Source organism: Alligator mississippiensis, chromosome 11, assembly GCF_030867095.1.
Source record: "Alligator mississippiensis isolate rAllMis1 chromosome 11, rAllMis1, whole genome shotgun sequence".
Classification (NCBI taxonomy): Eukaryota; Metazoa; Chordata; order Crocodylia; family Alligatoridae; genus Alligator; species Alligator mississippiensis.
This window is the reverse complement of record NC_081834.1, coordinates 47,181,933-47,316,377: the sequence shown is the minus strand read 5'-3', so window position 1 is coordinate 47,316,377 and position 134,445 is coordinate 47,181,933. Positions and strand designations below refer to the sequence as shown.

At 49.2% G+C, this 134,445-nt stretch overlaps 7 protein-coding genes across 13 annotated transcripts in view; 6 read left to right on the top strand and 1 right to left on the bottom strand.

Moving 5' to 3' along the window:
- The first annotated feature begins 27,413 nt into the window (after positions 1-27,413).
- LOC102569433 (uncharacterized) lies at positions 27,414-36,050 on the top strand. Its single transcript, XM_059714216.1, has 13 exons — positions 27,414-29,023; positions 29,593-30,293; positions 30,691-30,824; positions 31,148-31,276; positions 31,614-31,693; positions 31,847-31,949; positions 32,049-32,144; positions 32,334-32,441; positions 32,853-32,988; positions 33,410-33,504; positions 33,663-33,815; positions 34,623-34,770; positions 35,433-36,050. The coding sequence occupies exons 2-13, from the start codon at positions 29,594-29,596 to the stop codon at positions 35,519-35,521; spliced, it is 1,971 nt and encodes a 656-aa protein (XP_059570199.1). The 5' UTR covers positions 27,414-29,023; position 29,593; the 3' UTR covers positions 35,522-36,050.
- A 2,440-nt stretch (positions 36,051-38,490) lies between these two features.
- Positions 38,491-47,591, top strand: LOC102568974 (zinc finger protein 629). Its single transcript, XM_059714246.1, has 3 exons — positions 38,491-38,573; positions 42,780-42,866; positions 46,135-47,591. Exons 2-3 carry the CDS (start codon positions 42,788-42,790, stop codon positions 47,223-47,225), a joined length of 1,170 nt encoding a protein of 389 aa, XP_059570229.1. The 5' UTR covers positions 38,491-38,573; positions 42,780-42,787; the 3' UTR covers positions 47,226-47,591.
- Positions 47,592-57,094: 9,503 nt separating this feature from the next.
- LOC102568286 (early activation antigen CD69) lies at positions 57,095-68,427 on the top strand. 3 transcript variants are annotated; one of them, XM_019499127.2, is made up of 6 exons: positions 57,095-57,398; positions 59,270-59,666; positions 61,497-61,595; positions 62,442-62,605; positions 66,092-66,198; positions 67,176-68,427. In XM_019499127.2, exons 2-6 carry the CDS (start codon positions 59,471-59,473, stop codon positions 67,336-67,338), a joined length of 729 nt encoding a protein of 242 aa, XP_019354672.1. In that variant the 5' UTR covers positions 57,095-57,398; positions 59,270-59,470; the 3' UTR covers positions 67,339-68,427. The 3 variants fall into 3 exon arrangements, with proteins under 3 accessions (XP_019354672.1, XP_059570238.1, XP_006278083.1); XM_059714255.1 differs by having other exon boundaries at positions 58,674-59,666; XM_006278021.4 differs by lacking the exon at positions 57,095-57,398 and adding an exon at positions 57,409-59,131.
- Positions 68,428-72,755: 4,328 nt separating this feature from the next.
- LOC102568126 (E3 ubiquitin-protein ligase TRIM15-like) lies at positions 72,756-86,968 on the top strand. The gene is made up of 8 exons (XM_019499110.2): positions 72,756-73,296; positions 75,115-75,210; positions 76,903-77,133; positions 78,591-78,613; positions 80,036-80,148; positions 81,685-81,780; positions 84,030-84,050; positions 85,948-86,968. The coding sequence occupies exons 1-8, from the start codon at positions 73,222-73,224 to the stop codon at positions 86,496-86,498; spliced, it is 1,206 nt and encodes a 401-aa protein (XP_019354655.1). The 5' UTR covers positions 72,756-73,221; the 3' UTR covers positions 86,499-86,968.
- A 1,570-nt stretch (positions 86,969-88,538) lies between these two features.
- LOC106738036 (zinc finger protein 771) lies at positions 88,539-95,573 on the bottom strand. Of its 5 annotated transcripts, none has more exons than XM_019499112.2 (4): positions 94,158-95,572; positions 93,455-93,572; positions 91,016-91,132; positions 88,539-90,633 (listed from the first exon to the last, which is right to left on the bottom strand). In XM_019499112.2, the coding sequence occupies exons 3-4, from the start codon at positions 91,092-91,094 to the stop codon at positions 89,549-89,551; spliced, it is 1,164 nt and encodes a 387-aa protein (XP_019354657.1). In that variant the 5' UTR covers positions 91,095-91,132; positions 93,455-93,572; positions 94,158-95,572; the 3' UTR covers positions 88,539-89,548. The 5 variants fall into 5 exon arrangements, with proteins under 5 accessions (XP_019354657.1, XP_019354663.1, XP_019354658.1 ...); XM_019499118.2 differs by having other exon boundaries at positions 88,539-90,630; XM_019499113.2 differs by having other exon boundaries at positions 91,016-91,129.
- A 10,477-nt stretch (positions 95,574-106,050) lies between these two features.
- On the top strand, positions 106,051-107,106 carry LOC132244027 (zinc finger protein 252-like). Its single transcript, XM_059714941.1, has one exon. The coding sequence runs from the start codon at positions 106,051-106,053 to the stop codon at positions 107,104-107,106; it is 1,056 nt and encodes a 351-aa protein (XP_059570924.1).
- Positions 107,107-117,302: 10,196 nt separating this feature from the next.
- Positions 117,303-134,445, top strand: part of LOC102568508 (zinc finger protein 345) — a 25,249-nt gene continuing 8,106 nt past the window's right edge. The window contains exons 1-2 of the mRNA XM_059714937.1: positions 117,303-117,482; positions 118,094-119,120. Coding sequence (XP_059570920.1) covers positions 118,161-119,120 — 960 coding nt within the window. The 5' untranslated portion in view covers positions 117,303-117,482; positions 118,094-118,160. The remainder of the gene's footprint in view (positions 117,483-118,093; positions 119,121-134,445) is intronic.

Sequence of the window (134,445 nt, the reverse complement as noted above, 5' to 3'; positions counted from 1 at the left end):
ATAAGCCACAGGGAGCTCTTCATAAGCAAATCTCCAAATTACTGCTGTGCAATTTGGCCTCTATTTACAGCTGATGTTAAGCCGTGCTCGGTCTTGTCAGTTTTATATGGATATGAACCAATGTTTTGAGCGGGAATGCATTTTTGCATTTTATAATGTGATTTAAAGTAGGCAATGAGTTGATTGCCAAATCGAATGTCAGGAATGTTCATCTCTAGGCAATCCCTGCCCAATAACTGCACTAATCCTCCAAGTCATGCTTTCTGCATGACTCCCGAAATGTGTCAGGACAGGTCTGTCAGGGCTGGATACAGGTGTTGGAAGAATGGAAATAGCCAAGAACTGAACAGCCTCCCTCTTCTCCAGGTGCCATGAGTCAGGATGCTGTAGCATGGGGCACCTCAGTACACGGGCACTCTGCTCTGAAGGGGCTCAAGAAATTGGCAGAGAAAAAGCCGTAGGGAAGAAAAGAAGCTTCTTGCCTAGACCCAGAACAGGAGGCATGTAACAGGCATGCTTTCCTTGTTCTTCATCTGCCCCAGGGAAAGGAGCAGGCTCAGGCTGCCTCCAAGAAAAATCACCCAGCCTCTTCTACTCACTAGAGCAGTGATTCTCAACCAGGGTGCCGGGGGCCACCAGCTCCTTGAAAGGGTGCCTCTGGGCATAAGGAGATAAGCAGATAAGCTAAACAAATAAACCAGACTCAGACTTGTCCCTGCCTGGATAATCCCCCCCACCCCTACTGTCCAGCCTCTCTGGAAGGAGGTAAGCCCTGTAATACGTAAATTAGTTTTTGAAATTTGGTGCCATTCAATTCATAATAGTTATGGAGGGTGCCTCGAGTCCAGTGAGGGCTGCCTTGAGTCCAAAAAAAGATTGACAAACATGCACTAGAGGAAAGTCCCAAGGTACAAAATGCTTTCTCATTGCTGTCCAAAAGTGGGCTACAAGATTTTCTCTCTGACCTTGGAGAAATCCTCAGACTTTTCTGTCTCAACTGCCCACTTGTAAAATGAAGGGTTGAGCAGCACCAGCCTCACAGAGGTGCTGGGAGGCTAAATCCAACCATGATAGTGAAGCACTTCATAATCCCCAGAGTAAAAGTGGAAGTATAGCTCCTAGACACTCCATTGAGGCCATGTCTGAAATGCACAGATGGAGTGACTCAGGAAGAATCCGGGCAGGGGATGAGTGGGAGGAAAAAGAAAATGAAAACATGGATCAGTCAGTAGCTATGGTCAGTATTGGCAATGCTAAATACTAATACAATCCAAGCCTTAGCCAGGGGCCCTGTTCTGCAGCTCCTGATCCTGTGATGCCTTCCTTCCTCACTTCTAGCAGTCATCAGAGCTGCCCTTATGGGTATTATTCATGAATATAAGGAGAGAAGAACTAGACCCTTAGTGATAATGCACCAGAAAGGTGCAGTAAGGTCAACATGCTGGAAGGGGACAAACAGACCACCAGAGGCACAGCAGGGACTTGGGGCCAGACACAGGGAGGCAGGGTTGAAGAAGTGATGTTATGGGCTGGAGGCTGTGGGTAGGAGAAAGATTCAGAGGCTGTGCCCCTTGCTCCCATGCTCAATAGCTACTGAAGTCCCATTCCTCTAAGAATTTGTCCAATCCCTTTTTGAATCTGCCTAAACTATCAGCTTCTACAAGATCTTGTGGCAATGTACGAAAAAGCAATTCCTTTTGCTAGTTTAAAACTTATTACCTACTAGTAAAGCCAGTAAGGAAGCATTTACCTCCAATTGTCCTATATGTAGCTGTAAAGTGAAAGACAACAAGAATTATCATGGACTCCCACAATTTCCCTGGCCCCATCCTAGGCATCGGCACTGGCAGTGTCTCCCTGCCTGCCCATGTGGATGCTGGAGCGAGGCTCTCCATCATATACCTCTAAAGACAAACAGTGTTCCCCTGCCCTTGGGCTGTGGGGACAGGCTGTGCTTATGCCTTGGGGAGCAGAGTTTGAGGGGTCAGTCCCAGTCCTAGGCCTGAGGCTGCTGGAGTGTGAGGTCCCGGCTTTTGGGAGTAGGGGCTAGACCAGGGGCGGGCAATTATTTTGGGTGGAGGGCCACTTACCAAGTTATGGCAAGCTGTCAAGGGCTGCATGGGGAGCCCCATCCCTTGACAGGTGCCCCACCCCCTAGTCACCATCTTGGGACCAACGTCCCAATGTCTTGGGACCAATGTCCCAAGGCCAGCACTGGTGGGGCCCAGAGCAGGGTGCAGGCTGGCAGGGGTCTGCGGAGTCAGGCTGGGCTGCACCAGCAGGGAGATGGAGGAGCTGCCCTGGCTCCACAGAGCCCCTGTTGGCCGGGACCCTGAGCTCCTGCCACCCAGCTCTGGGCCCTGCTGGCACTGGCCCTGGGACACGGGTGTGGGCCCTGCTCCTGCACCTGCTCGCTCCCAGTGCCCCCCAGCCCCACAGTACAGGCAGGGGGCAGCATGCAGCCCCGACCCCTGCTCACTGTCTGCAGGCGAATGGTGCTAAGCCCGGGGAAAAGTGGCCGGTGCTCCTTGCTGCAGCCGCTTGCAGCCCACGCGGGGCTGTCCTGAGCAGGCACAGGCGGCCCCAGGCGGGCTGCAAGTAGCTGTAGCGCGGGGTGCCAGCCATAGGGCAGGTGAGGGGCTGCTTTTCCCCCCTCCCGCACACTCAGCCTCACTATGTAACCCACCCCTGCTGCCAGCCTGGGCCCCGCCGGCTCCAGGCTCGCCCGTCAGGACTGCGCTGCATCTCTCTCTCCATCCAGCTTTCCATCTGGATAGATGGTAGAGGTATGTTACACAAAGCCCTAAGTCACATCCCCCCTCCCCCCACCCCCCTTCCCTGACCTTTCCCAATGGCTGCCTGTTGATGATCACAGTGCTTACATGCTTTAGTGCAGAGGTTCCCAATCTGTGGTACGCGTACCACCCACGGTACACAGACCTGTCAGGGGTATGTGTTAACAGATTTATTATAACTACTTTATATGACAAAAAATTGCTGATGGTACTTAAGGTAGAACTGAAGAATTTCTGATGGTACTTGAAGTTGGCGGTTCACAATCTGCCAGAGTTTGGGAACTGCTACTCTAGAGTGCGTATAAGTTTACCCATGGAACAAATGGAAGCGCTAAGTGTCTCCCCAGATGGAATAGGATTGCTCTCCTGATGGGAGAGACTCACTTTTTGGGCAAGTGGCCACATAGATTAAACTATCTAATAGGTGGGACAGAGTCTGCGCTACAGTATCTTTTAGACAAAAAGTTTAGTATTTATTCACAGGCATTTTATTCAGTTTCTTAGTCCCTTTCCCCCCATGTTCTCATGTATCTTCAATATGATCAAAATCTTTTTCTTTCCCTGGGAGGTTCAAAATCTCTTCTACCCACATATTGCCAAAATTTCAGATGCAACACCTTCTTTTCCAGGTAGTGCCTCCTCTCACTCTGTTGTCTCTTCTTTTTCATAGTTCCCATGCTTCCCCTGGCACCCCTGGAGCAATGTTGCACACATCTCCTCCTCCTCACTCGGACAGAAGAGCCTCAGTTGGGCAGACCCCAGCCCGCTCCTACATCCAGCCCAGGTTATTACTAGTAGCCAGGGTTCCTACCCCATTTTTCAATAGGTGAAACCAGCTAGAGATAGCCTGGCTTGTGGTAATCACATTTTGGATAAAGCTCACTCTTTGTAAGTAATTTTTCAAGGGCCTTGGACTCTTCCTGCTGTAATAGACTGTAATGTCAAGGCAGGAACCACCATTCCTAGCAGGCTGCTGGGGAGAGAGGAAGGAAGCAGAGGGGGAGCTGGGATTGCACGCAAAGAAATGGCTTGGCGTGGAGAGAGAGGGAGACAAGCAGCAGCCAGCAATATGCAAACTGAGATACAGGAACTGCAGCAGGGCTGACTCTGCAAGCCACAGCAGCAGGGCTCAGATAGGGAGCCCAGATACACAGTACCTGAATGGTTTGTGAGACTAAAGACTGGTTTGAGAGCCCCCCTAGAGTTAAGGAAGTGTTTAAGTTTCTTTAGTGTATTGCATCACATTGTCAGTGTCCCCTGTTTGTTATCTTGACATCTGTCCCTGAAAGTTTTATCACCGAGTCACTGTTATTGTCTGTTCTGTATATTCTAAGCATCTGTACCTTAATGTGTGCTCACCCGTGTTTTTTCCAATCTCCTTAGTCCGCTGGCCTGTGACCCCATCCCTCTAGAATCCCTCAATAAATTTGAGAACCCATCTTTTGGCTCCTGTGCAGTTTTGGGGGTTCAGTACACTGTCTTTCCCCCATAGACAGTTTACTCTGCCCATGAGAACTGTGAAAAGTATGTTATTTCCTAACCTTGGTCAGCAGGTGAGGTGGGTTTAGATTGGATTCAAGCCAACACTCATTCCAACAGCCACATTTTGTCAAAGGGGTGATCAACAAACACCTATGGTGCCCATGTCCCAGCTAGACCATCTGAGCACCGAGGAGCACTAAGAAGCCTGCCCAGTGCAGGGAGCAATCTTGGTAGTAAGCCTGGGAGAGTTTCTACAGAGCACTTCAGGTGTTAGTATTCAAAAGAAATACTGCTTCACTTCCTCTGATTAAAGATAGCTCTCATCTTTTCCCCCCACTCTGTTAGCATAATCTCATGAAGTACAGATCAAAGGGAACTGAGAACAGAAATGTAAAGAGACCAGCACCCACGGCCTCAAAACCTCTAACCAGGCAAAGGCTACAAGATGCCATCTGCTCCATTTGCCTGGAGTATCTTACAGATCCTGTGAGGATAGACTATGGGCACAACTTCTGTCGAGCCTGCATCCTCCAGTACTGTGAGAAAGGAGGGCCGGAGCTGAACACCATGTTCCCCTGTCTGCAGTGCTGAGCACTATCTCAGAAAAGCAACCTCCGTCCCAACACACAACTGGCCAACATCCTAGAGCAAATCAAGCAGCTGGGGCTAGAGCCAAGCAAACAGCAGGAGGATCTGTGTGAGAAACATGAAGAGAAATTCAAACTCTTTTGTGAGAAGGATGAAACCCCGCTCTGTGTAGTTTGCAGACAATCCCAGGCTCATGGAGGTCACATTGTGGTTCCCATTGAGGAGGTTGCTCAGAAGTACAAGGTAGGAGACGCTATCTGCCTGTCGTAGTTAAAAGCTCTTGTAGAGGCTGTAGGATTTCTCTCTCTCGTAAAAACAGAAATCTGATATTTTGAATCCTAGCTGCCAAGTGTCAGGGCCTGATTTAAAAAGAAGGTTGAGTTGTGCAGCCCCAACTATACATCTGTGGGAGCTATGGCTATTAGCCTTCTTGGTAGGCTCACACTTGTAAATGAACATCTTCCTTGCTCTATTCTAGAAGGGCCAAAGAGCAGCTGCCAATTGTTGTTGAAGATCCAGGTCCCAGAGTCAAATAATTAGATAAGAATTACAGTATGCAGTGGTTTTAGAGGTTTCTAAGTCCTCATAGTTGTAGGGGATAAAATTAAAATTGCAGGTATAACTAAAGAGCTCAGAAACAATAACAGAAAGAAAAAGAGCCTGAAGTGTATTTATGTTTAAACGTATCATAATTTTAACTCTATCTAATGATGCTTTTGGAGCCTTAATGTTACTAGAACTAAGGTACTTAGCCTGTAACCAAGGATCAGATCAGTATCTACATGAGATTTAGGCAGAGTTTAGATAACTACATTTAATTAAAACAAAAAAACAAAAAAAAAACCTTAGCCACCAATGGCTTTGTGGTAGTGGCTGAAAAACTGCTTAGGGTCCAGAAGTCACTAGGTACCTCTAAATGGGACAGAAAAGGTTTTATTGTTTTTTTCGCTATCTTGAAAAATTTAAATTAGGAGCTGGCTAATACCAAAACTTTTCTAAGCTTGACGTATCTAAAAGTTTCTGACAGGTTACTCTTAAAAAAAGAAAACTATGCATCCTTATACCCACAGAGGGACATTTTGGTTGTATGTAGTGCCTGTGGTATTAACTAGGTGTCAATCCATATTTTTGAGGGCTTAGAGCATACTAGGGTTTACAAAGATGATGTTTTGGTATGGGGAAGAAATGGTAAAAGACCATGGCCCCAGACTCTGTGAGGGTTGGGAAAGCTCCATGGGTAAAAGTAGACATGCATACATATAAATCCTGTGTAATGGAAATAACTACTTAAGAGAGAAGTTTCCACTACTGCAGTTAATGAAAAACGACTGCTTTTTTCTGATGATAGGTCTACCTTTATTTTCCTCCAAAACACCCGCAAAAATTGCATTAAATTTCTACCTGGTGTCAGTGTATAGTGCATTGCCAATAGTCTTGAGTTTTGTACTTGCAGTATTGTTGTGCACACGACAAAAATACTAAGACAATGGGTCTATAATTAAAAGGCATCTTTACACATGCTCCAGTGTAGTGGAGGGACGGGGGGATGGGATGCTTGAATTAGAGCAGCTCCGAAAGATACTCTAATTAAAGAGCCTGCAGCGTCATGTGTATTTAGCATCCTATGCTTCAAAATAGTAACAGGGGCACTTTAACTAAAGCTCATTTGACAAGTTTGAGTTAAAGAACTCCTGTCACCATTTTCAAGCATGGGGATGCTGAATACATGTGATGCAGAGACTGCTTGAGCGTGCTGATTAGCATACATCAGAGCAGACATCTGCCACGTTTATACATTCTCAAAGTTTTCTGCTCCTCTGCCCCCGTGCATAATGGCAAAACTTGGCATTCTATTTATTTAACATGAAATGTAGAGGTTTTTGTAGCTTGTTTCCCAGTAGGCAGCTGGTTCAAGTCAGCCCATGCAGAGGACTTCCTAGCTGGCTCCAGCTGGTTCTGTTGGTCCCCTCATTGGCTCCAAGTACTCTGGAAATGAGCTATCCTCTTTGTCATTCTTTTAGTATAGACTCCCAGTGACTCAAGCCAGAGCTCCAGGGGCTACAGATCTCCAATAGGAGGTTATAGTTACTCCCCAGAATCAAAGATGTAGAGTGACAGGTGTTTTTTCTGACACATTGTCCCTGCCAGGTGAAGCTCCAGGCCATCCTGGGACCTCTGAAGCTGGACCTGGATGAGGCTCTGAAACTGGAATCCCAGGAGAGAGAGAAACCTGTGGTATGGCAGGTGAGTATCTAGCATATTGTACTCTGGTCCGTTCCTCTGGTCTCATGCCATACTGGGTCAGACCAATGATCCATCTAGCCCAGGATTGTGTGTCTAACAACTAATTCAGAAATGGATGCTATAGAGGGAAAGCATTGATTTGAATATCTCAGGAGTGATCTATCCCCTATTCAGTGTCCTCCCTGAAATCCACCATTATTGTTTTAGAGATGCCAGAGGAAACATCACCAACTATTCTTTTCAGTAGCCACTAATAAATCTAGCATCTATGAATTTATTCAATCCCTTTTTGAACTTGGCTGTTTTCTGCCTTCATCACCTCCTGTGGCAATGAATTCCATAAGTCAACTGTCTTCCATAAAAAAGTACTTTTTCTTCTTCATTTTAAACCTGTCACCTATAAATTTCAGGGTATGTCCCCTAGTTCTAGTTTCTGGGAATTGGAAAACAACAGCTCCCTGTTCACTTGGTCCACACCCTTCATGAATTTCTAGACTTCTATTATATCCCTCCTCAGCCTTCTCCTTTCCAAACTGAAAAGTCTTAGCTTTTTTCATCTCCCTGTATGGAAACTGCTCCGTGCCCCTGGCCATTTGGTTGCCCTTCTCTGTACCTTTTCTAATTCTGCTGGGTCCTTCTGGAGAACTGTACCAGAACTGTATGCAGTATTCAAGGTGTCGGTGCACCGTGGATTTGTATAATGGCATGCCAATGTTCTCCATTTTGTTTTCAAGTCCCTTTCTAATGATGCCCAAACTTCTATTGGCTTTTGGTCATCCCTGCACACTGAGCTGAGTACCTTGAATTTGTCAACACGGAAGTTCATCTGCCAATTTTTGTCCACTCACTCAGCTTGGTGAGGTCTTTCTGCAGCTCCTCTCCATCAGCTTGCAACTTGATTCTCCCAAATAATTTGGCATAGTCTGCAAACTTGGATATTTCAGTGTGCACCCCCATTTCTAACTCATTAATAAAAATGAGTCAGAGTTCAGAGTTTGAACAAAAAAGGGCCCAGAGCAGATCCCTGCGGGACCCCTCTTTTGACATCCGTACATCCTGGAAAGTGGTCGTTTAGCCCTACCCTTTTACAAAACTTTCTAGAATGGAAAAATATGATGAATGAATCAAGAATGCAACACCATTAACTCTGAACTTGAGCAAAGCCTTTATGATACTATCCCAGAGTTGTAAGTATAATTACAGGACTGATATTAGTGTCATATTCCATTTTACCAACAAAAGCATCATCCATGTAACTCAACAACTGGTTCAGTTTTTCTTTGTCTCTTTTCTATTTTATTTTCTTAAGAGGAAAGTAAAGAACAAGAGACGTGTGATTGCACGGAAATTTAACAAACTGCACTAATTCCTGAGTGAAGAAGAGCAGTTGCTTCTGCAGAAACTGGAGGAGGAGGAGAAGGAGACCCTGCAGAAACTTTTGAGAAATATAACCAAACTTTCTCAGCAGAGCTCTGTTTTGTGTAGACTGGTCACTGAGCTACAGGAGAAGTGTCACCAGCCAGCTGAAGAGCTGCTGAAGGTAAGAGACACCATTAAAAATATCCTTCTTTCCCTGTGAGTGAACAGCCAGGACCAGTGTCTCTGAATCCAAAGTATCACTACACATCTAAAAGTTCCTTCAGATCCAAACCATTAGAGTTTCTGTTACAGAACAGGTCTAACCAGGGAGATGTAATAACTCTATTACTGTTTTGATGGTTGATAGCCTATGGCAGTACATCTCAACCTTTTTGGACTCAGGGCACCCCTTGGAAAATGCCAGCTCTTAGTTTTCACTTATTTTTATCTACAGAAAAATAGTAGAGCAATTCTTCTGTTGCAAAGAATTCAGAAAGACTACAGCAGGTCCGAATGTTTTTAACACTATGAATTGCTGGGTTTATCTTGTTAGGTTTTTGCATCTTGTTAGGTTTAGCTTGTTAGGTTTGGGGCACATCACCCTGGTTGAGAATCATCGCTCTAGTAGCATTGAGCTGATTCCACCCTTGCGGTGACTTCAGGGCACTGGGTCCAACACAGCTGATAAACAGATTGTGAGCTATGTAGTGACAAGCTGGACATCAAAAAGGTGGACGATTCAGGTCCATGAAACTTTCCAATCCAAGCAGTGAAGCCCCAAGGGGTTTCAGTGGTCTCTAGATGAATGTTTGCTGCACAGAAAGTGAAAAGTCACTTTGGATTTTGCAAGGGGTAGTGATACAAAACAGTGTTTCTTTCTTTTTCTTTCCAGGAGGTGAAGAGCATATTGGCCAGGTATGTTTCCAGGTGCCTTTCCCCTTACACTCTTGGTAGCAGCTCCATAGAAATGTGTGTTCAAAACTGCTGAGCTATGATGGGATATTCTTTTGGTAGGAGTGAAACTAGAAAACTTGAGAAAGCAGAACCCATTTCTATTGACCTGAGGGATGTGTACAAAATCCCAGAGCACTGCCTTGACATCAGGAAAATGCTGATGAGATTTGGAGGTGAGTGAAAGCTACCAAGATGTTTCAACTGTCTTTTGGCTGGGGACCTGGGCAGAGCCAGGGACTGTGATAAATGCACAGGCTCAATAAATGGAAGGTGGCAGAAGACTTGTGGCAGTATGTCATTTGAAAGCTGATGCTCCAGGTATGTCTATAGTCAGTGGCACTTGCGCCTGCTTTTAAAGCTGAGCCTGACCCTTCCAGCATAGGAAAAATGAATATCACAGAGTCAGATAGGGCAAGACCTAAACAGGGCAGAGGCATCACAGCCAGTGTGTGTATCAGACTACCTGGGGCCAGGCTGAGATCACTTATGTAATAGCTCCATCAGTGCAGTTAGGTCTTAATTATTATCTCATAATGCTCCTACCCTGTATTTCTCCAACACATTCTTCCCTCCAATGAACATTTCCCACTTCTCTCTCCAGAATTAGTCAATTTGCAAAATGCCTCCAGACTTTTGAAGTAGAATCTTGTTTCACTTTGATTTATTACATTTATATGCTGCCATACCCAAAAAAGGCTCATGCATATAAGTGTCACTTACCTAGCCAGGGGTTTAGGTTGTAGCCGTGTTGGTCTAAGGATATAGGTAGACAAGGTTCCTTGGGTGAATTTGATATCTTTTATTGGACCAACCCAAATGGTTGGAGAATAGCTATTAAGTGAGCTTTCGGGTTCAAAAACCCTTCATCAGGCTAAGCTTACCTAGCCATTGTCGTGGAAAAACCACTTGTACTCTGCGTTTTTTGTGAAGCAGGTCAGTCGAAGCTTTATTAAGCTACAGCTGTAGGGGGGGAGGGAATCTCTTCCTTCTTCCCCCCCTTACAAGGAATGTAAAAGTTCTTATACATTTTAGTTGCATGAGATCATCTTTACATACCCAATCATGATATAGGTTCCGCCCAAAGGTTTGGGTACTTTTCACACATCTTTGCAACTAACGGTTGAAAATTGCAAGATTAGCAAAAGCATCAGCTATTTTATGAATTATGTTTTAAGCAATCTTATCACTTCCTTTCTCTGCTAACTGTACTTGAGCAATATTTTACTTCCTTTTTTTATTTTCCCCCACACCATGTACATACAACTTTTGGCACTTAAAAATCTTTTAGACTCTATGTCAACTTGTGGCAGTCTCCTTGAACACTTTTATCTTTTTAGAGGTGGTAATAGGTGATAAGGGAATATTTTTTTCTGCTAAAAGTAATGGTATCTGCAGTTTTGAACTGATTTTTAAAAAAATGCTGCTCTGGGCAGACATTGCTCCTTGTCTACATAAGCCCTCTCCAGTGTATAGTGTGGGGATGTCATGTTATTTCCCAGGGCTTGATTTCCACCATCCCTAAGTGACCCACCAGCCAGTCACCTGATGAGCATCATAATGCTGTTGCTCTTAAATCACTCAGGTGTATTTGAAGACCCTGTCTGTCATGCAGCGCCCATCACAACAGGAGCTATAAGGCACAGGTTCTCACCTTCATAGGGCATGGACATACATAACAATTGAACTGTTCCCACAATATCACTGATTGGGAACCGGTTCACTATTGTTATGGATCCTCGTGTCCACGCGTATACTACCCTAGGATTCCATGTACAACAGTCACCTTTTAAGTAGTAAAAAGCTTTGGGCCCACCACCAGGAGGTAGGAGTGAGCACAGTGCCCAGGGTAAGGGGTAGTGTTTGGACTCTTGCTTCTGGGTTCCCAGGTGCTGTATGACCTGTAACTGCTCTTGTTTTCAGCCTTCTGCTTGTGGCTTTTGTAGAAATTTAGCAGCAGGCTGCTCAGTTAATCCCTATTGCCAACAATGGACTGTGGTCTGTGGTGTGCCAGGTTGACCTTGGACTGGCCATGTGCTGTGGGGCTTGGACCACCCCCAGTTCTGGGTTTCTGGGGCTGGGTGACCTTCTGATGCCTGCAAGTTCAACTTTCCATTTCACAGCTGCTTAGAAGTTTCCTAGAAGGCCTCTCAATTAACTTCCAGTACCAGCAACTGGAAGGCCCCCCCCCCAACTACCACCCCAGAGTACATGTAAAGATGCCCAGTGTTTTGACACTATGGGGCGCAGAAAGACTGCTGCAGGTCAGACTGGTTTTGATGCAATGGATTCTTGTTTGAAATCTCTGGGTGTATCTTGTGAATAGTGTTTGTAAACTTAACTGTGCAGACATTGTGTGGCACCTCATGGCACTCTTGAAAGATGCTCAAGGCATCCCAGGCTATAGAGGTGCTCTGGATGAGAATCATGGGTTTACTGCATGTATCACCCTCAGGCCTGATTTGGGAAAAGGCAGATGACTAAAGGAGCCTCATTTTCACCCTTTTTATTGAGATAAGGACTGAAATAATACCACAATGGTCCAGGAAAAGTGTCAGTGAAAGTGAAGAGGTGGGACTTGTCAGTCATGTTGTAAAATGAAACCTCACCTACCTCATATTCCAGGAAAACCCCCACCCTCCTGGGTCTCACAGTCACTAGGAGTGGTGTCAGGGGAGCAGTGCAGGCAGAGGACTTATTTTCATTCCTTAAGCTCACTGCCCAGTATCCATTCCCAGGGGACAGTGTGACCTCCCCCTTCCTGCTCACAGACTCCTTGCACACCCCAAGGTCCCAGCCTGGCTTGTTCCCACCTCTACCTCCCAGTAGCACCTTCCATGTGTGACTCTCACAAAGCCCAAGATGCTGACACAAAGATCAAATCTCTCAGGATTGTCAGGCAGATCCTGATGTTTGGCTCCATGCCTCACACTTTTCAGATCCTCAGACAGGATGAGGCTGGGATGAGCCGTGTCTGGATCCAAAGTGATGTCCACTGGGAAAAGAGAGTAAGACGTTCAGTGCCAGGACTGGAGTCAGTTACTGAAATCAAGGAAAATTTACCCTGCATCCCCAGCAATTGCTGCTGAGTCCCTGATTATAATCTCTAGGACTGGAACTGGGGATGATCATCTGAAAACAATTCCCTGAGGACAGAATGAGAATTTCCCCTTGGTTTGTGGGCTAAGGAGGGGAAAAGAAGCAGATGGTATGTCTACACTGCAATGTAGTCCCATTATAGTGCTGCCCTTTAACTCAACTCCTCCACCCACTTCCTGCAACCTATATTATTTGCATTAAAAAACCCCTTAGCTTGTCCCTTGGCCAAAATCCAACCCACCTCTGGACTCTCTCCTTAGTGTTGGAGACTGAGTTGGAGTTTATTTCTGCAGTGTTTTCAGAACTCATTCAGGGCTGTAGGTTGCAACCTTGGGAAGTCCAGCAGTAGCAGCAATCCCACAACCCTTATTTCTGACTTTTGGCTCTCCTGTACCCCAGGTCCTGTCTCTACTGCTTGTAATTACAGCCAAATGCAGAAGGAGAGACAAGCAGCGGTGTGACTGATTCCTAGGATAATTTTGCTTGTGCCCTTTCATAGATGTTAGGGTCAGAAGGGACCTCAATAGGTCATTGAGTGCGACCCCTGCCCTGAGCAGGAAAGAGCGCTGGGGTCAGACAACCCCAGTTAGGTGCTTGTCCAGTCTCCCCTTGAAGACCCCCGGGGTAGGGGAGAGCACCACTTCCCTTGGGAGCCTGTTCCAGATTCTGGCAACCCTTACCATGAAGAAGTTCTTTCTAATGTCCAACCTAAATCTGCTCTCTGTCAATTTGTGGCCTAGTTCCTAGTTATTCTAGTAAATAGAGTATCTCCTATTCCCTGCTGCCCTCCCCTGATGAATTTATAGACAGCCACAAGATCACCTCTCAGCCTTCTCTTGAGAAGGCTAACGATATGTAGGTCCCTCAGTCTCTCCTCAAATGAGGAGAGACTGATCACTCTTTTAGTGATCAGTCTGACCACTGCTTGTTTCTTCTGTATTTTGGTGAGCCCCTGTAGTAAGGTAATGTGGAAATGGAGGAGGTAGCTCATATAGCTTGGATCACTGTAAGGTAACTCTTTGGGGTTGACCCAAAGAGCAGAATAGACATACCCAAAGGGAACAGAATGGATGAGGGAAAGGGTGAATACCTAGTTGAAAGTGGTGTGGGTAGAAGAGCTCAGAGCCTAGGGAATCTCTTGCTTAAAGCCATGTGTAGTTGGTTTGTTACTTAGAGTGGATAATGCCATATCCCAAAACACAGACTGGATAGCCCTGGGATTCTACATGCTGTCCAGCTCCATAGGCCCCACCTTCTAGCCAGGCAAACCCTGCAAGTCTTCCCTTAGCCTGGACCCTCCTGCTATTCCAGGGCACAAGGTGTGTCTTGGCTGGGGCCACTTGGAGGGAGGTTAATGAGAGACGGGCAATTGGGAATAGTGGGGGATGTAACTACATGTGGAGGACAACAGGCCATTACTTATGGGGGCAGGGATGTGGGAAAGGGAGGGGGCATTTCCTTTCTTATTAACCTCTCCCTCTGGGATCAGCTGTGTCAGGTGTAAGTCCCAGTTCACATCTGAGCAGCACATCCACACTAGGGGCTTAGACCAGATCAGCTACATCAGTGTGCAGAATCTCCACGGACACGTGGCCTGGGAGCTGTTGTGATAGGGGTCTTCACCCTTCACATTCAGGTTATTGCACAGCTACATCATGGGCTCTTGGGAGCCACTCTAATTAAAGCACCCACAGCATCTCATGGATTTAGCATCCCGCCTTTCAAACTGACGATGAATTTAGTTAAAGTGCCCCTGCCACCAGTTTGAAACATGGGGACACTGAATACAGCTGACGCTCAGGCTCATGATAATTAGCATGGGTCTAATTAGCTAATTAGATGAGTTGTGGTTTTTCTGAGGTCTTTGCAACAGAAGAACTGCTCTATTATTTTTCTGTAGTCAAAAACCGAGTGAACTAAGCTGGCATTGTCTGAGGGAGGCCTAGAAGGTAGAGAACAGCAGCAGTACACACTGAGGGCTACGTCCGTGCAGTGCGAAGGACAGCTCAGGATTTCCCTGGTTCCATCATGGCCATTAGCTGTGTTCTCTGACTCCCAAAGAAACGCCAAGCCCAGAAGCCCCATGCGTGTAAGAAGGCCAGTGAGTAACAGGGGAAAATCCCAGCATTTACTGCCTTGGAGGAGTCTCTGCCCACATAGCAGGAGAAAAGGCCACACAGGGGCAGAGTGGTAGGAGTGACAGCACTGTGGCTAACTGCAGGCAGTCAAAAAACCCAAGGCTGGATCAATTCAATATTCACCAGTTAGTCTAAGCTGCATAGATTGAACTGATAAGCAAGTGAACAGACAATTGCTTCTGATTCTGGTAATGCAGCCATATACCTGCAGTAGCTCAGGCCAGAAGGTGGGGGGCGCTACAGCATGCCTCTCTGCTGGGCGGGAGCAGACAGCTTGGGACAAGGCTAGCCTGTGCACCCTGCAAGGGGGGTTTCAGGGGAGGTGTCAAGCATCCTGGGGTGCTGGGGGACTGTGAGTTAACTTGAATCTGGAGTGGATCTGGGACAGAAGTTCAATAAACTGATTTAACCTGAATCAGTTATGTCTGATACTACATCCATCCAGGTGTATCTTAAACCTGTTTTGACCATTTTGAAAGCAGTTTAAGTCCACTGAACTTCTGTTTTGTTACAGATTTGAACCAGTTTCTGATCATTTATACCAGTTTATGTGTAATTTCTGTCCCTAACCTGTATGGTCTCCTCTGCCCTGCAGACTGTATCATATCAGGCAGTTGGTTCCAGCATAATGCAAGGAGGGAATAAGGCATGGGAGAAAGCTGGGGTAGGGATACAGGAGCAAGTCAAAGGAAGGGACTGAGATCCAAGCTGCAGGACAGTGCGAATGATAGGCCCAAGCTGAGTAGTTTGGTGGGGATAAGCACAATTGTTCCCCTCCTCAGGCCCTGGCCGCATGACTCCCCTTCCACATCCTTCTCCTTTCTGCCTGAAATCTGTTCCTACAGGCCCCCTGCTCCTCTCCTCCCAGACCCTTTTCCAAACACTCGTCCCCAGGGAGGTCCCAGATGTGTGCCTCTGCTCGAGAGGATTTGCATCTGAGGAAATGCCATAGCTGTTTAGAGCGTGAGCTTCAGGAACAGAAGCTATGCCTAAGCCTGAGTTCCTTACCTCCCTAGCACCAAGCTTAGGGTTATTAATGGATAACAGTCCTGTGGGCAACAGCAAGGATTAAATAACAATATAGAAAACAAAGAGCAAGAAATGCTGAATGCAAGGTAGAGCTGAGAACTTACAAGCTGTAATGTTTTATGTGATTTTTTGTTTCTTTTCTCATGTGTGAATTGTTCACCAGTTGATCATAATTGTCTTCAATCCCTTGATTATTCTGAACTATAAAATAAATCTATTTTTTTCCTGTAAGTTGAGTGGTGCTGGTTTGTTTTGACAGAACATACAGATCACGTGGCTCTTATTTGATTTGATTTGATTTTTTAAGTACTCTATTCCCAAGTGACCCCCTAAATTCTGCTCAGAGTAGTTATCTGCACAGAGTCAGAGTACTTAAAAAATCCCAGAAAGAAAAGTGCACCCAGGTATCACAGTGTTTTGGGAAACACTGTGCTAGAGACTCCTTATAATTCACTAAAATAGAAGTTCAACCCAATTTGATATTTATGTGCATCTGTTCTTTCTACAAAACCTCTTTGCAGAACTTAGTAAGTTCCATTTTTTCCTGTTAATTATTTTTAAAAAGTCCCTTCATTTCTTTTTTGATTCTTTGAAGCTATATGTTCATGATCTGTTTCAGGCTGGAGAAAAGCTCAAAGACATGCAGGCAACTAAACAGGTGATATTTTATCTATGTTAATTCCCATATGCCTTGCAAGTTCTCTGACCCCTCCCTTTAACAAATAGACTCCCATGAAAACTTCCAAGATGCATGCATGTTTTTTGTGGTACATGGAATACGCTCTATGGTTTTGATGGCCCAACTTGCCACACAGTTTGTTGTGGTTGACACTTCATCACATGTGGCTAATAGAAGGACTAAACTTGGTTCAACTCTCAGTGAAAGTCTCCTCGCAGGCCTGTTCTACCTCCTGATCTTGAAGAACTGAATTGAATTGATGGTGGAGGGATGCATAGGCTACAACCTCCCCACTCTGTAGTCACTCAGCTCTTTTTATCTTTATTTTGTCTCTGTACCTTTAATTTCTTTCCTGTTCTTCCATTCCCCTCTGTTTCCATTTTTTCCTCTCTTCCAAGAATTCTGCATTGATTCTCTATTTGTGACCCTCTTTAGGAATCTAGCCCACCTAGCCATGCTGGCAGCATCCAGCAGTGCAGACCTGGATGTCCAGAGCTTTTGAAATTCGGATCCACTCTCTCTCTGCAGTCTGTGTGACTCTGGATCCAGCCTCCACTCATCCTGAGCCCATCCTCTCGGAGGATTTTAAATGTGTAACCAAGTGGGGTGGGGGGAGAAAGAGGGAGAAATCAAGACAGCATGAGACAGACTGTCCTAAAACATTTGATATATCTATCTGCTCAGGGGGGTCGGTCTCTCAGCAGGGACAAGTTACTGGGAGGTAGACACTAAGAACTGGGGTGACTAGTCTGGTAGGCTGCGGAGGTTCACCAAGGAGTCTGTGAGGGGGAAGGACTGGATCAATTTTAGCCCTAAAGACAAGATCTGGGCTATTGAGTGTGACTGGGGCAATTACTTCTCACTTCCCCCATGACCCATCTAGCCCTGAATGGGAGTGTGGCAGGTTGGAGGAAAACAAAAACAACCCCCCCACCCCAAAAAACCCCCACAACAACAAACACACAAAAATCACATAGCTCAATTTAAGTCCTTCAGTCTTTAAAACTCAGCCCAGTCCTTTACTTCCTGGGCACACCTGACTCACAGGCCTGTTTGTTGCTTTAGAGGGCTCATGGGCCATTGCCCACTAGGACATGCTATAAGCCACCTGTAAGAAGAAAGACTACTAGGAGAGCAACACCCAATTGCTTGGGACAACTGAAAAAAACAAACAAACAAACCTAAAAAGCTAAAAACAGACAGGGACAGGAATGGAAGTCCAAGGTTTATAACTGGTACGTCACGGGGGAACACCAAGCAGAGCACACTAGACAGCACCCACTGACCCCCAGACAAGTCCAAGGAGACAGTGGACACTGCCCAGTGAAACTCTATTCAGAGACAGGATCAGACCAGGAACAGAAATGCAGCCCCACAGTCCCTGGAGGTCCTCCCAGCCAGCTTTTAACTTCCTGTGGCCAGCCAATATCTATATCAGCTTCCTGTGGCCAGCCAATATCTATATCAGCTGCTGGCCTAGTCCTCCAGGAAGACCTGTAATTAGCTTTCCACTGCCCACAACTGGGCTGCAGCTTTTGAAAGTTTGCAGCTTGGTTCAGTTTGTAGCCCATCGGTTACAGACAGATTTCAGAAGATTGGGTTTTCTCTAAATAAGGAGCCCAGGTAGCATTCTATGATACTGATAACTCTGTTCCTGTATACACTTTCACTGATGTCTCTTTCACAGGTGAGAAAAAATTTTCCCTTTCTTTTGTGTCTGGAGGTTTCCAGGAAAATATTTCAGCCTGTGTGACTGACTGGTTTTGCCTTGCATTTTTTAAAGTATTCACACTTAAAATTAGTCCACACTTTTATTTTTTGTGGCAGATATATGCATAGTTCATACTTTGTATGTAACTAATATACACGTTATCTGATTTTTGCATTGCATTTTTTTTAAATCAATAAAAACAATGCATCCACACTTTTGGAAACCCAGAGCAAATTTACTGCAAATCTAAGAGCAGTTTAACTGTGATGGCCACAGCTATTGGAGTGGAGCAAGTAACCATGTCCTTCCTGTGCACCCAGATTTACAACCCAGTCACCTGCACCAAATTAGCTAAAGAGTCCTTCACACGTCATCCAAACCCTGCCGACTAATTCCTCCAGGAACTTGTTCACGTACAGGTGCACACCTCTCAACAAAAGCCTGTACCAAAATGGGACTACGCAAGATGCAAGTGTACTACAAGAAAATGATAGAAGACGTCAGGGAGGAGATGGCAGGAAGATATGACAAAGGATGGGCTGGTGCAGACTGTTTAGGGGTGGGACCCATGAAGAAACCGAGGACAACGACAACAATGGTGGCAGAGACAATGAGAGAGAAGACGATGACAACAGTGATGGTCGAAAGGACTGAGAAATAGGGGTGCGGAGGCGGGAAATCATCTCGTGGTCGCTGCTGCCCAAGTTGCTATATTCACTATTACATTCCCCACCAATTCTTCCCTGTTTGTAAGCAGCAGGTCAAGAAGAGCATGGCCCATCGTTGGCTGCTCCAGCACCTGCACCAGGAAGTTGCCCCCAGCACTCTCCAAAATGTCTAGTTCTTTGACATCCATAAGAACTACTTCACAGTCAGGGCGGCTAGGATCCAACTTCCAAGGGAAGTGGTGCTGGCTCCTACTCTGGGGGTCTTTAAGAAGCGGCTCGATGCCTACCTGGCTGGGGTCATTTGAGCCCAGTTTCCCTCCTGCCCAGGCAGGGGGTCGGACTTGAAGATCTACAAGGTCCCTTCCAACCCTACTTCTATGATTCTATGATTCTATGAAAACCTTCCTGGATCGCCCGTGCACTGCTGTGTTGCCCTCCCAACAGATATCAGGGTGATTGAAATCCCTGGTGAGAACCAGGGCCTGTGATCGGGAACCTTCTGCTAGCTGTTGGAAGAAAGCCTCATCCACCACTTATAGATTCATAGATGTTAGGGACTGGAAGGGACCTTACAAGATCATCAAGTCCAGCTGCCCTCCAGCCCACTTGGGCAGGAGTCCTCATAGTTTGATGCCCTGCTGCTATTCTGTGGGGTTTTTAAGCTCCCAGTGAGCTAGCTTCCTCCTGGTTTGGTGGTCTATAGCAGACCCCCACCATCACATCTCCCTTATTGCCCTTCCCTCCAACCTTCACCCAGAGACTTTCAACAGGCCTGTTTCCAGCTTCATGGCAGAGCTCTGAGCAATCATGCAGCTCTTTTACATAAAGTGCAGCCCCTCCTCCTCTTTATCGCTGCTCAGCTCGTGTGTCCGAGTCCTAGGTAGCCTTTTCACAGGGTAGCGTGAGAATTCATTTCTTCTGCTCTCCGCAGGGCTCACGTTAACACAAGATATTCCAGTCACCCCATTACGGCCAGTTCAGACTCAGGTCCCTCTCTCGCTGACTGAGCAGAGCTGTGCATGAGAGAGCATGGGGGTCGGGATGTAATTCCTGCCCAAGGGTTGCGGGGTCACTTAGTCCTGACAGCATGACAGACTGACAGTGATTCGGGCTTACAGCATACACTGCTGTACGGGTTGTCATGCACTGTGTGTGGTCTGTGATTCTCTTTATATGCATGCTCTGTCAGAGTATGGTCTGGGAAAACCTCAGTGTTCAGTGGTGAAAGCTCTGCTAGGTTTATTCCTCACACGGCCTAGCGTAAACCTTCCTGGTCCATCAGGGTGTCCCTATACTTGTCTGCCAGAGTAGTGGTGATCAGCATAAATCCACATCCTAGAATCATAGAGACACTGAAAGTTAGGGTTGCAAGGGATCTCAGGAGGTCATCTAGTCCAACCCCCTGCTCCAATCAGGACCATCCCCAACTGGATCATTCCAGCCAGGGCTTTGTCAAGCCAGGACTTGAAAGCCTTCAAGGGTGGAGATGCCACCACCTCTCTAGGTCACTTCTTCCAGTGCTTCACCACCCTCCTAATGAGAAAATTTTTCCTAATATTCAACCTAAACCTCCCTTGCTGCATCTTGAGACCTTTGCTCCTTGTTCTGTCATCTGTCATCACTGAGTACAGTCCAGCTCCATCCTCTTTGGAGCCATCCTTCAGGTAGTTAAAGGCTGCTATCAAATCCCTCCTCAGCCATCTCTTCTCCAAGCTAAATAAATCCAATTCTCTCAGCTTCTCCTCATAAGTCATATGCTGCAGCCCCTGAACCATTTTTGTTGCTCTCTGCTGGACTCTCTCCATCTCGTCCACATCCTTTCTATAGTGGAGGGCCCAAAAATTGACACAGGACTGCATATGTGGTCTCACCTTGACTTTAAATAAGTCTTCGATCTGGTATCCCATGATCACATCTTGGTAAAACTGGTTAACTGTGGCCTCAACCTCACCATGATCCACTGGCTGGGGAATTGGCTCCGCAGTAGGACCCAGAGGGTGGTGGTTGAGGGAAGTCAATCGTCTTAAAGAGACATTTGGATGTCTATCTTGCTGGGATCCTATGATCCCTGCTGACTTCCTGCCTCTGGGGCAGGGGGCTGGACTCGATGGCCTTCTGAGGTCCCTTCCAGCCCTAATGTCTATGAAAGTCTATGAAAGTCTTGGTGCGCAGTGACCAGTGGGGTCCCTCAAGGCTCTGTCCTAGGGCCTATAATTTTTAACAACTTCATCAATGATGTAGACATTGGTGTCAGGAGTGGGTTGGCCAAGTTCGCCAACAACACCAAACTCTGGGGTAAAGCGTCCACACCTGAGGACACGAGGGAGAGTCAAAAAGATCTTGACAGGCTCAGGAATAGGCGGATGAGAACCTGATGGTGATTAACATTAAAAAATGCAAGGTTCTCCACCTTGGGAGGAAAAACTTGCAGCATGCTTATAGGCTTGGCAGTGCTACACTGGCTAGCACTGCAGATGAAAGGGACTTGGGGGTCATGACTGACCACAAGATGAACATGAGCCTGCAATGCGATGCTGCGACTAGTAAAGCGACCAAAACGCTGGCTTGCATCCATAGATGCTTCTCAAGCAAATCCCAGGACGTCATTCTCCCCTTGTACTCGGCCTTGGTGAGGCCGCAGCTAGAGTACTGTGTCCAGTTTTGGGCTCCACAATTCAAAAAGGACATGGAGAAGCTTGAGAGAGTGCAGAGGAGAGCCACGCGCATGATCAGAAGTCAGAAAAACAGACCTTATGGTGAGAGGCTGAGAGCCCTGGGGCTCTTCAGCCTGGAAAGGCACAGGCTCAGGGGTGATCTGGTGGCCACCTATAAGTTTATCAGGGGTGCTCAGCAGGATCCGGGGGAACATCTGTTCACCAGAGCGCCCCAAGGGATGACAAGATCGAATGGTCACAAACTCTGCTGCGACTGATTCAGGCTGGACATAGGAAGAACTTCTTCACTGTCCCAGCCCCCAAGGTTTGGAACAGACTGCCACCAGAGGTGGATCAAGCACACACTTTGAACTTCTTCAAGACACATTTGGATGATTATCTTGCTGGGATCCTATGATCCCTGCTGACTTCCTGCCCCTGGGCAGGGGGCTGGACTCGATGATCCTTCAGGGTGGGGTCCCTTCCAGCCTGAATGTCTATGAAATCTATTAAATGGAAACCTGTGCAGGATAGAGGGGGAATAATTACTTCCCTACACCTGCTGACAACACACCTACCCATGCAGCCCAGTATGCTGTTAGCTTTCTTGGCAACAAGGGCACACTGCTGGCTCATATCCATTTTATAGTCCACCGTAACCCCCAGCAGGGCCAGACTAATGCATAGGCAAACTAGGCACATGCCTAGCGCCCAAGTGAAGAAGGGTCCCTGTTGTGCTTATTTTATATATTACAATTATTGAGTGAAAAAAGAAGGGTCCCACGAGTTTTTTTGCTTAGGGCCCATTAAAAGGTTAATCCCACCCTGACTCCCAGATCCTTTTCTGCAGAGCTGCTGCTTGCCAGTTAGTCTCCAAGCTGTAGCAACACATGCAGTCCTGAATCCTCTAGGTTGATACAAGCTTGCAAGCTTCCCAAGGTCTGGTTTTGCACAGATCACCCCAGGGTAGGAAGCAAAAAGTGTAGATTAGAAAGGGCTGCATAATTAGGAAAGAAGCAGCAGCTGTGTGTGACAGGCTGCTGGGATCCTGGGTCATCCAGTACCCCTCTTGCTTCCTGTAGCAGTCAAACCACAGTCCTGTGGCGCTGTGCATGAATCCCCCATGTCTCACACTGTCTCAGGTGAAAGCTGCTTTGCAGGCTTTGCTCAGTGCTTAGTGAATGAAAGGATTTGGGAGGCCACGATCCCTGCTTGCTGGGCAGTCGGCTGTGATTGTCAACAGGGCGAGTGAGCTGGGGCCAGACTCAGCAGTGACAATCCCTGGGACCTGTTGGCCCAGTGCACTTGGGGGCTGTTGGAAAGCATCTCGCCCATACCTGGCAGCTGGTTGCCCCTTACAGGATATTTTGCTGGGGCCTCCATGGCCATCTCCACAGCATGTGAGCACCACAGAATAAAAAGGGCTTTTCCTTCTCATAGATTCATAGATGTCAGGGTCGGAAGGGACCTCAATAGATCATCGAGTCCGACCCCCTGCATAGACAGGAAAGAGCGCTGGGTCTAGATGACCCCAGCTAGATGCTCATCTAACCTCCTCTTGAAGACCCCCAGGGTAGGGGAGAGCACCACCTCCCTTGGGAGCCCGTTCCAGACCTTGGCCACTCGAACTGTGAAGAAGTTCTTCCTAATGTCCAATCTAAACCTGCTCTCTGCTAGCTTGTGGCCATTGTTTCTTGTAACCCCCGGGGGCGCCTTGGTGAATAAATACTCACCAATTCCCTTCTGTGCCCCCGTGATGAACTTATAGGCAGCCACAAGGTCGCCTCTCAACCTTCTCTTGCGGAGGCTGAAAAGGTCCAGGTTCTCTAGTCTCTCCTCGTAGGGCTTGGTCTGCAGGCCCTTAACCATATGAGTGGCCCTTCTCTGGACTCTCTCCACATTATCCACATCCCTCTTGAAGTGCGGCGCCCAGAATTGCACACAGTACTCCAACTGCGGTCTGACCAGTGCCCTATAGAGGGGAAGTATCACCTCCATGGACCTATTCGTCATGCATCTGCTGATGCACGATAAAGTGCCATTGGCTTTTCTGATGGCTTCGTCACGCTGCCGACTCATGTTCATCTTGGAGTCCACTAGGACTCCAAGATCCCTTTCCACTTCCGTGCCACCCAGCAGGTCATTCCCCAGGCTGTAGGTGTGCTGGACATTTTTCCTCCCTAGGTGCAGCACTTTGCATTTCTCCTTGTTGAACTGCATCCTGTTGTTTTCTGCCCACTTGTCCAACCTGTCCAGGTCTGCTTGCAGCTGTTCCCTGCCCTCCGGCGTGTCCACTTCTCCCCATAGCTTTGTGTCATCTGCAAACTTGGACAGAGTACACTTCACTCCCTCGTCCAAGTCACTGATGAAGACATTGAAGAGTATCGGTCCCAGGACCGAGCCCTGCGGGACCCCACTGCCCACACCCTTCCAGGTCGAAACTGACCCATCCACCACGACTCTTTGGGTGCGACCCTCCAGCCAATTCGCCACCCACCGGACTGTGTAGTCATCCAAGTCACAGCCTCTTAACTTGTTCACCAGTATGGGGTGGGATACCGTATCGAAGGCCTTCCTGAAGTCTAAGTATACGACATCCACCCCTCCTCCTGTGTCCAGGCGTTTCGTAACCTGGTCATAAAAAGAGACCAGATTAGTCAGGCACAATCTGCCTCATGTCCCAAATAAAGTAAGGATGTACCCTCCCATTTTTAGAGATGCACAGAAGGATGGAAAAGGAAGGTGGTGATTTGGTCTCAGCTACAGGCAGCCCTCGGAAGAGCTGGGAATGTGATCCTGGTCTCCTGGGTCTGACCCCAAATAGAAGAAGTCTGTTCCCGTCCCCTCTGCCTTCACACAAACAAGGGACTGTGCCCCTGTCATGGGTGGAGCCAGGATCTGGCCAGGATTTATTCTCATTGGTACCACTAAGGGGAGCTTGGCAGCCATAAAGAGAAAGGGATCCCAGGGCCAGAGCCTCAGGACAGATTTGGGAGCCTGAACCAAATGCAAAGAGGAGTCTGAGACCGGATGTAAAAGAAGACGGGGAGTTCAGAGCTTATCATCAAATTGGACAAGATTAGCAGATGCCTTGTTTCCTTCTTTGCTTTGCAAAGGTCAAGAGCTGTCAGGGGCAAGGTTCCTACTGCTGCTGGTGCGTTGCATGAGATGGGAGCTGAGCAAGGGGCCAGGCTGCAGCCAATAAGAAAGACCAGGAAGAGGAGTGCGGTGGGTGCAGACGACTGGCAGGCCTGGATGGCGTATCATTCAAACTGGTGTGCTGAACTGGTCAGGAGGGTGCAGCAATGGCCAGGCTTGCAGAGATGTGCCGTGCACTTGCTGGAGCAGAGAGGCCACCAGCGAGGCTGAGGCATGGCGAGGCAGGCTGTGGAGATGCTGCTGGAGAGGGAAACATATTCGTCTCATAACATTTCTTACCCAGCAGTGTTGACCATCCTAAAGAGGTGCTTGTTTTAGTTCCCATGCCCATACCTTTTCCCCTCCCCAGGCCCAGGCTGACTTACCCCAGGGTCAATCTCATGCTGTGCCGGGCTCAGTCTTCCAACCCTAGGCCCAAATAGGCTGCCCTCCAGCAACATGTCTTCATGTCCCAGAGCGTTCTCTCCACCCCTGGATCTATATAGGGCTTCCAGTCCCAGGCCCCTCCATTTCATACCCAGATTTTCCCCGGGTCATCTCAGCCGTACCACAAGTGAACCCCAGCTTTCTGCTCTGTGCACTGCAGCACAGTCCTTGTGGAAAGACTTGAAGATGCTGGGGCAGAAACAACCCCCCACAGCCTCCCAGGGACCAGGCCAGTATTCATCCAGGGGAAGCAGCACAGTGTGGGCCTGCAACCCTTTAAAGCCTTGGGCACAATACAGCAGGATCCTGCCCCAGCTCAGCCCCTAAGACCCTTCCCCATTCACTTGGATGCAGCAAACCTGTAATATGCAGACCATGCTCATGCTCCTTTCCCCTTCTCCAGATTCACAGGCCACCCTTCCTCCAGCCCCTGCAGCAAATGTCTGTCTTCCTTTCAAGGACGTGGCAATGAATATCCAAATGTTTGGATTGTTTAGGAAAGAAATGTTTTTTTCCCCCAAATACTTTGTCTGTGCGCTGGTTTAAACCTCTCCCAGAGGTGCAATGCTACCCGCCCTAGCCCCAGCAACACGGGAAACAGCTTGCAACGGCCTCCGTCATGACATTGCCAGGATGGTGGTGGTGCTCGAAGGGCTTAGCCCTGGGGACCAGGCTAGTGTCTTGGCCTTGATCTCCCCTGAAGGAGATGGGAGGAGGAGCGATGCTGGGGTCACGAGGGCAGCTCCTTCCAGCTCTACGAGCTGTCCCCAGAGAAATATGGTGACCAGGGCCTGGCCCATCACAGGCTCTGCTCCACAATGCAGAGCGCAGGGGTCATTTTGCTCCCAGGCTGTCTGGGTGGCCTGAGACCGCCGTGCTGGGCTTTGGACTGTGGCCTGGCAGTGCAGTACTTGGGTCAGGTTTCTCACTCACTCATGGCAGCAGTTGCTGGCGCTACAGAAGCAATGTTTAGGGTTAGGGTCAGAGAATGGGAAAAGTTGAGAGCTGTGTTTGTGCTTGGGATGGGTCGGCCTCCTGGAGTAACATGTAGGACACAGGCAGGTAGGTTTGTGTTGGCTAATATAAGAGGGAGGGTCCCTGGGGCCCCCACCTGGGTTGGGTTTGGGGGGGTTCATAGCAGTGTTGTGAGTCTTGGGTGTGGGAGGGTTCCTCTTGCTCCAGGGCTGTTTGGAAATCTCGAGCCCTCTTGGCTGGGCTGTGTCATGGGGCCTGGGGGCTTTGCAAGCCAGTTCCTACAGTCAGGGTCAGAGCTGCCTTTGTGCTTCAGATGGGGGGGGGGGACTCCTGCAGGTATATTCAGGATGTGTGCAGGTAGCCTCCTTCCTACTAATCTAGCCAGGTCTGAACCTTGTCCACCATGTCCGGTGGGGATGGGAGGGTTCCCAGTGGTGGGGTCAGGCTTGCCTGTCTCAGGGTGCATGTTGCCAGCGAGAGATCTCCCAGCTGGGCTCAGTGGTGAGGTTCGGGGCTTTGCACAGTGAAGATGCTCTGGTTACGTGTCTGGGGGCTGCTGAGGCAGCCCAAGCTTGGGGGGGTCAGAGAATGTGAAGGGTTTAAAGCTGCTTTTTTCCATGGCAATGGTAGGGCTCCCATTGCTGTTTGTGGGACACTGGTAGTTTGGCCAGTCCCTGCTGCCTGGAAATGGGGTGGACCCTGGGCCCCCTATGTAGGCTGTGGTTGGGAAGGGCAGCAGCGCTGGACTCCTCAAGGAGCTTGTGGGGCTTTCCCAGCCAGTGTCTGCAGTCAGCTTGCTCAGGGGCTCCTGCCGGAGGCTGCTGGAGCAGCCTGAACTGAGGCTGGGGCTAGGTTTTGGTTAGTGACTGAGAACAGGCAGGTATGGAGCTGTCTGTCTGTCTGCTCGGGAGGAGTAGGACCCCCTATTAGTGCTGGATTGCAGACAGAAGTGGGTCGCCTCCTCCACGCTGTTAAGAAGCTGGATGGAGCCTGGGGGCCCCACGTGGAGTTGGATCCAGGAGGTGTTTTGGCAGCTAGGAAATTTGCAGCTGGGCCTACGATGCGGTTGTGGGACCACTACGCCAGTCACTGGAGCCAGGCTGCACGGGGTCTCATGCGGTGCACAGCCCTGTGCTGGGTCCCCTGCGCCTGTTCAGAGAAGGGAGCGCAGAGCAAGGCCAGGGAGCCTGGCAGGGGTGTAGCTGTGAGCAGGGCCCCGGTGCCGTGCAGACAGCTCCATGTGGTGACCGCCGTGCCCATTCCTTGTGTTGGCTCTGGTGAAAAACACGGTGGTTGTGGCAAAGTGGGTGAGTGGACTGGGCATTTCCCCCCCTGCCCTCAATTTGGGGGAGCGCCTGGTGTGCCCCAAGGGACAGGCGTCCCCAGGCACATGAACAGTTGTCCTGGGGGACATGGTGGTGCCGCGGGGGGCTGCGGCGCTGGGTGCGGGGGGCGATGGAGCTGGTCCCCGGGCGTTGCCGCGGCAGCGTTCGTATCATCGCGGCGCCGCGGGATTCCAGGCAGTTGCCGGCGGAGGCTGGAGCGGTGCTGCCGGGCGCTCGGGGTCTGCACAGACGGGTAAGCCGGCTGCGGAGAGCGCTGCCCCTCTTGTGCCCCCGCCTGAGGCAACGCGGGTGTCGAGAGGAGGCCTCTTGCCCCAGGGGTTGTCAGAGTCAGACGTGAAAGAGCCGCGGGGCCGGCGCCCTCCTGCTCCTGGACGAGGTGTCCCAGGGGGACGTGGCCCGACGGGGTGGGATTTGCACCAGCCCCACCAGCGATGGGACCGGGAAGGGCAGTGGGACCCGATCCTGCAGGTTGTGTTCAGCCAAGAGCGGGCACCAGGTCTGTGCCTTTCCCTCGGGGGTGGTTTGTGCCTGTGTAAAGCCCGGAGGGAGGAAACGGAGCCGAGCCCGGCCGAGCTGCCCCACTGCAGGCACCTGGAGATGGGGTTTCTCCTCCTTTTTGAAGAAGGGCAGAACTGAAGCACAAACCCAGATCAATTCATTTATTCCTTGAAATTGCAGTCCAGGGGGAAGAGTAAGTATTTCCTCCGTGTTCATGTGATTTAAATGTCCCGTCTTGTTTCTGTTAGTAATCATCAGGCGCCGTTTGGAGAGCGACAGCAGAATCGGTTTCGTGGAGGATTTCGCTCTGCGATCTCTCAGCCCGGAGTGAGCAGGTCAGGATCAGTCCTTGGGCAACGCTGCCGGAGGCGCCAGCAGGGGTCGAGCTGGGAGGGGAGCGAGGGGCTCTTGTGCTTTCAGGCCTGTGGCCCGTGTCCAGAGAAAATGTGAAGCATCAAGACGGAGCCGACAGGACCCTGCCCTTGGCATGAGGGGCTGAGTAACGCTCCCTGCAGTCGTGTGTAAGACGCAGGAGCTGGGCATGCTCTGAGTGCCACCCCCTGCCGAGGCCGTGATAAGAAATGTTTCTCCCTTAACTCTGTATGTTTTATTTCCAATCCAGAACATCGTTTCTGGCACCGGTGTCGCACCTCTTCCCAGTGCTTCCCGGGACAGGGCTCCCTTCCCTGCCAGGCCGGCTGGAGCGCGGTGCACAGCCAGTGTGGACTGGACCCCAGTTACAATCCACTTAAAGCCACCTGTCTTGATGGCGCAGAGCAGGACACTTGGTCTTTCCTGGGTACCAACATACATGGAGTAAAGCTGCAGGCACAAGCCAGTAGCGCCTGTGATGTGGAACAAGGCCAGCGCAGGGTGGCAGGAGTTTCTGTTGGATGGCAGGAAAGGGCCAGGAAGAGAAAATAAGGGAAGAAGAGGGGTCCTGGCATGGGCAAGCAGAGAGGGGAAGGGGCAGGGGGGAGGAGAGGTGTACATTTGCTTAAGGGGGGGAAGAGGCTGTGCGCGAGGATGGCTTCCAACAGGATGGCATAGTCCCTTTCAGGGGTAGGCGTCCCCCCATCGACGGCAGCGACTGCAGCTTGAGGCGGCGAGGGACATCCATCGGAGGAGAGGCAGGAGACCTTAGTCCAGAGCCGGAGGGAGGAGTGCGGCGTCACCAGGGCCCGTGAGCACCCGCCCAGCAGCGCTCCATCCCCCAGGGCAGGTGAGGGGCCTGCAGCACCGCGGGGGCTTCCCGTCTCTGTGCAGGAAATGCAGAAACAGGCAGAAAATCTACCCCTGCAATGTGGGCCCGCAGCCCCTGGTGCTCCCTCACACCACTTCCAGCCGGTTGGAGACATCCCGAGGTGCTGAAGCTCCCCACCCCTCCCAGCCCAGCCACTGCTGCCCAGACTGAGCGTGCAGGGAGCCCAAAGCTGTGGCACAGCTGGGCACCCGCAAATCCCAGGAAAGGCGTCCCTGTCCTCCTCTGCTTGGCACTCCTGAATGTTAGTCCCGGGGTCCATCCCAGGGGCTGCTTGGAGTCTCAGGGGCTTTGGCCCATGGCCAGTCATGTGGGGTGAGAGGTGAGGAGAAAGCAGGGAACTAGCTGAAGCTCTTTGACCCAAAGCCCATGGCTGTCGCCTCCTGCCATCCCTAGTGCCAGGGAAACTGTGAGCACAGCTGAAACAGAGGGTTAACCTGCCTGTCTCCTGGATGAGCAGAGGAGGGGGTACATAAATGTGAAGAGGATGCTTTGAACCCCAGTTGATAATTGCCCCTGTTCGGTGCCAGGATGGACAGGCTGCGGCGAGTGCTGAGGAGGAGGTCGGCCAAGGTGCTCTCCATGGGAGAAGAGAGCAGCAGGGAGCCTGGACAGGAGGATCGGGGCCCCACCTGCCATGACGAGGAGGGGCCCATCAGGGCAAGGAGGTGGCTGTGCCCCATCTGCTGCCAAAAAAACCCGGCAGCTCCCAGCAGCAGGGGCAAGGGTGAGAAGAAATCCACCATCTCCAAGTCGAAATGGAGGTGGCCGTGGGTGCGCCTGGGCAGGCGGGAGCCAGCACCATCCCAGCTCCAGGCACCCGAAGAGCCGTGCAGCTCCCCTCCTGGGTCATCGGGCAGCCTGGAGCCCGGCCCTGCAGCCCCGCAGCAGGAGGCAGCCCCGTGGCGAGCCGGGGATGAGGGCCTAGCCGCCCTGGGGCAGGAGCTGAGCCAGGCCCACAGCAGCCCCTGCCTGAGCCACAGCTCCTCCTGGGATGACTGGCACACGTCCCAGGAGTCCGGGAGCACCAGCACCAGCTCCTCGGAGGAGGAGGACTCTGAGAAGTCCCCGGCGTCCCATAGTAGCAGCACAAGCAGCAGCTCTTCCTCGGAGGGCACCGATAGCTCGGAGGAGTCCAGCACCACCACGTCGACCAGCAGCTCCTCCTCAGAGGACTCCAGTAGCTCCCTGGAGTCTGGGACCAGCCCGGCCCCCGGTGCCACCTGCACAGGTGAGGGGAGCTGCTGGGGCCGGAGGTCTCAGCACCTTTCACTAAGCGAGGCCACTTGGACCCTCCATGGGGCCGGGCAGGGGGATCCTGGCCAAGGTGAGGGGGCTGAGCCACAAACCTCCCTAGTCCATGTGTCATAGTGCAACCTCATTTGCGTGGGGTGAAGGGGGAGCCAGGGTCTTTTGTGGTGGGGAGGAGACAGCCCAGTCTCATCTCAGAAGGGGCATGACATTGCAGGGGCTGAGGAGTCTGATGGAGAGGAGCCATGTGAGACTCCTGCAGGCACAGGACCCTTGTGCTGGTGAAGGGAGCACAATATCATCTCTGCCCCCCACAGCCTACTTCCCTTCCCCTCAAGGGCACACGAGTGACCCTCTCCCCTTTCCTCCCTGTGCAGTGATTCCCAGCCCGGCCGGCGAGGAGCTGGAGGAAGAGGAGGAGGATGAAGAGGAGGAGGAGGAGGAAGATGGAAGGTCCCCGGAAGAAGCTGCCCTCCTCCTTGTGAAGAAACACCTGCAGGACCCAGGGGAGGTATGAAACTGCCCCAGCGGAGCCGGCACCCAGCCAGTCCTCCATTCCCCCATGTGGCCCATGGCAGGAGGTCAGCCCCTGGGACCCAGAGCCCGCAAGGGGACACACTGAGCCCAGGGGCGCTGCTCGAGGTGGATGCTTGTGAAGATCCAGCTGGGTCCCTCCCTCCACGGACACTGCCCTGCTCTTTACAACACCTGCCCCGAGGAGATGCATCTCAGCACCGTGGGGGCAGAGGAGGCCTGAGTCCCACAGGGGGTTTGCGGAGGAGCAGGAGGCCCCTGGCTAAGAGCCTGCTTTAGCCCTGGTCTCGCTCCTGGTAGATGCTGGACGGGAAGGACAGGCAGCGCTTCCTGCTGGCCATCATTAGCCTGACCATCGCTGCGGACCAGAGCAGAGAGGTGGCTGTGGAGCTGGAGGGCCTGAAAGCGGCCATGTTGGAGAGGATCGTGGTGAGCAGCATGGGATGGTGTGGGGAGAAGGAAGGAATGGAAATAGGGTCTCGTGAAACCAGAAAGGAGGGGAAAGGTGGGGCAGGATGAGAGGGAGAAGGGCAGGTGCGCCTGGGCCTGGTTGCTGGGCAATCCTGCATCTGGAGGGCAGGTGAGGGTGGGATCAGGAGAGGTTTGAGTGCCATGGTTGCCAGGCCGTGGGAGGCAGAGGGCCAGCCCAGCTGGGTGGGTGGGAGGGGGCTGGTTGGGATCCTGTTGCCTGCGCCTGCAGCACTGGGTGGTCTCCCGTGGGGGATGTGGCTGATCCTTACGTCCCCCTCCCCTTTGGGGCTCACAGGACCTGATGGAGACCATCTCAGTGGAGGGCGACCAAAAACACGTCCTGGCGTACAGCATAGACGCCATCCGCTGCCTCAGGTATCGGGACCTCTGCCCGACTCTTCTCACGCTGCCATGGGCCAGGGGGATGCCCACCGCTCAGCCCCAAATTTCCAGGCTGTTTCCTGCCCACCCCAGTGCCACCCCCACCCCGCATAGCTCAATCTGACGCAGTCTCCTCTCTCCTGACAGCGACCCGAAACTCAGCCTGGAGCCAGCGCTGGAGTCGCGCCTCCTGCGGACCGCCGTGGACAAGAGCTTCCTGGCCATACGGCGTGAGACCCATCGAAACCAGGTAGGTCAAGATGCCACTGCCATGTCCCACAAGCCACCCCCTGGCAGGAGAGGCTCCAGGCTCTGTGGCACTGACCCTTGGGTCTCCCTCGCCTTCCAGGTCATGCAGCGGCTGTATGAGGAGTACCTGGAGGGCCTGCTGTGCTGCGTCTTGTCCAGCGCCCCCAGCCTGGGCAAGCTCTACTCCATCTGGGAGGTGAGCACCATGCAGAGGGGCTGGGCTCGGGCCGGGACAGCTCCTGCCCTTTGCGCTGCAGCAAGCCTCTCTCAAAGGATAAGGAATATGGTCAAGCCCAAGTTCGAAACTTGGGTCCTGAGGATGCTGCCAAGGCTGCTGGGTTAGGCGGGGCTCATGCCCATTGATCTTAACATCTTCCTCCCACAGCACTTCACATCGTGGATTGAGGCGCCAGATGCCCAGCACCGTGCACTGGGCATGAAGATCATGACCGGCGCCATTGCCTTTGCTGTGCAGCTCCTCCCACAATTTGAGGTCAGTGAGCCAAGACCTCAGTGTCTTGGTCCCCTGCCATTGCCAGGGCCCTCCTGGGAAAGTGGGGTCCGGGCTGGACAAGGAGCTTCACTCCAGGGCCTCAGTGGTGCCCCCTGGCACTTTATGGGTCTCTTTTCCATGGCCTGCTCTAGGCATGGTGAGCCCTGGACATGGGGCCTACTAGCCCTGGAGCATGAGGCATGGGGAGTGATCCTGGGGCCCTGAGCAGGACCCTGGGCTGCAGGTTCCCATGGGAAGAGAGGGGTGTCATGCTCTGGCACTGTGGTCTCTGCCTCCCCGCCCTCCTGCTGGGTAATGTGGGGAGGTGGAAAGGGACAGCCGGGCCTGGGGATGTATTGGGGAAGGAAGGTGGGACATGCATGAACTCCGTGCTCCTCTCCCCCTGCTTAGGGCTCCCCTGACATACCGGAGGTGGGGGACATGGCAGCCCGCCTGGGTCTTACCATCAACGACCCAGAGGAGACCATCACCTGCAAGGCCAGGGCGTGCATGTATTTGCTCGCTCAAATCCTCCTTCATCAGAGGGGTAAGGAGACCCAGCTGGAGTACAAGGCTCCCATGCCAACGGTTTCCCTCCAAAAGCTTGATCCCAGGTGCTGGGCCAGACGCTGTGTCCCCCTCTGTCCATTCCTGACCTGGGAACAACTCAGGGTGTCAGCGTTAATGACTTTGGCCTTTCCACCTCAGCTCCGAGCTGTGGCCCTGCAGCCTGTGCTTATGCACCTGTTTTGGGTGTCCCATGCGGGCACCAGGGAGCGCATCCCAAGGCCTCCAGCCCAGACTGGTCCCAGGACACCTGGTCCACATTGGTTCCCGCAGAACGATGCCCTCCCTGCTGGGGCCCTGCCCTTCATGGTGCCATAAGGGCAGCCAGAGCCCCACTGGGTGGACGTTGAGCACCAAAGCTAGGATGGCAGCTCAGAGCCATGTGTCTCCACTTGACCTAGGCCAAGACATGCGAGGGGCAGAGGAACTGCGCTGCAAGCGCCAGAATGAGCAGAGCCAGGTCCAGAAGTACAGGGACCTGGCGAGAGTGGGAGAGGTGAGGATGGTGTGATGAAGGAGTGCGGAGAAAGGCCTGGTGCTGGGGTCTTTCTGCGGTGGGTTAGAGCCTTGCAAGTGTCCAGGGCGATGTGATGCCAGCCCCAGAGATGGAGCCTGTGTGTGGGTTGTACCCAGCCTTGTGTTCTCCTGTTTCAGGGGCTGAGAAACATCTTGCTGGAGGAGCAAAGGAGAGCTTTCCTGCAGAGGGCCCTTCATGCTGTTCACAGTAGACCAATACACATCAGCCAAGCTGGACTGGTCTTCCTGTATGCCATTCTGGGGGAAGCCAGCCGCTTGATGGAGCACAAGGTCAGCAGCCACATTGGGGAGTGCGGGGTGGGAGGAGAGTGAGCTCAGGGCCCCTCGGCTCTATGCCATTTAAAGTCATTCTCATCCCATCACCACCTGTTGCCTGGGGACAGCATGGAGCAGAGAGAGGTCACTGCACACTGCAGTCTGAGCTCTAGCTCATGGCGGGATCCATTTGCACATCATAGGCTAACTGAATCCATGAACTATATATATATTTATATATCCCAAGATATGACCCTGCCAATCACTTCGGCAGAGGGTGAAGGCTGCCCCTGTCTGTAAGATTGAAATCTCCCCTGCCTTATGAGGAAACTGGTCTTTCCATGAATGGGAGGCCTGCCAAGTGCCTTGGAGAAAGGAATGGATTCACCTTCCTGGGCAGGATGGCACCAGCCTGTCCCTTGCACAAGTCATTTCCGTTGGGTCAGGGCACAAAGATACAGAGCGTGTCTCGATCAGGACAAGCTTTCCTTTCCCAGCCTTCGATCAGGAGTCCTTAGGAGTTGCAGAGGGCCCTACATGGCTGTATTTCTCCTGCTGCCCCCGAGCCACGCACTTGCTCTAGGGAGAATGGAGGATTCAGTCACTTGGCACTGCCGATCTGCCCCATTGCCCTGGCCACCACCCCCCTTTCTTCACGATGACTCTCAGAAAAAAGGTCCCTCTGGGAACCTGCCCCCATTTCCATGGGCTGTTGCCAAAACCCATTGGTTTCAGACCAATCCCTGCCACATGACCCCTCCTCACATCCCCTGTCCTTCCTTGGTGCAGCAGAGGCTCTGACAGGCTCTTGTGCCCCTACAGGAGAAAGAAATCCCCATTCGGGTTGTGAACAAGCTCTTCATTATCACCTGCCTGAAAGAGCTGCCTCAAGATCTGCAAGGGCACAGCCTGCTGGTCACCTCCTGCAGTGCCCTCGCCTCTCTCCAGCCGCCCACACTTGCTCCTGCAGGTACTGTCCTGTCCCCTCTGCCGCTGGGGAGCAGGGATCAGTGGGAAGGGACGGGGAGGCTCTTGGCACTAACACAGACCTGTTCCCTGCCCCGTGTGGGCAATTCTCCCCTCTGCCCTAGAGAGTCCTGTCCTAGCACCCATCCTCCGCAGGTCTTACCTTTCTGGTTCTGTCACTGGCTGGACCCTTTCCTCGTGCCCTGCTGCCCCTGGGGAAACCTCCCCTCTGCCCTGGGTGGCATGGGTGGGCCTGCAGGGTGTTGCCATCTTTTATGAAGGAGCCCCGGGACCTCTCCCAAGTGGCTAAGCCACCCCAGGACAGGGGGGACCCTCTGTCTCCTGTTAAATGCTGCTCTGGCTCACACAGTCGGAGACCTGCTTTCCCTTGCTTGTAGCTCTCTCAGCCATGGCCTTTTTGGCACTGGGGTTGTCCATTCAGAGCATCTACCTCATCTTGAACGTGGCTGGGCAGTGATGCCTAAAGACGTTCAGCTTCTTCCAGGCAGGAGGCTAAGCACCGTCTATTGTGTTTTCCCTCATTCAGATGTTCAGGCCTTTGTGTCCTAGGAAAGCTCTCAGTCCCCACTTCCTCACATCACAGCCTTGTATCACGGTTGCAATGCATGGATCTAATCTTTTGCTGCCTTTTTTTACACTGCGTAGCAACACCTGCAGACCACCTCAACCCTGAAGGCACCTCCATGAGTGAAGACGACCTCCCCAACCTCACCGGGAGCCCGGCGGCTACATAGAAAAGCTGCAGCAGCGCCGAAGCCACCACACACGTCACTGACTGACAAGTCATCATCCAGTCCGAGCCGTCCGCCACAGACACTTCAGCCTCTGCACAGAGGAGCAGCCTGAGACACCCTCATGGTGAAGAACTTGAACATCTTCTTCCAGCCTGGCCCTGCAAAGGGCTGGGGAAAGACCAGGCACCATGAGTTTGTAGTGCCCAGGTTGCCAAGTGGAGGACGCTCTTGTTGTGTGGACGGCATTTTGTGTCCCCTGCCTCAGGGCTTTGGCCGGTCGCCGTTTGGGGCCAGGAAGGAATTTTTTCCCCCTTCATTTACGGAACCAACTTCTGGGGGTTTTTCGCCTTCCTCTGAGGCATCGGGACATAGTCAGACCATCCCGGCGTCTGCTGTGTTAGTAGCCTACCTTCGAGCCCTTCATGGGCCATTCAGGGAGAAGAGAGCAAAGGCACAAATAATGTGTAATGTTGAACATAGAAGTTAAGAGTAGATGTAAGATAATAAAGTTAAGCTTTAGTTTCCTTTTCTTATAAGTGTCGGTGTTCATCTCATATTCCTGTGTCAAATACAAGCTCATGACATGCAAGGAAAGAAAGAAGACAAGACAACCCACTGCTGTAGAAAACAGGGTCTACAACACACAGGATAACCCTGGCATTTTTAGCTCAGGAAGTCAAAGTCGAGCTGTCTGAAAAGCTGCTAAGACTGTTTCATGGGGAAAGGCCTGTGTTCCTCAGCGAGTCAACCTTGGGTGGTCAGGGAGGTGTTTCAAGAAAATTGCAAAGAGAAAAGCTTTCTCTGCTCCATGTTGGCAAGTTTCCTTGGGTAGATGTGATATATCTTAGGAGACCAACTAAATAGCTGGAAAAAATATTTTTTGCTAGCTTTCAGGCACAGACGCCCATGGCCACAACCAATAACTGTGCTCCACATTGTTATTTCTTTGAAGGCCAGAGGAAGAAATATAAGAGAGATGAGCATATTGCAACAGCAAAGACTTTGTGGTGCTCAAGGCACTGAAGTGGGATGGAAAGGGCCCAGCTGTGAATCCCAGCTGAAACGCAGGTTTCTCCAGAGTCTTTTCATTTGAATAAGCAGGCCCCAGTATATTTTTCTGGTGAAACCACAGTGTTTACAAATAGGCCCTTATAACAGTCTTATCTGAAATAGGGGGATAACCCCCTCTCCCCCCCTATCCATGGGGACCCTTCCAGACTAATATTTGTACAAAGTCACCAGAGTCAAGATCTTTCAGTCTTGGGGGCTGGGGGGGTTGGGATGTTTTTGTTTTTTGTTTGTTTGGTGTGGGATGGGAAGACCCAGCTCTGTATCTCTCACAGGTATCTTCAGAGATTTTTCCATTGGAATAAATAGGGCCCTTGGGAATAAACCCACTTAGCCCCACCTGGCACTCAGGGCTTGGTCTGGTTTGCAGGGATCCGCACAGTCTGGATCCGGACCCCCGCCTGCAGTTGTGGGAGCAGTGGCACCCATGGTCGGAGCAGATCAGCGTCAGCTTGGGGAGCCTCAGGGATTCACACAGCTGTCAGTCACCCCCCCCAGCGCTGCAGCACATGTCCATGGCGGCTCCGCACCCTGCAATTCAGTGGCGTTTCCTCACCTGCTTGTCCCACCCCAAATCCCTGGCCCCTCCAGGAGCCCTGCAGACCAGAGGACATGGCTCTGGGGACTGAATCCAGCTCATGGGCTGTATTGTTGACACCCTGCTGGGAGGTGTCTCTCCAAGCTTTGAATCCCTGCTGTGATTCCTATAGGCGCCACTCCTAATTTCCCACCTTTTCCCACATGCAACCCCTGGACCTGGTTATGGCTCCCAATACTGCTCTCACCAACACTGTACAAAAGACAACATCACTGCCCAACTCTGCTGCTTTTATATCTTTGGATGCTCCTGGGACATTTCCTCACAGTGCTGTACTGGGAGCTTATGGCTCAGTTTGTCCACACTGACCCCTAAGGGGAGAGGCTGCATCACTGTGACGGCCAAGGGTGATGGTGATCGACATGCGGGAGCTTGTGTGCACAGTGAGGATATTGTGATAGGAATGTGTACGGTATACACACATACACACACATATTTTGCATGGGGGTAAAACTCCTTGCGCCAGCCAACCTCTGGTGCAGAGGATATGTTATTATAAGCTGCCCTAGGCCTTTTTTTCTTTTTTTGGTAGGGAAGGAAGGGATGGAAGCATATAAATCAAATACATGAAGAGGGTAGAATAACTGCTTTGTCACCCAAAAAAGTTAAAAACATAACCCAGATCCTAAAAAAAACCCCAAACCCCCAAAAAACAAACAAAAAAAAAAGCCCGTGAAATTTACCCTCAACTGATGCACTTAAAAGAAATCTGAACTGTATTTTTGCCTGCTGACAGCTTGTTGCCCTGCCAAGCCCCAGCTGCATGCCACAGTGATAGTGTTAGGATCTCCTAATTCATGTTGCGGGGGATCATTTAGGCCCCTGATCCAAGAGCTCTCTTTAGATCTGCACCATATTCTGCTGGGTGCTGGGCTGTTATGCTGGAAGGCATTATTGGCACTCCTCAACAGCAGACTAGACTGCTGGACAGTTGGTCCGATATCCCCAAGCACCCCCTGCCTCTCTCCTGAAGCACCTAACTCTCCCCATGCAGTACAGAGGGAGGCTGTGTCTGTGGGTGCATCCAGGCTGCAGCTTGGGGTTAGTGTCAGCAGGGCCTGGCCCCTGCCTAGGGTTGTGCTGGGGCAGCAGCAGCTCAGCCAGCACCGCCAGGGAGGCAGCAGCAGCATCTTGTATCAGGCTTTCCTGCTACCACCACCAGTGCAGCAGCCACGCAGGCTAATCTCTATTATCCCCCCTTCCTGTTTCCCTCCTCCCAGCACCAGCTACAGCTGCTCTCAGCTGCTCCAACCCCTTCCTGTGTCTCACAATACCAACTCGACCTACAACACTGCCTTGGACAGGGACTTTCTCTGGCTGGTATTTGCCCCCCCTCAAGGCAGCCCTGGGCTCTGCCAACACCAACTGCTGAGCCGGAGACTCCAGGTAATGGAGAGAGCTTGGGGAAAGTGCCAGGGATGGGCAGGACAGTGATTCTCCACACACTGCCCCTCTGCACACATCTCTGCTCCCAGAGCTGCTCTTAGCACTGGCAGGAGTGGGAGCATGACTGCCCTAAGTATCCCAAGCAAAGGAGAAGGGAGAGCACGAGATAGAAGTTGGGAGGGAGGCTAGAGAGGCCAGACCTACTGCATGGGAGGATCAATGTACAGGGACATCCTCCCACAGGCAAATGAGTATTTACTGTCCTGGCTCAGAGGGCAGTGCTGGATGGGACTTAAAACTGAATTCATCTGGTCTGGGATGCTTCTCTGCCTGGTCCTGTGTGCTTCCAGGGGCCCAGCTGAGAAGCATCTAGTGGGAGCTACTTCTTGCTGTGACTGTAACAGCCCCTTCTGGAGCACTGCAGCTGAGTTTGGAGTTAAGCATCCCTTCATGACTCCTTCTCTTCCAGAGCACCTGGCTCCCATAGAGATGGCTCCCTCTCAAGCCTGCAGGAGAGCCCAGAGCAGAGAGGCATTTGGACAGTGGAGAGGGATCCATTCACTGTTTTACACCCACTTCTTACCAAGCCCCCCTGGCTTTATAAAGAGCAGAATCAAAAGCAAAACTCATGGGAGAAGGAGCTTCTTCTTTTGTATGGCTGATGTAGATACAGAACAGCAACTGTAATTTTTCATTTAGGTGACTGAGCCAGACAATTGTGTCAAGATCAGCAGAGTGTACTGCTGTGATAACTCCTTCATATTTGTGGATCGGGCATTGAGTCATATGTTCCATGGTCTGTCCTGGGTGACCACAGTCGCACACTGGAGAGTTTTTTTTAATTTTCCATTTGTGCATCAAGTGTGTGAATCACCTGTGGCTTGTGCAGATACAGTTTAGAGTTGCCCATGACCGTTATGGGAGATCAAAGCCAGGGACCTTCTGCATTGAATCTACGGCAAGATGTTTACTTGGGACTTCCTGTGAACTCTATTGGATTTTCCAAGCTTCATCAGGGTTAATGCCATGTTGTTGAAGGTTAAGCATGTGGATCCAGAAGGCTTGTGTGACTTTAGGCAACGGTGAGGGGCATTATTGAGGTCCTGGTGGATGGGGAAACATTTGGTTTCCTTAATTCTGTGGATGTACTGTAGAGTTTCTGCCTTGTGATGAATGGGTAGAGGAGCGATGTGCGACAGCACAGGCAGGCAAGGTGCTGGGGCCAACTTGAGGGTTCTGGTGATGCACTGCATTGCAGAGTTCATTTGGATGTCAACAAGTCAAGTGTGACTGCTCCTGGTCCATACCGGTGCACAATACTTGGCTACAGAGTATGCAAGGACCAGCGCTGATGTCCGTAATACTGATGCTGATGCTTCCCAGCTTGTGCTGGCCAATTTCTGGACCAAACTGACCCTTACCTTCATCTTGGCAGCCACCTTCTTCAGGTGGTCGTGAAAGGGTAGCATGCAGTCCAGCCTCATTCCAAGATAAGAAAGTTACCTTCAGGGTATACTTAGCGTTCCTGTTACCGAGATAGAATGCAGTGACTATTGTTTTGTGGGGATTTGGCTTGAGTCTCCATTTCCAAAAATATTCTTCCATATAGCAAACAGAAGGAGCTCAAAGGAAACTGCTGTTCATCTCAAACGGTTTGAGTTTGCTTGTGGAATTTATGCCAGTCCCCATGCTAACCAACATGGTTTTGTACTTGCTTTTTGTAAACATTGCTTCTGTTTTAGCACAAGGCATGCATTGCAAGGAATAGCTGTAAAAGTGGCCTTTTTAGCACTTCCACATATGTAGTTATTCTTTTACCCCTCTTGCATAGATGCGTATGTGTGCGCACATAGAATGAGTCACTGTAGTAGTTCTACGTGCTGGCTGAGCATATGTGCAGCTATGTACCTTTGCTCTTTCTGGATGCATACTTGGATCTAAATCATGGAAATGTAGCCAGCCAGAAAGCCATGATTTGTGAGTGTTAGATTAAGAGGGCGCATCCACAGTTTCATTAATACGCTTTTGCTAATGCACATTAAATTTAGTACCTCCATTGTGATGAGGTACTAGAAAAAGGCACATTGGCCTATTTTAATGTGAATTAGTGAAAGCGCATGGTTTTTTGTGACACTTCAATGTGCATTAAAATAGGCTAATGTGCATTAGAGCACACATGTAGATGCGCTCAGGAGATCTAACACTGCTGTTTTAGCTCTAAGAACAGGAGAATGCTTAGTGCGCTTACCCAGAAACATGGACTTCTTGGTTCCTTACCTACAAGGAATTTGACCCTGCATATCTCAAACTTTCCAGTATAGCACCCTAACCACCACACTACAGATTATGCATTACTGATGCTTCTCTCCCATGCTTCTTTTAAAACTAGCTCCTGGGAAGCCAAGCAAGAGCCAAGGGGAGAAGGGCAAGCCCGAGGTGGATGCTGGCTTGGAAAGCCACAGGTCCTGGGTTCTAGCTTCAATTGTTCTTCCTACTGGGACAGAAACGTTCCCACCACACTGTTCTCAATCCATTTTATCCAATGACTAGTAGTAAATGTAAGGGGCAGTGGGAGGTCAGGGACAGTACTAAAGAAAAAGGCCTGGAAAAGCCATCCCGTTGCCAGTGCTAAGGAGTGAAAAATTGTGTGTCAGGACCTCAGAAAACTGTGAGCTAAGCTAATAAAACCATGAATTTGTTGTTTGGGGGGTGGAGGGGAGAGGCATTATAATATAGATTGGCTTCCTTTTCCTTTGTCTTCTGCTTTCAAGACCTCTAGTGTACATTTGCTTCATATTTTCAAGCCTGCCTTTGCCACCAGGAAGGCTATCATCATTTCTGTTTTCTATACTTGGAACAGAAATTCTCAGTTAATCCCTTGACTCCAGAAGGAAGAGCTTTAAGAAAAGTTCCCAAATGTCATGTGAGTGACAGTGAAAACAGCAAGAGTTGCCAGCACTGAAACCAGCACAGGTCTAGCTTCTGCACACATGAAGTCACCATTAGGACTAGTAATGGGTTCCAAGTTAAGCACCTGAGCAGGTGTTTCTAGACTCTGGGCCTTATCTATGACAACAATGCAAAACAATTCCTCCTCCATCAAGCATTCTCTCAGCTATAGGAAGTGCAGATGAAGTCACTAAGGACCTTAAATTACTAAAATAAGTAGGGCCAAGATTTTCAAAAGCACTAAAATCATGTAGGAGCTTGAGACCTATCAGTTCTCAGTGGGGCTTCCTGATTTTTGCCAGGACTTGTGCTCTTCTGTCCCTATGACACTTCAGGACATCTTGCTTTAAAGGACAATTGCTCAGAAGGATCTATATTTTGGCCACAAAGCTGATGAACAAAAAGTTGGTAAAAAATAATTGTGTTTCGTCCAACATTTCTCAAATCTCTGCACCCTATGGTAGGGGTGCATAAAAAGCCCCTCAGTGATCACAAATGATAAGGAAGACTAAGGCTTATCAGTTTCTAGACATGTTTTCTGTCATTCTGTGCAAGGCCTTTGGCTTCACCATCACTTTAATGCTTTCCCTGCCTTATAAAATGTTTCCCTGCTTTCTAAGGATAAATCCAAATTCTGTTTTTTTGTTTGTATAGTGGTGAAAGGGCCAATCCTAATGCATGCCATAGCACAAGGGCCTGAATCCAAACCCAGAGGAAATAATAATTTTGAATTTTTTCAATTTCTTGAGATACACCAGTTATCTTAACTTTGTGGGAAAGAGAAGCAGGCCTCAAAATTAGTAATTTTTCCTCATGAAATCAAGCGCCTGGTTGGGGTGGGTCAGGAGGAAATATAGATGTGGGCTTCATCTATGGATTTGTGAACATCATATTCTCCTGCCATGTTACTGAAGTGGAATTGAACCTTAGCCATACTGGGTCAGACCAGTGGGCCAACCAGTCCAGCATCCGGTAGAATAAGCAGTCCAGAGGGGAAGCTGTGAACCAGTTGCTAGTTGTCTTCTGCCATGACACATGAGGTTTCATATCTATTGTACATTTTCTATTCCATCGTCCATAACTGTGAATGTTCTTGTTGTCTGTAACAAAGACAAGTCCTCTTTTGAGTCCTGCTAGTCCTTCAGGAAGGACTGCAGTCTTTGGATATTCTTGGTAGCAAAGGCACCATGGAGAGATACTTCACCTGAAATTACCTGGGGGGTTTTTTCCCCTTAACAGACCTTTCTGATTCCCAAGATCTCCAAATGGCACAAGAGGAGGAGCCAAAAGTCCCATATCTCCAGGGCTTGGAGGAAAGAGAGATCCCGGGAGACCCCTGGACAGGTGAGAGATTGGCTGAATCAGCTCTGAAACCTCTAGATCATCTCCTAGGACTGTCCAGGGATCCTGTCAGCCTGGAACTGCATCCATTTCTAAAAATAAGATATATGGCATGTCCAGTGCTGTCCCTGGAGTCCTTTCTATGACTGTGGCTGGTCCTGACTCACCAGAGTCAATCCCCAAAATGCAGTTTTCAAAATCTAATCTTGCTGCACTGGCTAACGAAATCCTCCCATTCTCCACCAAGCTGAACCCCCTGGCTGGTGCACACCAGTCCCAAGCTAACCCCTGGTTCTCTCACCTGCACTGGGCTCAGCTCTCTTGGATCCACTTGTGTGGAAGAAACACTTGCTTTGGATGTATTTTGGTAGTCTGTTGGATGAGGAGTGTCTGGCTGTGTGTGCTCCTGGCAGTGGTTACACAGCTCCATTCCCCAATAGCAGAGTCTCTTGAGACCTGGACTGCTGGGGCAGGAATTTTACTGCTTTGGAGGGGGCTGGAGGTGGAATCTGGGAATATTCTTTGGGGTAAACAGCCCACAAGTGCACATCTGACCCAGAGCTCATTTCTTGCCTTCCTGGAGAAAGATTTCTGGTGCCCAAAAACAACAGGGCCTCCCAGCAAGAACAAAGGGAGGGGGAAAGGGAGGTGGAGCCCCACAGCTCTGAGGACATGGAGATGCCAGGAGACCACTATGTGGTGAGGAATCACTTATACCAGCTTAGGGGGACGTCTCCAAGTTCGCTGATGATACCAAGTTATGGGGCAAAGTTAGTACACTGGAGGGCAGGGAGCAGATTCAGGCTGACCTGGACAGGTTGGATCAATGGGCAGAGAGAAAAAGGATGCAATTTAATAAAGATAAATGTAAGGTACTCCATCTGGGAAGGAGGAACCCCCAGCATACCTATAGGTTAGGGAGTGTCCTTCTCAGCAGCTCGGAGGCAGAGAGGGATCTTGAAGTCATAGTTGACTCCAAGATGAACATGAGCCAGCAGTGTAACGAGGCCATCAACAAGGCCAATTACACCTTGTCGTGCATTAGCAGGTGCATGACTAATAGATCAAAGGAGGTGATGCTCCCTGTCACAGAGCACTGGGTTGCCCTGTGCCTGAAGAAGGAAAAACTGCTAAGGAAGGAGCCCTAGCAGTGATTAGGGAGCACAGCTGTGGGTTGCCGGGGTAACTAATGAAAGTCAGCTGGCCGGAAGGGGCAGGGCCTGGCCCTTATAAAGCCCAGAAGCAGAGGCCTGAGGCAGTTCCCTGCCAGCAGTCAGAGAGGCAGGAGCTCCTGGAATAATGATGTGGGTAGAAGCCTAACGGCAGGTACCGCTTGACTGGAGTTGAGCAATGTTGTTGTAGCCAGGCGGCTTATGTTTGAGTTATAGCCAGGAGGCTCAAGTTTGTGTTGCTTTGTTGTTGTTAAGACCGGTGGTTTGGGTGAGGCTATAAGGGGTTGGAGGAGGCCTCATAGGAGACTCACAGCGGAGTGTGAGGACCCCAGCACCAGCGGGCGCAGCACACGGGGTGCATAGACCCCAGCCCCAGAGAGGGGCATTTGAGAAGCCCCAGTACAGGCATGGCGAGCCCTAGACAGGGGGCAACATTATTGGGAAGCCCAAGTGGGGCACAGTGAGCCTCAGATAGAGGGCAGCAGTACAAGAAGCCCAAGTTGGGCACGGCGAGTCCCAGAGAGGGGGCCGCAGGATTAAGAAGCCCAAATGTGGGCACGGAGAGCCCCAGAAAGGGAGCCATTTTATTGAGAAGCCCAAGTTTGGGCACTGGGAGCCCCTGATAGGGGGCCACATTTATTAGGAAGCCCAAGTTGGGCACTGTGAGCCCCAGGAAGGGGGCAACATTGAGAAGCCCAAGTGTGGGCACAGAGAGCCCCAGAGAAGGGGGGCAGCACTTTTAAGAAGCCCAAGTTGGGCATGGCGAGCCCCAGGAGGTGGGGGGTCGCATGACTGGGAAGCCCAAGTTGGGCACGGTGAGCCCCAGATAGGGGGCAGTATTATTGAGAAGTCCAAGTTTGGGCAGCCCCTGATGGGGGGGGGGCAATTGTAGGGAGGCCCAAGTTGGGCACCGGAAAGCCCCAGGAGGGGGCAGCAAAGGAAGGAAGGCCCAGGGAGAACAGTAAGGGGCCGAATAGTATTGAGACAATGCTGATTACATTGGCAAGGTTTGGACTGCGGTGTAGGGGAGGAAACAGAGCTGCAGATAGCGCCCCCTAGCGGAGGGGGCAGTATAAGGGCAGCCTCCCGCTCATTAATTAATTAATTAATTGATTGATTAATTAAGATCAAGACGTGGCAGGCGAGACAAGGCGGGCGGTTGCCCCAGAGACAGGTGTGTGGACCACATTGAGGGCGGCCCAGCAAGACGACCTGTCACACTCCCCCTCTATGCAGCACTGGTCAGGCCGCAGTTGGAGTACTGTGTCCAGTTTTGGGCGCTGCACTTCAAGAGGGATGCGGGGAATCTTGAGAGGGTCCAGAGGAGGGCCACTTGCATGATCAGTGGCCTTTGTGATAGACCCTACGGGGGGAGGTTGAGAGAGCTAAATCTCTTCAGCCTTCACAGGAGACGGCTGAGGGGAGATCTTGTGGCCACCTATAAATGTATTAGGGGAGGTCAACGGGGAATAGGGGAAGCGCTGTTTACTAAGGCGCCCCAGGGAGTGACTAGGAATAATGGGTGTAAACTAGTTGAGAGGGGATTTAGGTTAGATATTAGGAAGACATTTTTCACAGTAAGGGTGGCCAGGATCTGGAATGGGCTTCCAAGAGAGGTGGTGCTATCACCTAGCTTGGAGGTCTTCAATAAGAGGCTAGATAGTCACCTGGCTGGGGTCATCTGACCTCGGTCCTCTTTCCTGCCAGGGGCAGGGGGTTGGACACGATGATCCATTGTGGTCCCTTCCGACTCTACAATCTAGGAATCTAGGGGCTGAGGAAAGCTCTGAGAATCCCTCAAGGGGCTCATGAGCTCCCCCCATACTGCCTCCTCTCCCCCTCATCCCAGATATCACTTGAGGTTCCCTGCCACATCCTGCTGACCCCTAACAGAAGCTCCCTTTCCCCAAGTGTTTGGATGGGAAGTGGGGGCAGAACTAGCCCCTTCCCTTTGCCCTCTGGAATTAAGCTCCTGGCTTTCCAGCCTCTTCACATCATTTTGCTTGTCCTCCTCCTTTCCCCATTGCCCTCCCCCGGAGGTTCCCTTCCTCCCAGCACAGGCAGTGACTCCTGTCTGGATTCTCCCTCTGCCCCGGCAGGTGAGGGGACAACGAGCGACAACGAGGAGGAGAACCCACGGCAGGAAGGTCCTGAGCACGAGGAACTGGATGGACCAGGATTGGAAGAAGCTGAAGGGGATGTTTGCCCAGAGCAAAGTGAAGGCTGCGAGAGGGAGCAAGGAAGCCATCCAAAGAAGAAACAGGATGACCCCAGTGCCCCACAAGGAGGTTTGGGGAAACACAAGGCCCCCACAACCCCCAAGGGGGCAAGCGCCAGGGGGAAGCCCAACACATGTGAGGCCTGCGGGAAGAGCTTCAGTCTGCAGTCGAACCTGCTGACCCACCAGCGCATCCACCTGGGAGACCGGCCCTACCAGTGCCCCGAGTGTGGGCGCTGCTTCAGCCAGAGCTCGCACCTGATCACGCACCAGCGGCTGCACACAGGTGAGCGGCCCTACCGCTGCCGGGACTGTGGGCGCAGCTTCAACGTCAACTCCGACCTCATCAAGCACCAGCGCACCCACACCGGGGAGCGGCCCTACCCCTGCCCCGAGTGCGGGCGGCGCTTCAGCAGCAGCTCCAACCTGACGCGGCACCAGCGCCTGCACACGGGTGAGCGCCCCTACCGCTGCGAGGCCTGCGGGGAGAGCTTCCGCGACTGCTCATCCCTGACCATCCACCAGCGCCTGCACACAGGCGAGCGCCCCTACGTGTGCGCAGACTGTGGCAAGGGCTTCACTGACAGCTCCCTCCTCATCAAGCACCAGCGCACGCACCGCACTGAGAAGTGCTACGATTGCCCCGACTGCGGGAAGAGCTTCTCCACCAGCTCCTACCTCCTGCGGCACCAGCGCACCCACCTGCCCGAGAAGCCCTACCAGTGCCCCGACTGCGGGCGGGGCTACAGCCAGTTCGCCCACCTCACCACCCACCAGCGCGTGCACACAGGGGAGAGGCCCTACATCTGCCCCGACTGCAGCAAGAGCTTCACCACCAGCTCTGCCCTGACCAAGCACAAGAGGATCCACACAGGCGAGCGCCCCTACGTCTGCCCCGATTGCGGCAAGAGCTTCACCCAGAGCTCCAATGTCATCACACACTGGCGGCTCCAGCACGGCAAGTCCCTGTGAGAGCCCCAGGCCACGTCGCTGCCCCATCCTGCAGCACCGGCCCCTGGCTGCCCTGCGGGGGAAGGGACAGATGCTGGATTGGTGGCGACCCTCCAGGGACCAGGCCTCCCTTGCTGCTGCCGAGCCCCTCTGCTTTCCACTTGTCTGTATGAGGGAAGGAGAAGCAACCTGCTCATGGGTCCAGCTCCCTGGAGTCATGATTCCCCCTTCCTATCACCACTGCTCTGAACCCAGAGCTGCCAGGGGAGTCCAGAGCTCCCAGACCCTCTCCCCTCCAGACATGGTCCTGTGGTGACCGGGTTTCCAGGCTTCATGCTTTGTCTGGTCATTGCCTGTCTCACAATAATAAAAGTTGCTTTCCTTAAACTTGTGTGTGCTTTTCTGAAAAGCAGCTGTAGTATTGGTTTCAGCAGACCCACCAGAGCATCTGGGGATTGCAGGTGGCATTCAGTGAATAATGTTTACAGGTGTGTGGAGGGAGGAACATAGGGCCAGATGTTCCAGTGGTGGAAATCAGCAGTGCTGCACTGGAATCAACAAGGCTCCACCAATTTACAGCAGTTGCGGCCACCAATTTACAGCACCTGGGGTCCTGGCTCATATAAGTGCTGACTTTTATTTTTGCTGGCATGATGGGGAGTCCTAAAACGATGGACATGTGGAAAGTTTTACACATTTCAGGTGACAGCCCTCTTTCCGAGAGAGGCCAGGACCCTAAGGCTTCACCTACTCAGCACCCATACTGGCTCATAATGATCCAAGCTGGGAGATGTGTCAGCTGGAAATTGCACATGTTATTTGATGAGTAGGGTTCACAGGGGGCATTTTGGTGTGTGTTGGGGAAGAAAGAGAGATCCCAGCCCTTTGCCCCAGAGAGACAGGTCCACAGCCCACAGCTGTCCCTGACAAGACACTTCCTCTGAACCTCCCCTCAAGTCTTCCCTTTGTTACTTTCCCCTCTCTCTTGTGTCTTGGCCACTCTCTACTGTTTTGGGAGAGGGAGGAGAGTAGCAAAAAAGCTGAAAAATCTATTTATGAATTCAATGTAAAAAAATAAAATCTTCCTGGCTCCTGAAGGCAACCAGTGGAAGCCCTGAAGCACAGTATTAAAAGATTAAATGCAATCGAATTAAAGCCTTAATTAAATACAATATAATTAAATACAACACAATACAACATAACCAATACTGTAATCTTATTCAGAGCTCAAATAAATGGCGAGCAAAGGAGGACAATCTAATCCAGAAAGGGGCATCATAAACTCTGAGCCTTACTTTTCTGATTTGCAGAACCAAACTCTTGAACTCCCTGTAATCTACACTAGATGTGCAAATCACTTCAAGAACCCCAAGGTAGTACAGACAGTGCCCACACGTAAAAACCATTCTAAGGGCCATCCCAAACTACTTCTTGATCTCTGTCCCACTTCTTCCCTCCTTATTCTCTTTCTGTTTATGTGTCTGAAGAATCTTCTGCTCTTCATTTTCATTTTCTCTATAAGGTCCAACTAAGCCAGGCTTTTAGCCATTCTCACTTGATTTTCTGCGGTGCCTGAGCTTTGAGACATGGCCTTCTTCACTGATCACTCCCTTCTTCATTTCTTGGAGGTTGTCTGTGTACTCTGAATAGCCTCTTTGAATTGCTTATTTATCCAGGTAGACATTTTCCTATCAGTTTTTCTCCTTCACACTTGGTACAGAAGTTCCAGATAATATTTGCACTTTTGATATTAAGTAATTACATGTCTTTTCTTCCATTGAAATCCTTGAGTTCTTAAATCCAGTTAACCTCATTTTTATCCACCTTGCTGTTTTATCTATGCCAGTGGTGTTCAACCTTTTGACCTCCTGGGCTGGATGAATGGAACAAGACCAGCCTGTGGACTGACCCGTCATGGGACTGGCACACGGGGTTTGTCCCCACATGCCTGCATCAGGCCCCATGCCACCTCAGCCCAACCCCACATGCTCAGATCAGGGCTCATGCCTACCGCATGCCCTATGTGGCACAGAAGGAACATGATATTTGGCCTATGGAGATCCCCACTGGTCTGGAAATTTGGCACCAGGAGAGTGGCAATTAATGCTGCCACTGATCCCATGATGCCAAAGTTTTGGGACTGTGGGGAGCTCAGCGGACCAGCAGATACAGCTCCAAGGGCCAGATCTGGCCCACAGGTCAGAGGTTGAGCACCCCTGGTATATGCCATTGTTTCTTGTTACTTTAAGGTCTGCCACTTCACTGATAAATATACTGATAAATATATAGTAATGAGCAGACACATCCAGACAGGCCATACACACTGCCAAGGCAGGAGTCTGATGAATTTAAAATAATGGCCTTTGACAAAGGAAGCAGCACCACAAATAAGGAACTGAGGAGAAGCTTCAGCCTTGTCACATGCAGATGTTTTCCCAAAATGAATGATTAATGCTAATATCCCCTCTGGGCCCACAAGGCAGGAGAGACCCCGCATACGATAGGGACCTGTGGAACAAGGGCCCAGCTTCTGTCAGCCCTGCCATGCATCAGAGAAACCCCATGGAACAGAAACCACTGCCCTCAGGACTATGTGGAAAGTCACCGCCACAGCACAAGCCCTAACAGACATTGGAAAATCTGCTTAGGGACACAGAGGGCAGAATCCCATGTCACTTTATGGCCCCAAATGGCAGTTTTCCAGCTGCACAATTGCTATTTTGGCACTATGGACAAAGACCTTGTGCAATAGTCTACTCTCTAGTTGGGCAGGTACAAAGCTCTGCATGTGTGCACCTGAGTGGGAGTCCCAGCAAAAATTCCTGTGTTTTAGCGAAGTCCACTGTTCAGGTCGTTCAGGAAGAAGAGGACCTAGCCTCCTTCATGCAGCATGGATGTGAACCTGAACTTCTCTTCTTAGCACAATGCTCTAACCACCCGGCCCCAGGCACCAGACTCCCTCCAGCTCTGCCCTTGGAGCTGAACCACTGAACTGTGCATTTAATATTCACAAGATACAGTACAACAGAGAGAACTGAGAAGGTTTTTGCCCCTTGGGATGTATGTATGTAGATACTAGAGCAATTCTTCTGTTATAAAGCATTCAGCAAGCTCACAACAGATCAAAATGCTTTTAACACTATGCTGGATTCCTATTTGAAATCTCTGGGTTTATCCGGTGAATCATGTTTGTCACCTAACAGTTCTAACATTTCATGGCACCCCACAGCATCCTTGAAAGGATCTCGAGGCCCCCTGCGTGCCACAGCACCTGGTTGAGAATCACTGCTGTCAGCAAGGGTGCTAACCACTTGGCTCTCTGGTGAAAACATTGAAATTCCTCTTCTTCCAACTAATATGCAGTAGCCAAATAGACTGCATCCTGGCTGGGCTCTTGCTAGGCAGTATTTTGTGACTTGCACCCATACAAAGCCACATGCCTGCCGGGCCAGCACACAACCTGCTGTGCACACTCAGTAGCTTTTGTGAATGCTTGTGTGTTCACAATGCATGTGGAATAGGCCCACAAACTGGGCTTAAAGTGCCAAAAATGTCCGTTCCATGGCTGGAAACCTGCCATTTGGGTGCATAAAGTGAAATAGGATTTTGCCAAAAGCCCCTCTAAGACTTTGCAGGAGCCTGTCATGTGAACTTAGCTGGAGACAGCCCATGGGAAGCATGGAAGCCCTGTGCTGGGAATGCTGGGCCTTGCAAAATAAAGTATTATCAGTCACTGAAACAACTACCCGCTGGGGTGTCTGAGAGTTGTTTGAAGGCTACACATTTCTCAGGGTGGAGTTGCAAGTGGGCCAAGCACACCAACTCTTCGGAGGCCCCTTCAGAGAACTGGAGGATTTTTATTCCTGATATAGCTAATTCCAAACACATTGGCTGAAATAAAGGAGAACGGCAGTCCTCCCAGATGAAAGATGATGTGCTGGCACCATCTACTGGACATGGACTGACACGGACCAGAAACCTGAGGAGCACAAAGCATCCCATTGGGTTGGAGGGGGTGCCCTCATAGCTGTTCCCTAAACTTCGTGAAAATACAGGATTTGGAGAACTTTCAGAATCATCAAACCCAGCAAGTGTAGGAAAACCCATAGGAAGTATCAGATCGGTCTCTCCCTCTGTTGAAGACTTACAAAGAGTAAGGAGGGTGTGAGAGTTACTATACAGTGCCCCCAGTTACTCCAAGAAGATCCCAATGGACCAGATCTTTGGGTTTACTGAGAGTAATGTTATGTAAGAAGCCTTGATCTTGCAAAGTCCTCTATTTTCTATAGAAGAACAGCTCTCAGGGTACAAACTTAAGCTATTGCGCTGGTCTTTACAGAATTGGGGCCTGCAACTTTTATTCATAAATTCAACTAGGCTGCTCTAAGAGAACCCCTGAATAAGCAACTTTAATCAAATTTTCTTTGTTTAATAAGCCAACCCCACTTACAGCAGGTAGTAGAAGATGTCAGCAACTCCATTCAGATGACTACGCACAAATGTAGCCCTGCTTTTCCTTTGAAAGATATTTAGGCCCATGTGTGAGCATCAGCACGTGGTAAACTGTGAAAATTATTACGTTAACCAGATGCCAGCCACCTACGCTAAGAAGTTTTGCCTCTTGAGATTTACAGGATACATTTGAATTTGGATTAGTTTTTGTCACTAATAGTTCTGTGTGATGATCAGAGAGGGCTTGTTTCTTATCTGCTTTCTTGATTCTCTGTCTGCGTGTTCGCTCACACGGCTTTCTCTTCTTTAAAGTCTTTTTACTGAGAAAGATTGTCTCCAGTGGTGAAGAAAAAAGTGCTCCTCAAAACCTTTGTGACGCACTATAGGGATGAGGGTGTATGTGGAAGAATTCACAGCCTTGTCTCTCAAACAGCAGCCAAAAAATGCACCCCTCAGCCTGCACCACAGCAGCAGCCTGGGAACCCCTGCATGGAAGCAGAGATCCCTGGAAAAGCAGACTCCATCAGCATCATATAAAGGATTCACATGCTGGAAGAAACCATGATCCCTTGAGGAGGCCAGATCTGAAAGCAAGCTGCATAGAGACCCATCCAGTTGCACTGAGGTCCGGAGAAGAGGGGTTTTTCCTCTGCTGCCAGTGAACTTCGGCTTGGGTCAGTGCCTGAGGTGGGCATGTGGGTTAATTTCTTTCTCCACCTTCAGTGGGTGTGTCTACATATCGCCCTATGATGAATAGCAATGTGCTCCACTGCTGTATGGTATGATATGGCAATGTAGCGAACACGTGTGTCTACATATGATTGCTAGCTATGTCACTGTAGCGGCATGCTCTCTGGCTATAGCCACCACTGTGGCGACAGCCAGTGAATCTAAGCATGCACCACCTGTACGCTGCAGTACGGACAATTACTGCACTGTGTTTTTGTACTTCCTCATTGCAAATACTAAACCATGACACAGTAACAATGTCGTCGTACGGCAACATGTAGACATGCCCAGTGTCTCCTTTCTGCTTGGTTCTTGCTGCAGTGTATTTCTGTAGGGAACCACACAGCCTGAAGCCACAAAGCTGGCTTGGACCTTCAGAAACATCCCCCTGCCTGGGGCCTCTGATACAGGTGACACAGCCTGCAGGTGCCTGAAGGCTGGAACACAAGTTGTAGAGAGGATGATTTGAAGGGTGACACCAGCAAGCTCCATGTGCTTGGAAAATTTTGCATTATCTCTGAGCACACGCTAAACCCCACAGCTGCAAGCAGCAACACCAAGCACACAGCTCTTCTAATTAAGATCTGAGCACTTGCAATCCAGAGTCCCCTTCTTAGTTCACAGAGCTCTGTGCGTGAAACAACAGGGCTGCTGCACTCAGTCCCGCAGTCAGGCAGACCAACCTCCTGCTGGTTTCCGGGCTAAGTGGCTCAGGGTGGGGCGGCAGGAGCTAGGGTCAGTGACAGCTGCACGCAAAGGCAGGAAACCCAGGAGGTCAGCAAGCCCGTGATGCTGTCACTCCCTGAAGCCTCCTTTCCCTCTGCATCATCCCCAAACTCATCCATCCATGCTCCTGCTCCATCCCTGCTGAAGTGATGCCCCCTAAGACCTTTGCTGGAGAATGTTGTGGAAACACACGCAGCACACTTTTGGGTCAGGTCAGCAGAAGCTTTTATTTAACTATAGCTGTAGGGGGGACTCCGAAGTGACATGGATTTTCCAAGCACTTGGAAGGGGTTCCCCCCCCAAGATCAAAATCAGGAGGCTTATATACTTTTTAAGTCGCTTACAACTCACGTGATTATATAATGGAGTTTGCCAGGAAAAGCAGTTACAAACAAACATTAGCTTATACTGCTTTGCTGTTATTAGGATGGGAACTTATGGGGGAGGCGAGGTTAGTTCACAAACCTCCTTCTTGCACCTGGAAATCAGAGTTGTACATACTTTTTGCTATTTTCAAGGACGCGGTGAGTGAAGCAGTTGCAGAGGAGTTACAAAGAACAAACACTCTCCCTTATCTGTTCTACTATACAGAGCCAGCAATTCCCCACAAGGCGGTTATGTCATCTTATAACTCGTATGATCAAAGTTTAAGGCATTTATTTTTTTCTGATTCCACAAAAACAAAGCTGGCGTTTTTCTTGGCTGTTTATCAGTTTCTCCTAACAGCTGGCTCTGCCGCCACCAGAGAAGGGAGAATATCAGGAAAACATTTTGGGTAGGGAGGGGCTGTGAGCTAACTTCAGAAGGAAATTGTTTCACGCAACCAGATCTGCTAAGAAAAATAGTCTTGGCAGTGCAGACCTCTCACCCTGGCACAAACCACCCTCACTTTTGGTCTCCTGAGGAGCCCTTCAGGGCACTTCCCGTTGTGCACAAAAAGGCTTGGAAAGCATCAAGTGACAGTACACACCACAACACTCATTGAGAGGGCTGCAGGGCCACTCTGCTCCCAGCTGCAGACTGGATCCTGCTTGACATAGGGGGAGGACAGTGCTGGGCTTGCTGCAAGGAGCCCTTGCATCAGAGGAACCAAGTATATGGGAGCCCGAGGACCCTGGCCCCTTTCTGCAAGACGGCTGTCATCTGAAATGTGTAAAACTTTCTACATGTCCACCATCTTAGCACCCCCTGGCAAAAATAAAAGTTGGCTCTTATGCCTCATGTACCAATAAGGTTTGCATTGAAGTGCCAAGCGCAGCCTAGGCTGAGTGCTGCCACATGGCTGGTGGGAGACTGGCCTTCCTGAAGAAGAGCCTCTAGTTGTGACCTGCAGGAGGTGCAGAGGGAGTCAGGGAGCAGGGGCTGGAACAGCGGTTGGGTCAATCCCTAGGGTGATTTGGGGAGGCTGGACAGAGCTGCTCTGGAGCTGCTGCCATCACAAAACTCCTCCCAGGTGGAAAGGAAGGGCCAGAGGCTCTGAGAGTACCTACAAAGCTGGGGATGGGAGGGCAGTGGAGTGAGGGGCTTTGTACTCTCCTGGTTGGAGAGAGGGGATCATGCATGGCTTGGGTTTTGGATTAACATATTTACCTGGCAGGGGACATACCATGAATACTAAGGTGGCTTTCCTACTGGCAGGGGAAAACCACTGTCTTAGCAGGGAGTAGTACCCTGACCCGGGTAACGCATAGTTAACCTCCCACTTTCCCTTCTAGTAGGACGATCTTGGCTACACTCCGACATTATGGAAATGGGAGACTCCTCCCTAACTTGCTTCTGCAGTCATACAGCTGAGGGCAAGCGAAACTCAGGGCATCTGAACCCCAAGCCTCCGGGCTTGGGCCTGCACATAGGATGCCTGCCAACGGATTTGGAAACATCCGAAGCCCCAGGCAGAGGTATGGGATGCTTGCCATTAGCAGGGCCACATGGATCTTGAATGACTCATGGATTTGGAATTAATTTGGCTTGGGACATGAAAAAATGTCCTTTAAAAAAACCCACAGCCTCCACCCCCTGCTTGTTGAGTCCTTTTTGCTCATTTTGGGATTCTGTTCCCCTCCTCTGATGAAACAGAATCACCCTGTTTGTGTCTCTGGCAGAAGAAAAATTGAGGAAGAGGAGGAAGACGAAAGGCCCTCCACTTTTTAACCTAATAGCACGATGAGAGCCTCTCATACTATCTAATAACATAGCACAAGTGTTGGCAGCCAACAGCCCACGGACTAAGGGGGCTCAAGTGTCCTTCCAGCCACAGAGAGCTTTGCCTGCACTGCATTGCAGCTGTGGGATAAACAGTAGTAGCACTGGCCCACTTTGGGCCAGCCAATCAATCCCCGCACCTCAAAAAGGTTGCCGATCGCTGGCATAGTGGGCTCCTCTAACATGCTCTAGTCATGGGTTTTGCCCAGCTAAAATTCACGGCAGGCTTCATAGCCTAGGGTGGGTGATACGTAAATACACTCCATGCCAAGAACTGCAGATACACACTTTGGCATGTAGAGTGAAATAGGATTTAACCTTGTAAGCTGGGGCCCTAACATATGATTACATTCAGATTTCATTTTAAACAAATCTGTTCTTAATGGGAAACAAATATTTTAATTGAAATCATAAAAAATCCCAGGGAAAAAAAATCTGATTGATTAAAAAACAACATTGATCAAACTTGGATGCAATATACACATTCTCACCATTATATTGCAACATGCACAGTGCTTTCGTTAAAGCCCTAGTTCTCAAGCTGTGATGCTGGGGGAGCGTCAGCTTTTGTTTTCCTAAAAATTAATTGCCAGCCATCAGGACTGCAGTGAGACAGGAAAATATGTGAGCTCAGACCGTTCACACTGTGGAAAGCATACTGCTTTCCCTGGTAGGCTCGGCTTTCGAGTAACCTAGTGGAGCTCTGCCAAACCCTAGCTGTTGAGGCATAGATCTCAAGGCCCCTTCTCTTTCCGTTAGCAGAAAATAAAACCCAAATAATGAAATCATGTGTTTCTGGAAAGGAAGTCAGAATAAAATTGAGAGTTGTGTCCTGGTTCTAAAATAGTTTTTGATGTGTCTGTCACCAAGAATTCTTGCCTACAGTCCTAAATTGTAACAGAGAAAGTGAGGTGGGATATTAGGAAGAACTTAGTCCTCGCAGTTAGTGCTGACCCCAGTGCAAGGGGGCCGAGGCCTCTTTAGGGGACTCCATGCCCTCACGCTCGGTGCTCGGTCTAGTAACAAGGGCCTCTGTATGGCCGAAGGCCCCTTGTTGAGTTGAACAGGAAACGGAGATCTCGACCATATAACAGAATCGTAGCACAGTGGGGCTGGAAGGGATTTCCAGGGGTCACCTAGTCCAGCCCCTGCCTGCGGCAGGATCCTCCCTATCCATCCTATACAAATCCATACTCCAGCCTCTTAGTGAAACTACCATCAACCCTGACACAACAACGGACATAACACCCTCACCTGCCACAGGCAAAGGAGGGGGACCAGAGCAGCCAACATCCTGCTCCTGTGAAAGGTTGATATACCCGAGAGATGCCAGGCAGAGTGCCACGTCTCGCTACAGGGGAAGACAACGCCCCCCCCATCTATACAAATCTGATCATGGGATAAAATCCCTCCTGACCCCAAACAGGGTGATGGTCTGGCCCTGAGCAGGGGTCACGGTTCTCTGTCCGCCTGCCCGGTGCCCCATGGCCACATCCTGTCCTGATAACTCACTCCCCGCTCTCCCTTGCCAGCCCACACTCTCATCGGGGCGCAGATCTGTGCCTGAGGACGGAGGAGGAGGTGGAAGGAAGGGAGTTTCTTCCATCTCTGCTCCTGCACGCTTGCACACAGCAGAGCTGGCGGCACAACCCAGCACAAGAAACGCAGCCGCGGCAGGACGGCGGCGCAGCCCGCCACACGCCGCCGCAGCGCTGAGGGGCGCTCGGGCGGGGCGGGGCGGGGCGAGTCCGGCGCGCACAGGCTCCGACTAGGCGCAGAAGGGTCTTTCTGTGACACGCGGCGCGGACTGGACGTAACGGGAACGAGCCGCATCGAGGGGGAGGGGCAGCCCGGAGAAACCCTGCGGGCCGTAACCTGGACTACAGCTCCCAGAAGCCTCAGGGGAGGAGGAGTCTAAGACGTAGTGTACACGCACGCACGCGTGAGCGGGGGATGGCGGAGCGGGAGCGGGAGCGGGAGCACGTGCAGGTGTCGGGAGAGCAGCCACCTGCGTGAGGGACCGTGACCTCCGGCTTGGACACCGGCGCCGACTGGAGACCGGCTGGTTTGGGGACGCCTCCGCGGGTGGGAGGAATTTAAGTTTCTAAAGACACGTGCTCGAGGGCAGGGCGTTCTCCCGGCTGGGCCCGCCCCGCCCCGCCCCGTCCCTGCCCCACGGGCAGGTGCACGAGGCTTGGCGCTGCTGCTGCTCGGGATCGCGGGGCCCGGGGCTCTGCAGCCAGGCAGGGTTCCCTCCCCACGAGTGATGCCGTGATGCGGGTAGTGCTGCCTGCCTGCATTTGTTCCTGCTCCGTGGCCTGTCAGTTTGTGACCCTACCCGCGGGTGGGCCGTGATTTTGGCTGGAGGGTCACTTAGGGAGTTTTGGTGATGGGGGGAGGGGGTTGCTGATTCAGCCTGCTACAGCTCACTAAAACTCCCTAAGTGCCCTGCGCGCAGCTGGGCAGCTGGGATGGGGCCTCCGGCAGCTGGGATTGGGGCCAGGGCTGGGATTGGGGTCGCAGGACGGTGATAGCGCAAGGCCAGGCAAGAGCCACAGTCCGCTCCCTGCACGCCCCTGCAACGATGCCGGTTCTGCAGGCAGGGCGGGTGGGGAGCAGATTGCGCTCTGCCCTGGGCCTGGCCCTCTGCTGTCACCACCCCATGGTCCCAGGGTCTCCATAAGGGCCGGCTCCAGATCCAGGGACAGTGGCCAGGAGCAGCACAGGCAGGACCCGCAGCCAGGCAGATAGCATGGGGCCACGGGTGGGCTGGACGGGCAGGGCCTGGATCTTGAAGCAGTGACAGCACGGGACCAGGGCTACGTCTGGGGATGGGACACAGCTGCGATCCACTCCCCACCATCCGTGCCCGTGGAACCAGCGCCTGTTGCAGGGAATTCGCCCCAGGTCCCAGCCCCACACTTTCACAATTTCCAGGCCTGCCTTCCCCTCCCACTTCTGCAGCCCCATCCCAACCACCCGGCCACACACCCTGCCCATGCAGGTCCCAGCCCTGGTAGTGGGTGCGGAGCAGACAAGCCAGGGTGCCCAGGCAGCGGGGCTGGGTCCAGCAGCAGCAGCTGGAAGGAGCCACTACCATTGCTGGGGCTGCTGGAAAATGGAGTCCGGCAGCCTTGCTGCCCCACCCCTAGTTGCTGTGCTAGTTGCTGGGAAACATACCAAACCCGGCAGTCCCAGGGAGTTAGAGGATCCTCTGCTGGGAGCTGACTCTCTTTTGCTTCTGTCAACCAGTATCTGCCCCCCCCCCCCCCCCCCCGGCCCGCCCCCCCCATGCTGCTGGTTTGGAGATAAGGGCATAAATTCCCTGGCTGTACCCATCTGCCCCTTTGTCCTTTGTAGGTTTTTCTACCACATTCAACACCAGATGACGTCAGAGGAAAACTGGAGGACAGAGGAGGGTAGCCCTCCGAACTTTGTAGCTAAATGGCCAAAGTGCATGCTCAGGAAACAGAAGACACAGGTTCTAAACTCCCCCTCACCTAGATGGAGGTTGAATCTGCATCTCACTCCTTAGCAAAGTGCACCAAACACTAGGCCAAGGCTAAAAATTTCCCTCCCCGCCCTCCTGTTGAAGGGGAGCCCCAGAGCAGCTAAGTGGGAAAGACGGATAGGGCTAGAAGACTTTACTCTGCGATTGAGATGAGTACTGTCATGGCAGCGTGGGGGCCCTGGACATATGAAAGGCAGGTCTGAGAGCTGCTCCTTCCGCTTGGAGGTGGCAGTGGTTAGGAACAAGGCACACTGAGCCTGATTCTGCCCTGCCCTGAAGCTAGGATGCTTGTTTCCACTTGCGTAGGGTGAGTACAAGACCCTTGGATTCTGCCATTGCAGCAGTGGGGATATGTGACAGCCTTTCCGCACAGGCATGCATTTCCGGGGGGAAATAGCGGTTATTATCTTTTTACCTGACTTGACTGCTGACTTTTGGCTTGCAGCTGGAAGCAGAGAGCAGCGTGGAGGTGATCGGGGCAGCTGGCCTAACGTACCTTGCACAGCAGTCTTTTCCACAGGAGTCCTGTCTGTCTTGACCCTCTAAATCTGTGGACAGCTGCTGCAACCACCCTAGAGCTGACCAGGGAGAGGAGAGTGCTGTGCATCCTGCCGTCCCAGGCCCCTGTGTCACCTTGAGAGTGCCCATGTGTCAGCTTGAGAATGCAGAGGTGGGGGGAGAAGGGACCCCCTCCAAGGAGAAGTACCTCTTAGAGTCTTCCCAGCATTTGACTAGAAACACAGAGAGCAGCATGGATGGGAATGGAGAGCAGCCCTTTGGGAGTGAACCCCTGTTCACAAAGCAGAATGGCACAGTAGATGTGGAGCAAGGAGAAAATCCAGGTATTGCCCAGGCACAAACTAGACAAATGGGACCATGTGTCCAAGGGTGTGAATGGGGAGGGAGAAACTTCTCCATGGTCACTGCAGGGGGATCTACTGTGCAGTTACACATTGAACTGGTCCTTTCCATACCAGTGGCACACTGGTGTGGCCTCATACCTAAAATACTGGGCCTTGTTAATTAAATGTCTGTGCTCCTCTTGCTTTATATATACTCTTGCCATTTATCTGGGATTAGTACTCTTCCCTGAAGAGTGGCTGTCAAGTTACCCATGTTCATGGGGTCTCTGCTTTTCCAGATCAGAGCAGCTACATTTATAAGCAAGCATGGTTCATCTTCTCAGTGCCACAGTCCTCGCTGAGTACCAGTTTTAGAACCAATCTAGGGCTTGTTTACAGGCAGGAGCTCTGCTTCTTTCATTAGCTGGAAAGATGTTTGGTCTTTGCAGCAGTATGTGTTGACTCAGGTTTGGGTTTAGAAGTAGCTGGTAGAGATTTAGCTTGCTCCTACAAAGCAGAGGTATAAAACTGAAGTGCGAAATCCATTGCAAACTGATCCAAGAGCATCCACTTGAGTGTTTGCAACATTTTAGTTAAGATCTGGTTTTAATGAAGCTAGTGAAACTGCTCTTCATAAGTGATCTTTGGGATTTTTTCCACTCTTCCCATTTATCACTGCCAGGAATAATATAATAGGGCCCAGGTTCTAACCAGCACTGGCCCCACCTGGCTGGGTGGAGGGTTAGGTTCAGAGCGGGTCAGATCAGAACAGGTCAGTGGGATTATCTAGTCCAGTCATGCCCAATCTTCTTGCCTCACAGGCTGGATGAGCGGTGTCAGGTCAGTGCCCCACTCCCCACCGCTCTGCACGTGAGGGAGCATAGCCCTAAGGAGCATGGGGGTGGGGTAGTGCGTGGCTGTGGAGTATGGCACGGGGAGTGACCGTGGCGCAGGGAGTGCTTGACAGCTATGTGGCCTGGGGAGCGGCCCTGGGGGGTGGTGTAGGGTGCATGTGAGGGGCATGGCACGCAGCTGCGTGGGGGGGTGGCACGCAGCCGCAGGGTGGGGTGTGGCATGGGGAGCGGCTCGAGGGTGTGGCACAGGGCTCATGGGGGGTGTGGCACATTGGTGCATGGGGAGGTGGCAGAGGGTGCATGGGGTGTGTAGCATGCAGCCACGCCAGGAGTGGGCATGGGGGGCGCGCCCTGCCCTGCAGCCACATGCTGCAGCCAGTGGGTGCTGCCCGGGTCCCCCTGCCCACCCCTTTGGGGCTGCCTGGAGCTGCGTGGTCCCCCCCACGCCACACCACCTCTGCAGCCTGCAGCCAGCAAGTGCTCCCCTCACAGGGGGGTCAGGGTGCCGCACAAGGAGTAGGTGTGGGTGCATGCTACAGGCGGTGGGTGCTGCTAGCGCTCCATGTGCCCCTTCCTCACACAGCACCCTGTGGCCATGTGCCCCACACCCCCTGCACGCCCCGGTGTGGGGGGGCATGGCGCACGGGAAGGGTTGGGAGCTGTGGCTGCATGGTTCCACTCGGGGAGCATGCACAGGGAATGCGCCATGTCCTGTGGCTGTGTGGTGCATTTGGCAGGTGCTGCCTGCAGCCCCCTGCCTGCTGCCCTTGTGGCAGCCTGCTTCCCACTTCTGCACCCTCCCCACACCTGCTTCCCGCACAGCACCTGCATGCACATTTGGCCCAGACCGTTCTGGACAGACAGACGGAAGTGGTAAGGCTTTTATTATATTAGAATACAGATAAAATTCTCTGTCATCCCTCTCTGACTGGTTCCCGGGTACCCTCATCATGACCCTCTCTCTCTCTCTCCTCAGCTTGCTTGCCTAAATACAAGTTACCACTTGTTCGTGGAGGGATAGGCGTCCTGGTAGTCATAGTAGTAGCCTTGACAATTGCAGTTGCCCTTCTTGCTGGTGAGTGTAATCTTCCTATTAGAGCCACTTGGGATTCTTTCCCCAGTGGATATCATTTTGTTTTGTCAAAAACCCTACCGGAATATTTTTAAATTAGCTTGATGACAGTAATAGTTTTCAACCCAAATCTGGGGGAAGGAAGCAACTTTTTGAGCTTTCTGACAAATCCCCAGAGTCAGTGGGCCACAGATGCTTTCCATGAACATTCCTGGTTGATTGAAAACACCATTTTTTCATTGCAGAACTTTTTAACTAAAACTATGCCCTTACCCCTTGTTGTTATGGCCAGATCCAAACAGGTGTTTGGAACCAACTTCTCCCCCCTACTGCAGGAGGGGCGTGCTGTTTGGCTCTCCAGAAGGTGGTAATGCAGCCCTGATGACTGCCGGTGAGAGGCAGCGGTCATTGGTTTACAACAGAGCTGTCCAACTTCTGAGTTGCCAAGGGGCACAGGAGCCCCCAGCCAAATGCCAGCCACAGGCTGTGCTGCATGGCAGGCATCCTGTGCTGCACTGCGTGAGAACCCCCACACTCCATCCTGATGCTGCACTATAAGCTGCTTGGCATCCTCAGGTCCCCATATTCTGCTGGTTGCAAGCTTCATGGGCTTCATTGCCCTGCTTTACCTGCAGGAGTGGGGGCAAGTATCAGGAGAGTGATGCAGGGAGCAGCACCCAAATTGGAAGCCCAGGGACTGCAGGTTAACTCCCTGGGGCTGCATGTGACCTGCAGGCCACCAGCTGAACAGCACTGGTTTACAGTACCATCTCCTGGCTTTGCTCCCTTTTCCCTTGCGTCCTTTAAGGATGTGTGCTACTCTTATCATGTGCTGCTCTCCCCTTTCAGAAAAGAAATGCGACTCCTTTGTCATGCGTTGCCCAGATGACTGGATTGAATACCAAGGGAAATGCTTTTATTTCTCAAATGATAAAAAGAGCTGGGACTCCAGTCAGACCTCCTGCTCTTCACTTGGTGCCTCTCTGGCCAGGATTGACACCCAGAAGGAGATGGTAAGAGAGAAACTCCGCTCCGCACTATCTGCCAAGCCAGTCATAACCAGTGTTTATTCTGTATGGGGCTAAGTCCTTGCTGTTTGCCTTGCACAGTGAGAAGGGAGGAGTGGCCCCACAAAAGTGAATTCTAACATTGAATCCCCTTCTCCCTTGGGGTATAATTCAACCAAAGATGTCTCTGCCAGCCACAGCAATTTTCAGGCAAGGTGTGGTCTCTGGTAGATCAGGGGAACAAAGCTGGAACACAAACTCTGTCTTATTTTTAACTTTTTATAATAAAGCTTTGATCCTGTCCATTATAATGCCAAGGAGATGTAAATACTTAATGGATTGCAGTTAATTAGATTGTTAGTTCTTTGGGGCAAGCACAGGCCCTTCACATGTGTTTGCATAAAACCTACTGTAATTCATAGATTTTAAGGGCCAGCTGTGATTATCTAATCTGATAGGTCCTGTATAAAACAAGCCACTGTTTATATTAATTAGTCACTGGATAAAATTCATAAACAGTCCTTGGATCCTGAACTGGGGCATGGATCTCTCCACTCCTAGCTGAATACCTTCCCCATAGGCAACAGAGTTGTACTCTGACTTGCTTTGTCACCCAATTAATTTTAAATGATCCCATGATCACCTCTTGGTGAAACTGGCCAGTTGTGGCCTTGAGTCCACCACGATCTGCTGGCTGGGGAATTGGCTCCGTGGTCGGACCCAGAAGGTGGTAATTGACGGAAGTCAATCGTCATGGTGCCCTGTGACCAATGGAGTCCCCCAAGGCTCTGTCCTTAGACCCATATTGTTCAACATCTTCATTAATGATGTGGACATTGGAGTCAGAAGCGGACTGGACACATTCACCGATGACACAAAACTCTGGGGCAAAGCATCCACACCTGAAGACAGGGTGATCCAGGCTGACCTGGATAGGCTCAGCAAATGGGCGGACGAGAACCTGATGGTGTTTAACACTGAAAAATGCAAGGTTCTCCACCTTGGGAGGAAAATCTGCAGCATCCTTATAGGCTTGGCAGTGCTACGCTGGCTAGTGCTACGGAAGAAAGAGACTTGGGGGGTCATCATTGACCACACGATGAACACGAGCCTGCAATGCGATGCTGCGGCTAGTAAAGCGACCAAAACGCTGGCTTTCATCCATAGATGCTTCTCAAGCAGATCCCGGGAAGTCATTCTCCTGTTGTACTCGGCCTTGGTGAGGCCGCAGCTGAAGTACTGCATCCAGTTTTGGGCCCCACAATTCAAAAAGGATGTGGAGAAGCTTGAGAGAGTCCAGTGAAGAGCCATGTGCATGATCAGAGGTCAGGGAAGCAGACCTTATGACGACAGGCTGAGAGCCATGGGGCTCTTTAGCCTGGAAAGGCACAGGCTCAGGGGTGATCTGATGGCCACCTATAAGTTTATCAGGGGTGACCATCAGTATCTGGGGGAACATTTGTTCACCAGAGCGCCCCAAGGGATGACGAGGTCGAACGGTCACAAACTACTACAAGACCGTTTCAGGCTGGACATAAGGAAGAATTTCTTTACTGTCCGAGCCCCCAAGGTCTGGAACAGCCTGCCACGGGAGGTTGTTCAAGCGCCTACATTGAACACCTTCAAGAGTAAATTGGATGCTTATCTTGCTGGGATCCTATGACCCCAACTGACTTCCTGCCCTTTGGGCAGGGCACTGGACTGGATCTTCCAAGGTCCCTTCCAGCCCTAATGTCTATGAAAGAGTGAGCCCTGCTCAGCTTCAGAAAGGGCACCCCAGCCCCAGCGCTCTGGATGGCATGCTGTGGGTTTAGATCCCACTTTGAGGTGCCACGTACTCCCCCAGGCCCTGTACAGAAAACCTGGGTGACTAACTCAGGGTACTGGATTCCATCCAGGTGTCACAGTCCTTTATTGGCTTTACCCCTAAGGCCCCTTTCTTCAGTTAGTAGGGGAGTGGGATCTTATGAAAATCAGCAAAAGTAAGACACCCTAAAACAGCAGGATTGATTCTCCTCCCCCGAGTACATACTAACACTTTTGTCAGTTATTGCAGTAGTACCAACAGAACAAGAGCTGTTGAAGTAACCAATTTTTCAGTCCATTTTTAGCACCAAAATATTTTCATAGACATTAGGGCTGGAAGGGATCTCGGAAGATCATTGAGTCCAGGCCCTTGCCCCAGGGGCAGGAAGTCAGGTAAGGTCAAAGGATCTCAGCAAGATAGGTGTCCAAATGTTTCTTAAAAGAGTCCAGAGTAGGTGCTTGCACCACCTCTGGAGGTGGTCTATTCCAGGCCTTGGGGGCTTGGACAGCAAAGAAACTTTTCCTTATGTCCAGCCTGAAATGGTCTTGGAAGTGTTCGTGACCATTTGATCTTGTCATCTCCTGGGGTGCTCTGGTGAACAGGCGTTCCCCCAGGTCCTGGAGAACACATCTTATATACTTACTGGTGGCCACCAGGTCACCCTGAGCCTGCGCTTTTCCAGGCTGAAGAGTCCCATGGCTCTCAGCCTCTCATCGTAAGGCCTGTTCTCCTGCCCTCTGATCATGTGTGTGGCTCTCCTCTGGACTCTCTCAAGCTTCTCCACATCCTTTTTAAATTGTGGAGCCCAGAATTGCATGCAGTACTCCAGCTGCGGCCTCACCAATACTGAGTACAGCGGGGGGATGACATCCTGGGATTTGCTTGAGAAGCATCTATGGATGAAACCAGCATTTTGCTCGCTTTACCAGCTGCGGCATCGCACTGGTGGCTCATATTCATCTTGTGGTCAATCATGACCCCCAAGTCCCCTTAGGCCGTGGTGCTAGCAAGCATAGCACTGTCAAGCCTATAAGCGTGCTGCAGGGTTTTTTTCCCCCTGAGGTGGAAAAGATATTACTTGAAGTCGAGCTAATTTTTAAAAATTGGTAAACCAACAGGTGGTAAAAGTTTTCAGTCAAATGATAGGTTTCATGTCCCATTTTCTTAGTCTGTGAGCTTTTCATTAACATCAAAATACATTTAAAAAATGAAACTGAGCTGTAAACCCACAAATTGAACCAACTCATTTTTAAAACATTGAAGCACGGCATTTCTGGATTTTTTTTTCCTGACTGAAATGCTTTTGCATATCCACTTGAATCTGCATTTACTGATGAAAAAATATTTTTTTTCACCCAAGAAAATGTCACCCAGGCCTGTGTATAACATGACAAATAGTCCTGAGTAAAAGCATTGCAGTTCCACCTAGTTATTCCTCTTCCACTAGGAGACTGAGGGGTGTCACACCTGTCACAGAGGCCTTCCTCCACAATGAGTGGTGACAAAATCAGATGCCCCAGCCCTTGCCGTGAAAAAGATAGATTAGTGCATGACTGCTAGTGCTGACCCGAAGCAGAATGTAACTCAGATCCACTGTGGCCCATGTAACTGCATGGAAGGGGCACTTACTGCATGCATGATCCAAGGGTGGGAATTAATGTATATTGCCCTCTTCTCCAATAAAGAATTTCACCATGCGCTACAAGGGGCAGGCTGAGTACTGGATCGGCCTGAGGAGAGAGCAGGACCAGCCCTGGACCTGGGTGAACAGCACAGAGTTCAACAGCCTGTTGTGAGTCCTTTCCCTTCTGTGCTGGGAAGATGGCCCCTATGGCTCTGCAGCTGGGAGTTGAGCTCCAAAGAGGCAGCTTCTTGCTCTTGGGCTGAACCAGTGGGAAGCAACATCCCTGAGATACACGGCTCAGCACACTGGCTGGTGGAGGCTACACTCCCATGGGGGATTCTTTGGACAGGAGAAGCAAGACAGGTCCCCCCTGCCAGCTCTCATCAGTTCCTGCCTGTCTCCCCCCAGGAACAACTGGGTTAGGATCCTGCCCGTGACGTGCTGTGCATGGAGCACGGGTGCTGTTGGAGGAGGGCTGTAGTTGGGAACAGTGTCTGAGTAGCAGCCTGCTATTTCTGTGCAACAAGCCTGGCTGCTGGCCACCACTTCCAGGGTGGGATGTGGAGATGTTGTGTGTCATAGCTGGTGCAGCTGCCTGCATCCATGACCTCACTCATTGAGGGTCTGAGTTCTTGGCATGAAAGACCCTGTCACCTGCCTCCAGTAACAGGGCAGGTGGCCCAGCGGGGATGGATAGACTGGGCTGAGCCTTGTCACTGCCCCTAGGGGTCTTTAGAGGAATCCCTCATCTTGATATAGTAGGAAGGGCTTAGGCTTTTTCACTGCCCCATAAAGGTCCTTCAGGGGAAGGGAGGGGACTGGGCCCAGTCACTTGTTTATGGAGCCCTCCACTGGGCACAGTGGTGACTGGTCTCAGCCTCTCACAGGTGCCTGAAGGCTGGGGGTCAGGGATGGCAAGCAAGGCTGGTCTGCAAAGCTGGTTCTCTAGCTCTCTCCTGTGCCCTACAATCCTCCCTAGTCCCACAAAGGAGGCACAAGCCACCCCCTCCTATCACAGAGTATCATGGGGCAGAGATGATGTCTGGAGGCAGGAGTACCATTTGTGGGCAGCATGTCCCGGTGCCTGTGTGAAGCAGCTGCCCTGCCTGCTGAAAGCTACATTCACGGTGGTATCTGTTTTACAGGTTCAGAGTGCAGGCAGACGGGAACTGTGCCTACCTGAGCCACAACTTTGTTGGCTCCACAGGGTGCTCCACACTGCGCCACTGGGTCTGTACCAAGCCCCACAAGACAACCAGGGCAGAGGATGACTTGAAGCCAGGCGCACGCAGGTGGATAGCCTCATGAACACAGCAGCGGCCTATGGTGCGGCACCAGGGTGTGTCCCCCATTGTATTAGCATGGATAAGAGGTGGGCGGTGCCAGGGTGCATCCCCGCTGCACCAGTATAATTACGAGGTGGGCGGTGCCAGGGTGCATCCCTACTGCACCAGTATAACTGACAGGTGGGCAGTGCCAGGGTACATCCCGACTACACCAGTATTATTGAAAGGTGGACAGTGCCAAGGTGCATCCCTGTTGCACCTGCAAATCTTGGAAGGCAGGTGGTGTGAATGCTCATCACTGCTTGTCATAGCATAAGGGAGCTGGCATATGGCTTATCCCTTCCCAGCTTGTCTGAGGCATCAGCTGGGATATCTGGCAGTCAGTGCAGACAGCCTGTGTGTGTGTCCAGCCAAAAGTCTGCTAGGCCACTGTGGAAAGCAGTCATGTCCTAATAACTCTGCCCACTGGAGCTGCAGATTAGCTGCTTTGTGCTAACAAAGGGCTGATAGCTCCCCAGACTGGCAGCTTCATAAACAGAAATTTGCTTTTGCCATGACTAATGGCTCCTGAATGGCCTAAAGGTAACACATGCAAGTGTTAAACTGCAGAAAGGGGTTGCTCTGAGCCTGAGCAATAGGAAGAGAAGACAGTAACTACTATATACTTAATAATCCTGTAAGGCAATTGGTAGCAATCGTATATTAGTTATGCTGCACGGTTCAGTGTTAATACAGTGCTTATATTAACCATTGATAGTACAGTACATTCAGATATTAACAGCTGATAGCATTAGTCACCTTTCTGAGGCACTCTAGCATGATCCCCAGCTCTCTGCAGATGATCTGTTACCAAAGGGCAGGCAACCCTAGTTGCTTGGACAGCACTGTCGTATCGAAAAGAGTAATGTGACCAACAGGAAGATGTGCTGAAACGATCATTATCAGAGGCAAGACAAGGTTTCCATGTTTTACACAGAGCATTACTCATGCAATTGTTGCACTAAATAATCTGTATGAAGTGAATCCATAGCAGAGACACCTAAAGTTTTTATGGCATATATTTCTAGCTATATTTGTATGCATCAGTATTCAAATAAATGAAATAAACAAAGGCAGCTGTATTTGTCTCTTATTCCTTCTTGAAGTTTGACTCTTGGACAAACCTGTTTGCCCTCAGAAGGCAACTGGGTAGCTGTTTCCTGACATCACGACTGCCTAGTATAGGTTAAAGAGATAACACAAAAGGAAAAACTTCTTTCCTAGTCAGGTATTGAGGGTTTGGAACAGACTCCCCCCAGAGGTGATACAGTCACTGACCCTGGCAATCTTCAGAAAGCGTCTTGATGCCCATCTTGCTGGGGACACCTGATCCCAGTCGTCTTTCCTGCCCAAGTGCAGGGGAGGCTGAACCCGGTGATCTGTAAGGTTCCTTCCAGCTCCTAACAACTATGAAACTGAAACACTTCATAGCTGGCAACTGTCCTCGGGAGGATGGTGGGAGTAAATTCAGAGTTGAGAATCTCTCGCTCATAACTTGGTTACAGTCTAGGAATGCATCACCAGGGACATCTCAGCTTGCAGAAGGCTTGTTAATGAAAGAAAGGACCAGACCCCAAGGCCTGGAGGGGAAGTCAAATTTAGACTTGGGATGGGGTAGATTATTCATCGCACTGGGGAGGTTATATGAACCCTAACGACAGAAGGTAAGGAGGGTACATGCTGGAATTCAATCGTGAGTTATTGAGCATGCAGAAAAAACAGCAGAGGCAAGAGTAGACACCAGAGCACAGAGCCACCTTCTTTCCAGGGCAGTGCCTGTCTTTCTGATGAAACCAGCTGATACCCATTTTACTTCATCTCTTCCTGGGACTCCCCTTGGGGCCTTGGACATGTCGCTTAGTTGTGCTGTGCTCCCTCCAGCCTGGGGTTCAAGGGTCATGTTTGCATAGTGGGAATTTGGGAGGAGTGATGTGGACTTCTGCAGCAGCTGGAGTGCTGTCCTTTGTGTGTGTAACAGGGCAGCAGTGTGTCTTATGCTGGGGAACCTTTCTTGGATATCTCTGAGGGGCGACGGAAGAAGAGGTCTGTCCGGAACCAAGCAGTGGGCCCCCAACTTTTTTTTCCCTTCTGTTGAGAATACTTTGCAGCCTTTGTGATCTAAGTGTATAAACATTATTTAGAAATGTCCTAACTGCATACAACTATTTTGCTATACAAATGCATGAGGTATTAACACTTCTACGTTATTTCTTTCATTAGAAATGTACTAACTAGATTAGAAAGTTTCCATCTTAAACTAAATGTGTTTAGAAGTTTGCATGCATGTGGGTTTATCTCTCCAAATGTGTTTAAACATCTATATGTACATATAAAAATACATTGCAATACTTGGTTATTCCTCGGGGGGGGGGGGGGGGGGGTTATTTTCATTCAGTTAGTTTAAAATTGAATAAGCAGTTATTTAATAGGTTTATTTTAAAATGTACTCTCTGTCTCTCTCTTTGGTATCACAGTCCTCGAGGGCCTATAACTGCCTTATCTAAAGCCTTCCGTCTCCTCCCACCTTGTCACATCTTTGCCTATCCCTTCCAGATAACATAAAAAAATTATCCTCCCATCCTTGCCTTGGTCTGTGTCAAGGTCTGAGATCCTCCACCTCGGCTTCCAAAATCTTCATTTTCCTGTTGCTTTTCTTGATGTGCCCTGTCCAGTTCATTCTTTGTGCTCCTATCTTGCTCAGGACAGGCGGTCTTTTGTGAATGTCCATAAGCTCTTGATTATGTCTTCTCTATGCTCCATACTAGTTACATAAAAAACATGTTTTCCTTCAAAAATAAGGGAAATGTATGTGTATATTGAGATTTTGTCCAGTGATTTAACAAACTTTATTTAGGATGTTATGAACTGCCTAAGTCGATGACAGTTGGAGGGGAGGGGGCAGCAATGGAGGAAGGGTAATGTATTGGCACCTAATGGTGGTGGTTAGGAGTTGGACTAGTCTGTGGGGTGGGCAGCAGTTGGGACAAGGAAATATGGGGCTGGGTAGCCACAATGAAGCACACAGCTCTGCCTTTACCAGCCAAACCTTGTCCAATGTGTCATAGAGCACATACCACAGTCACTAGCAGAAACAGCAGTATTAGAAACAGCTTTGATGTTATTAAATATGGAGCTGATCATTTTACTCAGCAAAGGTCTGCATTTTAACTGGTGTGGAACGTTGATGCATCAAGAGGAAAAGCATTCACTGAAGTTGAGGCTGTCTTACCCCATCTCCCTTTTGGGGGCAAGAACAGAAGCAGCAGCTAAAAGGTGGGGAAATACCCAGGCTCTAAGGAAATTTCATCTCAGTGGTAGAAACTCAGGAAAAAACATCCTTCTAAAGTGGAAGAATATATAAATGTTCAATAACTGGCAAGAAAAGGGATAAAACTGAGGAATTTTATATTAAAATTTGGTAACTAGTGAGACAAAAGGCAAAACCGGAAGGAAAATTATGTCAGTGATTTTGGGGCTGTAAGAGATTCAGCCAGTATCATCATCAGCAATTGCCCACACAAGGCAAGCCTTGAAAAAAAAAATCATAAGGGGTTTTTAAAGGGCTTGGTTTCTTTATCAATTCTCCCTATTGAGCCTTTACAATCACTTGGGTCAGATTGTCAAGCTTTTCTCTACAACCTAGGCCAGACACTTCCTTTTTTGTTTTTCTTTTTTTCTTTAAATCAAAGCCAATATTCTCAAAGGACTCCAGGAGCTGGAGCTTTAAGGAAATCCCCAGTATCATAAGACTAGGGGTAACATCAGGAAAGTTGTCAGCATTCAGCTACACTCATTTCCCAATCTTGCCATGCTCCCCTCTGTCCTAACACCAGCAACAGAGTGGCCACTCAGCACCCCCAACCGAGTGAAGTCTCCTGCCCTCCACTTTAAAGCCTCCTTGAGCTTCTCCCAAGCTCTGCTCACTGTCCACTCTTTGACCATCCGTAAACCTCTACTAGATATCTGCCAAATTCCAGTATCACCAATGTCAAGAGTTCAAAAATCAGGGTATTTAACAATAACAATAGCACGTGGCAGGCAGGGCGGAAAGGGTCTCTCCTCTTTCTGAGCCTTTAGGGAGCACTTGGTCACCCTGTCAAACTCTTTCTTGTACTTGGGAACTGTTAATGTTTTTACCTAAGGGTTGGGATATTTGCAGAGTACATAATCTGTGTGCACAGACAGCATTAGTGCCCACAGACGTATGGACACGCATTGAGCATGGCCCCCGCTCTGCCTTTCGGTCAAAGTAGCATTGACTCCCATCAAGAAAAGCTCCATGGAGGTTTTTTAAGGGCAAGTACCCACATAGATTCATAGATTCATAGATGTTAGGGTCGGAAGGGACCTCAATAGATCATCGAGTCCGACCCCCTGCATAAGCAGGAAAGAGTGCTGGGTCTAGATGACCCCAGCTAGATACTCATCTAACCTCCTCTTGAAGACCCCCAGGGTAGGGGAGAGCACCACCTCCCTTGGGAGCCTGCTCCAGACCTTGGCCACTCGAACTGTGAAGAAGTTCTTCCTAATGTCCAGTCTAAATCTGCTCTCTGCTAACTTGTGGCCATTATTTCTTGTAACCCCCGGGGGCGCCTTGGTGAATAAATACTCACCAATTCCCTTCTGTGCCCCCGTGATGAACTTATAGGCAGCCACAAGGTCGCTTCTCAACCTTCTCTTGCGGAGGCTGAAAAGATCCAGTTTCTCTAGTCTCTCCTCGTAGGGCTTGGTCTGCAGGCCCTTAACCATACGAGTGGCCCTTCTCTGGACCCTCTCCAGGTTATCCGCATCCCTCTTGAATTGCGGCGCCCAGAATTGCACACAGTACTCCAACTGCGGTCTGACCAGCGCCCGATAGAGGGGAAGTATCACCTCTTTGGATCTATTCGTCATGCATCTGCTGATGCACGATAAAGTGCCATTGGCTTTTCTGATGGCTTCGTCACACTGCCGGCTCATGTTCATCTTGGAGTCCACTAGGACTCCAAGATCCCTTTCCACTTCCATGCCACCCAGCAGGTCATTCCCTAGGCTGTAGGTGTGCTGGACATTCTTCCTCCCTAGGTGCAGCACTTTGCATTTCTCCTTGTTGAACTGCATCCTGTTGTTTTCTGCCCACTTGTCAAACCTGTCCAGATCTGCTTGCAGCTGTTCCCTGCCCTCCGGCGTGTCCACATCTCCCCATAGCTTTGTGTCATCTGCAAACTTGGACAGAGTACATTTCACTCCCACGTCCAAGTCACTGATGAAGACATTAAAGAGTATCGGTCCAAGGACTGAACCCTGCAGGACCCCACTGCCCACACCCTTCCAGGTTGAAACCACGTGACTGGTTGCCTAGCTGTCTTCTTCCTGTCCTTCCGAAGTCCATTTCCGTAGGCTGACTCACTCCAGCTCAGCCAGTGGTGTGTTGTATAAAATAAAAACCAAAGGAAATATCTTGTGCTGCTGCAGATTAAATTAGCTTTTGAGCTAAGGAAGCTGAAAGTGAGCTGCAGGTGTGGTTTCCTGCCTTGCACAAGTGATGGCTTCTGAGGATCTAGCTCTGAGCTCTGAGTATGAAGTGACTTGCTCCATCTGCCTGGGAGATTTCAAAGACCCGGTGACTATTGATTGTGGGCACAACTTCTGCCGGGCCTGCATCAGCCAGTGCTGGAAGGAGTCACAGCCAACTTTCTCCTGTCCTCACTGCAGAGAAACAATCCAGCAAAGAGACTTTCCGCTCAACAAGCAGCTGGGAAACATGGTCAGCTTAGTGAAAAAACTACGTTCCCAGGAAGTGAGAGAGCCTGAACTGGACAGAGTGTGCAAGAGACACCAGGAGGCCCTGAAGCTGTTCTGCTAGGAGGACCAAACCCTCATCTGCATGGTTTACAGGGAGTCCTGGGCTCACAGAGCTCACACTGTGGTCCCCATCGAGGAGGCAGCCCAGGAGTACAAGGTAGGTGATTGCTAGCCTGAGGCATGGGGGGATCACAGTAGCAGGAGCACCACTGTATGACAGTGTGAGCCACACAGCCTGTCTCCACTTGAGCTAAAGGTGTCACTTATTATAGCCCATTATCCTCGATGTGGACCAGCCTCCCAGGAGGAATGTGATACCAGTATTCCCAGGGGGTGTTACAGTGCTATTTTAGCAAGGACTGGGGGATGCTGGTTGTGCAGATTCCTGGCCCTGGTAGCGGACTATGACATAAGAGATGACAGGCTGAGTTAAGCATATGGGCTTGGCAGAATTGCCCCATGACACCAGTATGGATGGGGCTCATGTCTGCCCTACCAGAGACATGGGTTCTTTCTCCAGCTCTGGCTCTGCACAACCTCTCTGTTAACTTACATGTAACTTGTGGGCTGATGGTAGCAGGCAAACAAAGTGTACAGAAACATTTGCACCAGCCAGCAGCAAAGGTTTTACCTCTTGGCTCTTCTCCCAAAGCACCTTCCTGGATGCTGTTTTGCTGCAGCAAGTCTCTGCCACGGGGTCTCCTAGCCATGATGTTTCTATGGGTGCTTGTACAAGCGACGGAAGTTTAGTTCGGTTTAGTTCTCCCTAAATTGAAACAGTGGGATTTTAAAAACCCACCTTTTCCACCATTTCAATTTAGGCAGAACTAAACTGAACTAAACCCCCATCGTATGTACAAAGGTGAAGGGCCAGATTTTTACCTGCTTCTCCCGCGGTGGGGAGGAGGTGGAAGGCGAGCTGCCAGCTGACTGAGCAGTCCCTGAGCTGCAGGGGACCCTGGTGCTTCCCTCCACAGTGGCAGCGGCCCCCGCCTGCTAGCACCTGGCCTGGGCAGTCCCAGGGGACACCACCACCATGGAGGGAAGCACTGGGCCCTGCACAGATCAGGGGCTGTGTGACCCAATGGCAGCTCATGCAGGCAGGCTTAATTGAAGAAAAAAAAAAAGTGGCAAGGAGCCTGATTTTTTTTATTTTTTCTCCCAGAGCCTGCCTGCCTGCGGGGCTTGGTGCTTCCCTCTGCGGTGGTGGCGCCCCCTGGGACCGCCTGGGCCGGGTGCCAGCAGGCGGTTGCTACCTGGGGAGTGCCACCGCCGCCGAAGGAAGCACCGGGGTCCTCTGCAGCTCAGGGACCACTCAGCCCACTGGCAGCTCACCCCCCCCCCCCCCCAACTCTCCCCTGCAGGAGAGGCAGGTAAGGATCGGGTCCCCTCACCCTTGTGACCACCTGGGAAAGTCCAGCTTGCCCGTGGGGCAGAGTGACAAGGCAGCAGGAGGGCCCCTGGGTGTGCTGGCGGCAGGAGAAGGCGCCCAGGACAATGCATGGGGCGCTGGAAGCCTGCCAAGCCCGAGCTTCCCCAAGCATGTTGGCTTCTGGCACTCCATGCACCCGCTTCTGGCACTCCATGCACCCTTGCACTTTGTTACATAGCAAACTAAAATATCTCAGATGGGTTTTACTTTGCTACGTAACAAAGTCATTTAAAGTGGACTACGCCGTCTAGTGTATAAGTAGCAATGCCATTAAAGTGGAGCAAAGGGGCAATTAAGCTGCTTTAAAGGCCAATTTTGTTGCATGTCCGAAGTCCCTATGCCTTCTAAAGAGTCTCTGATACTCATCAGCAGAGCTCCTGATCCTCCCTATGCCAGCGATGAGGCTTTTGCCACTAGCACTTTATTCTGGCTATTGTACAAATGAGAAACTTCAAACAAAATCTCACTCCGGCTACTAGCTGTAGCCTCAGTGGCTAAAGAGAAAAACCTCAGACCTAGAAGTTGTCTTCCTCCTGTTTCCAGGAACAAATCCAGACCCATCTGAAGCGTTTGAGGAAAGAGAAAGAAGAGCTGCTGGGGTGTCAATGCCATGAGGAAAAGACAAGCCGAGAGCTGATGGTAGGTGCCCATGGTGTTTTCCCAGCAGGTTCTCTCAGGGACATCAACACCAGTGGCTCTGGGTAGTAGCACAGAATTGGGGGCTGAACCCACAAGCTCATTCTCCACTAAAATCAATCCCCCTTCCATAGGCAAAAGGACACCAACTTTGGGCCCCTAATGCATAGCATTTTACCCTTGTAATCATTTCCTGTATATTCCTTCTGCTAATTGTACTGACAAATACAAGGTGCTGTACCTTGGGAAGAATAATTAAAAATATAAATACAAAATGGGAGACACCTGGCTGGTTGACAGCACTATGGAGAAGGATCTGGGAGTCTTGGTTGATCACAGACTCATTATGAGTCTGCAGTGTGATGGAGCTGCACAAAAGGCAAATAGGGTTTGGGCTGCATTGAAATGGAAGCATTAGATGCAAGACATGGAAGGTGATAGTGCCCTTCTCTACTGGGCACTGGGTAGGCCTCATTTAGAGTGCTGCATGAAGTTTTGGACTCTGCATTTCAAAAAGCATGTGGAGAAGTTAGAGGGTCCAGAGGTGAGCAATAAAGATGATAAAGGACTTAGAAACCAAATTATTTGAGGAGGGACTGAAGGAGCTAGGCGTGTTCAGCTTGCAGAAAAGGTGCTTAAGAGGGGACATGATCAGTCTTCAAATGCTTGAAAGTTTGCCATAAACAAGAGGGAAAGCACCTTTTATCTCTTGCTGCAGAGAGTAGGATGTAGAACAATTGTTTGAAGCTGCAGCAAGGTAGGTTTAGACTGTACATCCAGAAAAGCTTCATTAGAGCAGTGAGGCAAAAGAACAGACTGCATAGGGAAGCTGTGGACTCTCCATCATGGGAGGTATTGAAGAAGAGGTTGGACAGCCACTGGTCATGGATGATCTAGGCATAGCTATGCCTATATTCTATTATGGGTATTTCCCATGCTTCTGGGCTTTGCTGGTTGCTGCACAGGGCTGGGAGGGAATCCTGCTCCCTGCCCCAGCCCTTTCTTGCTACATTTGTCACGTATATTTTTTAAGTCTTCTTCAAAGGCATTGGATGTTGGCTGCAGCCAAGGTTGGGGATTTTGATTGGGGTGTGCCAATGCTCCTGCTGAGACTTAAATCCAGAGGCTAGCACCCTAAGCACCAGCTCAGCCCCCTGCTCCAGCAGGCTGGCCTTTACTCATCTATTTCTTCTTCACTTTACTTTTCCTCCTCAAAGCCATACTGTGCAAATCCCCTGTGCCCAACCAGGTTGTTGGGCTGAAGGTAAGGTGGGCCTTTCCCATACGGGTAAATTGCATAGCACACATGATATTTGCTTTTCTGAGGGGCAGGGATAGAGACTGCTACAAAGGAGAAATCTCCATCCTCACTTCCAGGTTGTGATTTCCAGACCTTTCCCTTGCAAGGTGCATGGAGGGTGGAGGAAGGGTCTGTTTCCAGGACATCACATTCCATCTTAATATGAGGTTACGGTCCACTTGTGGGGAGCTGAATCAAACCACACAGCTAGAACATTGCAGAAGAGCAAACGTCACATGGAAACTAATTAACTGAATTAAACAGCGAGCAGCTGGTACATCTCACAGTTGTGTCCCAGGGCAGACCCTCAGGAGCAGGGATGGGATGTCCCTATCCCTGTTATCTCATCCCCGTGTGTGCCTGCTCTCCACATGGCATCTCTCTGTGCATCCCAGAGGCAGATGGAGCTGGAGAGACAGCTGGTGGTGTCTGAGTGTACACGCCTGAGCCAGCTCCTTACACAAGAAAAGTGCCTCCTGTTGGCCCGCCTGGGAGATCTGGACAAGGAGATCATAAGGAGGAAGGAAGAAAATGCCTCCCGACTGCAGGAGGAGAATGTCTGCCTTGGTGCCCTGATCACAGAGCTGGAGTGGAAGTGTCAGCAACCAGCGCCTCAGTTCTTGCAGGTGAGATGCTGCCAGCCACATCCCAGTGCCCAGGCAAGACTGGGCAGCCCCACAGTCAGTCCCTCAGGCAGCAGAGAGTGAGACCCCCAAGCATCTGCAAGGACCTGGAGGGCTCAGAGCAACAGAAAGGGGAGTTGGGCCTGGCTAAGAGTTTGGAGCGGCTTGTGCGGGAGTGGGAGTATGTAGCACACAGATCTGTCTGTACTTCGAGCACAGCATCTCCAGTTGTCCTCTTCTATTGGCTGGACCCTTCTAGACCAGGTCTAACTGCCTCTTGTAGCAAGAAAACAGCAGGAAAGTGAGCAACTACACTCCCCTTTTTAAAAAAAAATGTGAGCGCTTGACACCGGGTATCAGGGACAACCTTCCAAGTGCTCCACAGCTCCCCTGGTGAGATGTGTGCCAGGTCTAGAGCAGCCATCTGTTAATGTGAGGGTCTGTCCAAATCAGGGTCATGCCTGCAGTGTGAATAGACTGAGTTAATTCAGGATGGACAAGTCTACCAGCCCTGCAGGCAGGAGGACAATGCTGCAGAAAACCACTTCACAGCAGAGGTCCAGGACTGTGACTTTAAAGTGAATAGCAGGGCTACACCACTCTGCTCCTTCTGAACCAGTTTAACCAAGCTCAGAAAACACAGACAAGGCTGGGGCTGGATTTAAACCTAACTCCCAGGGCATGGGCACACTGTGAAATGGGTGCAAGGCAAAGGAAGGCAGGATTTTCCTGGGCATCAGGTACTCTATGGTAACTGCTCCCATGCATGTTCTTACCCCACAGTACATGGAAGCTGAACCACTGTAGCTTAGCTCTCCATGGAAGAGACCAGAAGCAGAGTTAGCCCTATTAGCAGGGTTCCCATTCTTTGGCTAGATCCCAGCATGCAACGTGCACTCAATTCAAAATCAGGTTGTTTATTCCTGTGTCTAGATAGGAAAAGGAAGGAAATCTGACTCCTGATGCCCAGGGTACACACTCCATGTATTGTCATCATCAGATTGTTTCCCACTAGCCCGAAGCACAAACTGAGCAAGGCCCCATTGTCCTGGGCACTCCCCAGACACAGTCTCAGCCTTGAACTACTTATAATGTGAGCTAGGCAAAAGGATGAAGGGTGGGAAGGGGAAACAGAGGTAGAGGAAAGGGCCAGGGCTGAAAACCTAAAATCTAAAGGCCGGGATTTCAAAAAGGAAGCAAAGAATTAAATGCTTATCATCACTGAGATGTGCACACTCATATCCCTGGTGTGCTCACAAAAACCCCAGCTAGTAAAACTAACAGAAGATGCCAATCATTACCAAGCCAAGAAATTCAGTTAGGTTTAACAAATGTCGAAGTCTAGGAATTAGCAATATTGCAGTCTCACACAGGGCACAGGGCTGGCGGGTGGAAGTGGGGTGTCCTGTCTAAGGCTCAGGCTGGGCTAACTCTCTGTTCTGTCTCTTGTTCCCTGCTAGGATGTCAGAAGTGCAGTGAGCAGGTATGTCTGGGCTATCTTGGCTCTCACACTCCATCTTACTTGATAGAGGCTCAGAGGCCAGGGCTATAGTCGTAGCCCCCAGCAACTCGGACTGCAGGATGGTATCACACCCTGGAACCAAACCCCGTCCCCCCAACCCATCACTGATGCAGCTGTTGCCAAGTGACCCATCCTGTTGGGAAGGTTGTAGAGCTCTGGACTGAGCGATCTTTTCCCTGTGTACTGGTTTGGTTTGGGAGTATTAATGGGGCCTTGGGACCTTCCACCCCAAGAACCAGTTGGGACATAGCTGATATCCTGTCCCATTTGAAGGGGGCTGAGGGCCTGGGAGGGGAGAGTTGAGCATATCGACCCAAGACCTACTGTCTGCTCTAGGGTGAGGTTCAGTTATGAAATGTCCCAGTTGCAGTCTGAGAGCTGGGATCAAATCCCTGAAACCTGGAAGTCGTGGGAGGCGACAGCAATCGGCACAGAGGCTCCCAGGCTCCATTTCTGTCCCTTCCTAGATATGAATGCCTTCATGCACATATACCCTAGCAGTATGGCTTCAGTGCAGCTGAGCTCCCAAGATTTGGGGTACCCCTGGAAACTTCATTAAGGGGCTGCCACTGCACAGGCAATCTAATGCCCTCTTGTGTGGGGAAAGGGGAAGGTACAGCACTCTGGCCTATCTCCCCCTTAACATGGCCCTGCTCCTACATGCTCTGACACATGTGTTGATCCCTGGCTCTCTAAGAGCCCCCCTTAGGACCTGGCTCCACAGATGAACACATCTCCCAGGTCTTGGGGCAGATTTGGATGCCATATTACAAATGTAGGCAGCAATAATAATTAGGCTTCTCTGCATCCTCGAAAGGAGAAACAAATAGTAGGATGGGACTGGAATCTGCCTAAGCAACACATTTTAGTGCAACTACAAGCTACCGGGTTGGAGCTTCGTGCAATCCTCTGGCCTCTGCGAAGCACGAGGTCAGAGTACAGGATCAAAATAGTCCCTTCTTGCCTTAAGATCTCTCTCCCCACTAGGCACACCCCTTCCCTGGCACACATTGGCATGGCAGAACGCGTGGGAAGGTCACACCACCAGCGCCCAGGCTGTAGTTTGAGGGTCTCAGAATCCTTCACATTTACAAGTGCTGAGATGTGGAAGGGCAGTGGTTAGGAACTGAGGGTGCAGATGGGCACTTAGGGGGGATTTTCACAAGCTTCTAAAATCCTACTAGGCACCTACCTGCCTAAGTATCACGGCCCAGGAGCCTGGCCTAGTGGAAAGTTTGGGTGAGTTTCCCAGTCTTCAGCGTGGTTTTGTAAGCTGAGATAATTGCCTCAGGGCTGTAGCTGTGTCCCTCTTGGGGGACTGGATAGGAGATGTCTGGGACACAGGACACATAGGGTGATCAAACATGTTCCTGTTCCCTTCAGGGCCGAGGAGGCAACATTTCAGCGTCCAGCTTTTGCTTCCTTTAAGATGGGCAAGAAAGTGTGGCACTCCCCTCGAGAGAGCCATGACTGGAGGGCACCAACGGAGCTCCTCGGTAAGGGTCTATCCCCGGGACCTCACTAATCCATGTAAGAGCAAGGTGGGGAGGTCTCCCAAGGAAAAGCCATGAAGTTGGGACCATGTGAGGAGATGGTGCTTGTGCATCGTGAGAATTATCTATTATCTGTGTAGGCTTTTATACCACGTCTATTTGGGGATGACATGTCAGATGCCCAAACTAAGCTCGCTCCTAATCGCAGAGGTGGTAGTGGGAGCTCTGCGACAAACAGCAGACTCATGTGGTACACCGAGAGGCTGTGCAGTGAATTCTGTCTGTCGTGCCCATTTGCATGTCCAAACTGCTCTCCTTTTCCAGTTCACCTCATCGTAGCTACATTCTTATCTCTACAGAAGAATGACACTGCTTTAATTATACTGGTATAGTTAAAACAATTCAACTGCCCCTAGTGACAATGCAGACATTCCTATACAATGAGGCTTCCTATGGTATTTGCTAGAATTTAAGATGACCCTGAATTTCAGACTACTCCCCAGTAATTAAACTCTATACATGGAACATTTATAAATTTGTTACAATTTTCCATGTATAGAATCTAAGTATCAGAGGGTCATCTTTAATTTATCCCTCCCAACTGCTACAAGGGGGTTGGCAGTGGGGGGCAGGTATTATGGGGAGGTCAAGCAGCATGCCTGCCCCCCCACAGCCTCAGGCCCCACCTTCCCCCTCTGCTTCCCCTCCTCCCAGTCTCTGCTCCCTACTTTCCCCCAGACTTTATTTCCCCCATCTCCTCTAGCCTCTGCTTCCCCCTCTCCTCCCTACCATCTTTGCTCTCCCTTACCCCCAGCCTCTGCTCCCTACTCCCACTCACCCCTTACCCTTGCTCTATATATTGCTCTATACGCTTTTTAAGTGTAGTAATATTACACTTAAAAAGCGTAGGATTTTAAGACAAAGACTCTTTGAGTTTCTTTTGAGAGATTTTGCAATCCCCTTTGTGCATCTGGACTCATGGTATAAAAACCATCTTGGATCAATTATTTAAAGACTTTCTAAAATCTTCCTATAAGAGTTTGTGAACTCCTGTCATGTCCATAGCCCATGGTCCTTGGGATCAGAGATTATCAACCAGACAGAGAGAGCAAGTGTAAGCATGTCTGCATGGCCTACTGATAAACTAGCCCCTGATTCAGGGCTTCACATTGGGATGGGTTGGGAGACTCCTGATTACCAGTTTCTGCTACATACATAGTTTATTCATTTTACATGAAACAGTCATTTCCAGCATATTTCCAGGTTTGGAGTTTGCTCAGGGGTGTCCTAGCCAGGGTGCACTACACCATGCCAGGTGTCAGGGCACCAAGGGGTGAGGCCAGTGCCACTTGTAGATCAAGCTGTCAGTGTTTCATGTCCCTGTCTATAAAACAGTGGCACTGGCACTACCAGACTGCCCAAGGGAGTGTGAAGGGAAATGCAGGAAGGATTGTGAAGTTCTCATACAGAGACAAGGGTGATGGGGGTCACAACCTAAACTTCCTAAAGTAACATAAATCCTGGGGTTTTGTCTTGCAGATTCCTTTCTCCTGCGAGCCTCTCCCTGGATGGGGCCTAAATATGCAGCCCTGGTTCTTTTCTTTGCCCTGGCTGTTTGTTTTTTCATGCTACAAGGTAAAAACACTAATGGGGAATTCAAAAAAGTGAACATATTGTAGGAACTGCCAGACAGAATCAGACCTGTGCACCAGCAAAGCCAAAAATCTAACACTAGCCTAAAGCTCCAGAAGAAGAAGCCTGTAGCAAGCAGATGTAAGAAAATCTGCTGCTGCATCCAAGTTGAGATTAGAGTTTAGTCCTGAAAGGTAAAATAAGAGGATACACTTCAAAGGGCCAGAATTTCATTGCAGTTCAAAGTGCACCGATGCACGTGATTTGCATGCACCCAGCTGCATGCAGGACCTAGGTGATTATAAATGCAAATGAATCATTAGATATATTAGTTGGTCTAATAAAAGATATCACGTCTACTAAGAGTTCTGAATACAATGAATCATTAGCTGCTTTTGCACACAGAGTTGTCTGATATGCAAGAAGAGTCATAGTAACTGCGTGCAAAGCGCTGATCCCCTGGCCCTGATCCCACAGTACTTCAAATGAAATTATTAAATACTTAACATTAATCCTATGTGGAAATGCTTTGCAGGATCAGAGTGAAGGAGCTCAGTGGGACTGACCACATTCTTCTTCTACAAAACTGGCAATAACAATGAGCAGAGGCAGCTTTGTCTCAAGTCTGAATGAACTCCAAATCACAACTTGATCTGGAATAGTACCAGATGCACATATCCCTCTGGCTCCTGTGCCAAGCTCCTGCAGCTCAACCATCCTAGATTTTTAGGGTGAATAGATACATTATTTGTGCTCTCCTATGGCTTACTTAAAAAAAAACTATTTGAAATGCCTTGTTAACATAAAAACCTGGACCCACAGCAGGAAGCATAGGCTGAGCACTGCAGCCCTAACTCCTTAGGCTCCTTGCCAGATAACAGAAGCCCCGAGTTTGTGCCTGGCCCATCTGTATGATGCACAGAATTAAAACCAAGGAGGGGTTCATAGAAGATGACCCAATGGGTCTGAACTCTGGTCTACAGGGAGCAGGCACATTCCTAGAATCATGGAAAGTTAGTGTTGGAAGGGACCTCAGGAGGTTACATGTAGTCCAACCCCCTGCTCAAAACAGGACCATCCCCAGCTAGATCATCCCAGCCAAAGCTTTGTCTAGCCGGGTTTTGAAAACCGGCAAGGATGGAGCTTCCACCACCTCTCTGGGTAACCTTCCTAGGGAGAAAATTCTTCCTAACATCTAACCTATGTTTCCCTTGCTGCAACTTGATACCGTTGTTCCTTGTTCTGTCATCTGCCACCGCTGAGAACAGTTCAGCTCCGTCCCCTTTTGAACCCCCTTCACATAGCTGAAGCCTGCTATTAAGTCTCCTCTCAGTCTCCTCTTCTCTAGACTAAATAAACCCAGTTCCCCCAGTCTTTCCTCATAAGTCATGTCCCCCAGGCCCCTCACCATTTTTGTCACCCTATGCTGGACTCTCCAATTTGTCCACATCCTTTCTGTACTGGGGGGCCCAAAACTGAACACAGTACTCCAGATGTGGCCTCACCAGTGCTGAATAGAGGGGAAGAATCACTTCCCTTGACATACTGGCAACACTCCTAGCAATGCAGCCCAGTATGCTGTTAGCCTTCTTGGCAACAAGGGCACACTGCTGCCTCATATTAAGCTTATTGTCCACTGTAACTCCCAGGGTCTTTTCTGCAGAGCTGCTGCCCAGCCAGTCAGTCCCCAGCCTGTACTGGTGCATGGGATTGTTCCTTCATAGGTGCAGGACTTCTTCCACTTAGGCTTTATAGCCAGAACCCCTCTTCTGGAATTAGTAGGTATAAGATATGGGTGGTCCTGGGCATGCCCAGTGACAGAAACGTAGATGTCAAGAGCATTTAGGCAATTCCAGGATTAGGCAAAGTACCTCATTTGTAGGCTTAGATGCTTCAGTTCCTAGTTAGGCTACCGCCACTGTTATTCCAGGATAGCTAATAACTCCATGTGTAGATATCCTTATTCCAAAACACGTGTCAAAGACGGAGTTGATTAGAAATTGTTTTTGCTTTTTATATCCACACCCTTCCTTATCCTGAATTAATTTTCTAGTGTAGGAACCTCTATTGCAGTAAGGAGGTATCCACATTTGAACTTGTTCCGGTATTGCTATAGTAATAAAAGTCAAACACTTGACCAATATTTGGGCACAAACCCTGTTTGTGGATCATTCCTTACTATTTAAATGTACATTCCTGGAAGAAAGAAGCTCTTGTTAATGATAATTCATTTATTTCTGTTTCTTTCCTAGGGACACATCCTGCAAAATTTGGTAAGTCTCAATCTCCTCACCCCTGCATCCCAATGTCCTGGCACTCAAAGTTGTAGCCTAATAAATTGTCTTAAATTTAACTGTTCACACGGACCATAATTTATTGATAATTACACTGCTCAACCTGCCAAGGCTTAGAGAAACTTGGGGCTGTCCATGCCTCGCTCAGATAGTTATAAATACCATTTTGAGTTTGTCTGCACACAAAAATGTTCTTGCTTTCACTATACAAATATTCTTCTAGGGTGGCTGCAACTATACCTGGACAAAAGTGCTTATACTAAGACAGAAACAAAGGTTTTTTTTGGTGTAATCTTTCATTGTATAGTTGGGAGAGGTAATAGATATGCTTTCAGAGCAAAGTGCCTTCCTCAGGTCTGGAAGAGAAGCAGGTATACTTTGCACCTGAGAACATGTTTAATAATCTCTCTCCTAGCTATGCAGTTGATCCAATAACAGATAAAACACCAAAACCCCTTCTTGCATATTTCCTGGACCATCATGGCTACACCACTCCAATCCTATTATAGCAGGACAGGGTACACACACACCATGCAGCACTCTGACCACCTCTAGAGAGGTAAGTGGGACAGATAGCAGTTGGTAAGCCTGCTGCAGATGTCACCACTGCCAGTGATATACTCAGGGACATTAGTGTCACACTAGTTTAGCTTATTTGGGTTTGGGAGGCCAAATAAGCCCTAAGACACCCTTATAGCACTATAACTATGGCCATACCAGGTCTGGGACTGGTAGGACAGTCCCAGTAAAATATTCTGAATGAGACCATTACAGCAGTAGAGCTTTCCCCATGTAGACCAGAAGCCTAATTCTCATGCAGGTAGGCAGATAAACTGTAAGGGTTATGTAAAGCTCCTTTGTACTAAGGGAAGAGTCTCACACCTAGGGTTGAACCAATTTAACTGTTTCAGAAAATCGCACCATTCCCCAAAATTGACACAAAGTGCCTGCAGGCCAGGCCAATGTGGTGATTAAATGCATGTTAACAAGGAAGTTGCTGTCTAGAAATAGACGATTGTTTTCTATAGCATCTAGCTGCCTGGAGGCCTCATTTTCCTTGGGATTCCTGTGTGTTTCTGTAGCACAAATAAATATAATATTAATATAATATATATAATAATTAATATAATATATAATATTAATAACAAAGCTGGCTGGATGTCTTGGTAGAACATGTGTATTCTGCTCCTAGAGTAACACCAGGCCAGTGTGGAAGCCTAAATACCAAAACCAACATCAGATTCCTTGGGAATAATCCATCTATCCTTGGGATGTCAAAATTAGAGCTGGTAAAAGGGTGGGTTCTCTTTTTAACTTGGCTTTTTCAATCATAAGACCATTTGTGATTTTTTTTCACCATTTCCTCTTTTATGAAACCTGAAAATGAATTTTTTTTGTAGTTTGGTTGTTAATTCTTTCCCCACCCCTTCTTTCCCAGCACTTTTTCTGGAAATTAGAAAAAAGAAGACTACAGAAATAAACACAGCTAATGACTAAATGAAAACTATTCCTTTTCAAAATAAAAGGTCATTTTAAAATGTCCACCAAAACTCTTTGCTGTTTTTCAAACAACTTATCTCCAGATGGTTTTGAACACAGAACAATAATCACACAGGTGGCAGGACTGAATGGGAGGCAATTCCCAACACTGAACAACACTGAATATGGCATGAGCTGCTGGGTTGACTAGCTCCTGTGTCTAGTGGGAAGAGATTCTCAGGGTGAGGCCTGGGCCAAGTCTGTCTTTCTATCCCTCGCACCCCGTGGAGTCTCCGAATTTGCAGCGCACCATTCAAAGCTGGTTAATTTGGAAATCCTGTGTCCCCCTTAGCCAAGTGCTGACTCTAATGCTGTGATTCTTTCTCTCTCTGTATAGCTAATGTGTCTCTGGATGTGGACACAGCAAACCACAGACTCATCCTGTCTGCAGATAGGAAACAGGTGAGAGTGGGATACAATGACAAAGACTTGCCCAGCAACCCCAGGAGATTTGATTTTGAGCCCTGTGTCTTGGGTTCAGAGGGGTTCAACTCAGGGAGACACTACTGGATCATGCAGTCAATAGGGGGAGCAGGCTGGGCTGCAGGAGTGGCCAGAGAGTCTGTGAACAGGAAGAGCCAACTGAACCTTCACACCAGGGAAGGGATCTGGGTTGTGTATCAGCCTGTTGGTGACTTCCGGACTCACACTTCCCCGGAGAACGCACTGCCCCTGAATGGGAGTCCCAAGAAGATCCAGGTTTATCTAGACTATGAAGGGGGACAGGTGGCTTTCTACAATGCAGAGAACAAGGCTCCCATCTTCAATTCACAGCTTCCTTTTCTGCAGAGAAAATTTTCCCTTTCTTCATGCTGTGGGACAAAAGAGCGGAGATCAAGCTGCATCCCCCTGACATGGAGTAATAATATGTGGTCGCATGGGGCCTGAACTCTACACAGGATCATGCACTTAGTTCCATCCAGCATTTCTCCTAGCTTGTGCTCTTCTGAAAAAAGTCCAAGGGACTTTGCTGTGAGCCCAGCAAATGATCAAATTAAGGCTCCGGTAGGCCAAAAGAAGGACATTGCAGAGAGGAAGGGCACTGACAGAGCCAGCCCTGTGAGCAGCTCCAGCTCAATTGCCTCTGATAAACCCAAACCTCTTTATACCCAGGCCTGAAGCTGAGCATCCTGCTAATCCCCAGCACAATCGTGTATCAGCTCAGCTGCCTAGGTCTCCAAGGTGACCATGTTCTTGGAGACCTAGATCTGAGCCTAGCTGCTGTGACACTCCTGACTCCCACTGCCCACTGTTGGGTGACATTTTCATGGCCTGGTGACAAGTGTGACAGGGGAGAGCTCATGGATGTGGAGTGGAAGAGATGGGTGGCTGAGGAAACCTGGCCAGCTGGGGCTGAGAACATCAACAGAGAGACCAGGACTCTGTATTTGGGAGGCAGCCTGCCCAGGTGCTCCCTACTCTGAGCTGGCTGCCTCCCGAATACAGAGTCCTGGTCTCTCCATTGATGTTCTCAGCCCCAGCTGGCCAGGTTTCCCCCGTCAGCACATGGAGTGAAGTCTAGTAAGAGATATGAGACTACAGCCCCATTGTACTCAGAACTGTAAGCAGCCAGACTCAGCTCATCCACTTGGCTTTTCCTGTTCTTCTCTCGCACACTTAGTTACACGTGTTCTCACACACCCATGCTCACATACCTATAGACATTAAGATCTGATCAATATCCAACCAAGCAGTTAAGTAGTCAGACCGGCAAGGAAAATAATGATGTTGTATGCCTTGTTTTAGTCTCCAGTCCTCAAAGGTTTTTCAGTGCTCAGCTGCCAAAGGAGTTAGGTACCTAAATATAAGGGAAGGATGTGCTGTACCTTGCCAGGGAAATACAAAAAATGTGGGTAGATATTGCAGTAGAATTGCCATATGCAGAGATAGGAGGTAGCTTCTGATCTGGTCCCCAAGGACTTATTTTACCTGCAGGAGTTACACCAGTTTAACTGGAAGTGTTAAGTTAAACCAGTTGAGCCAGACCTTCACAGCTGTGTTCACCCCCTTACATTGGCTTACCAAGTTTACATCACTTCAGCTGGTTTCTTTAAGATGTCCTCATTGTCCCCCTGCTTTACCTGTGGCAGGTGAGGGTGTTTTTTGGTGTCTTTGATCAACATGCCTTGTAACTGTGCAACAATGTTGATTGTGTAATTTTAAGAATAGGCTAGACAAAGACTTGTTTGGGATGCTTTGGATAGGAATGACTCTGCCTCAAGCAGGTGGCTGGACTACATGAGCCCTGGGGGTCCTTTCCAGCCCTACTTTTGTGTGATGCTTTGTTTCTAGAAGTGTCCACACAGGGTTGCAGGGAGATAACAACACTTTGTGACTATAGACAGAGGTATCATTTGAGGCAGTCCTAACTGAGTTGAAATCTGGAGCAAAAGAGCAGCAAGACAGATCTTCCAAGCTGCATCACTGCCCCTCTGACAGGTTTGACCCTTGAATGAATGACAAGTAACTTGAATGAGTTAGGATTAGTTTAGAGGTACACTGCATTGGGGTGGGGGGAGTGTTACCACATTGTATCTCTGGTACTTCATAGGCACTTCAAGTGGGACAATAGGTTATGCACATCTGTAGGATATTGGAACAAAAGGCTCCCTGGAGAATGGGATGTCTGCTTACATCCCAAAGGAACAAGCACTTGTAATAATCACTTGTACTACTATTGGGCTTTTCCTGCCTTGCATTTCACTGTAACTAAAGCTTAGGACATTTGCTAAGTTTCCAAGCCTCTCCTGAGATCTTTTGTTCTGATATGGTTCTGTCCCCCTCTCTGTTCCTAATAAACTGTAGGCTAAAATCCTTAAAAGATGTAAATCAGCACAGTAAACCAAAGCCAGGGGAGCTGCACTCATACAACTGTTGGGAGTTTGTCCCCTTGTTTTTAAGGGCTGTTGCCAAGAAAAAAAGATTAAGTTTGTAAAAAAAACCCCAAAAACCTTTATTATCATGTGAGAAAAAATGAACTGGACCAGTCTAGTTGTCAGAACACCATGATGGAACAGGAGAGAAGCCACTCCATTCCCAAGTGAGGATCAGACTTGAGCCATTTGGAGGGCTTCTCTGTAGAGAGGTGACCGTTAAGTGTGTTTCTCCCATCATAGTCACCCAACCTATCTCCAAGTTGTCCAGAGACATCAGGATCCTGCAGAGGTCAGGGGCTGATTAGAGGTATCTCCCCTCCTCCCTGGGGTTTGCTATGCCAAGCAGTCTCCAATCAGCTCTAGGTCACCTACTCCTCTGAGTAGAGATGCATGGCCAGACCCTTGTGAGGCAAATATCACTGGTGGTCATGGGAACAGCAAATTCCCTCCAATTAACCCTGGTCAGAACATAGACAGTTTATTTCCTGCCACCAGTAATTGTGGTTAACCTGCTAGCATGAGTAACAGAGTGTTGCTCAGGTTTGTGGCCAAAAATTGTCAGGACCAAAATAAATGGATAGATATTTTTGGCTCCCCATTGTGCAAAAATGAATCTGCAGCTGGACTTTAAAATAATGCTGTTTTCTCTTAAGAGTGTAAAACAAATGGCAAATTTAGAGCAAATCTGAGCCAGCCCCACTTGCATCCCTGGCCTGGCTCTCAATCAGCTGTATCCCCAGTCTGGCCTCATGCCTCTTAATCAGCTGCCTATTTCCATATAGCTGATTCCTGACTCCCCGGTCTGGCCCCACACACCTAGGTTCCCTACATAACCTCACACAAGGGGTGACCGGTTGGGACCCATGTGGGATCCTGTCCAGGTCCCACATGGCTGGATCTCAGGTCTTGATCCATGTGGCTGAATCCCAGCCTGGTTGTGTACAACAAGATCCCTTGCCTGGCTCCAAGTGGCTGAATCCCTGATCTGTCCCAGCAAGGCCAGTTTCCCAGCCTGTCTTGTGCAGCAGCATGGGCAGGGTGCCTTCTCTCTGCCCAATGCGGTCATGAGGTGTCCCGGATGTGCAGCCGGTGGTGCCTGATGCGGGAGGAGCTGTCACCGAAGCCCTTCCCACAGTCAGGGCAAGTGTAGGGCCGTTCGCCTGTATGCGAACGCTGATGGGTGGCCAGGTCCGTGCCCTGGCTGAAGCTTTTCCCGCAGTCGGGGCAGGTGTAGGGTTTCTCTCCTGTGTGGATGCGCCGGTGCCGGACAAGCTGGGAGCTGACACTGAAGCCCTTCCCGCAGTCGGGGCAGGCATAGGGACGCTCCCCAGTGTGGGTGCGCTGGTGTTTAACGAGGTAGGAGCCATCGTTGAAGCATCGGCCACAGTCCCCGCAGGCATAGGGTCGCTCTCCAGTGTGGGTGCGCTGGTGCTGCCTCAGGTGTGAGCTACGGCTGAAGATCTTGCTGCAGTCGGAGCAGGCGTATGGACGTTCCCCTGTGTGGATTCGCTGGTGCTGTACCAGGTCTGAGCTCTGCCCAAACATCTTCCCACAGTCGGGACAGGCGTATGGTCTCTCACCTGCAGTGATGCCTTGGGGCCCAGCGAGCTGGGAGCTGGAGCCATGGCAGAGCCCCACCTCCATGTGACAGCGCCGGTGCCTCATGAGGTGGGAGCTGCGGCTGAAGCACCGCTCGCACTCGGGGCACTGGTAGGGACGCTCACCTGTGTGAGTCCGCTGGTGCCGGATGAGTGCCGAGCTCACGGCAAAGCTCTTCCCACATGCAGGGCAGGCATAGGGCTTCTCCCCTGTGTGCACGCGCTGGTGCTGGGCGAGGTATGAGCTCCGACTGAACTGCTTCCCACACTCGCTGCATGCACTCTGGCTCTCTGCTGCAGAGGTCAACTTACAGCCTATGCTATCCTGTAGACCTTCTCCCTGGTTGGCAGATCTACCCCATCTCTCCCCAAAGTGATCTCTCCGCAGTCTCTCTGGCTTGTGCCAGTTCTCAGGGACTTCCAACAGCTCACGGCTCTGGGGAAAGTCTCCTTTGGCTCTCCCCGGTACCATCCCGTGGGGTTCCACATCGTCAGGACTTTCCTTTGGGAGATCCATGTCCTCATTGTCACTCACTACCACACCACCTGCTGGGACAGAGAGAGAATCCAGATGGGAGTCATTCCCTGCAATGGGAAGGGAAACCTTGGGTAGGAGAATGGGGAAATGGGGAATGTGCCCAGACAACTGCTGGAGAAACAAAAAAATGAGAAGGCAAAATCTGTCAACTCACAGAAGAGACAGAGGAAAGGGCAATCTTGCCTCCATATCCCATCACCCAGAGGAAAGGGAGCTACTGTCAAGTGTCTGTCTGGCCCAGAGGAAGCTGAGAGAGATGCCTGCCGTGAAGATCCCAAACCATCTAGTGACAGGCCTAACCAGAGAGAAATGAGGAAGAGCCCGGGTGGATCCCCCAGGGCTTTAGTGGGAATCTCAGCTGAGAGGTTTGAGTGAGTTTATCTAATTTCTCACCAATGCAGGTCCCTTTCACAATCTCCCTTTCTTTGCATCCCTGAAGATCCAGGACCCAAGGCTCTTCCTCTTGTTCCATCAGTGAGGTCACATTGGATCCGGAAACTGGAAATCCTGCTTAGAGAAAGGCAAGCAGATAAAGATTAGAGTTGGTTATATGTTTGTCTAATAACTATTACAAAACAGACTCCTGTTTTGTTAAAGTTTCTTTGCTGGCATAGGTTTAGTGTAGCAGAGATGCAAGGAGTCAAGTAATTCCTAACCCCTGCGAGTCCAGAAAACTGAAGAAACACAGCAAAGGTCTCCACACCTGGAAGGGTGTGGGCAGTGGGGTCCCGCAGGGCTCGGTCCTTGGACCGATACTCTTTAATGTCTTCATCAGTGACTTGGATGAGGGAGTCAAATGTACTCTGTCCAAGTTTGTAGATGACACAAAGCTATGGGGAGATGTAGACATGCCGGAGGGCAGGGAACAGCTGCAAGCAGATCTGGACAGGTTGGACAAGTGGGCAGAAAACAACAGGATGCAGTTCAACAAGGAGAAATGCCAAGTGCTGCACCTAGGGAGGAAAAATGTCCAGCACACCTACAGCCTAGGGAATGACCTGCTGGGTGGCACAGAGGTGGAAAGGGATCTTGGAGTCCTAGTGGACTCCAAGATGAACATGAGTCGGCAGTGTGACAAAGCCATCAAAAAAGCCAATGGCACTTTATCGTGCATCAGCAGATGCATGACGAATAGGTCCAAGGAGGTGATACTTCCCCTCTATCGGGCGCTGGTCAGACCTCAGTTGGAGTACTGCGTGCAATTCTGGGCGCCACACTTCAAGAAGGATGCGGATAACCTGGAGAGGGTCCAGAGAAGGGCCACTCGTATGGTTAAGGGCCTGCAGACCAAGCCATACGAGGAGAGACTAGAGAAACTGGACCTTTTCAGCCTCCGCAAGAGAAGGTTGAGAGGTGACCTTGTGGCTGCCTATAAGTTCGTCATGGGGGCACAGAAGGGAATTGGTGAGTATTTATTCACCAAGGCGCCCCCGGGGGTTACAAGAAACAATGGCCACAAGCTAGCAGAGAGCAGATTTAGACTGGACATTAGGAAGAACTTCACAGTTCGAGTGGCCAAGGTCTGGAACGGGCTCCCAAGGGAGGTAGTGCTTTCCCCTACCCTGGGGGTTTTCAAGAGGAGGTTGGATGAGCATCTAGCTGGGGTCATCTAGACCCAGCACTCTTTCCTGCTTATGCAGGGGGTCGGACTCGATGATCTATTGAGGTCCCTTCCGACCCTAACATCTATGAATCTATGAATCTATGAATATCACAAAACTATGGAACCAGAAGACAGAACAGTTAGTGTAAGAAACTAAGACAGGAGCTCAGTATTACAGAAAGGAAAGGGGATGGGAGTGATAACATTTCTGAGTTACAATAATTTGCTTCAACCCAGGACCTGTGACCACTTTATTAAGCATCACCCAAGGCATGGAGTGGAACTGAGAAGGTGGATGGGGTACTGGTATGCCCCCTGTCCCACGCTGCAGGAGCAGGGAGCCAGCCACTGCAACATCACCAATACAAAGTCAGAGCAAATTGGAGGAAGCCCTTTCCCCACACAATTCAGATGCAGCCTGTGGATCTCATTAAGGCCAGGATCCCAAATGGCTGGCTAAGAAATGTAGCTGCAGGGTACTGGACTGCTGGAGAGGGTGTGCAGGGACAGATCAGCACATGGAGGCAGCCTCTCCAGGTAGACAAAGTGCTCACTGATTAATAATTATTGCCCAGTGGCTACAGGATGATGCCATTCTCATCCATGCTGACCACACTGTGCAAAGCAGCACCCAACTTTGCGCAGTGTGTCTGTGTGTGATAGGAGACCACACAACCAATGTCAGAACCAGGAACACAACTCAGGGGTGCCTGGGTGAAAATGCTTTGCCTGTTTGATACAAAAGGTCAGATTGGATGATCTAACACCACTGACCTTAACATCTGTGAAATGAAGGAATCTTAACACCCAGCCACTTCTGCTCTAACCACTTGTCCCCACTTCCTCACAGAAGCAGGACTGCCCTCCCCACTTAGAACCAGCAGTAAGAACAAGGAGCCCTCCCTCTTTGCATGCTGCTCTAACCACTATTCCCCTCCTCTCTCATCCCTATGAACAGAAGCCAGGAGTCTTGTCCCACACTCCTGGATTGGGGTTGTCTGATTCTTCCCATCTGGAAGCCCAGGGTCCATCTGTACAGGAGCCATGAATGCAAACTTGGGAAAACAAATGTATGTGTATTGGCTGCATAAAAGGAGCTCATTAGGATCCCTGCAGTGTACAGAAAGGGGTAGAAACCACCAAATCAAAACACTAAGAACAATGCAATGACTGAAACAGCTAAAGCTTCCCAGCCCTCTAGAAAACCCTCACCCCCTTTCCATAGTTACCTGCTCAGCAAAACATGTGTACACATGGACAAGCTTTCACAAAGGCACCCAGCTCAAGTTATTCTGCTCAGTTTTGATGCCCATGTCTGACCTGTCTGTCTTCATGGGTTAAGGGCTGCTGGAAATTAAACATGAAAATTATCCTAGGAGCTAAAAATAGAATACTAAAGTGGCAGGCACTGAAATTACCCCCAAATTATTAATAACTACATAAACAACACCAATACTTTGCATTTGTTTGGGACCTTCCAATCAAGGAGCTAAGTGCTTTGGCTAATGCTGAAAAGCACTTTTTAATTTTCGTTCTATAATGGCAGAATGCTTGCAAATATTAACTGCATGCTTTATGTATCATCATATAAACCTCACATTCATGCATTAAAACAGTAGAACTGGTTCCAAATGATATTCAGATTATTCTCAATTCTATCTTGTCTCTGATTAAGTACAAGCCAAAGCTGATTTCAGCAAATCAAATGACAGAAATACACACACAAAGGAGAGAATATTATCATAGGGTTATAAATTCCTGCAACTGAGTCATTGCCTGCCAGTGCTATGAGGAACTAGGACCCCTGGGTGTCACTGATGGCAGCAGCTCTGGGACGTGCAGACCCCCGGGGAGCAGAGACGAGGGTTAGGAAGGGCATGTGTGCAGTCACTGTACTGCCTGTCCCCAGCATGCTCCCCAGGTCTCTATTACCTGGAGTCTCCAGCTCAGGAGTCGGTGTCAGCAGAGCCCAGAGCTGCCCTCTGGAGCTAGTTGATGCCACCAGGGAAAGTCACCCCTGGACTGGAGATAGGTAGAGGCACAGAGGGAGGTTTAATGGAGCACAGACCCCTCTGGGAGAGCAGCAGAAGCTCCTCTGAAACTCCCAAATCACAATGGAGGAAGAAGCAGCAGCATCTGACCTGGGAAACTGAGCAGTTAGAAAGAGACAAAGGACTCAGGCAGAGCCCTCTAGCGGGCACTGCCCGTGGACAGTGAGTGTCCTGATGCTTCACAGCAAGGAGCTGGGGTGTCACAGCCTTTCACTACAAAAGTGGTTCTCAGCCTTTGTTGTACCAGGACCCATTTGTCAACATGGATGGCCAGTCCAGACCCAGTGCCCCTCACTCCTGATCTGCTGCCCCCCACCCCCAGCTCCCCCAGTGTGTGGGGTATGGGGGGGCCCCAAGCAGCCCCTTGCAGGATGCAACTCTGCCAGCGTGTGCAAGGGGAAAGCTATGGTTTCCCACGCCCTTCTCTTTTAAAGGAGAATCTGTTTTTAAAGTTTGTTTGCAACCCTTTCACATATTCTTGCGACCCACTTTTGGGTCCCCACTCACAGGTTGAAAACCACCACTCTACAACATCATAGGGAGAACTGGCATGCCTATGGTCAGGTTACTTGGGGAGACCCAAAAAGAATCTAGTTACACACAAGCAATCAAAAACCAATTGGTCAAATGCCAAATCCATAAAGGACAGACATGGGGTAGAGAACTAATAAGTCAGCATCCTGCACTTGAATAAAGCTTTGGGTTGGGAATGACGGCACCAACAACTTCAAAACTGCCCTTTGGGGTGACCTAGAAAATACCCCAGCTCTTAAAGCCAGTCAAATTCCAGTTCATTATTCAAGGGCTGTGTTCAATACGTAAGTGGAGTAGCGTGTCATGTGGCAGCCGGCTATGCAGGAAAGAAGTTTCGGGTGGCAGAATGCCCAGCACCAGCTCCTTCAGAGCCCTCGGGCAGTCACACAGCCATGTCACCTTAAATGACCTGACACATATTTTATCAGCTAAAGCTAGTTAAACCCAGTTCCTTATTCAAATGGCATTTACAAATTGGAACAGGAGGCCATTAGGCCCCAGATTTGGCATTATCCAGTCTTCTCCCCTGCACTTCTATAGAAGCCACCCTTCCCTACCCGCAACAGTCAGGAGCGGGATTTATGGGGCCAGGAGGAAAAAAAAAGAAGTTAGAAAGTATTTGGCTCAGTGATTGGGTTAGGGAAGGGCAGTGAGTACGTGCGCAGGGGAGCGGGTGCATTTGTTTTAACAGGAGCGCAGGTTTCTTAATTCAGTTTAAGGGTGCATTGGAAAGTTTATGATACAGTGTGTGCGTGTGTGTGTGTGTGTGTGTATATATATATATATATATATATTTTTTGTTTCAAAAACAAAAGTTTGGCTCAGTGAGATGGCTGTCCTGCTAGATCAAAGAAACCCCTGGGTTTTAGCCCCTAGTAGGCAGGGCTGTGCATGTATGTAGGGCAGAGATTTTCCTGGTGTTATCTGTACTACGCATTTTCCCATGGTCCATTGAATAATGCTCTGTTATAGTACTGTGGACCTGTAGAAGGTCCTCCCTACTTGCTGTCCCTACCCTTTCTCTTAGCACCGCATATTTTTTTAAGGAAAATTTTTCATGTTCCAAGCCAAATCAATTCCAAATCCATGAGTCACTCAAGAACCAGATGTGGCCCTACTACTGGCAAATATCCTCCACCGCAGCCTGGGGCTTCAGATGCTTCCAAATCCTTTGGTGGGCATCCTACATGCCTCTGTCTGCAGTGATGGAAATGGTTATGAACAGTGCTCTATTTTTATTTTCTTGTGCTCCCCCCCTTACTTAATAAACCAAGCCTAAGAAACTGGGTCCGCAGCCCAGTGTTTAAGATTCCAACATAACCAAAACTAAAATTATGGAATAACTTGGTTGCCTCAACTTCCTCAAAACTCTCTACAGACCTACCAATCTTATTAACCCTTGTGGGCATAAACTGGCCCTATTTAGGAGTGAATGATTGTCTTGCAGTCCCTTATAGGGTGCTGGCTCCAAACCAGCCCCTAGTCAAGGGGACCGGCTGACCAAGGTGACAGAGAAGGGGATACAGGCCCCTAAATGGGGCTGTAGCTGCTTTATTTCTAGGAAGACATACTGTTGAGAACAAACCAATGGCTTTTGTTCATACACAGTGGCAGACCTCAGTAACTTTTACAGATTAGTTTTAGTTTACTCCATGTCACAGAATGAGTTTTTGTAGCTGGTACAGGAGAGCAGGGAGGCAACTAAGAGACCACAGGGCTGAAGGAGGAGCCCTGAGGAAGGCAAGCGTGGTTGCTCAGGTATATTAAGTGACGTGACTCAGAGCTGGACAGGATTATGGGACCCTTCTCATCCCCCTGCTTGCTAATTGGTGGAAACCGGGGGCAATAGCCTGCCATCGGAGGTAGTTCAAGCACCTACATTGAACACCTTCAAGAGAAATTTGGATTCTTATCTTGCTGGGATCCTATGACCCCAGCTGACTTCCTGCCCCTGGAGTGGGGGCTGGACTCGATGATGTTCCGAGGTCCCTTCCAGCCCTAATGTCTCTGAAATCTATGAAATAACAAAGAAACAGGACCTAGGACTAGGTTGTACATAAAGTGGGCCAGGATCCCACAGTAAGGCAGAGTTCTTACCATCCTGGTGTGTGCTTTGTGGCTTTGCCAACTCTTCCCTTCCCTCCCCACTTTATAAAAATGTGGCCCCCTCTACACATTACATGTATTACACTATTCACCAGTTAATTGCACACTTAATTTAGACTGGCTACATATGCAAATTAACTATCACACCATGAAAACTTGCAAATGTTGGAGGGCCCAACCAGAGGCCATGCTCTTCTTGACCTGCTGCAAACAGGGCAGAATTGGTGGAGAGTGTAGAAGTGGATTTAGCAATTTGGACAGCAGCGACCGTGAGATGATTGAGTTCAGGATCCTGAGGAAAGGAAGGAAGGAGAGCAGCAAAGTAAGGACCCTGGATGTCAAAAATGCAGGCTTCCATTTACTCAGGGAACTGATAGGCCAGATTTCCTGGAAGACCAGTCTGAGGGGGAGAGGAGTCCAGGGGAGCTTGTTGTACTTTAAAAAAAACCTTACTGAAGGCACAGGAATGGACCATCCCGATGTGCAGGAAGACTAGCCAGTATGGCAGAAGACCAGTTTGGCTTAGCAGGGAACACTTCGATGAGCTAAAACACAAGAAGTAAGCTTACAAGACGTGGAAGTTTGGACAAACTAGTAGGAAGGAGTATAAGAGTACTGCTTGGGCATGCAAGGATGAAATTGGGAAGGCCAAAGTGCAATTGGAGTTGCAACTCACAAGGGATGTGAAGGGTAACAAGAAGGGTTTCTAAAAGCATGTCAGCAACAAGAGGAAGGTCAGGGAAAGTGTGGGTCCTTTACTGAATGGGGGAGGCAATCTAGTGACAGATGATGTGGAAAAGGCTGAAGTATTCAATGCCTTTTCTATCTCAGTTTTCACAGGCAACGTCAGCTACCTGACTACGGCACCTGGCAGACAGCTTAGCGGGGAGATGAGCAGCTGACAGTAGTGAAAGAACAAGTTAGGGACCATTTAGAAAAGCCGGATGTGTACAAGTCCATGGGGTCAGAGGTGATGTACAATTCTATCATTCTGTCTCATACACTGAGCACCGGACCACCGAGTCTGTCAAATAGCGAATCAGTCAAGAAACTGGAACCTACAAACCGCTGTTGGAGGTTGTGTGATGAAGGAAGCTGCAATGGTTTGGACAAATCATGAGAAGGCTGGATACCCTTGCCAACACCGTAGTGCAGGACGCTGTGGAGGGAAAGAGAAAAAGAGGTAGACCCAAGAAGAGCTGGGGAACCAACATCAAGGACTGGACAAGGCTTCAGCTGACAGAGTGCACAATGCTAGTCAAACACAGGGCAGAGTGGAGAAGGGTTGTTATAGCATCTAAGGTGCCCCAATGGTCACAGTGGCCTTGGGACTGACTTGACTGGACTCGATGATTCTAAAAAGGTCCATGCAGCTATAAAGTTAGAGCTAGAAAATGCATAATACATTTAGAGCTGGTTTCTATCCAGCTTTAATTTGCATGTGTAGCAGGGTCCCTCCCTGCAGCTGAGAGCCCTGTCAGCAGTGCACCATGGACATCCCTCTCCGTCTCAGCAGTGCTCCAAAGTTGCCAGAAAGAAGACTCCTGCAGCTGTGAGACTCAGCCCTGGTTTTGCCCCATGGCTGTCAGCTGCAGAACTCCCAGCCTTGGCAGCTGTCGGGCACTGCTAGGGCTTAGAGTCCCATCAGCTGTAGGACTCACAGCTGTGGGAGTTTGCTATTTGCTGGTGCAGGGGGAGCCTGGGATGCTGATCCCTGACTCCCCCTCTTCTAGCAATAAGGCACGATAGGATCTGATGTTGTGTCCCACAAACACGCTTCCTGCCATGCACATGAGGCAAGGCAGGAGACATAATTGTGTGGATTGTGCATTAGATCTGATTGCACTTTTACCTGCATGAGTAAAGGGGCCCTTTGGCTGCAACCCATTCTGGCTGCATACCTCCCAGCACTTTCCCCTCCTCACCTCCTGTCATAATAAGCAAAAAGACTAGCTTGACCTTCTTAAAGGAGATTATACCGGGTCCAAAGTACGTGGACTAATAAACTAATATTTCATGACTGTGAAGAGAGGCCCAAAATGATTCGGCTGACATTTTTGTTAGGCAGCATAACAAAAGGGCTAACTGCGACAGCTGTTTTTGTGTATATCTAAATAGGTAATGCCAGTAGATGGTGCTCAAGAATAAGCATTCAAGTCCTTGGGTTGTAAGTGACCAGTAAGACTTCTCAGTGTGCCTACAAACAGTTGCTTCTTGTGCCCAGGTATATTTTCTTCATGCAGCTCAGAACAGGGAGAACCCGATGACTGATGAACACCTCTGCATTGTCAGCCTGTCTAGACTATGCATTCAAAGATTACATTAAAAGCCATGTGACAGACATAAAATTAAGGAGATGCTAAAAGCGAAGAATAGAAGAAGTTATTTCTGGATTTTTAGCCTTCCAAGGATCACTTTTCCAGGTTTCTCTCCACAACCATAAATGACAGAAATTTGGTGGTTTTTTAACCTGATAATTCCATATTCAAATCCATTCCATTTTTTTGTTTTTGTCTCTCTAGTCATTTCGTGTGTCTGGTTACAAATCAGTGATAGAAAGCTCAACACTCACCCTTGTTTCTAATTGGTGAGCAAGACCAATTCCCTCTTCCCTCTTTCTCTGTCCCCCCAGCTTGCCTTATAGGCTCATACATCAGCCTATAAAGACATGCAGCCCTCACACCCAGAGCCCATGTCCTCCCCGCCACCTGCTCAGCAAGGCTCAGACTGCAGTGCTTGGCCCTGACACACTGAAGTGAGCTGGGTTTCTGCGGCTGGCACTAGGTGGAGGGAGGCACAGGGAACCGAGCCCAGGAGAAGATGCCACTCCTGCTGCTGCATCCCACCAGTGCCATGAGGACCAGAGATTGCTCATAGTATCTTTGTGGAGCAGTCCAACGATAACTGAATATATGTTGCTTAATGCAATCTGGAGTTACTCCTCCTATGAAAAGTTGTAATTTTGCTACAAGCGCAGTGCAGTTGGCATGTTTTACTGCTTGAACATGCAGATGCTCACATTTTAAGTGCAGTTAACATATCCACCGATCACCTGCCCCTCTGTCATTGGCACCCCCTTCAGCTGCCACTGACAATGTACCTCCTTGTGCACCTGTAGCCCAGGGGCATCACATTGGCTTGGCCTCCCAGGCCAGATCGAGGTCCAGGCACATCACAGGATGGATCCAGATCCATCTTTGGCAGGGGAGTGGGAGGTGAATAGCTTTGATAGCAGGGCAGGTGGGCTCATGGAGCTACAGGGGTTAACACAGCTGTCACTCACCCCACCTCTGCCAAAAAGCATCCCCAATAGAGCTTCATGCCCTGCTTTCACCACCCTAAATTCCCAGCCCCTCCAGGAGCTGGACCCTCCCGCTCTAGCCAAAATTGAGTCACATAGGATGGAAGGGTCATAGCAGGAGCACTAAAATAACACTGGTCCCAGCCTTTTCCCCAGTGAAGCAGCTCCCTCGCCCACAGTCCTTCCGGCCAGGATATTTCCTTGGAGGTTGTACTCATTTTCCCCTTCATTGCTTTCTCCTCTCCCTCCTGCTGCTTTGCTGGTACAATCTTTACTATTATGAGAAGAGAGACCCTCAGATCAAGGCCACATGAAACCCTGGCACTGATCCAGCTCCCTCTACACATCTCCCTTCCTTCACAAGGGCTTCCCCTAGGAGAGGTGGGTCCTGGGCCACTCCACAGCCACGGCGGACAACCTCCCAGGTGCACCCTCCTTGCCCCTCAGCCTCTGCCTGCCTAGCTGGGCAGTCTAGACCAGGGGTGCTCAGCCTTTTTGCCTGGCAGGCCAGACGGGCAGTGCCCGGTCTGTCCGCGGGCTGGATCCGGCCAGTGGTCCCAATCCGGAGCCTGGGGCGACACAGCAGGCCCTATCTGGCCGCGCGGAGCGGGAGCCTGGCCCCAACCCAGTCTTGCAGGGAGCCGTCCAGCCTCGGCCTCCACCCAGCCCCGCTGCGCAGGAAGGGGGCCGGGGCGAGGGCGCCGTGCGGCCCAGCCCTTTGCGGGGAAGGGGCCACCGCGCGCACGGGGCTTGCAGCCCCGCAATTCGGGCAGGGTGGCATGTGGCCGTACCCATTGGCCCCGCCGCCCTACGTCCTGACCCGTGGGGAGCCCGCGGCCAGCTGCGACGGCTCCACGCCGGCCCTGGGCTCAGGGCGCGGGAAGGCGTCCTGTGACTCGGACCAGAGTCCAGGGGCCACAGGGGTCCCCGGGCCCGGCCAAGGTGACACGGGCTGTCGGGGGCAGCCTGGCCCGGGTCTTGTCGCGGTGCTGGGGGGCTTCTAGGACCGGAGGAGAAGGGCGGGTTTGGTGCCCTGGGGAGGGGTCCCGGGCGGTGTCCGCCAGAGGGCTCTGGCTGGTGTGCGCTCAGGATCCGGGGGTTGAACTTCCTGGGTCACATCGCACCGCTGCTGCCTCCCTCCATTGTGAGGCGGGAGCCCGCGCCGAGCCGCCGCCCCCGGGCCGGGCTCCAGGTAGCGGCGGGCGGGCGGGCGGCACCCTGCCCGGGGCGGGCGGGCTCTGGCTGCGGGGGCAGCGCACAGCAGCGCAGCGCCGGACCCGCAGGGCGGGAGGGGGGGGGGGGCGAGGGCGGCGCCCCGGGCCAGAGGGAGCCGCCGCCGGGGCTGAGCCGCGCGGACCGGCCGCCGCCGCCGCCTCCAGCCTGGTGGGGAGCGGCCGAGGGGCGTCGCGGCTGCCCGCGGGGCTGGTTTTGGCGCTGCCCGGCCTGATGCCATTGGGCAGCGGGCGCCAGGACGCTCCCGCCGTGGCGCCGACACCCGAGGCAGGGCGGCAGCAGGCGCGTCTGCACGAGACGCTTACTGCGCAGCAGCGCGGCGCGCCGTGTTGTTAGCGACGCGCACATGCCGAGCAAAACCCGCCTGAAGCGAGACTGCGCGGGGTTATTAGGCTGCTGCGCCGTTAGCGTCCCTAGCAAACCCGTGTGCCGGCGCTACCGCGCAGTCGGGGCCAAGTCACCCGTAAGGCGTCCTGGCGTTGCGATTTTTCGTATTGAAGTAAAGATAATCCTGAAGGACGCGTGCCCAGGGGGGGCGCAGCGGCAAACGGCGCTCCTGCAGACACCGCTGACGGGACGGATGGTGGCGAGCGCCGACCAGGGGTTGGCGACCACCCACAGACACCACCACAGCATCGGCAGTGGCCGGCAGCGATCGCTGACCGCCCGCAGACGCCACCGGCAGTGTCAGCAGTGACGGGAGGGGGCAGCAAGCGATGACCGCCCACAGGCGCCGCCAACAGTGTCGGTGGCACCTTTTCGTAGGGGGGCGCTGCCACGCTCAGGGGGTGCGTGTGCATCAGCGTGCACCCCCTACGCGTCACCAATGAAAGTAATAATCATCAAATATATATCATATATAGTATTATAGATAGAGACAGCAAACAGCGCATCAGTTCCTATATACCATAATACACGCTTGAAACCTTTCTGTTGGACTACCCACAGTACAGGTGACCGCTACGTGTTGATATCTCATTGACTCGGAAAAAACAAAAGTCAGAGTAGATAGGCAGCACTGAAGATCATGTGCCTAGGGGCGCGTGAGGTATCCACCCAGCCCTGTGCACGGTAGCGCAAGTTACATTGAATTAGTGCTTGGTTAACCAAGTACAAAAACTTAATGTGCAGTAACTACAGTGCGTTAATGAACATGTAGACGTGCTCACTGTTCAGTTTAATTACCCCATCACCTGGTGGAAAGTGCTTTCACTTCACCTTGTGTCCACAGTTGGGCATTTTACAACAACAAAGCAAGCACTTGGTATTTTTTTATTGCTGTGAAAAAACAACTTCTTTTCATCATAAAGATATGGCTTAAAACCAGCACCTAGAAAAGTACGTAGGGAAAGGGGATACAAGCTCCCACATTTGCTGAGACTCAACGACTGCAGTAGATTATCACCCAGGCAGAGTCAGCTGCCTGTAAATAAGCAGCTGAGAGAGGAAAATCCAGTCTCTGGCTCTCCTCACTCTCTGCACCGCTGGTGGACCGTGCAGCCCTTGAGGACAACGTTAGGGGGAGCCCCCAAAGAGCTCCCTGGATTCTGCTGTTTGTGATTATTATTATTCTTTTCAGGCATGCAGAAGTATGCTGGACACTGCAGAAAGAAGGGAACGTCTAATCACCAATTTAAAGCTTGTGACTGTAGGGATCCTTACGAGCATCTAGTCTGACTTTCTGCATAGCATGTTGGAGAACTTCAACCAGTGAGTATTCTTGTATCTAGACCAATAATTTGTAGCTGAGATACAGTAAAGAAGCCAGCGCCCCATTTGCTAAGAGGACTGCCACTAATTGTCCTCGCTGGCTGCGTCTACACAAGACACTTGACCGCACAGTAGTTTTTCATGGCACAAAGTGTGATGTGACACTATTGTGCAGTAGTAATGAGCTACTACGCAGACAGCGTCACCTAAAAGCCGTTTGGCGCTGCTACTGCACAGTAACTCTGGTTACTGCACAGTCATTTAGTAGTTGTGTATGCATGTACTAAATGACTGTGCAATAACAACTGAGCAGTCAGCATCTCATAGACACGGCCACTAAGTGTCTTAAGATATCAGCAGTTTGAGTATGTCTTATTGTAGATTCTAACCATTCTAGTCTTTGCTGCATGAATAACTCTTGTATCAGAAATCTTCACCCTGTCTAGGTAATCTATAATCTACATTATAGATTACATAGTTTTCATAGACATTAGGGCTGGAAGGGACTTTGTGAAATCATCACGTTAGGTCCAGCCCCCTGCCCAGAGGGCAGGAAGTCAATTGGGGTCTGATCACCCCAGCAAGATCATTAAATTGACTTAACTTTCTTTTTGTAAACAGATTGAACTTCAAGTCTCTTGAAGATTTTCCAGGCATCAGATCATTCTTGTAACTATTCTTTGAATGCCTTTCAGTTTTCCAGCTTCCTTTTCAAACCTATGCCACCAAAATTAAACACTGATTTCCAGTAAAAGTCTTATGATCGTCATAAACAGAGATAATAGGATCTATCTATTCATCTTTTATATTCCCTTGCTCATAAGCCAAACCTCACATTAGTTTTCTGAGCCATAGCATCACATTAGGAACTCAAAATTAGTTGGTTTCCATCTTTTTCCCTAAAACCTTTTCAGAGTCAGTGCTTCACATGATACAGTCAACCATACTGCTAGTGCAACCTATATTATTTTTTCCTAGAAACAGTGATCCTTAGCCAGGGTGCCATGGAGATAACCCAGAGATTTCAAATAGGAATTCATAGTGTTAAAACCATTTTGACCTGTTGTGGTCTTTCTGAGTTCTTTGCAACAGAAGAATTGTTCTAATATTTTTCTGTAGTAAAAAAAACCCAGGTGAAAACTGCAAGTTGAAATTTTATGAGAGGTGCTTTGAGTCTAGAAAGTCTGAGAACCACTGATTTAGGATTGTATTAAAATGTGGAGGCAGATCCCACTTCACCTATTAGACACATGTATGTGGTCCTATTCCATCCTGTTCAAGTTCCTGAAAATCCATTAATGCATCTATTTCTATAACAGCAGCAAGGAGGAGTCTCTTCCCTTTCATATTAACAGCTTATCAGGAATTTGAATAGGGGGGAACAGAATGACACTTAAGTACCTAATTGGTGGAGTAGGATCTGGCCTATGATTTTCAGATGAGCCCATTTTACTAAGCAGTCCACTCACTCTATGCTATTGACCTGTCTTTCTCATTTTTATCACACTGCCAATTTTTGGGTGCTACTTTACCAGCAATAATTTTATGGTTTTTTTTCTTTATTAACCCAACTTGCAATTGCCTGTAAAGCAGAATCCACTTTCCATAAAACTATGTTTATTGGCCTGAATTATGTTACCATCTTTTAAATGTTTTGTTGAGTAAGCCATGTATCATTTATTCAGCTGACTAATGTTGGACTAATAGTGCTGTAATTATCCGGGTCATCCCAGCTACCCTCTTTGAATATTGGCTATCTAAAGATTAGACTTTGCAAACACCTTTCTATATGAATCAGTTTGCTTTGCTTATGAAACTAAGACTGAGCTGTAAATGAATTTGCATCCTGCTAGAACTATGCAGAATTAGGCCCTAAATGCAGATACGACATAGTAAGTAAGGGTTGTGACAGAAACAGTGCTGACAGGACAGATAAGAGCAACTGTAAAGAAATCAAGAAATTACTCAGGACTAGTTTCATGAGAAAACTATAGCAGAATAAATGAATTCAAAGTGCAGTAACTATTCCAGAGTCACCCCAGTGTGGACACTCTTTTTCTCCACCAATAATGTATTTTTGCAGTTTATATTAACCTACACTGCACAGAAGCATTTTAGTCTTAAAATATAGCTACACAGAGGACTTCCTACAAAATAGCTATTACAGTTTGAATTTACCCTCTACTGTTTCTCACTGACTTCCTTGTGTCAATCATCTTGTATAGGATATAGTATCTTTGCCTGGGTGTAACTATACATGTTTGTTTTTAAAATCCAGAGTGGATAAAATTTTCAAGAGCACCTAAGACACGCGGGAGCCTAAGCCCCATTGATTTAAATGGGAGTGAGGCATGAACCTGTATAGCAAGTTTTGAAAATCTCATTAGGCATGCTTAGTGGTCCAGGTACTAATGACAATCTAGCCCTTAGGTACTTTTTATAGTGGGACTTAGGCATTTTTCAAATGTTACTCTTCGTAAATACAAAGGATGCTTTTCTGTGGGGTGAAGCACCCTTCACTCATAACATAATTATTTGTGTTGCCATGCTACTTGTACAAATATCTAACAAAGAGATGGTTGAGAATTTACACAATCTACAGTACAATGGGTAAATATAGGACAACTAGATGTGCACACGGGAACAGTAAATCTATATTCTGCTAAGCACTGGTCATGGCTTACCATTACTGAAACATTTGTAGAGGACAGAGGAAACGATTGGAAGAGGGGTGATATGATGGTTTTGTTAGGTCCAAGATGATTCAGTGTCGTTAGAGATCATGAAAGTAAAATGGTTTTATTAAACTTGAAGATACTTCATCAACAGTTATTTGATTTCACTTTCCCCTCTCTGAGGTTCACTCTGTCTCGAGCACAGGGAATGACTCATGTCTGGATTCTCTTTCTATCCAGAAGAACTGCCCGGGAGTGAGGAGCAGCACAAGATGTCACTGATAAGATCCATAGTCACCATTTCTGAGAGCCCTGAGCAGGAAATATCCCCTACAAGTCCTGGCATAGTGGAAGTACAGCAGCAACACCCTCCAGAGGAGAACAGATCTGCTCACAGTGGGGGAGGCGTGAGAAAACGCAAAGGCACCATTGTACGCCGCCGAATGTTCATGGGAGAGAGGCCAAACATCTGTATTGAGTGCGGTAAAAGTTTTCTTCAGAGCTCAGACCTTATTAATCACCGGAGAATCCACACAGGGGAGAAGCCCTATCAGTGCCTCGACTGTGGAAAGAGTTTCAGCGTGAGCTCAAATCTTATCAGGCATCAGAGAACCCACACAGGGGAGAAAGTTTATAACTGTTCTGACTGTGGGAAAAACTTCCTGGACAAGTCAACCCTGACCCAGCACCAGCATGTCCACGCAGGAGAGAAACCCTATACATGCATCGACTGTGGGAAAACCTTCAGCCGGAGCACCCATCACAGGAGACACCTCAACAGCCCTCCTGGGATTAGGCAGACTAAATGCACCTACCAGGAAAGCCCCACTGTTGGGAAGGTCAAAGAAACCAAAGGGTCCAGGAGGAGAAGCACAGCCTTTGAGATCCCCAACACGTGCGCGGAGTGCTGGCAGAGCTTCAGCCAGAACTCAGACCTGGTCAAGCACATGCGCATCCACACGGGTGAGAAACCCTATGAGTGTCCTGACTGTGGAAAAAGGTTTAATGTGAGCTCGAACCTGATCAGGCACCAGCGGATTCACACAGGAGAGAAGCCGTACACATGCTCTGACTGTGGGAAAAGCTTCACTGACAAATCCACCCTGACACAGCATCACCGCATCCACACAGGGGAGAAACCCTATATATGCACTTACTGCGGGAAGAGCTTCAGTCACAGCTCTCACCACAAGAGACACGAGAAAATCCACAAAGGCGTGAACCCGGTGTCCTTCCTGCCTTTGTGGCCCTACTCTACTCAAGCATTCTAACGAATGGGACACATTAAAAAACCAGTAAGGGGATTGTTGTAAAATGGGGAAAAGCAAAAAAGAGACTGAGATCTGAGTTACCTGAAAATTAGGAATCACCATACGTGATCAGACTCAGCGGTGAAGCTACTCCAATCCCCTGTCTCCAAAAGTGGCTTTTAACCACATACCTCAAAGGAAAGCATGAAACTCCCATAAGGGACAGTTTTGCAATAACCTGCCCATGGGGGAAAGTGGCTGCCTGCTTTCAGGCAGTTAGTTACCTGTCTATTGTTCTCAACATGAATATCCCTTACAGACTTTTACCTTAGCCACTGTGCTTGTGGATGGCATTTTTTGTCATTCACATAGATGTGTCTAATTCCCTCGTTTTGGAATCCCACTCATGGTCTTTGTAACAGTTTGTGCCAATGAGTTCCACATGCTAGTTATACATTGGGTAGGATAGTATTTTTTGCCAGTAAATTAGCCCCCTCTGATTTCAGTGAGCATCCCCTTTTCCTTGTACTGTGAGGGAGGCGTTGTACTGTGAGGGAGCCTGCTTTGTCGGTACTTTTTCTGTCCCGTTCATTATTTTGTACTCTTTTGTCAGGTACCCATCTTTCATCTGCTAGCTAAACAGTTCCCATCTGTTCAGCCTCTCCTCATACAGAAGCATCTCAATTTTTTCTAATAATTGTTGTCAGTTGTCCCTAAGCCCCTTCTAATTCTACTATATATTTTTGAGATGAGGCCACCAGATTTGAATGCCATAATCCACATTGGGTGTCCCATAAGTTTACATAGTGGCATTAGAATAGTCTCAGTATTATTTTCTATTCACTTATTTATCCATACTAACTTTTTAAACAACCTCTGCACACAGTGCAGGGGTTTTCATTGATCTATCTACAAAGACTCCTGGGATACTTTCCTTAGTCGTTACACTTAATTTAGATCATAGCTACGTGTATGAGTAAATGATATCGTCCCTTTTAATGGGCCACTTGGTGCCAAAATTTTTCAGGTAAAACTCCCAATTGAAGTGAACAGCGATTTTAAGATCTACCTGGCAGAGACTTAAAATTCAGCTACAGGTTTTGGATGCCAAGTATGGTGTTTCCAAAAGTGCCTAAGAGAGATCTGTACAGTTTTCCCAATACAACTAAGTGCATCGTGGAGAGAATGGCCCCACCCACTCTCCTTTGAGCCCTCGGCAGGCATGTCTATACATTCATTTAAGAGCACCAAAATTTAATGTGCATTATCTTAATGTGCATTAAGCAGGTTTAGGCAGGCATCTACACATGCAGGCGTTAAAGCACATTGACATGTTTACACATGCGTTAATGTGCTCTAATTATTTGTGCATTTCCAGGTATCAAATTTAAGCATGAATAGCCTAAAGTCACCATTTTTAACACGCAGTTAGGGCGTACATGTGTAGATGCACGCCCTTAATGCACATTAACTTAGGCGAATGTGCATTGAAGTGTCACATGTAGACATGCCCAGCATGTACAAAACCCAAAACTGAAGTCCCCCCATTTCACTCTCAAGAGCCCTGTCTCCAGTGGCTTGAGTACAGCAATGCAGGGTACTTTCAGCATGGGTTTCCAGAATTTGAAGTTTGGCATAGAAACATGTGCAGCCAAAAGGCTGTGTTTTTCAATCTCAAGAATACTGGGAAAGTGGTATAGACACAGCCCAGGTGACTTAGGTGCTGTAAAGTACTATTGAAAGTCACTTTAAATTCTTGTTCTAAGCCGCTTAGAGATCCTTAAAGGTGCTGAAATGCTCCTAGAACTCTCTAGCTTTGAGGTATCTAGGCTCCCCATACAAGGAGAGACAGAATCATCTGCTTAGGGAAGTAGCCCTAGAAACTAGCTGAGCTGTGAACAGCCTCCTAGAGTTAAGCAGCTAAGTTATGTATGCACAAAAAATATCCAACAACAGAGAGAGAAACAAATATCCCAGAATAGCAAACAGTTTAGTGCTTTCACTGCTTCAGTTCCACACTTTGCCTGTTCTACAGCAGAAATGTGAACCAGATCCCTGAGACCATCAGATACTGTATGGTCAAAGTGTCTACCATCAGAGCCATTCCACTTTGTGTAAGTAGTTAAATATTCATTGGCCCAGAGGAAAGTCATATGCAAGACTGACTCTGGTCCAGTGGTTTGGGCATTCACCTGGGATATGGGAGCATGAGAATCATGTCCCTCTTCCAATCATATCTACTTAAACCAAGTGGAAAAGCTGCAAAAGAAGAGATGGAAAGAGAGACGCTCCAGAATAGCCTGAATAGTGGGAGAACACTCATATGAGCTGTGGGAGACTGAGGTTTATGTAGATGTTCAGAAGGACTGGGGAACTTGGGTCTCCCACATCTGGGGGGCCTGCTCTAATCCACGCACACGTGCTAGCCAGTCATAATGCATCCTTAGCAGATTATCTTTTGTATGGATTGCATTGGACTGTGCCTGTGAGAGACATGGAAGCACTGAATTTGACAATGCTGCTTAAAGGAAGGGTTTCAGAGCAGCTCATTCACTGTGGGGCAGCATCAGCACTTAAGCAGCTTTGCTCAAGCCAGCAGCAACAACTTAGCATTTAGATGCCTGCAGGTTTACTTAGCTGAACAGTGGTTTGGGCTGTCAGTAATATGGAAATAATGAAGTTAGATGCATGAGACCTTATGTCAAGCTATTTCTGATGGCTGGAATGTGCAGGTATTTAGGTATCGAGAGGGTTCAGAGGAGGGCCACTCGCATGATCAGGGGGCAGCAGGGCAGGCCCTACGAGGGGAGGCTACAGGACCTGAACCTGTTCAGCCTCCACAAGAGAAGGTTGAGAGGGGACCTGGTGACCGTCTATAAACTGACCAAGGGGGACCAGCAGGCAATGGGAGAGTCCCTGTTCCCCCGAGCACTACTGGGAGTAACAAGGAATAACGGCCATAAGTTGATGGAGAGTAGATTCAGGCTAGATATCAGGAGGCACTACTTCACAGTCAACGTGGTTAGGATCTGGAACCAACTTCCAAGGGAAGTGGTGCTCGCTCCTACCCTGGGGGTCTTCAAAAGGAGGCTAGCTAATCACCTAACCAGTGTCATTTGACCCCAGCATCCTTTCCTGCCCATGGCAGGGGGTTGGACTTAATGATCTGCTCAGGTCCCTTCTGACCCTACCAACTATGAAACTACCTTAGCTGCAGTAGACTTGTAGGACCCAGATCCAAAAAAAACATCTATTTGTGGCACCGTTCTGCATTGTCTCATCTAAATCTTAGGCATGTCTGTTTCTCAATGGCATTAAGAAAAACAAGTTATGTGTCTTAGGGCTCCAAACCCCATTGAATGGTGACACCATAGCAGCCAGTGTGCCATGCAGAGGATTGCAAAGGAAACAAAAGATGGTGTATGTATCTGGAATCCCATCTCTCTCCTTGAGTTAGGCGATACTTACACTATTTCCTATAGCAGGGGTGGGCAAAATGCAGCCCACGGGCCGAATGCGGCCCACCAGGCCATTCTGTCCAGCCTGCAGGGCTCCTAAAAAATTTAGAAAATTAATATTTATCTGCCCCTGGCTGCCTGTCATGCGGCCCTTGATGGCTTGCCAAAACTCAGTAAGTGGCCCTCTGCCCGAAATAATTGCCCGCCCCTGTCCTACAGCCACGTTAGGCATTTTGGTAAAGGTGGAATTCACAATCTGAAACTCCTAGGCTTACTTGCCTAACTTTTTAAATTGGGCAGGGAGAGCAGGAGGACAACCCACTGTTTGCCTGATATCCTGGGGCATCTATACACATGATGGACCTCTGGTCCAGCACATGCTAATTAGCACGTGTCGGACTTGATTAATTGAGTCTGCTGGAGCGTGCTAATTAGTGTGCTCCAGCAGCCTCCACATCACATGTATTCAGTGTTCCCATGTTTCTAAATGGTAGGGGCACTTTAACTAAACTTAAACAAGCTTTAGTTAAAGCACCCCGCCACCATTTTGAAGCACGGGATACTGAATACACATGACACTGCTGGCACTTTAATTAAAGCAGCTCTTAAAGCCGCTCTAATTAAAGCAACCCCCCTTCAGAGCACATGTATAGACACCCCTTGTGGTTAGGGCATTTGTCTGCGAAAGGAGAATTACAGAGTCTAGGCCCTTGTCAAACTAAGGGAGTTTGAATCCATGTTTTCCACCTAACAGGAAAGTGCCCTAACTACCAGGCCATGGGCTGGGAGCACTCTCTACCCTTCCTGCTGAAGCTGACCCACCAGTCTGCCAAGAGTGCAAGAGCTGGGGCTAGAAAAAGAGCAAGCTAAAGGAAGCTTGACTCTGGAAGAGAGGAAGCCCTGGATTCTGGCTTCTCACCTTAGTACTATTTATGCATTTTAGCCAATAATTATTTAATGCAGAATGCATAGGTGGTCACCAAGGGCTGCTCAACTCCCATTGAAATAGCCTATGAAATTAGTGAATATTAGATGCCTAGACACATCTTAAAAATCATTCAGCACCTCTCTGTACTCTTACAGTGCCTAAATACCTTTAAACATTTGACCCTTACACACTTCAGAAAATGTTACATTGCAATCTCCAAAACTGAGTAAATCCCTAAAATGGTTTTGAAAAATCTCAGCTTCTATCAGAAGTTGATATATTTTTCCATAGCAACAGTCACCACTGTACTAAACACTCCCCAAGTAAACAATATAAATTTAAAAATGATGGCATGGTACAGGTCCACGTGCATTGCCTTGTACTTTATACCAAGTGCTGTTTGCTGTTATGGCCAGCTGAGCTAGCATGAAGGCCTTCTGAAGGTATTCAGCCTTCTATAAAGACAACTAACCCATGTAATGTTTTCTCCATAAATGTTGCGGTCACACTGCTCACCCCCCTTTTATAGGTCATCAATATATGTTGAATAACACTAGTCCTAGTACTGGACCTCAAAAGCACTTCATTGTTAACCTCTTGCCATGTTAAAAAAACTGACCATTTCTCCCTTTTGTTTTCTGTCTCTTGGCCAGTTTCTAATTTATAACAGGGTTTTTTTTTTCATCAAGTGACTGCTTGGCTGCCTTAAGAGCCTCTTGTGAGGGACTTTGTCAAAAGTTGGGGTTTTTTTGGAAGTCTAAATAAATTAAATAAATGACAAGCAGTTGGTATAATACTTTTTGCTGATGAATGATCAAAGCATGCCAATAGATTAGCAAGGCACAATTTTTCTTTGAGGAACTTTGCAGGTTAGTCCCAATATGTCACAATTCTGTGGGTATTTCTTGACTCTCTGGGCTGAATCCTGTTTCACCCCTACACACCTAAATGATACTGATACAGCTGCTTACCTGCATAGGCACCTGCACTTGTACAGCCCTTATACTCTATTTTCACCTGTGGCAGAATAGGTTCACTCAGTGCACACATACTCCTGGAAGGAAAAGGGAAGAGAACGGCCCTCCTTCCTTTTATCCCAATAGCCTAGTAGCTAAGGACACTTGCCCAGGATGTGGAAATCTCCTACCTAAAGGAGGTTTAAACCTGCATCTCTCACTTCCCAACAGAGTGCTGTAATCACCAGGCTATGAGCTGGGCGTTGCTTAGGTTGCTCTCCAGCATTTCTGTTGAACTGAGCTTTTGGACAGCCAAGAGAGGAAGGTATGAGGTGCCAGGAAGAGAGCAAGTAAGTGCAAGTGTAGCTCAGTGGCCTGGATGCTGCCATGGAAGAGAGAGTCCCTGACCTCTGCCCAATGGTTTTCTGTATCTTACATTTTAATATATATTGAATAAATGAATAGACAGGAGAGGGTAGGCAGACAATGGGGAGTTTCTGGCACATTTGAGGTAAGTCAGGCCCTTCTCTTCTACAGTAGTTACCTTCTTAGTGAGCTATATTCTCTTTATCTTATCCTCTTCCTTCTAGTCCCACATAACTCCCATCCTGCTACATTTCATAGAATCATGGAAAATTAGGGTTGGAAGGGACCTCAGAAGGTCACATCTAGTCCAACCTCTGCTTAAAACAGGACCATCCCCAACTATATCATCCCAGCCACGGTTTTATCTATCCAGGTCTTAAAAACCTCCTAGGATGGAGATTCCACTGCCTCTGGGTAACCTGTTCCAGTGCTTTACTACCCTCCTTGTGACAAAGTTTTCCTTAATATCTAACCTAAAACTCCCTTGCTGCAACTTGAGCCCATTGCTTCCTTGTTCTGCCATCTGCCGCCACTGAGAACAGGCCAGCTCCATCCTCTTTCAGACCTCCCTTCACGTAGTTGAAGGCTGCTATTAAATCCCCTCTCAGTCTTGTCTCTTGACTAAATAAGCCAAATATGTCATGAATAAGCCCAAATATGTCAAATCTAGTTGACATGCCCAGCTGTAGGCCATACTTCTTTCCCAGACTCAGAAGTCCCAATTCCCAACACACCATCCTGGTTTCACAACTATAACCCACAGGCAGAACATACGTAGCACCCCTCCAAGGGACTGGGCCATATGAAAGATGAAAGCCTACTTCTGATATTAAATAGCTTGCAGAGAAGTGGTGTGGTTCTGGCTGCCCTGGGTTCAAAGCCTGTTGAAGGGAAAGATAGCAGTGTGATTGTATTATAAAATGAGTTATGATGCAGGCACACTGACAGCAGCAAGAGGAGTGCTTGGGCATTTGTTTGCACTTGCATGTTTTATTTAACATTCATGGTACACATACACTGTATTGTACAGTATTGGGGAACACCACCATGAAAACTTACCCCATCCACTTGCTCCTGCTTTGTAAATGATACCTGCTAAAGCAATGGCCTGAAGTCAGTGAGGGAGCAGTGCTGGCTGCACCTACCCTGCTCTCATTAGCACTTTGAGTTTGAGAGCCTGTGTGTGCTGCTAGGCACACCCTGGGTATGTGCCAGTAAGCCTGTAGTGACATTTTTTTTTGGCATGCAGCAGGTGTGGAACAAGAGGGAACGGGTGGGGGTGTTTTCACAGTGATAAACCTTAGGTGGTGTAGACGTGCTTTTGGACTGCCTTAGAACATGGAAGCTTCATCCAAATCAGGACATCATTGTGCTAGGAGCTGTACAAAGACAGAGCAAGTGACAGTCCCTGTTCCAAAAAGCTTACAATCTAAAAGCCAGAATGTAATTGGTGGCTGGAAAAACAAGCTGACTGGATTCTCCACAGTAGCAAAAATAATAGAATGTGCACAAAATATAGTTAATCTGGAGCAAGAAACATGCATGTGCAAATCAGTCCATTACATCGTTTGCAAGATATGTCAACTCCATACCATCTACCACACCAGAAATGGCAGCTTAATTCTTGTAGTTCTTTCTCTAGCCTTTCCTTTTTCTCTGCAGTTGTTTGTCTATGTTTAAACAAAGACTTGACCAAACAGTATTGTCCAAGTATGTACTCTGACTGCAAGTTCTGAAACCACTTTCAGCAGCCAGATGAAAAGAGCTGCATATTTAACTCTCCCATAGGAAGCAATGTTGCTGTATGTATGAGATACACACTTGTTCTGAGATACAGCACAAAAGGCCTGTTGAAGGCCTCTTGAAATCTTTGAGTCAAGTAAAAGGGGAGAACAGCAAGAGTGATGGCACCATGGCTGCCTGCTATAGACCACCAAATCAGGATTAGAAAGTGGACAAAGCTTTTTTAAACAATTAAGTGAAGTACCAGATTGTGTCCCCTATGAACTGCCTTTCTTTACCTCCCTCGTTCTCTTTACTACTCTGTCCCTTTCTTATCTGCATCTCAACACTACACAGTCTCCTTCTGCAGTTGTATTCTCCCTTCACTGCCCACAGTGCACCCCTCTGCCCTCCATAGTTTCCTCTCCTTCTACCTTACAGTACCACACACTGATGATTTTCCTCCACCAGTTCTGACTCCCCTACACACCTCCATTCGTCTGTCACCTAAACATACCATCCTTCCTAATCCCATCTGCCTCTGCCTCCATGTTTCTTGGCAGCCTCTCAGCTCCCATCCTGTACCCCATGTTCCCATGTCTTGCATTGTCCTGCCCAGCCATGTTGTGGCAATCATCTTTCTGAAGGCAACCCGCCTCATTGAAAACAAAGAACAGAGATAGTTTGCTAGGGCTAGCCTCACTCTAACCTACTGCAATTTATAACTTCTTTACTGCTATAAATAACAAGCTAGTCTCTAAGGTGCCACCCTGCCCTGCTTTCTGCCTACTATTTTTGAAACCCATAGGGATATGGCAGCTACTTTGAATAAGGATAATTTTGCATCAACCCCAGTGGGGGAACAATAAAGGAAGCATGGTCCAATGGTTAGTACTATCCTAGATGTCTGGGAATCTAGATTTTGCTCCCTACTCTGCCACGGATTTTCCTTGTGGCCTTGGGCAAGTCATATAGAGCTACGTCAACAAAGATCCTCTGCTTCCAGGACAATACTAGTGCGTGCCACACAAATGCAGCTGCACTACTTCTGGTTTGGGAACTAGCACCCACACAGCAGAGACAGTCAGCCTTGCACTATATAGATGTAACCCTAGATCGGTGTTTCCCAAAGCTCGTGGGTTTGCACCCCAGCATAGCAGAGATGGCCACTCTTGTGTCCCCTTCCCACTGCTGATTCCATCCCACTGCTGGTTCCCCAGAGGCTATCAGCAGCAGGGGGAATTGGCAGCCATGGTTTACATGCCACCAAGAACCTTTTGTGTTGCCTCCCCACAACCTCCCCAGAAGACACACTGGGTAATACTGCCTTAGATCAGTGAAGGCCACCTAGTTCCTGGATCGTGGTCAGGCTTAGGCACCAAACTGCTTTTAGTGCTGTCAAAGTGGTTCCAATTTAGGGTTTACACAGGAGGTTGTTTGGTCCTGAGAAGAAACTTTCCCGGTGAAAATGCAAGCACCTAAGGGGATCATGTGGGATGCTGACAATAGTGCTTCCTGCACTGTGGTTGCACATTTTGCCCAAGTCCAGCTTTAGGTGCCTAAGTTCCAGTTTTCTGGACCTGGGCTTTTGTCTCTCTAAGTCTCAGTTCTCCATCTGTAAAATGGGACAAGATCCTTGCCCTGCCTCACTGTGGGGCTATGAAGATACATTCATTAAAGGCTGGGTAGTACATAAAGGAAGGGGGATGCATGAATACCATAGGGGAACCAGGACATTTTGAACAGGGAAAAATACATGAGTTTGACACTAGGCATTTGTCTGTGATCATTCCAAACTTTTTATACACTTTTATGTACATTTTTAAGACCTCAAATTGTTTTCTTGGTGCTTTTTAATAAAACCTCGTGCTCCATTACTTCTTTCTCACAATACAGTCCAGTATCAACAGCAAATAACTCTCCTCTCTTTCCCCCAACACCTTGCAATAATAAAGCAATGCACTTTCAAACCCTGCCATTCCCAATGAGCCCAGCAACCCTCTCACTGAGTTACATTTCCTCCATCTTATGCTCTTCCTTCTAGTCCCACATAACTCCCAACCATGCTGGATTTAAGACTAAATATGTCCAATCTAGATTTGTCGAATCTAGTTGCCAAATCTAAAATGAATTCCCCCAACGCAGTCCTCCTCACAGATCCTGCTGAATGAATTCCTCATTTGCTCTTCTCTCTCACCCCCAACCCCTGCAGAAAATCATAGTTATACTAACTTCCCCCACCCTAAGGGAGCTGGAACAGGTGGTGCTACCCAGAAAGCAAACAAATCCAGAATGTCTGGTTAAAAGTGGACTTGGATCTGTATTGATCTGTGCTTCATGGGCTTCAGAGGCAATCCCCACGCCACCCCACTGGGAAGATGGGCAGCGAGACAGAGCTGTTCCACCGTTCATGCTGGTTTCTCAATTTGTCATTCAGGGATGGAGGAAAGAGGCGCCTTCTGTGATGCTTTATTTACAAGCGACAGCAAGACGCCTTGTGCGCTGAAATGGCCTTTCTCCTCCGATGCAGCAAGATGATGCTCAAGAAGCTAGAGGCAGGAGTTGTCCCACAGGATCCAGGAGGCTGGGGGGGGGGCCCAGGCTGCTGGCAGCGGGAAGCACAGGTTTGGTAACTGCTTTGCTTCATTCACTCAGAAGAAACGTGTCCTTGAGGCCAGCCCCTGGCCTGGCTGCAGGACTCGGGGAGAGGGGCTCCTTAGCAGTTGTCGCTAGAGGGCTCTTGCCCTTGGCTGCTGCAGAGGGAGGGGAGGCTGCTTCATTCCTAAGGATATGAGGGTTGAGCTTCCTGGGTCAGATGCTGCTGCTGCCTCCATTGTGAGCCGGAGCCCGCGCTGAGCAGCTGCTGCTCTTCCTCATGAAAGCTCTCTCTGTGCCCTAGTGACTGGCACCAGCCCCCAGGGCAGCCCTGGCCTCTGCCCACACCAGCTCCTGAGCCGGAGACTCCAGGTAATGGAGAGACCTGGGGACGGGCAAGACGGGGGCTCTCTCTGCACACACAGCCCTTGGGGGTCTGTGAGTCCTAGAGCTGCTGCTGGCACGCAGGGGCTCTTCCTCCTGGTTGCCTGATCAGGAGCTCCAGGAGAGTTAATGCCCCCCAAGAACAAACTCCAGGCAGATAGGAGAGGAGAGGGTGAAGGAGAGAGATTGGGAAAGAGAGACTAGAAGAGGTAGCAGGAGCGATGAATGGGGAGATTCCTGGTTCCCATCCCTGCTCCACAGAGTCATTTCCCTGTGAACAAGGGAAGGAAAAGTCAGCCCTTGCTCCTGAAGTGGTGCCCCCCCCACCCAGGTTACCTTCAGGGTCAGTGTTAGAGGACTATCCCACAGCAGCTCCTTGGATTCACTCCCTTCTAGTCAGAGTCCCAAGGACTCTGTTACTGGGTGGTTTGGGGATAGAAATGCCTCCTGAGTTTAGCCCCAGTGGGAGGGTCTGGGTTGCAATAAAGTGACTGAGCCTTTGGCAATGTGTAGGTGGGTCTCACATTCCTATTTGATGCTCCATCAACACTAATCGATTCTAAAAAGAAATTAGCTGAAGAGCTGTTTTGGTTTTCCAGCCAACAATGGGGCATGAATGATGCTAAAGAGGTGGGTCATTAGCCTGGCAAAGTGGAACCACTGAAGATGTCCTTCAGGATATCCAGGAGGGACCTCAGCCAGAGCCCAGAGAGGAACCTATCTTGCGAGAGCCAGTTTGGGCTTGAGGAACGGGAAGCAGAGCCTTTGGAGAAGAAACCTCCTAGACTTCTGCAGGGCATCAAGAAGCGCAAGGACTTTGTGGTGCACCAGGGAACCCAGACAGAGGAGAGCCCTAACATCTGCATCGAATGTGGAAAAAGCTTCACGCAGAACTCCAGCCTCATCAACCACCGCAGGACCCACACCGACGAGAAACCCTACAAGTGTCCAGAGTGTGGCAAGTGCTTTGGCGTCAGCTCCAGCCTCAGCCGGCACCAGCGCATTCACACGGGCGAGAAGCCCTACTCCTGTCCCGACTGCGGGAAGAGCTTCAGCGACAAATCCAACCTAACGCAGCACCAGCGCATCCATACAGGAGAGAAGCCCTACAAGTGTATTGACTGTGGGAAGAGCTTTAGTCGTAGTTCCCACAAGAAGAAGCACCTGCGCCATCCTGTGGGGAAGAGGTTGGGCAAGTGTGCCTCACCACAACATGAAGGCACGGTGCCCAAGCCCAAGCCCAGGAAGAAGGTGGAGGTGCTGAACACGTGTACAGAGTGCTGGCAGAGCTTCAGCCAGAACGCAGACCTCATCAAACACATGCGCATCCACACAGGCGAGAAACCCTTCAAGTGCACTGACTGCGGGAAAAGCTTCAGTGTCAGCTCCAACCTTTTCAGGCACCAGCGCATCCACACAGGCGAGAAGCCCTATACCTGCTCTGACTGTGGGAAGAGCTTCACTGACAAGTCCACCCTGACCCAGCACCAGCGCATCCACACAGGCGAGAAGCCCTACATCTGCACCTTCTGTGGGAAAGGCTTCAGCCACAGCTCCCACCACAAGAGACATGAGAAAATCCACAAAGGAGAGCATCCACTACTGACCTACGCCACTCAGGCATACTGAAGGCTTCCAAGCCTGAGGATTATGCAGGGATCGGGGTGGGCTAGGCTGGGGAAAAGCCATCTGCTTTAGGAGGGATCTGCTGTCTGGACGATTAGGAACTGCCTCAAAAGATTTCCTAGGTGCTACAAACAGAAGGAACTGCAGCTCATCCAGTCTGACCTCCTCCATCACACAGACCCAATAGCTTGTGTTTGAACTAGATCATATTTCTTAATAAGAGATGGCCAGCTTCAACTTAAAGACACTCAATGATGGAGAGTCCACTATGTCTGCTCCACTGGTTAGCTACCCTTGCTCTAAAATTTGCCTATTTGCTGAACTTTGCTGTTTTCAGCTCTCAGACACTGGATGTTTGCCTGCTGAGTGAAAGAGCCAGCTTGTACCCGCTCTTCATGTAGGTACTTGTAGACTGATTAGCTTATCCTTAACTTTCCCTTCAATGGGCTATGCAGGCAGACCTCTGTAAGCGTCTCAGTGAAAGGCATATTTTAGACCATTCTTTGTAGCCCTTCTGTGAACTTTCTCCAATTTTGCAACATCATTTTTAACTCATGGACACAGGATCTGGACACAGCATTCCAGGAATGGCCTCTCCCCGACAGGATCAGACCACTTGTCCTTTTGGTCCTCCCACCATCTCCAAACGTTGCTAGTGCCACATACCTCAAAGGAGAATCCAAAATTCCCATAACAGACAATTTCCCAATAATGTATAGTGGGGGAAGGCTGCTGGGTATTCCCAGGCAATGGGTGGCTGGCTTCTCACTACTAAGCACCCCTCATAAATGTTGTCCTTGCTGCTGCTGGGGATGACAGCTCTATCATTCGTATAAATGTCTAATGTGAATCTGACTGTTGGTTTCTGTAACACCTGGGGTCAGTGTTTTCCACGGGGTATTTATGTGTTGTGTAGAATAATGTTTATTTTTATCAGTTTTGTTTTCTGTCTTTCAAGTTTCCTTGATGTCCCTTTGTTCTTGTTATTTTAACACTTCTGTCATATTCCTACTCATTAACCTTCTCTCTAAACTAAACGGTCCTCATCTCTTTAGACTCTTTGGGAATGTCTACATGTGCATTTACTGGGCAGTAAGTTACTGTGCACTAAGTTACTGCATAGTAAGAGGTTTTAAGCCAGTGTCTACACATGCAGGCATTACAGCTCAGTAACACTGTGTGTGGACTGACTTGGAAGTAAAGTTAACTCCAAGTCAGCCCACATACACAGTGTTACTGCGCAGTAATGTGACTACACGTGTGTTACTGCACAGTAACTACTCAGGCATGCAGGTAGCAAATTTACGCCTAAGTCGGCATAAGTCACCATAGTTACTGTGCAGTATGTGTGAGCACATGTAGATGCGTGCCTGGTCTGCACAGTAATTTTCAGTTACTCCTCAGTAACCTAAATTGCTGTGCAGTAAGTGTTCATGTGTAGATGTGCCCTCCTTGTACGAAAGTCTCTCCCGGGCCTGAGTTAAGGTATTTTTGTGATACCTTTTATTGGACTAAGTGTATAATTGGGAGATACTGAACAAGCGTTTGGGCAAAAAGCATCCTTCCTCAGGTCTGGGGAAAAAGGCAGAACAGGGTGAGCTAAATAACCTAAATGCATTTCCTGGACCATCACAGCTACAAAGCATCTTTCCTGGTCGTGTACTTAGTTTCCTAACCTATCTCTAGACACCTGCAGTTTCTCCTATATCTTTCTTGAGGTGGAGTCACCAAAATTGAACACACCCTTGATTCAGAGTTTGGCATCAATATTTTCCGTAAAACTGTTATAAACAACAAGATTCTCTTTAAAGATCTTGTGTTTGTTTGCTTGTTAATCACCTCTGCACACTGAGCAGAGCTTTTCACTCAGCTGTCTACCAACACAACCTGGTATATTTTGCTGAGATATTACAGCTAATTTCTACCCCAGTAATGTGTATGGATATTTCATTTTTTTTTTTTAATTGGCCATGTAGTGTCATTAATATTAAACAGCAGTCCCTGCTGAGGTGGATGAAGAGTTATAAAACTTATCTATCTATCTATCTATCTATCTATCTATCTATCTATCTATCTATCTATCTATCTATCTATCTTAAGGTTTTTATAGCACTCATCATCATAGTATTAAGCACTTCCTAGATAAATTAAGTATTCATTAAAAATATGAAGGTATCTTATTGTCTGGTGTGCATTACCTTGCACTTACCTGCATTGAATTCCATCTGCCATCATATGGCCCACACCCTGAGCTTTGTTTGAGTTCCTCTAAACTCATTCAGTTTCGTTTATACCAAAAAAAGCTAAAATAATTCTGTCATCTACAAATGTTGTCATCTACAAATTGTTACCACCCTTCACACCCTCTCTTCCAATCGGTGGTACATCTATTAATACAAGTGCTAAGTCAGAACCACGGGGAAGTCTGCTTGTCACTGTAACCCTCTCTAAATTCCATCTCCTCTGACTTCTTCAGCATTTCCCTGTATTTTGTTCCGACACAAGCACCACTTTGGAGTCAGTCAGACTTTTGTCTATGTTCTTTGGACCAAGATGTCTAAGGGGTGAGGTTCCAGATGCCCTTCACTATTCTTAGCTTTTCCCGAGGGAGAGCTATCACTGTTATTGTTATTGAATGTGCATCTGAAGGCTGCAATTAAGATCAGGGCCCCAGACATATCCATACTGAGACAGCTCCTTTCACCAAAGAGTTTACTGTTTAAAGGGACAGCATAGACAAAGGGACTTGTTCAACCAGCAGGTTAGTGGCAGAGCCAGAAACAAAACACTCCTGCTTTCTTTGGGATCATAAGCGAAATCATCCAAAAAGTCTAGCCCTTATCGGGTTTTGCTCTTACTGTTTCATTAAAACCATGTCAGGTGCATTAGAAACAGAAAAAAAAAACATTAAACCCTAAACCCAATAGAAAAATCTATCTAGATTTAAATTCTTCTTAAATTATACCAGGTGAGACACATAGAAGAAAAGAAAACCCAGTGTGTTTCTAAAAATTTTTGTCCCTTTTCAGAGGCTGTATCTACATGGGTAAATAGTATTAGTTATACCAGTATAGTTCACCTCTTCCCTTTATGGACATTATTATTATTTTGGTAGAAGCGAGCCATTGTTTTTCAATGTAGGTTAAGGCCCATTCCAAGAGATGAACCTAAACCAGAAAAAAGCCACTCATAAGCGTTCATATGATGGAGGAGAGCCGGGGAAGCTGTTATACTGATATATTCTGCTTGTTTTAATTCAGACTGTAGCTAATACTGAAAACTGTTTCCCACTTAGTCTAGGCTGGTCATTGTTTTTCAAATCCCAGCTCTTAGACACCCCCTCCCCTTTTTTATCTTCTAGGTTCTGTCCCTTCTGTGTACCTTATACCTGATTTGCGAGGCTCTGGTCAGTAGCTCAGTTGTTCTGAACTGCTTGAATTAACAATTAGCAGATGTAAGGCACGTCTACATGTTCATTAATGCACTTTAGGCAATGCACATTAAATCTAGTGCCTCCAATGTGAGGTACTAGAAAAATGAGCATTAGCTTATTTTAATGCTCATTAGCTAAAGAGCACCTTTTTGTGACAATTTGACTGTGTCTACACAAGACGCTGACTGTGCAGTAGCTTGTTACTGCTGCACAGCAGTGTCACATGGCATGAAGCATGACATGGCACTACTGCACAGTAGTAATAAGCTACCGCACAGTCAGCATCACCTAAGAGCCGTTCAGCAACGCTACTGCACAGTAACTCACCGTGGTTACTGCACAGTCATTTAGTACTTGTGTATTCTTTAGTAAGAACTGTGCAATCAGTGTCTTGTGTAGATGTGGCCTTTAATGCGCATTACATAGTCTAATGTGCATTAAAGTGCACAGGTAGACACACTCATTTATACCCCTGGAAAAGGCACTTACTCTTTTTTTGCAATTTGTTTTCACAGAAGTGATTCCCTTCTCCTTCCTCATTGTCCTTTGTGAGCAGATCCACAAGAAATGTCTGTGGCACACTCCCATCTTTGAGAATACTTGTAGAGATGGAAGTCTCCTTAGGAAAGCTAATTAACTTCCTCCCAAATGGTTAATGTATGCCAGATCCATTTAGCATCTCTCTCCCTGCATTCAAGAATGTAGCAGATATACTTTCCAAGTATACCATATTAAATATTGGCATTACAGCAGCACCTTGGACCTTCCCTCCCTCCATACTGAATGAGGGCCCTATTGAGCTGTGTGCTATACAAACATCTGCTGAGAGATAGCGTCCGCTCCAAAGAGCTTCTAGTCCCAATAACCTGACAAAAACCAGTACCAGTTGCTTCAGATGGAGGTGTAAGAAACTCTGCAGCTGGCACTTACAGGATAAGCTGTCTCTAGGGAAAGTTGTCTTTTAATCCCAATAGTATGTTCTAAGCCAGGTGTGAGCAATTCTTTTGGGCAGAGGGCTGCTTACTGAGTTTTGGCAAGCCATCGAGGGTCACATGATAGGCAGTCTGGGGCAGATTAATATTAATTTTCTAAATTCTTTAGGGCCCCGCAGGCTGGATAGAATGGCCTGGTGGGCCGCATCTGGCCCCCGGGCTGCATTTTGCGCACCACTGGTCTAAGCCCTGAGGCACAATCTTATATCCCTTCCAAAACTAGTATTGGATTTTTTTTTCATATTTACTATGGGCACTCCTGTTATTTTCATACTAAATATGAAAATATTTAGTATGAAAATATCTTCTAAATCTAAATAGAGAAGGGAGGGGGAATGGAGGCACAGGAGTGGAGTGATGTGCTCAAGGTCACATAGTAGATCAGTGATAGAGCTAGAAATAGTACCCAGGTGCTCAGGGTCTGTGGCTAATTTACCAAACAGTATGATTTTGCTTGAGCAGCAGTCAACAAGGGCTTCCCATCTGTGAGCATCAGCTAACAATAACTACCCATCTCTGTCAGTTCACTGAACTTCTTCTGCTTTATAGCCCTGTTTTTTGTTTCTTTTCTCTTAGGCAGAATCTCCATTCACCCTGTGACTGCTTAAGTTTCTCCATTCACCCTGTGACTGCTTAAGTTTCTTTGATAGCCTCTTGCAAGGCTATTTGCTAAAAGGTTTGTTGTAATTTAGCTCTGTTTGTCTGAAGTCAGGTAGAGGGTAGGGCAGGGAAGTATTTTAGTTCAGAGAGCCATGAGCTTGCATAGGCAACAACCTACTTCATCAAATTACATCACCTGGTTATCCTTCATTCACTCAGAGAATCCAAATAGCTTTTCCTTTGGTCAGGTCCTGTCATACCCTTGTCATCTAGACCTTTCACAAGTCTGAGGATCTTTTCAATTCATTCAGTTGGTATGGGAGCAAACCTTGGTGTCTGCAATTCTCTGCTTCTTCCCTAGTAGAAAGAGAGCACTCGCATTGCCATCAGCCCCTTCTCTATAGTAGGAGATTCAGACAATTTTACATTGTATGTAAATATTGTTTCAGCAGCTCAGGTGCTACCTTAGGGCTCTGAAATGCAGCAATAATACAATGTAAGCAATGTGCTTGCCCCAGCACCAACTCTTCACACCCCACAATCTCTGATAGTGCCTTATCTTTGCAACCTGCACAGAGATCTCTGGTGAGGGTGGCTCTGCGATATCCTCTGGAGTGGGGGGCTTGGTGCAAAATAAACTTCTCCATAATATCTTTGGCCTCCTTGGATGTCTCCTTTTTTGCCATGGGGACAGAGCAACTGTTCTCTGAGAGTGGCACTCAGAGTTCTGGGATTTGATCTGGACCACGCTTGCTTCAGTCTGTTTGCTGCCAGTTGCGATTGCTGGTGCCCTGGTTCCTGACAGAGCAGGAGTGCCTAATTGTTCAAAAAGTAGTTTGGAACGAGAAGGAAGAACCAGACATAGGTGTCCTGTGCATAACACAGAGGTGGAAATAGAAGTGGGGTTGAGGAATGAGAAAGGTGGTATTGGTTGAGCAATGAAGTTTGGAAGGGGAGATGAGGTCAGATATCAGGGAACAGGAGAGGTAGGACAGGGGGTGGGAAATGGAGGGGTAGAGCTGGAGAAGGTGGGATTTGGAGGCTGGCAATGGGGATCAAGGAGGTGAGATACAACAACTAGAATTGGAAAGGAAGGGACTGGGTGAAAATACAGAGATTAGAGCTAAGTCTGGGAAGCAGAAGGGATAATGAAGGAGGCAGGGGCTGAGTCACAGGAAATAGGGGAAGATGTGGCCAAGTGATGACAAGCAGCATGGGAAGTAGGATACAAGACAATCTATTGAATCAGTGGAAAGATTTCAGGAGCCCAGGTCTAATGGACATACTGGTGCCCACTAGGTTCCTACTGATGGTCCAAGGAGAGAATTTCCATTTTTGTCTTTGACTCTGTAAAGCAGTAGTTCTCAACCTTTTTTTAGATGCATGGCACTCCTCATTAGACTCAAGGCACTCCTTGGAAAATGCCAGCTCTTAGTTTTCACCTATTTTTGACTACAGAAAAATAATGAAACAATTATTCTGTTGCAAAGAACTCAGACCACAACTGGTTCAAATCACCAGGACTGGAGGGACTCCACCCATGGGTAATGAAGGAATTAGCGAGTGTCATAGCTGAACCACTGGCAAGGATATATGAGCACTCACGGTGCTCGGGTCAGGTCCTGGAGGATTGGAAGAGGGCCAATGTCCCAATCTTTAAGAAGGTGAGGAAGGAGGATCTAGGGTACTATAGACCAGTCAGCCTTACCTCTATCCCTGGGAAAATCCTAGAAAAAATTATCAAGGAACACATCTATAGGAGCCGGCTGGCTAATGTGATACGGAGGGGTAACCAACATGGGTTTATAGCAGGCAGGTCCTGCCTGACTAACCTAGTTTCTTTTTACAACAAGGCCACCAAATGTTTAGATTCAGGAGTCGAGTTGGATGTTATCTATCTGGAGTTCAAGAAGGCCTTTGACACAGTATCTCATACCATCCTTATAAATAAACTAAGGGGATTTGCCTTGGATGATTATACGGTAGAATGGGTAGCAAACTGGCTCAGGGGTCGCACTCAGAGGGTGGTAGTGGATGGGTCTGGTGTCAACCTGGAAAGATGTGTGCAGTGGAGTCCCTCAGGGCTCAGTTTTTTGGGGCCAGTGCTGTTCAACATGTTCATCAGTGATTTGGATGAGGGGGTGGGAAGCACCCTATCCAAATTCGCGGATGACACAAAAATATGGGGTGAAGCTAACACCCTGGAGAGGAGGAACCAGATCCAGGTTGACCTAGACAGGTTGGGGAAGTGGGCAGAAAGCAACAGGATGCAATTCAATAAGGACAAGTGCAAGGTGCTGCATCTAGGGAGAAAGAACTGCCATCATACCCATAGGCTGGAGGGCGACCTTCTCAGCACCATTGAGGCAGAAAGAGATCTTTGAAGGATGAACATGAGTTGCCAATGTGATAAGCAGTCGGCAGAGCCAATCATACCTTGTCATGCATCTGCAGGTGCTTCACAAACATGTCCAGGGAAGTAATTCTCCCTGTATGCGGCACTGGTCAGACCACAGCTGGAGTACTGTGTCCAGTTCTGGACGCTGCAGTTCAAGCGGGATGTGGACAACCTGGTGAGGGTCCAAAAAAGAGCCACTCGCCTGATTAGAGGCCTGCAGGGAAGGCCCTATGAGGAAAGGCTAAGGGACCTTAACTTCTTCAGCCTCTCCAGGAGAAGGCTGAGAGGGGACCTTGTGGCAGCGTACAAATTCATAAGGGAAGAGAAACATGAACTAGGCAATGATCTGTTTACCAGGGCACCCCCTGGAACAACAATGGCCATAAGCTACTGGAGAGTAGGTTTAGACTGGACATTAGAAAAAAGTTCTTCACGGTCAGGGTTGCCAGGATCTGAAATGGGGTTTGGTGACCTTTTCTTTCCTGTCAGGGGCAGGGGGTCGGACTAGATGGCCCACTGAGGTCCCTTCCAACCCTGGAAGCTATGAATCTATGGTCAAAATATTTTTTAATGCCATGGATTCCTATCTGACATCCCTGAGTTTATCTTGTGAATCGTGTTTGCACACCTAACAGTGCTAACATCGTGAGCATCCAGCAGCACCCTTGAAAAATCTCATGGCACCCCAAGGTGCCTGGTTGAGAATCACTTCTTTAGAGCACTCTCCTCCTCATGACCACCCTCACCCTTTCTGTTTCTTTTATGGTTGTCTTGACTTGGGCTAGTTCTACACTGTATGAATGCTCCCTGCTGAGTGGAAATAAACACTTATACCTTAACATTTTACCACACTGGGTGTTTTTTGTTGGATTATCCATTTCCTTATTTCTTCAGAAGAGGGATGTCTCAGGCGAAGCAGGGAATGGGACATAAGGCTTTTCCTTTCTAGGAGTCATCCAGGCACAAGTCAAGGGGACCAGCTGGCTGTGGCCATGCAGCGTAGGATACAGGGTCTTTCTTTTTTTAAGGTGTGTTGATTCTCTTCCCAGCCCAGACCAGAGAGGAGTGAGACTGACTGGCTCTGGGCATGGGGAATAGGATATGGGCTCTCTTGTTTCTAGAGGACATTGGCTCTGATTTAGACCCATGGCAGCAGGGATCAGTTGGCTGAAGGGAGTTAGGAGTGGTTTACACGTGCCAGTATGGCCTCAGGTCCAGGGTTTGGCTTGCTTAGGGGTGTGTATGAAATGGGATACAGATCCTTTTCCCTCTAGGGCAGGCTTGTCCAACATACGGCCCGTGGTGGCTCCATGCGGCCCTCCAAGCCGTTTTCTGAGGCCCGAGGTGCTGCGACGGGAAATGAAAGTAAACAATGTACTATCGTTTTGGGGGGTGATGTGATACCGCTTCCTGTGAGATCTTTGAATATGGCTTGCCAGCCCACTGGGTGATAAAAAGTTCATGATCCGGACCTACATTAAAAAAAGTTGGACACCCCTGCTCTAGAGAGTGCTAGGTCCAATTTGACTGCAAGTCAGGGGAACTGAATGGCTCAGATGAGTAGGGCATGAGGCAGGCAAGGATTGTTGGGAGTAGCACATGGTATGGAGAGCTGGAGGGGAAAGCAAGGCTTTCTGTGGTTACAGTGTGGGGGCAAACCTAGGGATTTGGAGACGGGAACAGAAGCTTGGTCCTGAAGTCCCAGTACTTGCTGGGAGGAAAAGCTTCCTGACCCCTATCACAATACTCATTAGTGCAGAGTAGGAGCGCTAAAATTGACTTTTTGACTTGGGATTAGGGAGCTGGAAGTAGAAAGGTCATTATCAAGAGTCCAATTTTTGCTGCCTTACTTGAAGTTGAAATGTGCCTTTTTGGCCCCTGAACTTAAATAACCATCCAGACAATTGCAGAGTGTTTTAAAAAGTAAATGCATGTGCTGGCCTTTCCTTACGCCCTTCATTATCTTGTCCTTTCCACTCTTCCCCTTGCTGGAGGAATTCTCTGACCAGCCTCATACCCTGGTCCTTTCCTCTTCTCACCCCTCTCTCCTCTGGGGAGCTCAAGGTGGCCTTTGGGTGCCTGCAGCAGGCAAGGAAAGGCCCTAGAGTTTAGAGCTGTTTATTTCAAAGATTGGTGATAGCCCCAGGGTGGTTTTGGCAAGGTGGAGCTGCCTTACGGGCTGTATCTCTGACATCTCTGGATAAGAAAACAGGGTGCTTGGGTGCAGGGGCCAGGACAGCATGAGCATAAAGCTCCCCTCTCCTGTCTGGCATAATAACACAGCCTATAAGTACATCAGGGGTGTGCATCAGAATCAGGGGGAACACCTGTTCACCTGAGTGCCCCAAGGGATGACAAGGTCCAACAGTCACAAACTCCTCCAAGACCGTTTTAGGCTGCAGATAAGGAAAAACTTCTTTACTGTCTGAGCCCCCAAGGCCTAGAATAGACTCCCTTCAAAGGTGGTGTAAACACCTACTCTAGATGCTTTTAAGAAATGTTTGAATGCTTATCTTGCTGGGATCTTTTGACCCCAGGTGACTTCCTGCCCCTGGGCAGGGGGCTGAACCCAATCAGCTTCCAAGGTCCCTTCCAGCCCTAATGTCTATGAAATCTATGAAATGCTGTATGCTTCACATCCCCTATTACAGAGCAAGACTTCATACCCCACCTCCAAAAGGAAACAAATACAGGTATCACTCCCCCTCCTCCTCCCATGACTTTGGGTCCCTAAGGCAAGTGAGGAGAGATTGAACCATACTACCCTGCAAAACACAAGTGCTAACTTTCCAGGTAGCTTCTCCCAGAACCTCTAAATCCCACTCCTCTGCCAAGGCCAGACATAGACCCAGGGCCAAATTAACTCATAGGTATAATAGGCACATGCCTAGGTCCCTGAGCTGCAGGAGTTCCTGGTCCTTCCCTCCGTGGCAGTGGTACAAATGGCCCCGTCCACCTCCCTTCCCTTCCCTTTCCCCTCCCCTTCACTGGCCTTGCCACCGCAGTGGCTGCTTCCTAAGGCAGCCCATGAGTTTGTTTGCCTAGGGCCCACTAAAGGGTTAATCCAGCCCTGCATAGACCCCAGGAGTTCTGGTTCTCAGTCTTTCCTGCTGTAACTTGTATATATGAGAATCCAAGGATCGGAACATGAGCCTGGTGGGCATCTGGCTCATGGGGCTGCCAGGAGCCCTGGATGGCAGCAGGAGACACATACTTCTGGTACTTTTGCTCCAGACATTTCTGAGGACCTAACCAAGGGAGGGGAATGAGCACCACAGCAACAAATGAAATTCACTGTCAGCAAAGCAATGCACACTGGAGTGAAAAATGTTAAATTATTCAAAATTAGAATGCCAAATTCACTGTATTGTCACTAGAAAGGACTGATGGAGGCAGTTCAGTGGAAACATTTATACAATGTGCAGCTGTCGTAAAAAAAAAAAATAGCAAAAGATTAGAATGCCTGAGAGATGGGTGTATTGACATGAAATAATGCAGAGATTCTTAAATTGCCTTTAACAGTGGCACTGCCTGATTTGGAGCCCACATGCAGCACTGGTCACCCTTCCCTCCAAAAGATTGTAAAATTAGAATATTTCTGGGAAAGGTTGAATGACCAAAAACCTGGGGAAATTTGTGCGACAAAACTGAAAAGACTGGAATTGTTACTTTTAGAGAGGCAGGGCATGATACAAGTAAAATAAAATAATGGTCCAAAGAAGATAGATTGGGAGGTCTTGTGCTCCCTGGCGCAGAACCAAAGCATAATCAGTGAAATTAAAAGGTGGCAAATTCAAAATCAGTAATAGGAAATACCTTGCCACACAACAATGGATCATAGAGAATCATGCTGGCAGGGACCTTGAGAGACCACCAAGCCTGTAGCTGCCCTGAAGTAGAATTAACTTTACTTAAATGTGTCATGAGACCATAGACAGACAAGGTCGTGAGACCATTGAACTCATTGTCACAGGAAGCCACTAAAAGCAATAACTCTACAAGATGCCAAAAACACACAGTACCTCTGCTCACGCCACAGTGTTCAGAGTTAGTGCAATTCTGAGTGTTACTTCTGACCCAGCACTGTGCAAGGGGTGTTAAAGTAGGTGTCTACACGTTTGTGAATGTGCCTTTGCTACAGTGCATGAAGTTTAGTACCTCTAATATGAGGTACTAGATAAAGGCGCAGTAGCTACACTAATGTGCAGTAGCAAAGGTGAACTGTTTTGTGACGCTTAATGAGCAGTTTACTAATTCAACTGTGCATTAGCGCATTAGCACGGTTTTTGCCATGATGCACTATTGCGCAGTAGATCAGTCCACTGCGTATTAAGGTGTCTCATGTAGACACACTCACCCTGCATTTTAGGATTCAATCAATCTCTACTTAAGACAGAAATGAAACACGGGGGCACGTGGCACGTGCTACAGCACTTCCTTTGGAAATATCTGGTCCTGGCACCTGTTCTAAGGCACATCCATGCTCTGATCCTCTGGTCCCACCTTCCACCTGTGCCGGAAGGATTCTGGTCAGATCCCTCCTGTGCAAGAGTCTTTCCCGAAGGGGGAGAATAGGGAGGGGGTTTCATGAGCTGTTGTCGCTAGAGGGCTCTGGCTGTTGCTAAGGGAGGGGAGGCTGCTCTCTCTCTATTTTTGCTGCTCAGGATATCAGGGTTGAGCTTCCTGGGTCAGATGCTGCTGCTGCTGCCTCCTCCATTGTGATCTGAGAGCCTACACTGGGCAGCTGCTGCTCTCCCAGCTGGGGAAAGACCAGCACTGCAGCCCCTCGGTGCCCAGCCCAGGGGGGAGCCTTTCTCCGGTGCCTGGAACCAGGCCTCCAGGGCAGCCCCAGGCTCTGCCGACACCAGCTCCTGAGCCAGAGACTCCAGGTAATAGAGAGAGACCTCGGGGAAGTGCTGGGGACAGGCAGGACAGGGGCTCTCTGCACACACAACCCCTTTCTACCTCCCTGTCTCTTGGCTACGAGTCCCAGAGCAGCTGCCCTGCAGGGGGGGCAGGACTGCAGCGCTGCCCAGGCCTGGTGCCAGTCCCCTGCAGCAGAGTGACCTGTATGCCCAAGCATGAGAGCTGGGCTAACGGGTGAATTGTTCAGCTCTGTCAGCCCGGACTCACCACTGTTCGGCTGTGTTCACCATGCCAGCACTCCCTCTCTGTGCATTTCTAAGCACTCTGCAATATTAATCCAAGAGGCTTTTGAATAATGCATTTGATGGATTGTGAATGCCTGTCTTCTTAAACAAGACATGGCAGTAAATCTGGAGCAGTGTGTGGGTGGGTTGGGGGGGGAGGGTGTCTTTATTTCCTAGCCCTGCCTCAAAGCATTGTGACATAGAGCAAATCCCTTATACCTAAGATCTTCTAAAATGGGTAGGAATTTGGGTGCCCAGCTTGAGGTCCCCTCCACCCGCCAGCTGTGTTCAGATGTCTCAATTTTGACCTGGAATCAGCATTCAAAATCACTCGTCACCTTTGAGAGTGTTAGCCTTAATCTCTCTCTGGCAGCGTCTACATGTGCACCACACTGCACAGTTATTACTGCACAGTCATTTAATATGTGCTTTAGCAACTATTACATGACTGCACCATGCGTGCTGGTACTACACAGTCCCGGCTGCACACGGGTTGTTTCCGACCCTACTGTGCAGTAGCAGCGAGGTACTGCGCAGCAGTGCATTGCTACTGTGCAGTAGCAATGGCATCGCAGTTAGTGCCTACCAGCGCTACCTGGCCGTACTGACAAGCTACGCACCTTGTGTAGATTCGCCCAGTGCCTCGGTTTTCCCCCTCCGTAAAAGAGAAGAAATAATGGCCTCATTTATTGGGAGCTGTGAGGATAAATCCATCTGTAATTGTGAGGTGCTCAGGCGTTGCATTGCTGGACACCCTGTACGTATTGAGATACACAGAGCCTCGCCCAGGGCTAAGTGTGTGTAGTATGATACAAAACCCAGGGGCACCCCTGAATCACGTGGGGTGGCTCCCAAAGGCTTTGTTAGGAATCAAGTCCCAGTGGGTTTGATGGCCCTTGGAGCTGTAACCACTCAGGAACAGACAAGCTTTTCTTTGAAAGGCCTTGTGATGAAGGAGTAGAAGCAAAACTGTGTGTCCTATGGCCTGTAACTATTATTATTATTATTGACATCAGGTGCCAACATTCACAGTTCACAAGTATTATAAGGGATATCGGCTGCCCTGCCTCAGGGCACAAATCAGCCTCTGAGTGACTAGGCTTAGAAAGGAGGTGCCTGGATGAGCAGGTTATTTCATAAATATTCTTTCCAGGACTCCTCCCTCCCTCCCTCCCCTGAAGTAGCTAATATTGGATGCTGAAGAGAGTCAATGAACCAGATTCCAGTACAGCTATGAAATAGAAATGCTGCCCTAGATATACTGCAGCAGCAGCAGGGCGTGGGTGGGGGATATCCCCAGGCCTGAGTAGCCAGATGTGGGGTGGTAGGTCCTGTCACTGTGTATTTTGAATAATGAACAGCACTGAGAGTTTTGCTCGATGTTCAAAGATGGTTTTTGAACATAAAACACAGCAAAGCACACTCTCCCTCTCTGCACAGGTCCTTAAGTGGCACTGGTCAGCATGGCCTCTGACCATTGTTCAGTGAATGGAAAACTGAGATTTCCTTGCGCAGCTCAAAACGATGGAGTGAGCAGTCCCTGCCTCTGCCCAGTCCCCACGCTGCTGAGGGAATGTGCTGCTGCCCCATGGACTCTGCTGTTTTTACATGCTTGAAGGGGTTCAAACTGTCTTGGTGATTTCCATGCTTGTGCTATGGAAAAAACCCTAGGAAATTCTAAAATAAATTATCGACAAGTATTAAAAATTCCCATTCCTCTCTCTGAGGTCTCCTTTCTTCCGGTCTAGCACAGAGCAGTTGGACCAGAAGGGATCAGTGGGATTATTTAGTCTGACCTGCTGCATTGTATAAACTAGAGACCCTCACCTAGCAAAGCCAATGTATTAACTGGCAACTGAGCTAGAGCAGAATTGTTTGGATGAGAGGCCCAGTCTGAATGTAAGTCCCCAGCATGGACAGACTTTCTGTGTGACCGTGGGAAGGCTTCTTGACCTAGCCTCAGTCTCCATTCTGTACAAATGAGATGATAACATTTCTACCGTAAAAGGATACATTCATTGGAGATTGTCAGGCAATGTGGCACTTTGGTGACAAGGGACCTGTGGGGCTCTAAGCTAAGCGGAGAGTTGGTATAAGCCAATAATCTGGGGATTTCCCTGGAAGGGATGACACCTGGGTACCTGTCCCAGCTCTGCCACTGACCTCTTGTCTGATTTCAAGTCCCCTCCCTTTTGATACTCCTCACACCTGTCTTATTTATTGAGTCCTTAGGCTTTGTGAGGGGAGGCAGTAACTTTTATTGGACAACCTGTATAGCTGGGAGATGTCAGACACCCTCCAGATATCAAATGTCCTTCCTCAGCTTTGGTAAAGAAGCAGTTACAGCCCTAGCTCAGTACAAGTTAGAATAATTCCTTTAGTCTAACCTAATTCTGTTAATTAATTTGATCACTTCAAAGGGAAGGGGCAGAAAGGAGTAGAAATTGCCACAAGCGAGCAAATTCATTCTGGAGCCTACCCATTGCTTAGTTTCACCAACAGAGTTTCTGTGAGTGCATCTGTTGCATTAGATGAGGTATAGCACGTTTTGTGATAGGTATGCGTAGAAATCATGAATTCTAATGATTTTGTTATGTTTTTGAGGTTGTAGGAGCAGGGTCTGTCATAACAGTAATGCTTTGAAACCTGTTATGCTCAGTGCTGCACTAACAGAGCAGTGGACAGTAAATCTGGAAAACCAAGGGGCAACCACGGACACTCACGTTTAAGAAAGATGAAGCAGGGCAGATCA

Excerpts from the sequence above, each read along its gene's own strand:
- LOC102568286 (XM_019499127.2), top strand. The coding sequence starts at position 59,471 with ATGTGTCAGCTTGAGAATGCAGAGGTGGGGGGAGAAGGGACCCCCTCC. Across the intron at positions 59,667-61,496 it reads GGAGCAAGGAGAAAATCCAG|CTTGCTTGCCTAAATACAAG; the intron begins GTATTGCCCAGG and ends CTCTCTCCTCAG. Across the intron at positions 62,606-66,091 it reads TTGACACCCAGAAGGAGATG|AATTTCACCATGCGCTACAA; the intron begins GTAAGAGAGAAA and ends TCTCCAATAAAG.
- LOC102568974 (XM_059714246.1), top strand. The coding sequence starts at position 42,788 with ATGGCACAAGAGGAGGAGCCAAAAGTCCCATATCTCCAGGGCTTGGAG. Across the intron at positions 42,867-46,134 it reads CCCGGGAGACCCCTGGACAG|GTGAGGGGACAACGAGCGAC; the intron begins GTGAGAGATTGG and ends CTGCCCCGGCAG.
- LOC102568126 (XM_019499110.2), top strand. The coding sequence starts at position 73,222 with ATGGTTTACAGGGAGTCCTGGGCTCACAGAGCTCACACTGTGGTCCCC. Across the intron at positions 75,211-76,902 it reads AGACAAGCCGAGAGCTGATG|AGGCAGATGGAGCTGGAGAG; the intron begins GTAGGTGCCCAT and ends TGTGCATCCCAG. Across the intron at positions 84,051-85,947 it reads GACACATCCTGCAAAATTTG|CTAATGTGTCTCTGGATGTG; the intron begins GTAAGTCTCAAT and ends CTCTCTGTATAG.
- LOC102569433 (XM_059714216.1), top strand. The coding sequence starts at position 29,594 with ATGGACAGGCTGCGGCGAGTGCTGAGGAGGAGGTCGGCCAAGGTGCTC. Across the intron at positions 31,694-31,846 it reads GACGCCATCCGCTGCCTCAG|CGACCCGAAACTCAGCCTGG; the intron begins GTATCGGGACCT and ends CTCTCCTGACAG. Across the intron at positions 33,505-33,662 it reads ACCTGGCGAGAGTGGGAGAG|GGGCTGAGAAACATCTTGCT; the intron begins GTGAGGATGGTG and ends CTCCTGTTTCAG.
- LOC132244027 (XM_059714941.1), top strand. The coding sequence starts at position 106,051 with ATGTCTGGATTCTCTTTCTATCCAGAAGAACTGCCCGGGAGTGAGGAG.
- LOC106738036 (XM_019499116.2), bottom strand. The coding sequence starts at position 91,094 with ATGGAACAAGAGGAAGAGCCTTGGGTCCTGGATCTTCAGGGATGCAAA. Across the intron at positions 90,634-91,015 it reads TGTGAAAGGGACCTGCATTG|CAGGTGGTGTGGTAGTGAGT; the intron begins GTGAGAAATTAG and ends TCTCTGTCCCAG.